This window comes from Elephas maximus, chromosome 1 (assembly GCF_024166365.1).
Source record: "Elephas maximus indicus isolate mEleMax1 chromosome 1, mEleMax1 primary haplotype, whole genome shotgun sequence".
Lineage (NCBI taxonomy): Eukaryota > Metazoa > Chordata > Mammalia > Proboscidea > Elephantidae > Elephas > Elephas maximus.
This window is the reverse complement of record NC_064819.1, coordinates 17,541,017-17,683,410: the sequence shown is the minus strand read 5'-3', so window position 1 is coordinate 17,683,410 and position 142,394 is coordinate 17,541,017. Positions and strand designations below refer to the sequence as shown.

General features: G+C 46.4%; 3 protein-coding genes and 2 long non-coding RNA genes across 18 annotated transcripts; 3 read left to right on the top strand and 2 right to left on the bottom strand.

Moving 5' to 3' along the window:
- Window positions 1-37,862: 37,862 nt before the first annotated feature.
- LOC126073172 (uncharacterized) lies at window positions 37,863-44,600 on the bottom strand. Its single transcript, XR_007516677.1, has 3 exons — window positions 44,381-44,600; window positions 38,757-38,927; window positions 37,863-38,632 (listed from the first exon to the last, which is right to left on the bottom strand). It is a non-coding gene; the product is annotated as an uncharacterized LOC126073172 (long non-coding RNA).
- Window positions 44,601-44,685: 85 nt separating this feature from the next.
- On the top strand, window positions 44,686-71,261 carry TFRC (transferrin receptor). Its single transcript, XM_049879448.1, has 19 exons — window positions 44,686-44,792; window positions 50,556-50,614; window positions 51,175-51,385; window positions 51,883-52,093; window positions 53,246-53,395; window positions 53,605-53,707; window positions 56,419-56,532; window positions 57,180-57,278; window positions 57,629-57,768; window positions 59,357-59,520; window positions 60,245-60,364; window positions 62,521-62,606; window positions 62,836-62,899; window positions 63,868-63,935; window positions 64,865-64,923; window positions 65,107-65,188; window positions 66,758-66,979; window positions 68,064-68,204; window positions 68,731-71,261. Exons 2-19 carry the CDS (start codon window positions 50,579-50,581, stop codon window positions 68,971-68,973), a joined length of 2,313 nt encoding a protein of 770 aa, XP_049735405.1. The 5' UTR covers window positions 44,686-44,792; window positions 50,556-50,578; the 3' UTR covers window positions 68,974-71,261.
- Window positions 71,262-71,882: 621 nt separating this feature from the next.
- LOC126073168 (uncharacterized) lies at window positions 71,883-86,287 on the bottom strand. The gene is made up of 5 exons (XR_007516676.1): window positions 86,014-86,287; window positions 85,551-85,629; window positions 85,238-85,419; window positions 84,524-84,642; window positions 71,883-72,319 (listed from the first exon to the last, which is right to left on the bottom strand). It is a non-coding gene; the product is annotated as an uncharacterized LOC126073168 (long non-coding RNA).
- A 3,989-nt stretch (window positions 86,288-90,276) lies between these two features.
- On the top strand, window positions 90,277-93,911 carry LOC126057116 (collagen alpha-2(I) chain). Its single transcript, XM_049875184.1, has 6 exons — window positions 90,277-90,298; window positions 91,138-91,176; window positions 92,322-92,594; window positions 92,651-93,309; window positions 93,626-93,687; window positions 93,799-93,911. Exons 1-6 carry the CDS (start codon window positions 90,277-90,279, stop codon window positions 93,902-93,904), a joined length of 1,161 nt encoding a protein of 386 aa, XP_049731141.1. The 3' UTR covers window positions 93,905-93,911.
- Window positions 93,912-113,304: 19,393 nt separating this feature from the next.
- Window positions 113,305-142,096, top strand: TNK2 (tyrosine kinase non receptor 2). Of its 14 annotated transcripts, none has more exons than XM_049879339.1 (16): window positions 115,872-116,241; window positions 119,652-119,832; window positions 120,998-121,068; window positions 122,875-123,045; window positions 123,991-124,143; window positions 124,619-124,896; window positions 127,872-127,998; window positions 128,381-128,527; window positions 128,639-128,733; window positions 133,640-133,834; window positions 136,460-136,551; window positions 137,133-137,255; window positions 137,928-139,276; window positions 139,373-139,468; window positions 139,626-139,753; window positions 141,355-142,096. In XM_049879339.1, exons 1-16 carry the CDS (start codon window positions 116,164-116,166, stop codon window positions 141,359-141,361), a joined length of 3,291 nt encoding a protein of 1,096 aa, XP_049735296.1. In that variant the 5' UTR covers window positions 115,872-116,163; the 3' UTR covers window positions 141,362-142,096. The 14 variants fall into 14 exon arrangements, with proteins under 14 accessions (XP_049735382.1, XP_049735365.1, XP_049735392.1 ...); XM_049879348.1 differs by having other exon boundaries at window positions 115,873-116,241; window positions 122,824-123,045; window positions 137,133-137,177; XM_049879319.1 differs by having other exon boundaries at window positions 115,873-116,241; window positions 122,824-123,045.
- Window positions 142,097-142,394: the final 298 nt, after the last annotated feature.

Sequence of the window (142,394 nt, the reverse complement as noted above, 5' to 3'; positions counted from 1 at the left end):
CTACACGTAAGGGTGCCATGTGTCAGAGCTGATTCCACAGCAACCAGCGACAACAACAACCTCTCGGACTATGTATAGCTGCGTATTAATCAGCTGGAGATCTTGTTAAAATGCTGAATCTGATTCAGTAAATTCAGGGTGGGGCCTGAGATTATGTATTTCTAGTAAATTCTCAGTTGATTCTGATGCTGCTGGTCCATGGACCCCACTTTGAGTAGCAAGGTAGCAAGGTTCTAGGGAAACTGAGTCAAGACACCTACCCAATATCTTAAAAGCTTGTGAGTGGCCATCTAAAATACTCCACTGGTCTCTCCCCATCTGGAGCAAGAAAGAATGAAGAAAACCAAAGACACAAGGGAAAGATTAGTCCAAAGGACTAATGGACCACAACTACCACAGCCTCCACCAAACTGAACCCAGCACAACTAGATGGTGCCCAGCTACCACCACCAGCTGCTCTGACGGGTATCACAATAGAGGGTCCCGAACAAAGGTGGAGAAAAATGTAGAACAAAATTCTAACTCACACACACACACAAAAAAGACCAGACTTACTGGTCTTACAGAGACTGGAGAAACCCCGAGAGTATGCCCCCCGGACTCCCTTTTAACTCAGTACTGAAGACACTCCTGAGGTTCACCCTCCAGCAAAAAGTTAGGCCCATAAAACAAAACGAGACTAAGTGGACATACCAGCCCAGGGACAAGAATGAGGAGTCAGGAGGGGATAGGAAAGCTGGTAATGGGAAACTCAAGGTTGAGAAGAGGAGAGTGTTGACATGTCGTGGGCATGGCAACCGATGTCACAGAACAGTATGTGTATTAATTGTTTAATGAGAAACTTGTTTGCTCTGTAAACTTCCCTCTAAAATACAATTAAGAAAAAAAAAGCAAACCTACCCAGAGTCCATTCCCCTCATCTCTTGGCAACAGAAGCCTGATTTGGCTCAGCGGCAATGAATCTAGCCAGAGGGGATGGTTCATTATTGGTCTAAACTAATCATGACAATCCCATTTCCCTTTGCTAATGATGGGTCTGGTTGGTGGACACATGACCCGCCACTGGCCAGTAAAATGTAAGAGCATTTCTGCTGCGGGGTTTCCGGGAAAGATTTTCCTTCTGAAAACAGAGACACTCCATGAGTAAAGAATCCTTTCCCTCCCACCCCTTTTCTTCCTCCTTGGATGCTGAGGGTGAGGACGTGATGCTTGGAACTGCAGTTGCTACCTTGTGACCATGAGGCAAGATACTCCCAATGTGCTGAGTGTGACAGAGGGGAAGGGGCCTAGGTCCTTGATGACAGAACCAGCAATGGTTCTGTACCAGTCCTGGAAGGGCCTACATTTAGTTGTCTGGGAGATAATTAAATGCTTCTGTTATTTAAGCCACTAAAAAAAAAAAAAAAAAAAAAATTTTTTTTTATTGGGTGTTATATTACTTGCAGCTGAAAACATTCAAACTGACAAAAGAATAGCACTGAAAACATTTCAATCAGCGTCAGAAACAGTGGTAGCACAATGAATGACTCACTTTACTCAGATCAATCATAAAGGGCTTCCCAGAAAAAAGCCCTGAGGAGGGCCTTGAAGAATGAGTTGAGTTTGCTAGGCAGGCAAGGGGAGGAGGGGCAGGTCAGTCAGCAGTGTAGCAGGACAAGGCATGGAGGCAAGGAGGATGCAGGTTAAAGGGACCACTCAGAGAGCGGACTGAGAGGTGAGGAGGCATGTGGAGAGGTAAGTAGGACACGAGGGGACCTGGAGCCATGATAAGAAGTGTGGACTCGGTTGAGTGGGCAATGGGGAGCCAGTAAAGGAATTTAAGCAAGGAGCTAGAAGTCACAAAATGAGGAGGCCAAGCAAGCCACAAAGTATAAAGGTGATTAAGCCACATGAGGAAGGGTGAGAGGTCAGCAACAATTTGAAGGGACCCAGAACCACCAAGAGGGAGCCTGGATTATTACCAACTTGTTTACCTTTCTTCACCTTTGTTTTGGGGCTTCTCTAAAACAAAACAAAACAAAACAAAACAAAAAAACCCAAACCCATTGCTGTCAAGTCGATTCCTACTCGTAGTGACCCTATAGGACAGAGGAGAACTGCCCCATAGGGTTTTCCAAGGGCTTTAAATCTTTATGGAAGCAAACCGCCACAACTTTCTGCCACAGAGCAGTTGGTAGGTTCAAACCCGCAACCTTTCGATTGGCAGCTGAGCGCTTAACCATTGCACTACCAGGGCTCCTTTGTCTCTGTTGTTGTTAGGTGCTTTCAAGTTGGTTCTGACTCATAGCAACTTATGCACAACAGAACGAAACAGTGCCCGGTCCTGTGCCATCCTCACATGTTTGAGCCCATTGTTGCAGCCACTGTGTCAATCCATCTAGTTGAGAGTCTTCCACTTTTTTGCTGACCCTCTCCTTTACCAAGCATGATGTCCTTATCCTGATAACATGCCCAAGTCTGTGAGGCAAGTCTTGCCATTCTTTCTTCTAAGGAGCTTTCCTGCTGTACTTCCTCCAAGACAGATTTGTTCGTTTTTCTGGCAGCCCATGGTTTATTCAATATTCTTTGCCAGCACCATAATTGAAAGGCATCAATTCTTCGGTCTTCCTTATTCATTGTCCAGCTTCCGAATGTGTACCAGTCGATTGAAAATACAAGTCACCTTGAAGGTGGAAACAGACAGTCAAGCAGAAAATCAGCAGTAGTTTTATTGGGAAAATTCTGGCAAAGATCCAACCAACCAGTTGCCATCGAGTCAATTCCGACTCGTGGTGACCCCATGTGTCGCAAAGCAGAACCCTGCTCCATAGAGTTTTTATGGCTGTGATCTTTCAGAAGCAGATCGCCAGGCCTTTATTCCAAGGCACCTCTGGGTGGGTTTGAATCGCAAACCTTTAGGTTAATAGCTGAGCACTTCACCATTTTCGCTACCCAGGGACCTTGACAAAGATCAAGAATCCTCAGAAAGAACATGGCTCCCATCAGAACTTAAGAGCACCCTCATTACAGACGAGGAAGCTGAGGGCCTGTGGAGGGATGGGACGTGACCCAGGTCACTGCCCACTGGAGGCAGAGCAGGTCTTGAACTCAGTTATCCTGATCCCTGGACTAGCTAGCACTCAGACCCACCACCCCTCAGCTCCTCTCAAGAACCACAAAGGGCCACAGATCAAACGGAGAGCAAACTGAGAAAACTGTGGGCCCAGCAGGATGACAGTCCATCCGTCTCCCTCCAAACAAAGAGGAGATGGATCAACAACGTTTAAAGCACACCAACAGGGCCAGTCCCCCAGAGTGAGGAGGTTAAAGATAAAATTCCTTAAGCCCAGGCTGGTTACTTTTAGCCCCCTTTCCGAATTCCTAAGAAACTAAACTTTTCTCTAAAACAAAACAAAACAAAACAAATAAGCTTTGAAGCTGTTTGAAGATAAAAGGTGTTTTATGGGCCAAGGCTAGTGAGGGGAAGGTTTACTGGTATTTTGAAACAAACTTTGGAGAGCTCGTCACAGTTTGACAGGACTGTGATAATAGATCACAGACATAACTGTCCCCACCTAGCAGAGACCACACACACCAGCCTCAGAGTCCCGAGACTGCTCGCATTATTAGGGCCTTACTGCATAGGAGCCCTGGTGGCGCAGTGGTTAAGAGCTTGGCTGCTAACCAAAAGGCTGGCAGTTCAAATCCACCAGCCACTCCTTGGAAACCCTATGAGTTAGCTCTACTCTGTCCTATAGGGTCACTATGAGTCGGGATAGGGTTTTTAACTTACAGAGCTATCAGGAGCGCTAAAAGCGTCAACTCTGGAGCCAGACGGTCTGGGTTCAAATCCCAGCTTCATTACTTAGCTGCTGTAGGCAAGTTACCTAACCTTTGTGTGCCTCAGTTTCTTGTCTATAAAATAAAATTTTAAAAAAAGAAAAAAACCTGTTGCTGTAGAGACAATTCTGACTCATGGCGACTCAATGTGTTATAGAGTAGAACTGCTCCATAGGGTTTTCTTGTCTATAAACGTTATGGAAACAGATTGCCAGGCCTTTCTTCTGCGGAGCCCCTGGGCGGGTTCAAACCATTTGCATCACCAGGGACCTTTATCTATAAAACAGATGTGATAATAATAATCCCCAGCTCACAGAACTGCTGGGAAGATGCGAAGAGTTAGTGTGAACAGCTTAGAACAGCGATTGGGCTTCCTAGGTGTTAGCTATCATCACTCTTTCCACAGATCTTCACGGGGAGAAATATCCCAGCTGCATCCAGCCTGCCTGGGCTTCCGCAGTCACTGGCCACTCACCTGCAGGTGAGTGAGATAGACCCTTGCTACCTTGCAACTAAAGGTTGTTCCTGGACCAGCACGATCAGATCACCTGGGAGATGGTTAGCAAGGCTGAATCTGAGTCCTCACTCGGAACCTACTGAAGCAAAGTCTTCATCTTCACAAGATCCTTGGGGTGCGGGGAGGGGAGAAGGGAGAGGATCAGGTGGACTTTAAAGCTTGAGGAGAATTGGAATAGGCTACTGATAATGACACTAAACGTGTCTCAAAGTGAAAGGGCTTTGGCTCCTTTGCAGCCAGGACCCCGCTGGCCTCCTGGTCCTGAGACTAGGGCTTCCGGAGCTGCTGTGTCACATCTCCCTCCTGCCTGCTGAAGATGCCTGGCCCCTGGGGCCTGTATACCCTGACTCCTGCTTTCTGTAGGACTCCATGTAGGACAACTTCCATTTCCCCGTCTCTAGTTTGGGTCCAATGGGTGGGGCACTTGGGAGGCCCTGTCCTTGCCTGAAGTTTACCTGGAACAGGGAGTTGGTGCATCTTCTATGGAGCTTCCAGCTTTGCTCCAGGGTGATATTTACAAATTCTTCTGGCATGTAGAGCCAGAAGCAACTTTCCCAATTGCCCTCCAAAGGCCAGCCACCCGCCCCAGAAACAGTCACGGGGCAGGCTGTGGAGTGACTAATTCTCAGCATCAGGCTCTGAGCCCATCCCACCCAGTGCCGTTGAGTCAATTCCGACTCATAGCGACCCTATAGGACAGAGTAGAACTGCCCCATAGAGTTTCCAAGGAGCGCCTGGCGGATTTGAACTGCTCACCCTTTGGTTAGCAGCTGTAGCACTTAACCACTCTGCCACAGGGTTTCCTCTGAGACCATTAAAAAAAAAAAAAAAACCCATAGGGTCAGCTAAAAACCCTCATCAGAGCAGAGGGGGAACCATGCATTCCTTAGTTCTCTCCAGGAAGATTTTTTATAGGTGACAGTACTTTACTTAGAGACATTGGCGGTTCAGTGGTAGAATTCTTAACTCCCATGCAGGAGACCCAGATCTGATCCTAGACCAACGTACTTTATATGCAGCCACCACCACCCATCTGTCAGTGGAGGCTTGCCTGCTGCTGTGATGCTGAACAGTTTTCAGCAGAGCTTCCAGAATAAAAAGAAAGACCTGGCAATCCACTGCCAAAAATCAACCAATGGAAGCCATACATTGGATCATAATGGTCCGATCTGCAACTGATCGTGGGAATGGCGCAGGACTGGGCAGGATTTCGTTCTGTTGTGCGTGGAGTCGCCATAAGTCCAAGGCTGGCTCAAGGGTAGCTAACAACAACTTTACTTAAAGGATTCAAATGGTATCACTTGCTCTAGAAGTCAAGAAAGCCTTGGTGTTGCCGCTAAATATTTGTGTGACCTCAAGCAAGTTACCTTCCATCTCTGGGCTCATGTGTGGTAAGATGTAAAATGAGGGAAGTTCTCTAAGGTCCCTTCTCTCTGTATAGGAGTGAAAGACCAAAACCAAACCCATTGCCATCGAGTAGATTCTGACTCATACTGACCACGTAAGACAGAGTAGAGCTGCCCCGTAGGGTTTCCAAGGACCTTTTTGGTTAGCAGCCAAGCTCTTAACCACTGTGCCACCAGGGCTCCATACAGGAGTAAGGGTAGTAAACATGCTAGAGTCAGTAAATGGAGGTCAGGTTCAGAAGGACCTAGAATGAATGCCAAGCTGTGAAACTCAATAGTTGATGCTCTAAATCTGTGCTGTCCAATATGGTAGCCACTAGCCACATGTAGCTACGAGCACGTGAAATGTGGCTACTCTGAATCAAGATGAGTTGTAAGTGTAAAACACATACCAGCTTTGGTAGACTTCGTATGAAAAAAAAGAACATAAAATATCTCATTAATACTTTTATACTGATTACATATTGAAATGATAATAATTTCTATGTGTGGGGTAAATTAATACGCATTTTTAAAACAATTTCACCTGTTTCTTCTTGTTTGTTTTTAACGTAGTTACTAGGGGATTTAAAGTTACATACATAGTTTGCACTGAACTTCTACTGAACAACACTACTTTACAGCCATTTAACTTCTCAAACAGAGGAGAGATGGAACTAAAGCTTGTTATATCCTCGAACAGTACCTTATGGGACTCACTTCCAAAATTAACCATCAATAAAAGAATCTGCGGGGAACAACATGAGGGATAATTTCATAGATATTCTAACAAAAGTTCTAGATATTGCCTGTACTTCCCCTAAATGCCAACGTTTGAAGGTATAATCTATTATTCTGTGTTTGAGGCACAATTTGGTGCTTGCTTTGAGCCCATCTATTTGAGAACCAGGGACAGGTCCATGGGGTGTGAAGGTATTTCTTCAGGGCCTACTGTAATAACCTGCCAGAAAGATAAATAAAGAGCTAAAGTCAAGAGATACGTTAATGTCAAGAATGGTGTTGCAATAAATTTTCCTGACACAGCACGTTTTTCCCCTGGCATAGAAAGCTATGCTTGTGTGGCTTAGACAAAGAATGGAAGAGTGGCAAAATCTTACCAGAGGTTCACAGGAAGGAAAGGACCAACCCGTGTCTCTGTGGATCAACTTCCTCTCATGAAAATTCCCCATAGAAACCCTATGGCTGTTTGCCATGTGGATTTTGAGAAGTACGCTCCATGCTGAGGCAATGAATACTGGAGTTTACCCTGTTGACCTCCAGGCTGGCTTTCTACCAGCTGCCATCTTGGGAGACCTGGCTTGAATATCCTTTCTTCTTCCTTATGTGTATAACCCTTGCTCTGCCTGGGGCCTGCCTGGGCAAGGAGCCAAGGTAGCAGTCAGAGCGAGCGTTACAAGAGGCAAGAGAAGGAGACCACTCGCTTGCGCTTTGGCTCTGAGCTTCCCTTGGTCACAGCTACAACCCCACGCCACGCACAGTGGATAAAGTGGTCCCACTCCAGGGTTCTGAAGAATCCTGGCCCAGTTCTCTGAGCCCTTGCCTATGAAAGTGTGGACAATGTGAACAAGGCCCCTGTCCCCACCCCTGAGGACCATGAACCAAGCCAAGTTCCAAGGGGCACTAGGACTGGAGGACCTGTGCCCTTGGGGCCTCAGTCACTTAGGCCATTTACCATTTTTTCCCTCTTTGTTTTGGAGAGAAGCCAACTTCTTTGACCTAAGCTCTCATTACACAAACAAATCCTCAAACAGCTCTAGAACAAAAGGGACATGGTGACTATACTTTTGGGATAAAAAAATTAAGACATAGGAACAGATAAGAACTGGCTTATTTATAGTATGAATGGGACAATATTTAAAACCAGGCCGCCTGGCTCATTCCATGGAGGTCATTTGCTGTGGCTTCCAGGTTCCACAGAGAACTGCTCTCCATCCACCCCAGCCACAGAGCACGGAGCCTTTTATTCAAAGGTGGCTGAGGAGGTGACTCCTGGCTCCACAGTCCCACAAGGAAGGGGCATTTCTGATTCCTGCCCTCCTTCCATTGGAAGTGTCCCTGGAGCCCCAGGCTTCCCCACCTGACCTGGATCAGATTATCTCAGACATCTTGGACACCAGGATTGGAACCAGCCTCCTTCTAGTCTTTTTTTGTTTGAATGTTTGTTTTGGTTAGTCCCTTGCTTTTTGTATTTTTATCTTACTTGATATTCCTAAGTATAATTATGAACAAAATAGACAATTTATAGATAGGGCAATGATTTGAGGGAATTTCTCTCAGAAGTTAAACCCGTTCAAAGTAAGAATTCCTGGCTTCGTTGTGGCTGAGTTAGGGCCTAGTGAATTTCTCCTATTTAAAGATATAAGATGGTTGGCTATTCAAAGGAGACCTAGTGGCGCAGTGGTTAAGCATCTCGACTGCTAATCAAAAGATCAGCAGTTTGAACCCACCAGTGACTCCATGGGAGAAAGACCTAGTGATTTGCCCGAGTAAAGATTACAGTCTAGGAAGCCCTATGGGCAGTTCTACTCTGTCCTATGAGGTTGCTGTGAGTCAGAATGAGCTCGATAGCACACAACAGCAGCCAAACCAAAACCCATTGCCATTGAGTCGATTTTGACTGATAGCAACCTTCTAGGACAGAGTAGAACTGCCCCATAGGGTTTCCAAGGAGAGGCCAGTGGATTCAAACTGATGACTTTGGTTAGCAACTGAGCTCTCAACCACTGTGCCGCCAGGGCTCCACAACAGCAACAGCAAGGTGGTTATTCACCACTAAGGAGTATTTTTGCTCACAAGAGAATCTCATAGCCTTGAGGATGGAAGTTCATTCCAGGAAAGTGTCTTAGTTGAGACGGTTTATTTTCCTAGGCATCCAACCCCAGAATCCAGCCTCAAGGCTGGGCCCTGGCGGTGCTCCGCTGGGATCCATTGCGGGAGGTGGTATCCGGCACATCTCCTGCCTCTGAGCCAGAGAGTGGGAAGAACAGGAGAAATAACTTGGGAGCTCAAGTTCCACTATGTACGAGGCAGCCTAGGGGACAGGTCAAAGTTCCCTCTGTCAATACCTGCTGGCCCCTTCCCTCTACAGCCAAGGCCACCTAACCCCAGTCACGTGTTCTGGGAACAATTCTGTTGTAGGTCTTGGGGAATTTAAGAAGTTGAGTTTGATTCCAGTCCTGCTCTGACACTATTCTTTATTTATAGTAATAATCATTAAACATTTGTTGGGCTCTTGCCATGTGCCAAATCCTGGGCAAGTTGTACTGTCATTTAAAGCTCTCAAGAGCCCTGTAAGGAAGGAACTGTTATTACCTGCATATATAACTTGACAAAAGTGAGGCTAGAAAGATTCAATAACTTAAGTCACAGAGCTGGGTCCACCAAGGGCCTCTCTAGCTCTAAACCTGTGCTTTAGCTTTCTTGTTTTTTTTTTTTTTTTTTTTTACTGTGAAGTGTATATTTCAAAATAGTATATATAACGTATATAAACAGTTTTAAGAATTATAACATGTAATATTTTTGTATACAAATCATGTTGGTTATGTATGCTAGAAATAGCTTGATTTTTGTTTAATTTCTTTGTGAAATTATTTAATAAATACAAATTCTTAATTTTAAAGGGAGAAAGTTTATCAATCTTTTTCTTTTATGGTCTTTGCTTTTTATATATGATTTAACAAATAATTTCCTATCTCAGTTATAAAGCTATTCTTCCACATTGTTTTCGAAAAGTTTTATAGTTTGGCCTTTCACATTTATGTCTTTATTCCAGCTAGAATTTTTTTTTTTTTTTTGGAGTGTGATGTAACGTAGGGAGATTGTTCTTTCTACTACACTGTTACAGGTGGTTCTGTGCTCACTAAACTCACATAGATACTACACAGATGAGGCTTACTTCTTTCAACTCAATTCTACAAATTTTACTTAGTATCTACTGTGGGCCTATCTAGAAATAAGTCCTGTATAAGAAAAATTAGGAAATCATGGATTGCTGAGGTTTTGAATCATTAATTAGGAAATTACCATGAAGAACAATATGGCATATTTTCTGGCTTCCCAATTCATTGTCTTCCCAGATAAAAGGTTTGTATGGATCCTGTGGGAGGTTGGGAGTTCCCAAATTCATGTCTCTTGAAATGAGCCTGGTGAACACTGGTAGGGTGTGGTGAGCTTTGAGCTCTTGTTCACATTTCTGTTTAGTTACGTATCTTTCTCCACAGAGATATGCTATGGTCTTGAAAGTTTTCTTACAATCCTACAATGACTCTTTTTTCACAAGTATGAAGAGATTCAAGAACAAGTAGGGGAACCCTAGTGGTTAAGAGCTACAGTTGCTACCAAAGGGTTGGCAGTTCAAATCTACCAGCCACTCCTTGGAAACCATATGGGGCAGTTCTACTCTATCCTATGGGGTCGCTGTGAGTTGGAATCAACTTGACAGCAACAAGTTTGGTTTGGTTTTAGGGTATCCATGCAGCTAAATGCCTCAAAAACTAGATATAAACCTAGTGTCTTAGTTTCTTAGTGCTGACCTATGGATTTGGAACTTATCAGCCCTCACAACTGCGTGAGCCATTTCGTGAAGTAAATCTCTCTGTCTTCCTCTGTCTCTATGTCTCTCTTCTTCCCTCCCTCCCTCCCACTCTCTCTTTCTGTTACGGTCATTAAGAGCCAATGTAAAACGATGCTAATATTATAAATCATAAGAAAAAGAAAAACAGATGCTGTTAATCTTACCAACAAACACAATATTTCTAAAATGCTATTATCTGCTTCGAAGGGACTCTCTGGGCCTCGGTTTACATGTCTGTACATTACGGGGAGAGATGACATGCTTCTAAGTACTCTTCATCCCAGATCCCATGCTCCAGGGACCTAAATGGGCAAAATAAATGTAACTCTGGGCATAAACCTACAAATGTTTTTTCAAATAACCAACAAAAAGGTGCCGAGGTAGAGGCCCTGCCGACCGATGAATCCTTGAAAAAGAAAGATCACTTTGCTATCTAACAAAGCATACAGTGACGAAGAGTAATTGACATGATATCCTACTCAAGTAGCAAGAACATTCTAGAAGCATACAGCAAAAAGGTGAGCGTGTATGTGATTCCTGTGGTAATTGAAGCAAATAATAAAATGTAAGCGATATCAAAATAAAGCCAATGTGAGCTTGGAATTAGAGTAGTTTGAGGTGTAAAATTCAGCATCTCTCTGCAGGATATCAGTTACACCTCTGGAATGTTTTACCATCTGACATTAAATTATCATGACGTGCTCGGTCAAGAGAATCAAGACCAGGTTCCTTTAAAAATAAAGACAAAATGGGAACTGTGGACCAGGAGACTGCAAACCATTTCCCCTGAGAAATAAAGAAATCTAGAGAACTTCTCTCACCTCTTCCTTCGCTAGCCAGCACCTGCTCTGCACCACAATCATATCCTGGAGAAAATTACCCAGGGACATAAATATTATTATGACTGCGGAAAAAAAAAAGGTTGTAAAAGGTGCATTTAAAGACTTGTTCTCATGTTATGTCACACAACAGGCAGCGTTATTATACTAGCTACAACTTATTGAGCACTATTGTAGGTCATTTCCTGGGGTTAATTGTCTTATGTAGATTATTTTATTAATCCTGAGGATAATGCTGCAAGGTAGGCATTATTACTTTATAGATAAGGAAACAGACTCAAAGAGGTTAAGTATCTTGCCCTAGGTCATGGGGCTGGTGAATGGCAAGGCAGGTCAGACTTATTCCAAGTCTGTTGCCTTAACGATTCTGTCACTGTTGAGGACGATGGGAAAATAAGATGAAGCCAAAAGTGTAAGATCCCTACCTAAAAACATGCATTTTGGTTTCCTTTGTATTTGTCTAACGGGAAAAGGACGTGCCACACAAGTGTATGGGGAAAGTCTGGGCTACCTAAGAATTTTATTTTTATATTTGTTTTTATCCTACATCAGCCCAAATAAGATTTGGTTATGTGCTCGGCTGCTAACCAGAAGATCAGTGGCTCGAGCCCACCAACAGCTCCACAGGAGACAAGACCTGGCAATCAGTTCCCATAAAGATTACAGCCTAGAAAACCCTATGGGGCAGTTCTACTATGCCCTAGAGTGTCACTACGAGTTGGACCCGAGTTGAGGGGACCCAACAACAACCAAAAAAAACAAACCCATTGCCGTAGAGTCAATTCCAACTCACAGTGACCCTGTAAGACAGAGTAGAACTGCCCCATAGAGTTTCCAAGGAGTGCCTGGTGGATTCGAACTGCCAACCTTTTGTTTAGCAGCCGTAGCTCTTAACTACTAGGCCAGCAGGGTCTTCCCAACAACAATGATGGTAAAAGGACCCTGGGTAGCCAAACTGTTAAGTGCTTGACTACTAACTGAAAGGTTAGTGGTTGAACCCACCCAGAGGGCCCTCAGAAGAAAGGCCTGGTGATCTGTTCTGAAAGATCACAGCCTTGAAAGCCCTGCAAGGTCTGACAGAGGCTGGGGAAACCCCGAGAGTATGACCGCTGGACACCCTTTTAACTCAGTACTGAAGTCACTCCTGAGGTTCACCCTTCAGCCAAAGATTAGATAGGCCCATCAAACAAAATGAGACTGAATGGGCACATGAGCCCAGAGGCAAGGATGAGGAGGCAGGAGGAGACAGGAAAGCTGGTGATGGGGAACCCAAGGTTGAGACATGGAGAGTGTTGACATGTCGTGGGGTTGGCAACCAATGTCACAAAGTAATATGTGTATTGTTTAATGAGAAACTAATTGCTCTGGAAACTTTCATCTAAAGCACAATTAAAAAAAAAAAAAAAAGAAAACCCTACGAAGCACAGTTCTATTATGCACACGTGGGGTCACAATGGGACAGAATTAACTCGACAATTACAGCAATAATGGAGATAAATACAATTTTTTAAATTATTATACTAACCCCCCCAAAAAATCCATTGCCATCAAGTCGATTCCGACTCATAACAACCCTATAGGAGAGAGTAGAACTGCCCTATAGAGTTTCAAAGGAGCGCAGAGTGGATTTGAACTGCCAATCTTTTGGTTAGCAGCTGTAGCACTTAACCACTACACCACCAGGGTGTCCAATTATTATACTAGCTACGATTTATTGAGCACTATTGTAGGTCATTTCCTGGGGTTAATTGTCTTATGTAGATTATTTTATTAATCCTCAGGATAATGCTGCAAGGTAGGCATTTTTGCTTTATAGATAAGGAAATAGACTCAAAGAGGTTAAGTATCTTGCCCTAGGTCATGGGGCTGGTGAATGGCAAGGCAGGTCAGACTTATTCCAAGTCTGTTGCCTTAACGATTCTGTCACTATTGAGGACGATGGGAAAATAAGATGAAGCCAAAAGTGCGGGATCCCTACCTAAAAACATGCATACCCTAAAGTCCACGAAGTTGCTGGAATGGAGCCCCAAGAATTGACTCTGAGCTTCCTGGGGCTACAGCAGAGAAAGAAACACAATCAGGAACAAAATTCATAGCAGCACCTCTACAGTAAAAGCAAACCCATGAGGACAGAAGTCAGAATGTGGTTACCTTTGTGGGAAAGGTGTTGACTGAGGATAGCCAAGAGGGAAGCTTCTGGGGTGCTAGTAATGTTCTACATTGACATCTAGGAGGTGGAGGTAGTTGTTAGGTGCTGTTGAGTTCATTCTGACTCATAGTGACCCTATGCACAACAGAGCGAAACACTGCCTGGGCCTGTGCCATCCTTAGAACCGTTGCTATGTTTGAGCCCATTATTGCAGCCACTGGGTCAATCCATCTCGTTGAGGTTCCTCCTGTTTTTCGCTGACCCTCTACTTTACCAACTGTGATCATTAAGGTAGTGTGTCAACTTGGCTGGGCCATGATTCTCAGTGGTTTGGCAGTTATGATGTAGCTTAGCAGTCATATAAAGATGTAATCACCTCTATGATGAGATCAGCTATGAGTAGCCAATCAGTTGAAAGGGAGCTTCCTTGGGAGTGTGGGCTGTATCCAATATATGTGGACTTTCTGGCAAAGCTCACTGGCTTTTGTTCTGCTCTGGACCCTGCATTCGGCTCGTCAGCATCTGACCTTCAGTTCTTCGGACTTGGGCCAGCAGCCTGCTGTCTTACCTGCCAATCTTGGATTCATCAGCCTTCACAGCCATGAGCCAGCAGCCTGCTGTCTGACCTGTATATCTTGAGTTTGTCAGCCCCTGCAGCTAACGGGGTCAGGAGAAGCCTCCAGCCTAATGCCTGATGCCTGATCCACTGGCTTGGAATTTGCCAGCGTCTACAACCACATGGGCCATTTCCTTGAGATAAATCTCTCTCTCGTATATATATATATATATGGAAACCCTGGTGGAGTAGTGGTTAAGTGCTACGGCTGCTAACCAAGAGTTCAGCAGTTCGAATCCGCCAAGTGCTCCTTGGAAACTCTGTGGGGAAGTTCTACTCCATCCTATAGGATCGCTATGAGTCGCAATCGACTTGACGGCAGTGGGTTGTATACACACACACACACACACACACACACACGTTTCACTGGTTTTACTTCTCTATAGAACCCAGCCTAAGACACCAAGCATGATGTCCTTCTCCAGGGACTGGTCCTCCTGATTACATGCCCAAAGTAAGTGAGAAAAGTCTTGTCATCCTTGCTTCTAAGAAGCATTCTGGCTGTACTTCTTCCAAGACAGGTTTGTCCATTCTTCTGGCAGTCCATGGTGTAGTCAATATTCTTTACCAATTTCTTCACCAACACCACAATTCAATGCATCAATTCTTCTTTGGTCTTACACAGATGTAAACATGTATGAACATTTAAAACATCGTGCACTTAAGGTCTGTACACTTTAGCATATGTGCATTATATTTCAGTTAAAAGAAATTATTTAAAATTGCATCAAAAAGTAAAACAACCAAATTGATCAGGAGAAGCTCAGCTGTTTCTGGTGCTGAAACCCTAGAAAGATTCCCAGTGATGCTCCAAAAAGAAACACTGTTTGTGATGTGGTGGGTGGTTCCCATCTTTCATAAAACTCCTACAATAAGCACCATATTGAGCTTCGTGTGACTTTTCTTTATAACATCTCTCACTGAGAGCAGTTGGCATGATGCTAAAGAAGAATTTAGTGAAGGCTTCAGATGCCAGCAGTGTGGTACAAGGACAAAGCTCTGTGTTCTTTCTCATTATCATTAAATTGGCATTTGCAGTACTGATGAGGGTTCCTGAGTGCGACTGAGCCTTGAGTCTCTCTTGTGACAGTTTTGTGTCTGAGGCTGCCCTGGGTCTCTAGCTCAGACCCTTTGCTACTTGGAAGCTGTTGGAGTGTGTGGGTGGGGGAGTGATGTGGGGTGTCTCAGTGGTTGGAAAACCTGGGTTCACTTGTTCTGCCCACGCCTAGGGAGGCAGCCTCTTCTGCTTTCCTCTTTGGGGTAGCCCCTCTCTCATCTCTTATGTCTCCAGCCACCAGACTGAAGCATTGCACGACGCCATGGGCAGCACTCACAAATGTGAATGTCATACAATGCCGCAGCCCTGTCAGCAGCAGCCTCATTTCCTCTCACTTCTCTTCCAGCAAAGAAGGGGCTCATTGCTGAGAAGGAACGGCTGAACCCCTAGCCCATGACTCAGACAGTGGTTGGGCCCTGGGGGGAACCAGGAAACCCCAAAGGGGCTGTGGTCTGTGAGGCTGCCAGGCAGAGGCCCTCAGGACTTGCTAACCTACTCTTTTGCCATCAGTCTCAACCTTAGAAGTAATCACACACCAGCCAGCCCTCCAGGCTGTGTGTTTCCACCCATCACAGTGCAGTCCAACAGGGGCTCTGGAGTCAATTGGCCTGGGTTCAAATTTTGGCTCCACTCCTTACTAGGTGGGTAACTTTCAAACCACCCTAAATTTCCTCAGCTGTAAAATGGACATATGTTATATTAGTGCCTACCTCACCATCTCATTGGGTTGTCCTGAGAATTGAATGACACAATATATGCATAATGCGTTTCACATTGTATGTGCTCAGTGTAAGTTAGTTATCTATACAAACTTATTATCTGTGTCATGTCCAGCATAAGGGAAAGATGTGCCTCCTATTACATAATCCAAACCCAAACCCATTGCCATCGAGTCAATTCCGGCTTGTAGTGACTCTATAGGACAGAGTAGAACAGCCCTATAGAGTTTCCAAGGATTTGACCTGCTGACCTTTTGGTTAGCAGGGATAGCACTTAACCACTAAGCCACCAGGGTTTCCTATTATATAATAGCAATAGATAAAATACAGTACAAGTGAGAAAATCAGTTTTAAAACAAATAAACATTTTCTTTTTTCATGATTAAAAAAGTTTTTTTAAAAAAACATTTTTAATGTTCAAAGTAATACATATTCTTTAAGAAACAGTCAATGAAAAATAAGTTTTTTTTTTAAATTATCCACTATTGTATTTTTTCTTCTATTCCTTTTTCTACAACTAGATTTGTGTGTGTGTGTTTAAATACGCTTTTGACTTTAGAATATGTTTAGATCTACAGAAAAATTGAAAAGATAATTCAGAGTTTTTATATACCTCCACACCCAGTTTCTCCTATGGTACATTTATCACAACTAATGAACCAATAGTGATATATTATTATTAACTAAAGAACATACTTCATTTGGATTTCTTTTGTTTTTACCTAGTGTCCCTTTTCTGTTTCCGGATCCCAACCAAGATACCACATTACATTAGTTGTCATGTCTCCTTAGAATTCTCTAGACTATAAGAGTTTCTCAGACTTTACTTGTGTTTTACGACCTCGACGATTTTCAAGAGTATTTATGAGATACATCATAGGATGTCCTTCAACTTGGGTTTGTCTGATTTTTCCCTTGTGATTAGACTGGACTTATGGGTTTGGGGGAAAGAGATCATAGACATAGAGTACCATTCTTATATCAAGGGTACATGCTATCAACATGACTTATCACTGATGATGTTAACCTTGATTGCCTGGCTTAAGCAGTGTTTGTCAGCTTTATCCACTGTGAAAAGTTATTTTTTGGGGAGGTGGAGCCATGGTGCCCTAAACAGATGCACCATGACATCCCTCTGCAGCAAAGACCCAAAAAACTAAGTAAAACAGATACAAATGCTCATCCTGGAAAGCTAAAGCATCAAACGAGAGGATAAAAAACTAGATCAAACTAAGCAGAAGAAGAAACTGACAAAAAACAGAGAACCAGAAGAGATACAGAGTGGAGGTCTCTTGCTAAGTAACATGGCACAGTATCGCCATCTTGGAACACAGCCAACAAGGACCCCAGACAGGGAGTACAGGAAGGCATTTTCACAGAATTCCCAATGGAAGACAGAGCACCCAGTAACTAGAGAAACACACTTTCTGACCTCTCAAATTCTGCCTGATATGCCACCTCCCTACCTTCCCACCAGCCCCCACTGTGCCACTGTGGCTAGAGCATCCCTGGCACTCAGGCCCACCACCACACCAGGCCCACATTGCTCCTCCCCTCCCACCACTTGATCAGATGCTGAACAGTGGGAAGCGAAACTGTACCACTCCCCATATGACTTCCCCACCCATCTGGAGAAGGGCTGTGAAGGATCCCACACTGCTGGACCAACATTAGGAGGCAGATAGCACCCACCCAGTCTGCCTCAGCCATCTCACCAAACTAGTGTACAGAGAAGTAGGTTCACCCTGCCTACTGCTGCTCTGCCTACCTGGACAAGGTGGAGAGAGCTATCATGTCCACAGACAAACAAGAAGCAAAGCACACCCAGCCTGCCCACCCTTACATATCAAAACAAAACAAACAAATATACAATCAATGAATAAAGAAAATAATTCCTTAATGTCTAGGGGACAGCAGACAATATCAAAACATATAAAAAGCAGGATAAGATGACTCCAGCAAGTGACCAAAATAAAGAATCAGATAACCTTACGTAGAAGAAAAGGCAGTGGAAGTACCTAATAAGAAATTCAAAAGACTAATATTTAGGGCTCTCCAAGAGATTAAGAAAGACATCAAGGAAAACACAGACAAAACCAAGGAAAACGTAGACAAAATCAGGGACAACACAGACAAAACCAATGAAGCCTAGTCAAAATCAAGGAAAACACAGACAAAGCAATAGAAGAATTCAAGAAAATAATGCAAGAAAAAAAGTCAAAATAAATAATTAGAAATCATGCAAAAACAACAACTAGAAATCCAAAAGGTGAACAACAAAATTTCAGAAATGGGCTATTCAATAGAAGGTTTTAGGAGCAAATTTGAGACAAAAGAAGACAGAATTGAGATTGGAGAAAAATCCATGGATGCCACTTTGTTTGAGCAAAAATCAAAGAAAAGAATGAAGAAAACCTAAGAATTGCATGGGACACAATCAAGAGAAAATTTTGCACGTGATTGGAGATCCAGAATGGGGGCGTAAAATAGAAAATACAGAGAAGATTGTTGAAGATTTGCTGGCAGAAAACTTCCCAAATATCAGGAAAGATGAAAAGTTGACCATGCAAGAAGCTCAACCAACCCCATATAGGATAGACCTCAAAAGAAAGTTACCAAGACATATCATAATCACACTTGCCAAAACCAAAGACAAAGAAGGAGTGCTGAGATCAGCTTCAGAAAAACTTGAAGTCACTTACAAAGGGAAAACAATAAGACTAAGTTCTGATTACTCAGCAGAAACTATGCAGGCAAGAGGGCAATGGAATGACTTATTAAAAACTTTGAAAGAAAAAATTGCCAACCAAGAATAATATATCCTGCAAAACTCCCTCTCAAATACAATGGCAAAATTAGGGCATTTCCAGATAAACAGAAATTAAGGCAATTCATAAAAACTAAACCAAACTTAAAAGAAATATTAAAGTGAGTTCTTCAGCTAGAGAACTAACACCAGACAACAACCAGAATCTAGCACACAGGGCAACAACCAGAGTCTAGCACACAGGACAGCATCGGCTAGATACCAACCTAGGTAAAGAATTCTCGATAATAAAACAAAGCTAAAAGACTTAAAATACAGAAACAAAAATGTCAATCTGCAAATGATGACAACACCAAAACAATAAACAGAGGAATCAACAGTGTAGATATAGAACTTTCAAAGGGAGAGGAAGTCAAGGCAGTATAAATAATAAAAGACTGGTTCAAACTTAGAAGGATTACTGTCAATTTAAAGATAACCACAAAGAAAGTTAACAAACCTACACATCAAAATAAAAAAAGAAGAAAAACATAAAGACTCACTAAACACAAAATCCATAATAACGAAAGAAAAGAAAACCTACAAACAAAAGAACTCAGCACAGGAAAGTAAGAGGAACAAAGAAGGCATCAGCACCACAAAAAAAAAAAAAAAAGAATAACAATATGACAGCAATAAACTCATGCCTATGGATAATCACATTGAATGTAAATGGCTTAAATGTACCTGTAAAGAGACAGAGAGGCAGAATGTATAAAAAAAAACACAACCCATCAATTTGCTGTCTACAAGAGACACATCTTAGACACAAAGACATAAATATATTAAAAATCAAAGGATGGAAACATCTGAGATACAACTATCAGTCTCTTCTAGTCTGAAGACTCAAGGGAGCAATTAGTCCAAAGGACTAAAGGACCACATGAACCACAGCCTACAAGACCCTGAGACCAGAAGAACTAGATGGTGCACAGTTACTACTACTGACCGCTCCGACTGGGATTACAATAGAGGGACCTGGACAGAAAAAAAAAAAAAAAACAGACAGAGTGGGAGAAAAATATAGAACAAATTCACAAGAGAGACCAGACTTACCGATTTGACAGAGACTGGTGGAACCCACAAGACTAGGACCCCCAGACACCATTCTAACTCAGACTTGAAGTCACTCCTGAAGTTCGACTGTCAGGCAAAGATTAGCCAAGCCTGTAAGACAAACAATAAAACACTTGAGGAATGTCCTTCTTAGATCAGTCAAGTATATGAGATCAAATGGTCAACATCTGCCCAGGGACAAAGACGAGAAGGCTGGAGGGGTGAAGAAAACTGAACAAATGGACACGGTGAGCCTGGGATTGAAAGATAAAGGGGGAGAGTGCTGACACAATGCAGGATTGCAGCCAATGCCATGAAACAATTTGTGATTGATTTTTAAATGAGAAACTAACTTGCTCTGTAAACTTTCACCTAAATCACAATTAAAAAAAAAAAAAAAACTCAGATAAATATATCAAGCAAACAGTGACCAAAAAAGAACACAGTGGCAATACTAATCTCAGATAAAATAGTCTTTAAGGCAAAATCAACCCTAGAAGACAAGGAAGGACATTCTGTAATGATTAAAGGGACAATCCACCAAGAAGACATAACATTCAATATCTACACAGCCAACAATAGAGCTCCAAAATACATAAAGCAAACTAACAGCATGGAAAAGAGAAATAGTTCCCTAATAATAGTAGGAAACATCAATATGCTACTGTCAGTAAAGGACAAAACATCTAAAAAGAAACTCAGCAAAGATACAGAAGATCTAAAGGCCCAAATCAACCAACTTGATCTCGTAGACATATATAGAGCACTCCATCCAACAGCAGTGAAGTATACATTCTTTTCCAGCACACATAGAAAATTCTCTAGAATAGACCAATCTTAGGCCACAAAACAACTCTCAATAAAATCCAAAACATCAAAATAATACAAAGCATTCTCTCTGATCACAATGCCATGAAAGTGGAAATCAATAACAGGGAGAGCAAGGTAAAAAAAATCAAACTGAATAATACCTTGCTTAAAAAACAACTGAGTAATAGAAGAAATCAAAGAGGGAATCAAAAAATTCCTAGAATCAAATGAGAATGAAAACAAATCATACCAAAACTTTTGGGACACAGCAGAGGCAATTGTGTTAGGGTGGGTTCCCTAGAGAAGCAAAAACAGTAAAGTATATAAGTGTATATAGAGAGAGATTTTTATCAAGAAAATGGCTCACACGATTGTAGAGGCTAGAACGTCCCAAGCCCATGGGTCAGAATAGAGGCTTCTCCTGATGCACATAGCTGCAGGAGCTGGCGAACCCAAAATCAGAAGGTCAAAAAGATTTTGCTCACAGGCCTTGAAGATCGACGAATCCCAAGTTCAGAGGCAAGACCCCAGGTAAGCTGCCAAATCAAGTCCCAAGAACCAGAGGTCAGACAAACAGGAGCCAGCTGCAGGATCCAGAGCTATCAAAAGGCCACCAGCCTTGCCAGAATGTCCACTTATTCAATACAGGTCACAGGTCCAAGAAAACGCCCTTTCAACTGAGTGGCTACTCACAGCAGATCCCATCATGAAGGTGATCACATTATATCAAATCTCATCACGGAAGTGATCACAACATCACAGAACTGCCAAACTACATCATAACTGCCAAACCACTGAGAATCATGGCTCAACCAAGTTGACACACAACCTTAACTATCACAGCAATTCTCAGAAGTCAATTTACAGCAATAAACACACCCTTCAAAAAAGAACAGACCAAAATCAAAACATTAGCCTTACAACTTGAACAAATAGAGAGAGAACAACAAAAGAAACCCACAGGCATTAGAAAAAAAGGAAATAATAAAGATTAGAGCAGAAATAACTGAAATAGAGAACAGAAAAATAGAAAGAATCGACAAGACCAAAAATTTGTTCTTTGAAAAGTTTAACAAAATGAACAAACCATTGACCAAACTGACAAAAGGAAAACAGAGGAAGCAAATAATGCAAATAAGAAATGAGATGAGGGCATTACGACAGACCCAGCTGAAATTAAAAGGATCATAACAGAATACTGTGAAAAATTGTACTCAACAAATTTGAGAACCTGGAGGAAATATTTCTGAAAACACACTACCTACCTAAGGTAACACAAACTGAGATAGAAAATCTGAACAGACCCATAACAAGAGAAGAAATTGAAGAGATTAAAAAAAAAAAAAAAAACTTCCAACAAAAAGAAGCCCTGGCCTGAAGAGCTTCCCTGGAGAATTCTACCAAACATTCAGAGAAGAACTCACACCAGAGCTACTTGAACTGCAGCATAGAAAAGGAAGGAATACTCCCAAATTCATTCTACAAAGCCACCATAACCCTGATACCAAAGCAAGGCAAAAACACCACAAAAAAAGAAAATTACAGATTAATATCTCTCATGAATATAAATGCAAAATTTCTCAACAAAATTCTAGGCAATAGATTTCAGCATCATATCAAAAAAACAAGGCACCATGAGCAAGTGGGATTCATATCAGCTATGCAAGGATGGTTCAACATTAGAAAACCAATCAAGATAATCCACCACATAAATAGAACAAAAGAGAAGAATCACCTTATCATCTAAACTGACACAGAAAAGACATTTGATAAAGTCCAACACCCATTCCTGAAAAAAAACTTTCAATAAAAAGGAATAGAAGGGATATTCCTCAACATAATAAAGGAATCTATACAAAACCAACAGCAAACATCATTCTTAATGGAGAGAGGCTGAAAACATTCCCCCTGAGGACTGGAACAAGACAAAAATGTCCTTTATTACCACTCCTATTTTAACATTGTGCTGGAAGTTCTAGCTAAAGCAATAAGGCAAGAAAAAGAAATAAAAGGCATCCAAATTCATAAGGAAGAAGTAGAATTATTCCTTTGCAGATGATATGATCCTATACATACAGAACCCCAAAGATGACACAAGAAAATTGCTGGAACTAATAGAAAGATTCAGCAGAGTAGCACGATATAAGAACAACATACAAAAATCAGTTGAATTCCTCTACACCAGTAAGGAGAACTATGAAAAGGAAATCAGGAAAACAATACCATTTATAACAGCCCCTAAAAAAGATAAAATACTTAGGAATAAATCTAACCAGGGATGTAAAAGACCTGTACAAAGAAAACTACAAAACACTACTGCAAAAAACCAAAAAACACCTACATAAATGGAAAAACATACTGTGCTCATGGATAGGAAGACTCAATATTGTGAAAATGACAATTCTACCCAAAGTGATCTACAGATATAATACAATCCTGATCCAAATACCAACAGCATTCTTTAATGAGATTGAAAAACTAATCACCAACTTTATATGGAATGGAAAGAGGCCCCAGATAAGCAAAGCATTAATGAAGAAAAAGAACAAAGTAGGAAGCTTTACACTACCTGACTTTAGAACCTACTGTACAGCCATGGTAGTCAAAACAGCCTGGTACTGGTACAATGACAGACACGTAGACCAATGGATCAGGATCAAGAACCCAGACATAAATCCATCCACCTATAGTCAGCTGATCTTTGACAAAGGCCCAAAGTCAATTAAATGAGGAAAAGACAGTCTTTTTTAACAAAATGGTGCTGGCAAAACTGGATGTCCATCTATAAAAAAGTGAAACCAGATCAGTACCTCACACCATACACAAAAACTAACTCAAAATAATCAAAGACCTAACTATAAACCCTAAAATGATAAGCAGCATGGGAGAAAAAATAGGGACAATGCCAGAGGCCCTAATACACGGCATAAATAAAATACAAATGATAACTAACAATGAATATCAGAAGATAAACAAGATAACTGGGAGCTGCTAAAAATTAAACACTTGTGCTTATCAAAAGACTTCACCGAAAGTGTGAAAGAGAACCAACAGACCGGGAGAAAACTTTTGGCAAGGACATACCCAACAAGAGTCTAAACTCTAAAAATCTGTAGAATATTTAAACACCTCAACAACAGAGACAAATAATCCAATTTAAAAAAGGGCAAAGTATATGAACAGACATTTCACCGAAGAAGACATTCAGGCAGCTAACAGACACGTAAGGAAATGCTTGTGATCATTAGCCATTAGAGAAATGCAAATAAAAACTATAATGAGATATCAACTTACCCCAACATTACTGGCATGAATCAAAAAACAGAAAATAACAAATGTTGGAGAGGTTGTGGGAAAATTGGAACTCTTATGCACCGCAGGTGGGAATGTAAAATGGTACAACCACTGTGGAAAACTATATGGTGCTTCCTTAAAAACCTAGAAATGAAATATGATCCAGCAATCCCACTCCTAGGACTACATCCTAGAGAAGCAAGCCATCACACAAATAGACGTAAGCACCCCCACGTTCATTGCAGCATTATTCACAATAGCAAAAAGATGGAAACAACCTAAGTGCCCAACAACAGACAATGGGTGAATAAATTATGGTACTAATTTGCACCGTAAACTTCCATCTAAAGCACAATACATTTTTTTTTAAAGTTATTTTTCCATATTTTGTTCTTTGGAAGAAGGTAATGTGTAGCCTGAACTTAAGGAGTGGGGGTTCATGTTCCCCCTCCTTAAGAGGGAAATATTTACATAAATTATTTGGCATTTTTCTGTATGGGAGATTTGTCTGTCCTTCCCCATCTATTCGTTGGTCAATCGTTTATTTAGATCAGTATCATCTCATGGCATCTATTTTATACTTTAGCTAGAATCCATTATTATGTTTTCATTTTGTTGCTCAAATTGCCCCATCTTTTTTTTTTTTTTTAGCCTCTGGGGGCTCTTTCAGTTGACTCCTGTGTCCCATAGACATACCTTCATTTTTTTGATTTTGGAGCACTCCCTTACTCTCTGGCACTCTAAGATGCTTCAGGTTCATCTTCTTTATTCCCTACCCCAGCCTTGTTGTTGTTTGTTGTTAGTGGCCATCGAGTCAACTCTGACTCATGGTGACTCCATGCGTGCAGTAGCACTGCTCCCTAGGTTTCTCAAAGTTGTGTCCTTTCAGAAGCCGATCACCAGGCCTGTCTTTAAAGGCACCTCTGGGTGGGTTTGAATTGCCAATCTTTTGGCTAATAGTTGAGTGCTTAACCATTGGCACCACTCAGGTGTTCTACCCCAGCCCTAGAATCAGTCATTTGTCTAAGTAGCTCCGGTTCGTTTTTGTTGGAGAATGGTATTAGAAACCAAGACCTGGGTGCTGGGTGTGCTCATTGATACCACTGGGGTGTTTTTGCTTCTATGACCTCACAGTGGACAGAGCTAGGAAATATATGCTATATACTAACAGTTTTTAACTGAATTCATTGGGATTTTCTATATACAAAACCATGCTATCTGCAAATAGTTTCACTTCTTCCTTTTCGATCTGGATGCTGTTTATTTCTATTTACTGTCTAATTACTTTGGCTAGAACCTCCAGCACAATGTTAAACAGAAGTGGCAAGAGTGGATATCCTTGTCTTGCTCCTGATCAAGCATTCTGTCTTTCATTATTAAGATTGTTTAAAACAAACAAACTTATTGCTGTTGAGTCAATTGCCAACTCATAGTGGCCCTATAGGACTAAGTGGAACTGCCCCACAGCTTTCCAAGGCTGTAAATCTTTATAGAAGCACACTGCCACATCTTTCGCCCAAGGAGCAGCTGGCAGGTTCAAACTGCCAACCTTTCAGTTAGCAGCCGAGCACTTAACCACTGCGCCACCAGGGCTTCTTAGAAGAATGATGTTAGCTGTGGGGTTTTTGTAAACGACCTTTATCAAGTTGAGGTAGTTCTCTTCTAGTCCGTTGAGTATTTTGTCACAGAAGGGTGTTGGATTTTGTCATATGCTTGCTTTTTCTGCATCTATTGAGATGATCATGTGATTTTTGTCCTTTATTTTATTGATGTGGTATATTACATTGATAGATTTTTCAGATGTAGTTTAACATCGTATATTCCTAGAGTAAATCCTACATGGTCATGGTATATAATCCTTTTATATGTTGCTGGTATTTCGCTGAGGATTTTTGAATCTATACTCCTAAGAGATATTGGTCACTAGTTGTCATAGATTGAATTATGTCCCCCCAAAAATGTGGGTATTGGCTTGGCTAGGCCATGATTCCCAGTATTGTGTGGTAGTCCTTCCCGTTGTGATTGTAATTTTCTGTCAAGAGGATTAGGGTGGAACCTCAGGTCACCTCCCTGATCCAAGGTAAAGGGTGTTCCCCTGGGGTGTGGCTTGCACCACCTTTTATCTTTCAAGAGATAAAAGGAAAGGGAAGCAAGCAGAGAGTTGGGGACCTCATACCACCAAGAAAGCAACACTGGGAGCAGAGCGTGTCCTATGGACCTGGGGTCTCTGTGCAGAGAAGCTGCTCAACCAGGGGAAGACTGATGAGGAGGTTGACAAAGAGAAAAAGGCTTCCTCTGGAGCTGATACCCTGAATTTGGACTTTGAGCCTACTTTACTGTGAAGAAATAAATTTCTTTTTGTTAAAGCCATCCACTTGTGGTATTTCTGTTACAGCAGTACTAGATGAAAAACACAGTAGTCTTCTTGTAATGTTTATGATTCTGGTATCAGGGTAGTACTGGCTTCATAGAATGAGCCGGTAAGTCCATGTGTAGCTTTATAAACAAACTGCCAACATGTCTTCCAGGGTAGCTCTACCATCTTGCATCCCACCAGCAATGATTGAGGGTTCCTGGGCAGGCAGATTAAAAAAAAAAAAAAATTGTAGTATAGATGAAATCTTAATATACAGTGAAACCTATGAGAGCCAAAACTCGACGGGACTACCTTGTTTTTCCAGGTCTTGCAAGTTTCCGACATTTGACGGGACAGTCTTTTCCTTTTAGCAGAAAATAGTTGAGTTTTCCTTCTCTGACAGGTTTCCGCTTTACATGGGTTCCAGCTTTCGAAGGTTTTGCTGTATCATCTACTTCATCCATGCTTTCCTCTTATTATTGATCCGAGGTATTTTCCCCACTAGCACCCAGTCTTGGTCGATATGATATTACTAAAAGAATAATTACAAAAGGAAAAGGAGGAACGTTTGTGCAGTCACAGTGCGAGCCGAGCATTCTGCTTGCAGTTTACAGCCTTGAGGCTTTGCAACGACTCTTTGATATTATGGTTGCCTTACAGCTGAGGAGACAGACTCAGAGATTTACCATGCCTGAGGTTACCAATAGGTTAGAAGAGCAGAACGAGAATTTGAAACAGTTCTGACTGCAGAGCCTTGTATGTCCCATTATGACAGACGGCCTCTTGGCTAAAATGACCCAGAATCCAAGTTTATGGCCCTCTGCTAATCTTGTTCTTTACCATTCTAATAAATCTAAAGCATGGGAAAATAAGGGTGTGTTGGAAAGGGCGATACGGATCCTTAGATTAGTTTTTATCGGTCTCCTGGCCTAACCTTATAAACACCAGCATTAAGATAAAATCCATTCTGGACATCCCATTCTGCTAACAGTAAAGGGCTGTTGTCACATAGCAAAAAGGGTCTTTCCTCCCTAAATTGGTAATCTCAACCTCTCATTTGAGATGGTGGCGCAGTGGTTAAGAGCTCGGCTGCTAACCAGAAGGTTGGCAATTCGAATCCACCAGCCCTTCCTTGGAAACCCAATGGGGCAGTTCTACTCTGTCCTGTAAGGTCGCTATGAGTTAGAATTGACTCGACGGCAACAGGTTTGGCTTTGCTTCGGTCCAGGCTATGTAAATTTTGTACCCTTTTCCAATCCAGATGGTACAATGTTATAGGGCACTACAAATATTATATTTCCCAGAAAATGCCTTAGCTGTCCCTTTTAATTTTGTCATTTGTAGTAAGAAAAAGGAGCCCTGGTGGCACAATGGTTAAAGTGCTTGGCTGCTAACTGAAAAGTTGGCGGGTGGTTCAAACTCACCAGCAGCTCTGCGTGAGAAAGATGTGGCTTATATATATATATTTTTTTATCTGCTTCCATAAAGATTACAGCCTTGAAAACCCCATTTGGGCAGTTCTACTCTGTCCTATAGGGTTGCTGTGAGTCAGAATCAAATTGATGGCAGGAGGTTTGGTTTTTTTGGTTTTATAGTAAGAAGAGTATACATTCGGGTTGAAGTGCCACAAGATAAGAGGGTCCTTTCCTTATTAATTTTGAATTCCAATTGGAAGTGAATCTTAAGATATAGCTGTGATGTTGTCCTTGTTGTTAGGTGTTATCCAGTCAATTCTGACTCCTAGCGACACCATGCGACAGAGTAGAGCTGCCTCATAGAGTTTTCTTGTCTGTAATCTTCAAAGCTGTAGATTACAACTGATAGCGACCCTATAGGACAGAGCAGAACTGCTACACAGCATTTCCAGAGTAGCCACTGGGGGAATTCAAACGGCCAACCTTTTACTTGCACCCTCGGGGTCCTTACGGCTGTGATAAAAACCAAAAAACCAAACACGTTACCATCGAGTCGATTTTGACTCATGGCGACCCTATAGGACAGAGTAGAACTACCCCATAAGGTTTCCAAGGAGTGGCCAGTGAATTCCAACTGCTGACCTTTTCCTTAGCAGTGGAACTCTTAACCACTCCACCACCAGGCTTCACAGCTGTGATGGGGCAAATAAATATGGCGTTGGGGTTTCTGGCTTTAAAGATACCCAGAGAGACCAGCAGGTGTAAGACAAGTGTGGGGAAAGGGGACTAGGAAGCTGTGACCAGTGAAGGGGGAAGGGAGAAAGATAGAAAAAGAACCCATCTGGGGAAGAGGGAAGGGGAGGGTGGCAGGAGCGGGTAATACCCATGGTGGTGATCCCAGGAGCCTGGATGGAGAGGATGGAGAATGGAAAAGACGCAGGGAGTCAGGCTGTCAAAACCAGGGTGCGAGAGCAAATGCATTCTAACCTGGATGGGAGCTGAGGCACTGGCATCCCTAAGGGGGTTCGGGGGTGCGGACCACACTGGGTGACACTGTCAGAGGCAGTGTCTTAGTCATCTAGTGTTGCTGTAACAGAAATACTATAAGTGAATGGCTTCAACGAAGAGAAATTTATTCTCTTACAGCCTAGAAGTCTACAAGTCCAAATTCAGAGCATCAGCTCAAAGGGAAGTCCTTCTCTTTCCATCAGCTCTGGAGGAAGGTCCTTGTCCTCAATCTTCCCGTGTTCGAGGAGCTTCTTAGGAGCAGGGACCCTGGGTCCAAAGGACTAGTTCTGCTTCTGGTGCTGGTTTCTTGGTGGTATGAGGTCCCTATGTCTCTTTGTTTGCTTCTCTCTTTTATATCTCAGAAGAGACTGGTTTAAGATACTGTCTAATCTTGTAGATCTCATCAAAATAACTGCCGCTAACCCATTTTATTAACATCATAGTGATAGGATTTACAACACACAGGGAAATCTCATCAAATGACAAAATGGACAATCACACAATACTGGAAATCATAGCCTAACAAAGTTGACACATATTTTTGGGGGGACACAATTCAATCCATGACAGGGAGTGACAGCAAACCGACTGTAAGAGTTCTGTGCAGTGTTTCAGTGAAAATTTATTATTTTTTTATAAAAATGTCGCTGTAGTTACTTACAACAACAAAGACATTTTTCATAAGCCTAGCTTACATGTATTGGTATACTATAAGGCTAAAATTCTATGCTAATCTACTTTTTGAACTTTCTAATGTACTCTGTGGAAACTCTGGTGTTGTAGTGGTTAAGAGCTACAGCTGGTAACCAAAAGGTTGGCAGTTCGAATCCACCAGGCGCTCCTTGTCAATTTTTTGGTGTTTTAGCTACAATATCGTGGTAATTAGCATGCGGGATGACACCATGAGTTACCGCACTGGGTGACGCCATCTCTAGTGACGACACTGAGCCGAGGGTGAGAGACTCGGGGAAAAGTAGGTGGGGACTCAGTTAGCTTCGGAGTCATTGTGACCTGAATTTGAACCCAATGTTCATAACAGCAGCAGCAGCCATGGCTAATATTTTTTGAGCACCTACAAGGTACTAAATATTTTACGTGATTAAGGTCCTTGGATGGTGCAAACAGTTGTCACCCAACTACTCATCTAAAGGTTGGCGGTTTGAACCCACCCATCAGCACTACAGAAGAAAGGCTTGGTGATCTGCTTCCAAAAAGGTTACAGCCAAGAAAACCCTATGAAGCAATTCTACTCTGTAACACATGGGAGGAAACCCTGGTGGCCTAGTGGCTAAGTGCTACGGCTGCTAACCAAAAGGCTGGCAGTTTGAATCCGCCAGGCACTCCTTGGAAACTCTATGGGGCAGTTCTACTCTGTCCTATAGGGTCGCGATGAGTCAGAATCACCTCGACGACAGTGGGTTTGGTTTTGTTTTTTTCTTTTTGGTTAACACATGGGGTTGCCATGAGTCAGAATCAGTTTGACGGCGGTGGAGTTATTTCAACTGCCTCAAGTTTATACCTGTGAGATGACTAGGAGTATGCCTGTTCTACAGATATGAGATAATCAAGACTTAAATAGCTTAAGATACTAAGAGATAAGTATCTCTAAGAGCAAAGAGAGCTTAAATTGAACTTCCAATGTAGGCGTGTTTGGTACCAAAGCTGCCTTTTTGTCTCTGAGCATTTTTGAACACCTTCTCTGCTCCAGTCCCAGAAAATCCTGGCAATTAGCCACCGAACACCCTGTGGAGCACAGTTCTAGTCCGACACGATGGCAATTGGTTTTTTGGTTTGTGCTCCAGCAATGGAGTATGAAAGTGCTTGCAGCCTGCTCAGATCTTACCTTTAGGACCACCCAGGTCCTGTTTTCTTCCAGGGTGCTCTACCCTAGATCTCCCTGGTCCCAGTCTTTCCTCCTCTGAACTCCCAGAAGCCCTTGTCTAACTATTCCCTGAGCAAACACATCTCACTTGAGTTTCAGCTTTTGCGTTTATTACCCAACTCCTGAACTTTTAACAATTTCCCTTTTCATAATTTTTTTTCTTTTTACATGGACTTTATTATTTAGAGCTGTTTTAGATTTGCAGAAAAACAAACTGGGAAGATAGTACAGAAAGTTCCTGTAGATCTGTCCCCCCACTCTCACCCAGTTTCCCTGGTTATTAACATGTTAGTGTGATATGTTTTGCTCTTGGTCATTTTCGATTCACTGGCATATGTGTCAATGTGCCTTTAGAGACATGATTTTGTTTGGTGTGTCTCAGCCTCCCCTCAGAGCTTAGCCTGGTGCTCTACAGAAAGAAACCATCACTCAACACAGGTCAACAAATATGGAACCATTGGTTGAAGTTAAAGTCTTCCTCCAGAGGGACAATGATTTGGGGTGATGCGCTGAGGTATCGAAGCAGGACATGTCAATATCTCATTTCCTTTTCTGTGGAAACTTGAAACTCTCCCCAAGAATGAGCTCTGGTTAAAAAAAATGAAAATGCTGGAATGACGTTGTGGTTATTTCTAACTTGGAAGTTGTTGTTGGGTGCCATTGAGCTGATTCCTACTCATAGCGACCCCAGGCGACAGAGTAGAAGTGCCCCATAGAGTAAGCTTTACAGAAGCAGGTAGCCAAGTCTTTCTCTCACAGAGCAGTTGCGTAGAAGTTATTTCCCATTAAATGACTTGGTTTCACCTGAGCTTAGGCACAAACTAATACCAGAGGGAACTCCATCCAATAAACATTCCCTGAGCACCTACCAGGTGGCTGTGGGCAGAGTCCCCAGGGCTGTCGGGACTGGCCCCGAAATCTGTAAAGCATGGTGTCATGGAGACAGGAGAATCAGCTTTGGGGAGAAGGATGTTGGGTTCTTGTTGGGACAGGTTGAATATGAGTGGGTGATCCAGGTGGAGGTGTCCAGCAGGCACCTGAGGGAAAGATCTGGCATTGGGAGAGAGAACACGAACGGGTAGTTGTACAATAAGCAGAAGGAGAAAGAGGCAGAAAGTCTCCCATTGATGTTATAGAGGTCCAGATGGGAGCTGTGGGCACCTGACCACCAACCCATCACATATCTTCCCTCAGGTAGTTCATGGCATTTGCACATCTGTGGTCTAGCTGGTTTTCACAAAAAGTTCTTGGAAATAGGTAATGATGAGAGCATTCTAGGACCCTCTGTGCTGGCCATTTATCTGGTTTAAGTAGTATCTAAATATGAAATAAGGATGCTTCCCTTAATGTTTAAAAGGTGTTTGATGCTGTGGAAGTGGAATACCAGCTTCTGGAAAATCCCACCCCTGTGGGACACCTGATGGTTGAGTCATCAGAAGGAACCCCAGGGAAGCCTTCTGAGGCAGCTGCTTATTCCCAGGGCTCAACAAGCACCTGGCACACAGTCAGTACCTGGTGCATGTTCGCATCGATTATACCCGAGAATGAGGTGGGAAGGGTGGGAACGCAAGCCCGTAGTGGGTCATTCGCAGATTCAGGGTCTCTCTACTCTGCCAACCAGTGGAAAACCAGAGGCATCCCTCACTCAGGTCAGGAGTGAGACTTCACAGGTGGCCCCAAAGCAAGCTTGGGATTAGAAACAGGATGAGGTGAGGCAGTCTCTCTGGAAGAGGGAATAGATGTGATGCAGACTGCGCTAGACAGGAGCCCACTGCCACAGAGGCCAACCAGCCACTCAGGCCTGGAGGCTCGTTTAGGGCCATTCATCACCCAGACTTTGCTTCATCTAAGTGGCCAGAGAGAAATGGGCTGGGGTGAAGGTTGGCTTTTTGAGAGCTGACTGCACAGAAACATCTGGACAGGCTGGAGCGGTGTCTACAGGCTCAGTGCAGAGGAGCCTGGGCCTCAGGGGAGGCATCTCTGGGCTGGGCAGATGAGCGCCATGCTCACTAGTGCCTCAGACTCTAGGGGAGGGCCTGTGTGGGACAGGGATGCTTCAGGGCTGCCCAGAGCAGAAAGGACAACCTTGGGAGCCCTTTTCCAGGCATGAGCCAACAGTGTCACCTGCACTGTGCCAGCACCAGCTCTCCTTGCAGCTCCAAGGGTGGGCATCCTTCTCCGGAAGCTACCTACCTGCCTTACTCAACTCAGAGAGGTGGAGAAGAGAAAACAAGCCAGGCTGGTGCCTATTCAAGCCAACCTTTAGCTAAACTCCAAAATTGAGTTCTGAATTGCACACTCTGTAATCTGTTTGTTTCTTATCTTCTGAGTCTGTGAGTGGGTTGGGGGAGGGGACAGTGATTTTATATTTATTTCTCTCGAGTTTCTCAGTAAGGAGGTTGTGTTTTGTTTCTTCTTTTCTCTTCTCTTTTCTTTTTGGTAGTGTTTGGTTTTTGAAAAATTCTACCCTGGCCCCAGCCCTGGCCCCTCTGCAGGAGAGGTTCCAGAAAGGAGTCTGCAAGGACTCACTCTTCTGCTCTTCTTTCCAGGCATTCAGTTTTAAGCTCCCAAAGGGTCTAGGTCATTCCTGTGTTTTGCAGGTTTCAAACACTCAATTTTATCTGTTCACCCCGGGTCATCAGGTAATCTGCTACCCAAGGGTGCAAGACGCTGATTCATAAGGTCTGCTCATTAATTCATGTGGACACAGGGAATTGCTATGTAGGTCAAGTCTTCTTATCAGGGTCTAGTGTCTGCTCAGGAGGGGAAATCCTCCCGTTGAATTAGGATGAGGGGGGTGGTTAGGTGATGTGAAACCCCAGCAAAGCCGCTGAATGGGCTTTAAAGGGTGTTTCACAGTAAGCTGTGAAAGCCAAGGAATTGCCCATGACCACTGGAAAGCTTTGTAAAGTAATAGGCCGCTACAGCTGCATAAAAATAGCTGCCAAGCAGAAACCACTTTCATGCCAGCTGGCCACACACCATGCCTGCTCTCATGGGGCAGTGCTGGAGAAACAGCTAATAAAAACCTCTCCTTTCTCTAAAATCTACTCAAGTGTGCTCTGAAGACCAGCATCAAGGACATCGCTGGGAGCTTGCTAGAACTGCAGAATCTGGGGCCTCCACCCAGACTTCTGAATCTGAGTCTGCATTTGAACAAGACCCCCAGGTGACTCATGTGTGCATCAAAATAGCACTTTAAGAAGCACTGAGGGTAGAGTAGGAAACCCTGGTAGCTTAGTGGTTAAGAACTATGGCTGCTAACAAAAAGGTCGGCAGTTCGAATGCAGCAGGCACTCCTTGGAAACTCTATGGGGCAGTTCCACTCTGTTCTATAGGGTTGCTATGAGCCAGAATCAGCACGAAGGCAATGAGTTTTTGGGTTTTTTCAAGGATAGAGTATAGGAGCCACGATGGCGTAGTGGTTAAGAACTCAGCTGCTAGCCAAAAGGTCAGCAGTTCCAACCCACCAGCCCCTCCTTGGAATCCCTATGGGGCAGTCCTACCCTGTCCTATAGACAATGAGTTGGAAGTGACTCAACAGTAACAGGTGGGCTAGAGTATAGGCTCTGTGCGGACCTCAAAATCCGCTTTGGCTTGATTTATCCCAACACCTATGAGGGAAACTTGCCCGTTCCTTTAATAAAGTCAAGGCCAGATCGCCATCACAGACCCAAGTCTCGCTACACTGACACCAGGCAGGCACTGGGCTCAGGCGTACCAGCTCCTCCTCCCATAATTCTTTCCTTCTGCAGCCTTCTGGGTCATTGCTTACCTTTGAGCCCCTGGTTTGACTTTATTACAGAAGCCAGGGAGTAGGTCTCGCTCGTTAAACACTTCCCTTCCTTGTTTGAGGCCAACTTCAGAAGCGGTAATCTTACTAAAGTTTGCAGATGGTTTATCATGCTTATATTTTAAGTTGGCTGCTTTACAATCATCTGGCTAGAGGTTGTGGGCCTTCATCTCAGCAGTAAGCAAATTCTAAATCTCACTGTAACATGTAGGAAGCATTCTGTGAGATATTTATCCCAGGCACTCTGTGCTATGTGACTTTGTCTTTATATCTTGAGGACCTTTTCTTTTGTGACTGTGGCATCAAATTCAACTACAAACTGGATTCAAACCTTCCTAAGATAGATACGGTTATGAGGTCCAGGCTGGAGACCCGTGGCAGTAAATCACTGTCTCCTGGACACAGATCTCTAACCATCTGCCTGCTGGCACAGTATTTCTCAATATTTCAATGCCTGAGATGTAGGGAAAGATGGTTTTGAGATACACGATCTCAAAGATCTGAAGCTGGGCTCTGCCATTTACAAGCTGTGCTACGGTGAGCCACTCATTCTGTATTCTTTTCACTTCCACTGCTTCATCTGTAAAATGGGTATGATACCTATTTCACAGAATTGTTGGGAGGCCAGAATAAGATAACACAAATACAAGCACCCAGCCCAGTCCCTGGCCAGAGCAGGGGCTCAGTGAATGTTAAGTTGACTCTGACTCTTGGAGACCCCTGCCCTGGGTTCCTGCTTCTCCTGCCATTTAGGATACTGGGTTAGATGAGCCAGCAGAAGCCAGACCACCCCTCACAGGTGTAACCACCCTACAAGTTGCCTCCTTGACCACATTTCCATGTAGGAGAAATAAAACTTTTGGCAGGATCAGTTTCCAAACCAAGGGAAAATTCGTCTACTGTCTGTATTAGGCTAAAGAAACCAAAAAGTTTCTGATGATACAGTATTTTTCCTGAACACTGGGTTTGCTGTCTTGGGATTTAGGTTTACTTGCCTCTTTGCAGGAGTTTTCTTCACAACATATTTGCTCATTTCCCCCATTTACATCAGTAACCACCTAGCACTACCCAAAGGCCTCTTTTTTTTTTTTTTTCCTGTAAGTCCTCAATTCAGGCTGCCACATGGCTCACAGGCCCATGATTTATCAGAAGGACTATTATTTAAGATGCCAAATTTACACCAGAGAGGAAAGGAAACTCAGATACAGGCAAAAAGAGTTGCAAGCTACAGCTGTTGAAAGGAGGAAGATGAAAATAAGAAAAACCAAAATGACTACTTCTCAGTCATAAAGAGAAACGAAGTCCTGATACAGGCTGCCACATGGATCCCAAAACCTTGAAAATATTATGCTGAGCAAAATCAGTCAGTCACAAAAGGTCATATATGGTATGATCCCACTTATGTGAAATTACCTACAATAGGCAAGTGTATAGAGACCAAAGCTTATCAGTGGTTACCAGGGGCAGGGAGAGGGAGGAGAAAGGAGGACTCGATGCTTAGGTGACACGGAGCTTCTGTTCAGGGTGATGGTATAATCTGAGAACAGATAAGGGTGATGGTTGAACATGATGAGCATAATGTCACTGAACTGTACACTGAAGATTTTTAAAAATTTTAATCTACATCAAATGACATTGCTGTTAACTGCCATTGAGTTGGTCCCCAACTCATGGTGTCCCCATGCACAAACGAACAAAATGCTGGCCAGTCCCGTGCCTTTCCCGTGATTGGCTGCAGATCAAACTGTTGTTGTCCACAGAGTTTTTGCTGGCTGATTTTTGGATGTAGATTGCCAGGCCTTTCTTCCTAGTCCATCTTAGTCTGGAAGCTCCAGTGAAAACTGTTCAGCATCATAGTAACATGCAAGCTTCCACTGGCAGATGGGTGGTGGCCATGCAGGAGGTATATTGGCTGGGAATCAAACTCAGGTCATAGAAGGTGAGAATTCTACCGATGAACAACAACTGCCTTCTGAAGACTGTTGAAACATCAAACGTTTTGTTACATATATATTTACCACAATAAAAAAAAAACAAACCGACTCCTTCATATTTTGGAAATAAGATTGATTCTTTTAAATCGGTCACTCTCCTTTTCAAAAGCAGGTGTACGTTCTGGGATTTTAAAGACATCAGCTGTCCCATAGCGACAACGTAAAGGTACCACAATCATGTCAAACACGTACCTAGATGTCTGCAGCATTAGTTCTAATACGAAGCTTTATTTTTAGAATGATCTGAGATTTCCCCCCATGAATATGAATCCAATTCATATAAATTTATTTTGAAATGAAATGAAATCTGAAATAAAAAAAATATGAATCCCCCGAATTCTGAATCTTTTCCAATTGTCCCACTTGGATGGTCCTTGAACCTCTTTGATAGAAATTCTGCCTTGGGGATAAGTATGCAGAACCGTGTATGCGGTGTACGCAGTCTGTGTCGTGGCTGATGTGTAAAGGGGCACAAGGGTGGGGTTGTTTAGAGCCAGGTGCCGAAGCTAGACTGCCCAGGTTTGAATTCCTGTTGTCCCTGATTATTAGCCATGTGACCTGAGGCAAGTTACTTAACTTCTGTATAATGTCTGTTTTCACAACTGGAAAGTGGGGATTGTATTAGTCCTTGTTTTTAAGGATGGTCATGAGGACTACATGACCTAATAATGTAAAGGGCTTAGTTTAGAATGGTGCCTAGCATGTAGTAGATGCTCAATAAATGGTAGCTATTATTCTTTTGCTTCAACATGGCAAGGATATTTCCAGCCAAATAAATTACTCCTTTCCATTTTAGCTTACTAGACAGGTGATAAACTGGGACAGACCGTCTACATATAGTATAGCAGACCGCAACAATATCATATTGTCCCTGGAAAAGAGAGATATGAAATACTAGTCCAATTAGCTAGTAACTGGCAAAGAGGTTTTGAAGTCAGGTCTCTCTGTTCCAAAGGTCAATCTCTTTCCATTGTACCCTACTGAAAGCTCAACATGTGCAGTGGCTGCTAAAGTAGTGAACGTGGTGGCAGACAGACCGCATTCATAAAGGTGATAGCATCTAGAACAGAGGAGTGATGGTCTGCTGCCTGGGGATTGGTCAGACCACGCTTCCCAAAGTGGCCAATGGGTGGGGAGACGTGGAATGGTGCCATGTGATCATGTGATGGCCTGTGGAAGGGGTTAGAAGAAGAGAAGATACTCATGGATGTGAAAGTAGTCTTCAAACCATAATCAATTTATAGCAAGTAGAGGGTTTTTTAGTTAGAGGGAGAAAGAATTCGGCTCAATGCAGGTAAAAACTTTCTAACAGTCTGAGCTGTTCAAGGCCCTTTGCTTTGAGAAATGGTAGATTCGTTCTCATTGGAGGAGTAAAGGAGATGCTAGACAGCAACCTGATGGAATGAATAAAGGGATTTTGTTCAATGAATTCAACATACTCGGCTGCTAACCAAAAGGTCAGCAGTTCAAATCCACCAGCCGCTCCTTGGAAACCCTATGGGGCAGTTCTACTCTGTCCTATAGGGTCGCTATGAGTCAGAATCTACTGGATGGCAATGGGACTTGATATGATAGGCCGAGTATAGTACACGAGTTAAAGTTCCTTTCAAATTTGAAATTTGATTATGAAGCTAGTTCTATTTTGCCCAGATGGGACTAGATAGAGCCTCATGCTCGTGTCCTGCTCAAAACCCCAACTTAGACTGCTTTGCCAGTTGGTATAAATATCCTTGTAATTAATAAAAAATTAATTATTCTCCTTGTCCTAAGTGTCTTAGTTATCTGGTGCTGTCATAACAGAAATACCCATAAGTGGGTGGTTTTAACAAACAGAAATTTATTTTCTCACAGTTTAGGAGACTAGGAGTCCAAATTCAGAGCACCAGCTCTAGAGGAAGGCTTTCTCTGTTGGCTCTGAAGGAAAGTCCTCGTCTCTTCTGAGCTTCTGCTCCTGGGCAATCTTCATGTGGCTTGACATCTCTCTTCCCCCATCTCTGTTTCTTTCACTTGCTTGTTTAATCTCTTTTATATCTCAAAAGAGATTGAGTTAAAACACATCCTTCACTAATCCTGTGTCATTCACACACCAAAGACAATCCAGGCCCAAATGGGATTATAACCACAGACATAGAGGTCAGGATTTACAACACATATTTTGGGGGGACACAATTCAATCCATAACATTCCACCCCTTGGCCTCCAAAAATTCATGTCCTTGCACATGCAGAAAACCCTTGTGGCGTAGTGGTTAAGTGCTACAGCTGCTAACCAAGAGGTCGGCAGTTCAAATTCACGTGGTGGTCCTTGGAAACTCTGTGGGGCAGTTCTACTCTGTCGTATAGGGTTGCTGTGAGTTGGAACCGACTCGACGGCAATGGATTTTTGGGTGCCACATGCGAAACACATTCACCCCATCGCACTAAGTAGTCTTTGCCATTTGCTATAAAGTGGGGGCAAACTCCTCCGTATTAAATGGCTACTGCTTTTGCTCCACAGTTTCCTTGTGTGAACTTCCTTTTAGCACTGGGGAAACAAAAAAATAATTTAGTCAGCAGTATGGGGACAGGAAACGTAAGGTTTCCCAGTATATTTCTAAGGGGCGCGGGGGAAGAAAGAAATGCAAAATAGAACGGAAAATTGCACCAACCTCAAATGTATGAGCTGTCAGCCCACCAACCATTCTCTGGAATGCGCCTGTTCCAATATAACAAAGTTCCATGTTTGCATTTTATGATTCTGGTTCCGAAGTGATTTCTCTAGGCTCAGGATTCCAAGGTGAAGAAAATGGGTACGAAACTGGAGCTGTGGTCACAGCTGGCTGTAGGTGACAGTGGTTTCTGTAAGGATTGTGTAAGGACCTACTGCATGACAAGCAGAGAATTCTGCTATCACTGACCAAAGTGGCTGCTGTTATTTGAAAGCATTTGAAAACACTTTATTTATCTGTGTTTTCTAACTCTGCCTCCCAAACTCATAAAACCTCTATCAATATTTGCTGAAATGCAGGGTGGTCGAAAGTTGAAACACAGGGCAAAGTAACAAGGAGAAGCCTTGGGAGTTGAAATTTAACTTGCAGCAAGTCATTTATCCTGTTCATTAAAAAGCTTGTGCTCTGAGAAAGGAGATGGCCGAGGACCGCGGTTTTCAAGCAGGTCACAGACCACTGGGAAATCAATTTATTGAGTTGAAATCAGCATTTTAAAAAATTCAATAGAATAGAAAATTTTGGAGTGCATTGCATATCTAAACCCGTTGCCATTGAGTGGGATCCAACTCAGAGCGACCATATAGGACAGAGTAAGACTGGCCCATAGAATTTCCAGGGAGACCATGGTGAATGCAAACCGCAGACCTTTCAATTAACAGCCAAGCTCTTAATCACTGTGCCACCAGGGCTCCACATGGCATATAGCAAGTGTATTCTTTCATGAGACTTTTTTTTCAATTTTATATGAACACACACATACATTCATACATATATATGTGTATAAAGACTGCAGTAAAAAATGTTTGAGAAATGCTATCCTAAGAAAGGAAACCCTGGTGGAGTAGTGGTTAAGAGCTACCGCTGCTTACTAAAGAGTCAGCAGCTTGAATCCACCCGGCACTCCATGGAAACCCTATGGGGCAGTTCTACTCTGTCCTATAGGATTGCTATGAGTCGGAATTGACTCGATGGCAACAGGTTTGGTACAGGTTTTTACCCTGAGAAAACCATGTCTACCATTTGGGCCATAGACACCAAAGCCAAAAAACCAAACTCTTTACCATCAATTCAATTCCAACTCACTGAGACCCTATAGGACAGAGTAGAACCACCCCACAGGGTTTCCAAGGTTGTAATCTTTACAGAAGCAGACTTGCCACATCTTTATTCCTTGGAGAAGCTGGTGGGTTCCAACTGCTGACCTTTGGGATAGCAACTGAGTGCTTAACCACTGTGCTCCCAGGGCTCCTTGGGCCACAGATAGGACCCCAGGAAGAGCTAATGGTTTTGGATCTTCTGTTACTGCATTGACAGATTAAGGGACAAGGTACTAAATGCATCTCTTCTGCTGCTTGTCATCATCTTGTAGGTTTGGTTTTACAAAGCCTTATTTTTTTTTTCTCCTAGATTCCTGGTCTGTAACTAAGGTTCAGCCCAGTACCCAGTGTCATCGAGTCGATTTGATGAGTAACTAAGGTAAGAAGCATATATTTTGTCTTGGCTTTCTAGGCCAAGCAGCAACGGTTCCCTCTTGTACCTGGGACTGAGTTTGAGAGGAGAATGTGTTTGCATTCAGTAGTACTTTTACATTTTTAAAAATTGTTGCTTTATTAAGAAAACAGATAAACATAAAGATTAGCTAGAATCAAAATAGGCATATCATTTGGAAAAAAGAATTAGAAAACCACTTGACTAAGAACCTAGAGGTTGGTGATTCCAACCCACCCAGCAGCACCTCGGAAGAAAGGCCTGGCATTCTGCTTCCATAAATATCACAACCAAGAAAATCCTATGGGGCAGTCCTACTCTGTAACACATGGGTCCCCATAAGTCAGAGCTGACTCAACAGTAACAGGCTTGCATTTTTTTAAGTACACAAAAGCCCTGCTTTATCTTCTCAGATGTGGCTATCTGACACATCACGGACCCTCGCTTGCTTTTCTTTTTTGCTTGTTGTTAACATTTGCATCGTTGTTATTTGCCCTTTGAGTATAAATTCTGTTTTTACAGCTACATTTTTTGCCTTTTTATGGGTACAGATTTGCTTATCTCTTTACACGTCTTTGCCCAACCCACAATACCACGCAATAAATGTTGGTAATGATGGTAATTAATCGCCTTTTCCTCTTAATAGTAGTTAATTACCTTTTCTTCTGGTCTGCAGCCATTACCAATGGGTGACTGAGTTTTCTGGAATCATGGCCTTTAAAAGCCCTTGAAGACGACACCCTTTTTCCTTTACTTAAGCAATCACCTTATTACCAGTTGCTTATAACTTTTTAGCTTCAAGCTCCTGCAGTCACCACATCATTTCCTCACTTAGATTAGGTTCTCAACTAGTAGTACTTTACGTTTGTATAACTGTGTTGTTTAAGGAGCTTTCCTACTTTTTAGGAGTCCCTGGGGGTTCAAACAGTTAAGTGCTCAGCTGCTAATCAAAAGATTGAAGATGCAAAATAAAGGCCTGGGCTATCACTTCCAAAAATCGACCACTAAAAACCCTTTGGAGCACAACTGGGCTCAGACACTCATGGGGTTCCATTGAGGTGGCATCAACTCGATGGCAACTGTTTTGTTTTTGTTTGGTTTTTCCTATTTTTTAATTCACTTGTGAAGGAAATAAAAGGATGTTATCACCATGTGGCCAGTGGGTAAACTGAGGCACAGAGCCATTAAAGTCCACGGTTCTGCAGCACAAGTTGGTGACAGGTCTAAGACCAGTTACTGATTTCTAGGCTTTTCAATATATCAGTGGCTTCTCTAGTTTTTCCAGCCATTCGTCCCCCACCTAATAGCAAGAGTCTTGTTTTCATCTCCAGGTGAAGAAAAAATAAAGGAGGAAGAATTGTTTAGCTAAAACTCCTGTACCCTCTCCTCTACCAGTTGTGATTAGTTGCCATCTAGTCGATTCCTACTCAAGGTGACCCCATGTGGGCAGAGTAGAACTGCTTCATGGAGTTTCCAAGGCTGTGACCTTTCAGAGGCAGCTCACCAGGCCAGTTTTCCAAGGTGCCTCTGGATGGGTCTGAACTGCCACCCATAATTGCCCTAAAGTAACTGTATTTCCATAGAGCAGGATTTATAACATACACGACGGGCTCGTTCTAACTTCAGAGCCTTCAGGTAGACTGTTCTCAGCTGAAACGCCTTATTTCTTCCACGCCATTAACTCCAATCCTATACCCGTCACCTCTTTGATGTCACTTTCTTATTTAACCCTACTTCATCCCACCCTAGATTCTGATTTATCCAATGCTGACCAAGAGTTTACTATGGATCAGTCATTGTTTTTAGAAGTTCTCACTTGCCTTAGCCCATTTAAACCACAGAAATCCTGTGAGGCAGGTATTTTTATCCCTGTTTTACAAGTGATACAAACCAGGCTCAAGAAAGCTGACAACTCCAGTTCCTTGACTCTCCAAGCTTAGTGTTCCTTCACCACACCTCAAGGACTTTTTTTTTTAAGTGCACTGTACAGTAATTCGGAGCCCTAGTGGCGAAGTGGTTAAGAGTTACAGTGACCATGGCTGCTAACCAAATGTTGGCAGTTTGAATGCACCAGCTGCTCTTTGGAAACTCTATGGGGCAGTTCTACTCTGTCATAGGGGTCACTGTGAGTCGGAATCGACTTGACAGCAATGGATGGGTATGGTAATTCTTCTCCAACCTCCAGTTTTCTTTATGTAAAATTCCAGTATATGTGATTTTTGTGTACTCTTGGGAAAAACTGCAGGAATTTTAGTTCCAGTCTAAGGTACCAAAACAAAACAAAAAAAACCCAAACCCGTTGCTGTTGAGTCAATTTTGACTCATAGCAACACTATAGGATAGAGTAGAACTGCCCCATAGGGTTTCCAAGGAGCAGCTGGTAGATTCGAACTGCCAACCTTCTGGTTAGCAGCCATCACTCTTAACCACTACGTAGCCAGACACTGCCCCATAGTATAAGGTAAGTCTTATATAAAAGTGTGTGGAAGGTTAGAAATTGAATAATACCTATTTGGCAGTGCCAGGTAGTTTAAATAAAAAACCAGAAAACCAGTTGCCATTGAATCCATTCCAGCTCATGGCAACCGCATGTGTGTCCGAGCAGAAATGTGCAGCACAGGACTTTCAGTGGCTGCGTTTTCAAAAAGTAGATCACCCGGTCTTTCTTCCACGGCATCTCTGAGTGGACTCAAACCTTCCACCTTCTGGTTAGCAGCCGAGCAAGTTAGCCCTTGCATCACCCAGGGATTCCAGTTCAGAGAAAGGTTACCCAAAATTTACTTCATTGCAAGCATTCAAGTTACGCCTCCAGAAGCAGGGGTTAATGCTGTGTTATAACAACAACAATGACAACAAAAAATCAGAGAAAATAAATCTTTGCATGTTTGTATGGAGCACAAGGGGAGGAAAAATTGCCTCTTTGTAGGTACAGTAGGTGCAGCAAGGCAAAATAAATTTATATTCGAGTACTTGCAACTTCAGGGGAGAGAGATCCTGCAGAGCTTCTAATGAGAAAGGAATGGTAAGAGGAAATATAATTGCATAGTATCCATTATTACCAATAAAGGCATGAAAATAATAATATAATTGGCGTCGTCTTTAAGTAGTGTCATCTTTATTGTTTCATTTTAGTGGATATAAAAATTTTTTATTTGGATTTTCTTAAGTTCTCTCCTGACCTCCATTTGCTAAGCCCATTTTCTCCCTGAGGTGGTAACATTTTCACCAAAAAATACTATCTCCCTTCTTTCCTTCCTCCCTTCCTCTCTCTCTCTCTACGCCACCAGTCAAGGAAAACAGCAAAGAGACTAGCCCCAGTGCCTGAATTTTTTTTTTTATCCCATTCCTCGTCTTCACTTTCTGCTGTGTGTAGGTCCACTAAGGTGCAGCGAGGTTCCTGTGGGTGAGGAGAGATTTTTAAATATTTCTCTTTGCGGAGTGGGATTTTAGGCTCCAAGGGGAAGGGCGGTGGGCAGTTTCTCGTGCGCTTCCTCTGTTTTGGAGCTGAGTACTGGCAAGAGCAGGAGCCCGAGGCCCGGAATCAGATATGCATTTTAAAGGACACTCCCGGGAGCCTAAGGGCTCAGACCGCCTGCAGGTCTTTTTATGGTGTTGATCGTTTTCTTGTTTGTGTACTTCTTTTATCTCCTTCACCAGGCGACAGTTTACTGACCCAGAGGAAGGGAGAGGATGTGAATGTTAGGAAAAGAATTTAAAAAGGGACAGGAATGCAATTTTATTTCTTCGTTATGCATTGCACAATCCTATAATAATCATAATGCCAACGCACGTGAAATTTCCCCGACAATCCTAACATACCACTTGTTTCTATTTTCCCTTCTAGTCCTTCAAATATTAAACATTATGCAAAGCACTGCGTTAGTCCTGGCTCACGTCAAGTTTGCATACATGGTCCATAGAAATTTGCACTCTGCTTTTTATTTCTCTTTTGCTCATCCTCAGCATCTCCGAAACTGCAAAATATACATTCATAACATGGCTTCATTCATCATATTCCGTCAAAGACCTAAACTTTAACCTACAGAATTATTTCAGTTTAAGTATCCGATACCGACCCAATATCTAGGGGTAAATGGTAACACCATTTGACCTTGCCATCAGGGACTGGAGGTCGGTCAAGGTTACGTCCAAGGCTCCCCGCACCCCCGACACCCGCAGAGGAGGCCGCCGAGACGCACGTCCAAGCGCCAGTCTCGCACCTGCCTCCCGGGCGCCGCTTCCCGCCTTTGGGCTTCTGCCTTGCCGCGCGCCCGGCTGCAGCCAGCCCCTGCCGTATGCGCGCGCACCCCTCGCTCACCGCGTCCTTCTGGAGCAAGCACCCGCCTAACGTGCTGCCGGAAGTGACGCAAGGCCTACGGGCAGGGGGTCTGGGAGGGCGGGCCGGACTATAAACCGCCGGCCGCCGGTGCGCATCTCCTCAGAGGTGTCGGGATCGGTCGGTGGCGCCTGCGCTGTGGCGGAGCCTGCGTGAGTGAGGGGCGCCGGCTCCATCTCCGCCAGCCCTCCTTCCCTGCCCCGCCTGCAGGCTGGCCCGAGGGTCCCCAGGCCGGGCCGCGGGGAGGCTGCGGCGCCTGGGGCGGGCCGGGCGGCGTGCTGCAGTGCCCACGTGCGCAGGGCGGGAGGGCAGGGGCCGGGGCGGCGCGCCGGGGTGCAGCCGGGGCGGGCAGGGGAGAGGGGCTGCCCTGCGCTGTCGCTCCGCGCTGCGCCACTGCGGGCTCCTTGGCCTCCGGCGCACCCGGGAGACAGCTGCAGCGTGCGGGTCCGAGGGCGAGGCGTCACCCCGGCGCCGGGCGGCCACGCGGCCTCAGCGCGGGTCGCGCCTGCTCTGCCCGAGCACGTGGCTGCCGAGAAGCCGCCCCGGGGGACAGCTGTCGGGGTTCGTGGGTGACCTTGAGCTCGTAACCCTCTGCTTCCTTGGAGTCCGCCATGGTGTCGCCACAAAAAGGGGCAGAGCTGTCCCCGATTCGGTGTCACGGGCGTTTAGGATGGGGAACTCTCTGATGAGCCTGGCTCTGCCTTTTGGCCGCATGTGCAGGTTCTCGGTGTTCCCGGAGGCAGGAGGCGGGTGAACGCGTTAGGTGCTCACGTTAGGAGTGTCGGGACAGCTAGACAGTCCCCACTACAAGACGGGAGGCAGCGTGAACTGGACTTCTGCTTTGCGAAACTTATGGTCTGGAGGCTAAGAAAAGCTATTTGGGTTAGGGCCGGCTTTTGCTTTTAGGAAATTACGGGTACAGCTAACGAGCTGTGCTGTACTGATAAATTACTAGAGGGCCATTGTGTCACTGTTTCGGCGCACGCACTCAAAGGTAGTTGGGAGGAGGGGAGTAAGAATATCTTGTAATGTGACTCTTTGGTGAACATGTTCCCTCTTGCCTACTGCTTGTAGTGACCTTGGGCATGTCACTTGTCCAGGAAATTTAATTCCTTTTTTTTTTTTTTTCCCTCCCGTAAGAGAATTGAAAGAGGAAATAGTTGTCCAGTTACAGAAACATTTGGATACCTGATGCCTTCATTCTAAGTTTAGATTTGAGTTTGGAATACTAGATGCTGATTCAGTTGTCTCTGAGCTGGGAAGCTTGACCTCTTTGACAAAGACATTTTGGTTGATCGATTTCCAGAAGTTGTTTTCTGCTGTGACAGTTCAGGTTACTGTAGTTAGTTGCCAGTTCCCACTCATGGCCACCCCACGTGTGCAGAATACAACTGCTCCATAGGGTTTTCGGAAACCCTGGTGGTGTAGTGGTTAAGGAAACCCTGGTGGTGTAGTGGTTAAGTGCTACGGCTGCTAACCAAAAGGTCAGCAGTTCGAATCCACCAGGTGCTCCTTGGAAACTCTATGGGGCGGTTCTGCTCTGTCCTACAGGGCTGCTATGAGTAGGAATCGACTCGATGGCAATGCATGTAGGGTTTTCAAGGCTGTGACCTTTCAGAAGTTGATCACCAGGCCTGTTTCTGGGTGTGTTCAAACGACCAGCCTTTTGGCTGGTAGTCAAGCACTTAACCGTTTGCACCACAAAGTACTGGTCAGCCCTGCTGCTATTGTTTTTTTTTTTTTTCCCCCCCCTGCTATTTGTTTTTCCCACTCAGTTTTGGTTTATCATATACTCATTATGGTTCACAAGAAAATCCAGAATTTAAAAAATTTTGTGACCGATGTGAAATATTTTCAAAGGGCTATACATTGCACCCTTTAACTTTTCTTTGATGGAATGTTCTGGTCGAGTAATGGTGCTGGTGAACCTAGTCTATGCTGCAGGTTGTTGGATAGAGAAGTGTGCACTTGGCTAATTCTGCCCTAAGGCGTGGCAGTTATTTGCCTCTGATAATGTATTTATCTTGAATGGAGCAAGGTCCCCAGCTAAACCTAATCAAACAACAATGAAAGCTGGTTAAAAATGACCTTCTGAGGCCTTGTGGGACTCCTCTGGATGTGTGCCTGTTGTCTGTTTTCCCAGATTAGCACAACACAAATAGGCTGCAGTGACTTAAGTGGTTCTGACTTATAAGTTGGACAGTATCTTTTCAGAAAATTCTGTGGAAATGAAGAGCCTGTTGACTTTCTTTGATGTCCTTCACTGCCCTTTCATTTTAGGCCCATAAAGTTGGACTCTTATAGCTAGGTAAGACCCTGATCATCCCTTGTCAGGTCATTGTAGGTATGCACGGGTTTTGTAGGTTCTGGTGATCTCTTCCACCTGGCAAATGCACAGCTGTCTAGGGAAATCGGTTGCGCAATGGGTTATCTCCAACAGTTGCTTGAGATCTAAGCCCTACCTCATAAACTTTAAAGTTTTTCTACTCTTTTAAGTCTTCTTACTACCCAAGTTTGCCCAGCTGATTCAGGATAAACCTAAATAGTGGGATGGGAAAAGATTAGGTTCATGGTTTTCATTATATTCTTTTTCATATGTGGGACCTCATGTGCATTAAGCATGTTAAGATGTAAAATATTTTTACTCCCTCACGTACCTTGGCAATGTTACCGGGAAGGACCAGTCCCCGGAGAAGGGCATCATGCTTGGTAAAGTAGAGGGTCAGTGAAAAAGAAGACCCTCGACAGGATGGATTGACACAATGGCTGCAATAGGGGGCTCAAACATAGCAACAGTTGTGAAGATGGCACGGAACCGGGCAGTGTTTCCTTCTGTTGTACATTGGGTCACTATGAGTGAGAACCGACTTGATGGCACCTAACAACAACAAATATAAATAAAAATCAAAGCAGTATTTGGTGCATGTGTCTCTTGTGACAAATTATCAGCATTGGTGGTGGCATCTTGAAGTAAGCCAGATAAGTGTTGTTTGGTATTTAGATGTGATCTTTTAACAGAACTACCCGTTCATAGACAGGTTGGTGTTATTTATTACATTTTATTTAAAAAGTGGCCTGTGCCTGCTGCCATAGAGTCAATTCTGACTCACAGCAACCCTATAGGATAGGATAGAATAGAACTGTCCCATAGAGTTTCCAAGAAGTGGCTGGTGGATTTGAACTGCTGACCTCTTGGTTAGCAGCTGACTTTTTAGCCATTGTGCCACCAAATCCCTCTCCTGTGCTTTTAGAATACTTAAGTTACAGTGATTTGAGTTAGAAAAAAATTCATTTGGGGTTCTTTTAAATAGACAACTTATTTACTATAGTTAAGGTCATTGTGAAAGATTGACTCAAGTTATATATAAAACTTGAGGACTAACTTTTGGGGCTATCATAGAAGCAGTGTGGTCTTCACACATATGGAGTTAAGTGATGAGAGCAGAACAGGAATTATTGCCTGGCTCACAATTCTTTCCTTGTGACTTGATTTCTTTTATGTGATAGTTGTTAATTTTATGCCTCTGGTGTTGGGGTTGGAATAGAAATAACATGTGTTTTCTCAGTAAAAATAGTACTTGGATTTCAATTACACAAAGTGATAATTACATATCTAAGGTAACCCTGGTGGTGTAGTGGTTAAGAGCTATGTCTGTTAACCAGAAGGTCGGCAGTTTGAATCCACCAGGCGCTCCTTGGAGACTATGGGGCAGTTCTACTCTGTCCTGTAGGTCACTGTGAGTTGGAATCGACTCAATGGCAACATGTTTTTGTTTTTTAATCTAGCAGTTTCTGCAGACTTGAAATGGCTCAGTCTTATAATTTACTTAAGTCATTTCTTTAATGTTTTGTCACTTTAGTCTTCAAGTTAATTTTAAAGTATAAAACTTGAGGAATGGCTGGTTCAGATATGTGTTAAACTGGTCAGCTGCCTTTTCCCAGAAAAAGGTGATTAAAATTGGTTTAGGGTGGGGCCTTCTAGCTCTGGCTGTAGCGATTGGGTCTGCACAGTTCTGGTGCTGTGACGGAGATAAAGGTTTCCTACCAGAAGGGGTAGGAGATTGTGTTTCTAAGAATACAATCTATTGCTTATTGACCCTGGTCTTTAAAAGCTGGCAGTTTAATTTTTTTTGCTTATAGGTTTTAGATAGGGGACTTTTTCTAATGCCAGTTTATATAATGTCTTATATTTTGCAGTCTACTGTTGTTTTTTTTTTTAATATTGCTCACAGCTTGCTTTGTGCCATATGGGTATTTAATGTGCTATAAATGTACTTGTATAGGAAAAGCCTTAAAATGGGTGGTATTCAATAAATGTCCGTTTAGTAAATCTCAGCATAACGCCACTTCCGAGCATCTGGATACCCTCAAACCAAGTTAATGAGAAAATGAGAAGATTTCAGTTAATACCTATGTTTTAACTTAACGTAGGACTCTTCTTGGTTACTGAGGTGCATTTTGCTTTAAAAAAAGTTAAGGTTCATTTCTTAAATTTATAGAACACAATTTCTGTAACCCAGTAACCTATTAGACTTCGTTTTTAGATTATTACTTTTGGGCCTTGTACAAGTAAGTCATTCACTTAACCTCTCAGATATTGGCCTCTTCACCTGTAAAATATCATCCCTGTTTTTCTTTTGTCTGTTCTTTTTGCATCAAAGAGCTTATCAAATCATTTGTAGGAGCTGTTAATTTAATCAGAATGGTTAGGATTTCTCTCTTCTATTGGAGATGCTTTGTTCCTACTCTTTGTTGCATGAATAGTCTTGACTTCATTCTACTTCCGTTTTCCCCACCCAGGTGATACTCTATTGTCTTTTAACATTGTTCCTTTTTGACTACTAAATTTGATTACTTAAATCTACTTACATTCTAACTGGTTTTCCCCACATTTTTAATTTTGAAAACTTTTAAAGCCTACAGAAAAAAATAATAGTACAATGGCTATCCACGTACCCTCTCTCTAGATTCACCAACTATTAACACTTGGTCACATTCACTTTTTTTCTTATATACTTTTCACTGAACTGTGTGACAGCATGGTACTTCATCTGTAAGTTCTTCAGCATTCATCTGCTAAAGACAAGGATGCCCTATTCCAAATACACAATACCGTTATCACACCCCCTAGATCTGACATTGATAGAATACTCTTATCCATTGCATAATCCATATTCACATTTCTTATTTGTCCCAATATGTCCTTCATAGCTATTCCCACACCTCCCCACTGCCAATTCAGGATCTAGCCAAGGATCACACAAAAGTTAGTTGCTATGTAAACTAAATACTTTTGTTAAAGACCCTTCTAAAAAGGTGATATAACTAACCTAACCCAGTGTTTTGGCCATCTATTACTGCTACAACAAATACCACAAGTGGGTGGCTTTAACAAAATGAAATTAATTTTCTCACAGTCTAGTAGGTTACAAGTCCAAATTCATGCCATTGGCTCCAGGGGAAGGCTTTCTCTGTCAGCTCTGGAGGAAGGTCCTTGTTCTCAATCTTCCCCTGGTCAAGGAGCTTCTCAGGCACCGGGACTCCGTGTCCAAAGAATGTGCTCTGCTCCTGTTGCTGCTTTCTTAGTGGTATGAGGTCCCCAACTCTCTGCTTGCTTCCCTTTCCTTTTATCTCTTGAGAGAGAAAAGGGGGTGCAGGCTACACCCCAGGGAAACTTTCTTTACATTAGATCAGGGAGGTGACCTGAGTTTACAATCCCACCCTAATCCTCTCAACATAAAATTACAATCACAAAATGGAGGCCAGCCAGGCAATACTGGGACTCATGGCCTAACCAAGTTGATACACACATTTTTGGGGGGACATAATTCAATCCATGACACCCAGGAGTGAAAAGCCCTCACTAATCTGGTACAGTGGTATTTCCTTATATAAACTCTCTGTTCTGTTACTAGGTTCCTCTGTGTGGCAGCTCAGAATGATGGATCAAGCCAGATCGGCATTCTCTAACTTGGTAAGATCTTTTGAATTGTATTTCTCTGTTACCAGTTTGTAAGAATATGAAGTATATAAGCATGACTTTGGCCCACTAAGCATGAAATAGTACCCAGAGGTATCATCAGGTATTCAGTTACATTTGAACTGGTAGCCTGAGGCATAACTGGTACTACAAAGGAAGCGTATACTCAGTGCATAGTAGGGTTAATGATGGAAAATCGGGTAAGAAGTTTCAGGTAGTTTGGACATTGTAAATGGGGATAGCCGAGTAGGTACTACACATTAAAGAAAGCGCTGATCAAAGTGTATAGTCATAGACATAGATAACAGTACCTTCGAATGAGATGGGGGAGGTCAGCGTGTGACCTGGCACTCATGCCATTGGCAGAACTGGGCACCCGGAAGAATGTGGGTTTGGAAGGGGAACTTCTTTTCCCTTAAGAATGTATATGGAGCCATAGTAACGACATAGTGACAAGTACAGCACCTGACCAAACTTTTCATAAATGTTTGTATCCCCTTTCTGTCTTCTCTTCCGTAACGCCTTCATTCTCTCTCTTTTTTGAAAAATCTCAGTTCAGTGGACAATCATTGTCGTATACCCGATTTAGTCTGGCCCGGCAAGTAGATGGCAGCAACAGTCATGTGGAGATGAAAATAGCTGCGGATGAAGAAGAAAATGCTGACAATACCATGGGGAGTAACCCTGCCAACGTCACAAAACCAAGGAGGCTTAATAGCAGTATCTGCTATGGTGTTATTGCTATAATCATCTTTTTCTTGATTGGTGAGACTGGCCATCGAGAACTTACGTGTTCCTTGTAACTAACTCTGGGAAGTCTGTTGATATTTAGTTTGTACCTTTTTGAGTGCCTTTGTGTATTTAGTTTGTACCTTTGTGCGAGGCACTAGGATGTTACAACTCAGATTCTGTACCTGCCATTTAGCTTAGTCTGATGGGAGAAGAGAGACATACATAGTATAATGTATAAATGTTATATGGGAAATATACATAGGCTATTTGTACCCTAGAAGCCCAGCCTAGGGGTTCAAGGAAGGCTTCTAGGAAGAAAAAGTGGTGCCTATGCTTTAACAGGTCACTATTTAAAATAATGCTACTAGATAATTTATTGGAGTGAATGGTTTCCAATATATAAAAATGAGAGGCACTATTTATCTTCAAGCTGTTAGAATTTGATTAAAACGCATACTTTCAAGGCTCAGCTGAAAATACGAATATAAATGAAATTCTCTGAGTTCAGTTTTGAAACCTTTTGTCTTTAGGATTTATGATTGGCTACTTGGGCTATTGTAAGCGAGCAGAACCAAAAGCTGGGTGTGAGGGAGAGTCAGCAACAGCGCCTTCAGCGACAGAGGACCCAGAAGCTCCTGAGGCAGATGAATTTCCTGAGGCACCTTCTTACTTATTTTGGGGAGACCTCAAAAAAATTTTGTCACAGAAACTGAATACCGCAGAGTTTGCCAGCACCATCAAGTAAGCTTAAGATGGGTCGTAAGTTTAACCTCAGCATCTAAAGAAATAGTTCCCGATTATTAGATGCAGTGAAACACAAGGTGACAGTCTTAAAGAAAGACCTTTCGGAGTAGGCGGGACTTCCCGATGTTTAGTTAGAGGGGCAGCAAAGAATTGAAACTATGTTGGTCAGGAAAAAGTTAGTAGAGGATTATTCTGGAACACTCTTTTTTTCTTAAAACAAATTCACAGGTGCTTGATCTTTTTGCCATCTGGTTCTTTGTAGCTTATTGCTTGCTGTCAGACTTTATCCTGCTCTGATTTTCCATCCAAGTCCCTTGAAATGTGCTGAGATGTCCACAAGGTCATCCCCTCGCCGACTTGACTCCCTTGATTTCTACTGGTTCTTACCCATTAGTCCATACTCCAAAAACGATCCTTAAGGCTTCTGTCCTTAGATTTTTATTATCTTCCTTAGACGCACGTCTAATTCTGTGTATAAAGAACAAGCTCATTGTTTACTTTTTGCTGGCTTCCTGTAGTTTCAGTGGTGCTATAATTCTTTTAGTCTTAAAATAAAAGGCCTTGGCATTTTTAACTCATTAGTGACTACTTTGTATATACTATACGCTAGGCATTGTGGATTTAAAGTTAGTAAAGTCTACAAAAAGCTGATGGAATAACTAATATCATGAGTATATTTACAAAGAACCAGGGGAGCCCAAAGCCAGGAGCGTTTCTGTCTCCAGGGAAGTCCTCACGCTTCAAAGTAGATGAAAACTGAAACTGTCCATCCTGAGTTCACCAGTATTGCTGTATTTCACTTTGCTTACAATGACTCTTCTGGAACCTACCCACTTCCCCTAAAACTGCCCTAAGCAGATATGTCAATACAGTGTGGCCTAGTACGTGATGGGCTCTTAGAGGGCTTTAAAGTGGATAAAGAGGCTTTGGTTTTAGTAAGTTTGAAGCCGTAAGTTACTTCAGATCTTCTTCCACGTTTGTCTCTAGTCAGTCCAGAAGTTTTGGGTCACAGTTAATTAATCTTAACTATGATTTTTTTTCTGAGAGAGAATATTGAGTTATGCCTTTAGAAAATTTGCCTGATCCTAGAGTTAAATGTTTATTTTAAATTAAACTTTAGTACATTTAACAGCGATCTTTTTCCTCCAGGCGGCTGAGTGAAAGTCCCTATGTCCCCCGTGAGGCTGGATCTGAAAAAGATGAAAACCTTGGATATTTTATTGAAAATCGATTCCGTGAATTTAAACTCAGTAAAGTCTGGCGTGACGAACATTATGTTAAGACTCAGGTCAAAGGCAGGTATGTTGAAAGATGTTAAACTTATTTTATAGAAGTAGTGCTAATACAGCAAAGACTATCAAAGTAAAAACCAGGGCAAAGATTGCGAGTTAAATTTCCTTAAGCCAAATAATGCAAGTGAAGTGCTGAATGTATTGCAGCCATTTACATGTTTTTTCTAAGATGGTCTTAGCTTCATTTTAACTTACTCTTTTTTTTCTTTTTGCCAGTGTTGAAAACTCAGTGAGCATAGTAGCTGGGAACGGGACCATTGTATCCTTGGTGGAGCATCCTAAGGGTTACGTGGCGTATAGTAAGCCTGCAACAGTTACTGTAAGTGAGGCAAAACAATGCACGTGACTGATTTTTCCTGTTGAATAACAAAAAAAACTCATTGACTTTGCTGTGTGTATTAGTTATCTAGTGCTGCCATAGCAAATACCACAGGGGCGTGGTTTTAACAAACAAATATATTTTCTCACAATTAGGAGGCTAGAAGTCCAAATTCAGGGCACCAGCTCTAGGGGAAGGCTTTCTGTCTCTGTTGGCTCTGGGGAAAGGTCCTTGTCTCTTCCTAGCATCTGTAGGCCTGGCATTCCTTTTCTCCTTGATCTTCATATAGCATGGAATCTCTCTTCCCCCATCCCTGCTTCTGTTCGTTTGTTTAATCTCTTATATCTCAAAAGCAATTGACTCAAGATATACCTTACACTAGTCCTGTTTCGTTAACATAACAAAGGCAACTCATTCCCAAGTGGGATTATAACCACAGGCATTGAGGTTAAGATTTACAACACTTATTTTGGGGGGACACAATTCAATCCATTACACTGTTTATGGGCTATAATTCATTTTTAAAATGTAACTGATCGTGAGATTTTCTTGCTTTCAACCCTCCAATGTCTTCCTGCCACAGTTAACATCCAAAGTCTTAAGCTGTCTCCAAAAAACCTATTGCAGTCAAGTCAATTCTGAGTCATAGTGACTCTATAGGACAGAGTAGAACTGCCCCATATGGTTTCCAAGGAGCAGCTGGCAGATTCGAACTGGTGACCTTTTAGTTGGCAGCCAGCCTCTTCAACCACTTCACTAGCAGGGCTCCGCTTGGTCTGCAAGGCCCTGGATAATCCTATGGCTCTACTTCTCCCTTACTCTGCTCTGGCCACCCTTACCTCCTTGTCATTCTGAATACAATCAAACCCGAGCATGCTCCTGCCTCGGGGCCTTTATGTTTGCCTTTCCCTCTGTCTGGGACCACTCTTCACGTAAATATCAATGTGGCTTGTTCCCTCACTTGGTGCAAGTCTCTTCTCTGACATTACCTCATTTGGGCGATCTTCCCTGATTACCATATCTAAATTCTCCTCCCTCTATGCACTTTCCCCTTATCTTGCTTAATTTTACTTCCTAGCTTTATAAACCAAAAACCAAACCCATTGTTGTTGAGTCAATTCCTACTCATAGCGGCCCTATAGGACAGAGTAGAACTGCCCCATAGGGTTTCTAAGGAGCAGCCGGTGGATTTGAACTGCTGACCTTTTGGTTAGCAACCATAGCACTTAACCTCTGTGCCACCAAGGCTCCTCATAGCACTGTAGCACCTGCTATTTATTCACTTGTCTCCACAGTAGAATGTAAGCTACGTGGAGGGGTAGGAGTTGGTTTCATTTACTCCCATGACCGAGACTTTGGACAGTGCCTGACACATGGTAGTATTTGCTGAATGAATGCATATATCAGACTGCCCTTTATGTGGGGACAAATATGAATAACTCTCTTTGGCTGTAGTCTAATCTTAGCTTGATTCTTTAATGCTTGATCTTTTTAAATTTAGGTAAATATGGCCAAACTAATATAGAAATAGAAAACAGCTAGATGAAATAGGTCATTTTCAGGTTAAACACCACATATTTGTATGTCAGGGGTACATTTGGTGGGTGCCGTCCAAGCCAGGTAAAGTTTTATGATCATTCTCTGCCTCCCTGGTTAGCTGTGCTGTATCGCTTTCACTGGCTATGTCCCAGGGGTTTGGGGGTGGATAGATTGTTCTGTTATAAAACATGGAAGGTTTCAGTTTACCTGCAAGCTTCCTGTATTCATATATTTGGTTGTTAATATCAGTTTGTAGCCATTCATCTGAACTCTGTATTAGAGTTTCGAAACACTATGATGAACATCTGAAAGTTGGTTTGTGCAAGTCATGTCATTGTAAGCGATGTGTTTAACAATTTGGGTACAGATGTATTATCATTCTTTTCATTAAAACCTGTTCATATATATGTACTTAACTGTCTGGGGTTCAGGTGTGGGAACCATATATAGTCGTCCCTCGGTATCTACGGGGAAGTGGTTCCAGGACCCCCACGGGTATCTGGGATGCTCAAGTCCCGGACATAAAATGATGTAATATTTGCGTATAACCTACGCACATCCTCCTGTATGCTTTAAATCATCTCTAGATTACTTATAATACCTAATGCAATGTAAATGCTATGTAAATAGTTGTTATACTATACTGTTTAGGGAATAAGGACAAGAAAAAAGTCTGTATATGTTCAGTACAGACACAACCATCATAGGCCTAACTATATAGGACACGTCAGCAATGATGTAAAAAAAATTTTTTTCCTCCAAATATTTTCCTTCCACTGTTGGTTGAATTCCCAGGTGTGGAACGTGTGGGTATGGAGGGCCTACTATATGATTGTTGCTGCCGTGACTAGTTTACAGTATTTATATCAGTGTATGTCACTGTGTTTAACACATCCTGTTACCCTTTCTCTTCCAAAAAAATTTTGTAAAATACCCTTTAGATTAAAGGCAGCATGGGATAACGAAAGACATGAATTTAAGAGGCAGAAACCTTGATTTCACCCCGACCAGCTTTGACTTTAGAACTTTTGTATATCATTTCTGGCTTTGGCTTCTGCTTTTTCTGCTTATGGTTTCCTCTCTTAGGTTTGGTCAGTAAAGACCCTTCTGTCTCAGATTCTGTGATTGCTATTATACCACAATGCTAATTAAATCTAATGTCTTTGTTCTAGGGTAAACTGGTGCATGCTAATTTTGGCACTATAACAGACTTCGAGAATTTAAACTCTCCTGTGGATGGATCTTTAGTGATTGTTAGAGCAGGGAAAATTACTTTTGCTGAAAAGGTAAGCATAAAAAAAAGAAAGGAGAAAAAAAAAAGCATGGGTTATATTAAATACATTGGTATCTACAATTCTTCAGCTAAATGGTATTTGTTAATTTTCCTAAGTTCTGAATAACAGCAGTTCTAAACTGTCATACCTGATGATATAATTTACCAAAGTGCTCAACAATTCCAATAAGTTGCAAAAGTTACAGGATACTTTAAAACTATGGCATATCCCTATTGTGTTAGCCATTGCCTTTCAGTGAAAATAATCAGAGCTGCTTAAAAAAAAAAAAGAAAGAAATTTTTTTTTTTTTAAGTGAAAGCACCTTAAATTGTGTCTGTGTATATATAGAATCAAATTGTAACTGTTTTATAAAAAGAAAATTTAAAAGCCAAACCTACATAAGAGACTAAAGGGAGCATCAAAAGACAGCCTTGTTTGGGTTTTTATTCTCTTATCTTCCAAATTCTCCTTAATGAGTTAGTTTCAAGGGAGTGTTTTTTCCCCACCCCGTCCTAAATACATAGGCTATTGGGAGTATCATTCTAGTTCTCTATCGTGTCAGGTAACCATTTGCCCTATAGTGTAAAGTCTAGTATGTATTCCTTCCATTTTGTTATGAGCAGATCTTCATTTTCTGAGCTTTACATCTTTTTCTTCAGACTGCAAATGCTGAAAGCTTTAATGCAACTGGTGTCTTGATATACATGGACCAAGCTGACTTCCCTGTTGTTGAGGCGGATCTCCCAGTCTTTGGACATGTGAGTTCTTACTTGTTGAGTAAATGAGTTTTTGGGTTCTCCTAGTTGTGCCTTTCTAAGTACCTTTTTTTTTTTTTTCTGGGAAAGTTTTAACAGTAAGCAAGAAGATGGATTAGATGACTTTACCAACTAGTTATTACTTGTTGCTAAAAGTACTTGATCAGTAGCGTCTTGAATTGAGAATTTGGCATGTTGCATATAAAAACAAGATATGTGTAGAGCCATTCAAACTTTCACACTTACAGGGTGCTAAACTCAGCTTGGGCTGTAGCCTTACACTGAATCTGAATATTACAGAGAAGTTCTTGAATGGGTGCCTTATAGAACTAATTACTCTTTTGTTTTAATAGGCTCATCTGGGAACAGGTGATCCTTATACACCTGGATTCCCCTCCTTCAATCACACTCAGTTTCCACCAGCTCAGTCATCAGGATTGCCTAATATACCTGTACAAACAATTTCCAGATCTGGGGCAGAACAGCTGTTTGAGTAAGTTCTTACTTGAAAGCTATCTTGTAGGTGAAGTTTTATGATTAGGGAAGAATAATAAACTGTTTGAGTTGATGTGATAGAATCTTAAAACAATTGGCTATAATTTTCCACATTTGGAAATTTTAGGAATGGTTAACTGTTAACTTGGTGTAGGTAAAAATAAAATTTTTCCCTCCATTAAGTGATTGTAATAGACACTTGATTTTTAAACTCAAAGAGGCCTTGCTCGGTTTACCCAGTGAATTCCCTGTGCAATGTCGCTGACTTAGCTTCTGCTTGAGTACTTCCTGTTTGAAGCACTCTATTGCCTGTGGAAACTCACTCAGTTATTGAAGATCTGTGAGAATTCGTGTTGAGCAGAAATTTATTCCCTGCAGTGCCCATTCATCCTGAATTTTTTTTGTAATGTCACAGCGCAGTTCAAGTTTCCTTGCGTATAGATTGAATATCCTTAGCTCTCGTGACAGTTCCCAGATACTTAGTCATGCTTAGTCCTTCTAGGTATCCTTCCCAGTTTATTAGTATCCCTCTTTAAAAATAGAACCCAATCTGATTAGAGTTTATATCATTAGTAATTTTTACCTTGATGTGAATACATTTTTCACTTGGTATTGGCATAGGATGGAGAATCAAAAGACCTAGTTTCAGACCTTTATGTGTAAGTAAGGAGCCCCTGTGATGCAGTGTTAAGAGCTTGGCTGCCAACCAAAAGGTTGGCAGTTGGAATCCACCAGCTGCTCCTTGGAAACCCTGTGGAGCAGTTCTCCTCTGTCCTGTAGGGTCACTGTGAGTCAGAACTGACTCAACAGCACCTAACAACAACATGTGTAAGTGAGTCCCTTTGCAACAGTTAGTGTTTGGGATAACTCATGAGGAACTAGGTAGGGGAAGGTGTCTTAACTATAAGTAAGAAAAAAAAAAATAAGTAGCATGGGAATATTCTTTTATAACTCAGATAAGATTGTGTACCACCCTTACTGTTTGTGGAGAGGGTTAGAAAACATGAGAGTGTATTAATGGAATTTTTTTTTTAAATAATTTCATTGAAATATGATCTGCCTACTGGGTTTACCATATAATTCACCCATTTAAAGTGTACAATTCAGTGGTTTTTAGTATATTAACAGACATGTGCCATCATCACCACAGTCAATTTTAGAACATTTTTATCAACTCAAAAAAGAGATGTTGTACCATTTAGCTGTCATCCCCTGCTTACCCATCCTCCATCCCAGCCCTTAGTGACTACTAATCTATCAATGGACTTTTCTATAAGAACTTCATTTTGAGTCCATCTTGGTATGTATTTCAAATTTAAACAATACTTGTGTCTCTGGCAGAAAGGCATATATCAGATGGGGATAGGTAAAGAATTAAAAAAATATATATATTGGTTAAACTGGGACTCATGGCCTTCAAATGACAGCCTGTAGATCAGAATGAGACACAAATAGCTGACCACTTAGGGAACGCATTTTATATGTTCTCTTATGCAGCAGAGCACTTTACCCGGCAGAGAGTAGGACTGGTTTTATAAGCCTGGGGGAAGTAACAATGGCTCAGAACTCTGATCTCTGTTTTCTAGTCCTAAAAATATGGAACAACTCTGTCCTGGTACTTGGAAAACAAAGTCTTTATGTAAGATGCGGTCCGTAGAAGGTAGGAATGTGAAACTCACTGTCAACAATGTGCTGAAAGAGGCAAGAATTCTGAACATCTTTGGCGTTATCAAAGGCTTTGAGGAACCAGGTAAAGACTCTTGTTTTGAGTGGGTTTTCCCCGCTCTGGTTTTTCTTGGTGTTCTTAAGGATGTGGCCAGAGGAGGAGGGAGTGCAGGAAGGCTGTCTTGGCTTGATTGAGGGAAATGTGAAATCCTGTCTGTCCTACGTTGAATTGCTTAGGTGTCGATTTTATTGGGAGGTAATAGGGTCCTAGGAAATTGACTTGTTACAACTAAGATATCCACTTTAAAGTTCTTGTATAGACCAGCAGTAAGCAAACTTCATAAAAGTGCAGGTAATAAACATCTTGGGGCCATGTGGTCTCTGTTGCAACATTCTCAATGTCGTAGCATGAAAACAGCCATAGACAATAAGTAACAGATGGGTGTGCAGACAGCGGTTTGCCGATCTCTGGTATAGACTGTCTGTCCACTAAAAGCAATCAAATAGTCTTCCCATTTAGTAAGGAAAGCCCTTGGACTTCATTTCTTATTAAAGAATTTGTAAGCACTAGTGAGTAAAATCAATTAGTAATGCAGAAAAAGAGTAGCAATACTAATAAGGAAAAACCAGATTTGTACTGTCGTGTCAGTTTTTAATCCTCAGAGTCCAAAGTCAGATCTGAGGTAAAACTCTCATCATTAATACCTATGTTACAATGTTTTTTACTGTTCTAATAATTTAGACTTCAATATTAGAAGAATGGTTTAAAAGCTAATTGTATCATTTATCATCTTCTTCTTCTTTTTAAGACCGCTATGTTGTAGTCGGAGCACAGAGGGATGCCTGGGGTACCGGAGCGGCAAAGTCCGGTGTAGGAACAGCTCTTCTCTTAGAACTTGCACGGATATTCTCAGATATGGTCTTGAAAGGTAGAGCGTAAATTTCCATACCTCGAACATCTACGTGCACACATAGTTCTAGATACCATCACATGCTTTGCTCACTTTTGCCTGTATTCTTAGGGTCTCTCATTAGTGCTAGACCCTTACTTCTGCAGTACCAGGCAGATTGTCTTTTGTTGTAGCTGCCTTTTGACTTTGAAACAGCTTTCTGTGCAGTGTCTTCATTGCATTGTCATTAATTTCCTTGAAACATTGGGCAGTGTTATATTGGGACCCGATTCTTAGTTTGACATACCCAATATAACGTGGCAAACCTAACATGGTCCCTGAGAATCCATTCGAAAACAGTGGCATGCCTCTATACTAATGTGCTATGGTCTGACAACTCTTATACTTTTGATGTGCTTACTGTCAAGACTTTCTCTCGTGATACTTGCCACTCTTCCACACCCACCTACCCACACATGTAGACCCCCCACCACAATCTCGACTTTTTGAGTCATTGGGTAAGTTGCGGTGCTTAACTTTTACACAAAAGTACCTTAATGAAGAAAAACACATACCCAGGGAGGGGATGGGGTGGAGGGCAGTGGCACACGGAGCCCCAAGAGGGAGCTGTTGGGAATATTGTAATCTCTCTGAAAACACCTATAATTTTAATCTGTAAATTTTTATTTCATAATAGTGTTTTTAAAATACTCCAGCATTTTAAGTGACTTACCCCTAAGCGATTTGTTTTCAGAGAGGGTACTTGTCATACCTACATTGTGATTTCATGTATTTCTTGGTGTTCGAACATCTCTTGGTCCAGAAGTTAAGAGGCTCCAAAGAATGGAGTTGTGGAAGAGTGACTACCAGTAAGCCTGTCCCCTGCTCTTATGTATTTGAATTTGTTGATGATCCCTTATTTTGTACTTTGTAGGTTTCTTTTAAAATTGATTTCTGATCCTTTATTGTCCTTTCATCTGGGCCTCAGGAGAAGGGGAAAAAAAATTTTTTTTTTAATTTATTTTATTGTTGAGAATATATACCTAACAAAAATTCACCAGTTCAGCAGTTTCTACATGTACAATTCAGTGACATTGATTACATTCTCTAAGTTGTACAACCATTCTTGCCTTCCTTTTCTGAGTTGTTCTTCCCCCATTAATATAAACTCATTGCCCCTTAAGGTTTCTGTCTAATCTTTCGAGTTGCTGTTGTCAATTTGATTCCATGTAGATAGTTCTTAAAAGAGTATAATGCTCAAGACAGACTTTTTTTTTTTACTAGTTAAGCTAAACTATTGTTTGGTTTTGTCTTAGTTATCTAGTGCTGCCATAACAGAAATACCACAAGTGGACGGCTTTAACAAAGAGAAATTAATTTTCTCAGTCTAGTAGCTTACAAGTCCAAATACAGGGCACTGGCTCCAGGGGAAGGCTTTCTCTCTCTGTTGGCTCTGGAGGAAGGTCCTTGTCCTCAATCTTCCCCTGGTTGAGGAGCTTCTCAGGCGCAGGGACCCTATGTCCAAAGGACGCGCTTTGCTCCAGGTGCTGGTTTCTTGGTGTATGAGGTCCCCCTGTCTCTCTGCTTGCATCTGTCTTTTATATCTCAGGAGATCACCTCAAGACACAATCTAATCCTGTAGGTTGAGTCCTGCCTCACTAACACAACTGCTGCCTATCCTCCCTCATTAACATCATAGAGGCAGGATTTACAACATATAGGAAAATCACATAATACTGGGAATCATGGCCCATCCCAATAGATACACACATTTTTTGGGGTACATAATTCAATCTATGACAAGTTTTAAGAAGACTTGAGATATTTCTGGCTTAAGGTTTAAAGATTTCTCTCAGGGCAATAATTTCAGGGTTCATCCAGTCTCCATGGCTCCAGAAAGTCTGGAGGCCACAAGAATTTGAAATTCTGTTCTGCGTTGCCCACCCATTTGACAAGGATTCTTCTATAGAATCTTTGATCAAAATGTTCAGAAATGGTAGCTGGGCACCATCTAGTTCTTCTGGTCTCATAGCAAAGGAGGCAGTTGTTCATGGAGGCAGTTAGCCACATTCCATTTTCAGGAGGAGGGGAAGTATTTTTTAATCTGCCATTTTTAGTTAGAAGTTTCTGATTCATCTTAAGTCCGCTGCCTGCCTATAACCTTTCCCAAGGTAAAACTAACTTTGTTCTTTCAGATGGATTTAAACCCAGCAGAAGCATCGTCTTTGCCAGCTGGAGTGCTGGAGAGTTTGGAGCTGTTGGTGCCACTGAATGGCTAGAGGTATTATCTGTGTATCATCCATGCCCAGAACGGGCACCTGAACTTGTATTGGCTTAAGCTGTCCTCCAGAAACCAGAAACTCTTAGGTTTGATTATACCATTTTTGGTCTTTGTATATTTAGCCTCAGTAGAAATCCAAATTTAAAAATGAATCCTTGACAATAGCTACCCTGTAGAATACATAGATTAATACATATTAGTGCCTTAATTTTTTCCCCTTCTCTTCTAGGGATACCTTTCAACCTTGCATCTGAAGGCCTTTACTTACATTAATCTGGATAAAGCTGTTCTTGGTAAGTATCCTTTTCATGAGCTCTTTAAGAATTCAGGTTAACTACTTACAAAACAGCAGACAGAAGCTTTCTAAAGCAGCGCTTCGTATTTCTTTACAATTTATACCTTGGCCAGAATCAGATCAAAACATTGATTTGGTTGTCTTGAATTGTCCATTAGGTTCTAGAATGGGCACAGGTTGCCGTGTCTAGAGAGGCAGTGCCTGGTGTGATCCCTCAGACCAGCAGCGTCAAGATCACATGGGAACTGCTAGAAACGCAGATTCCACCCCAAACCTCTGGAATCAGAAACTTGGAGCTTGGGTCCAGCAAAGTGTGTTAACAAGCACTGTGGGTGATTCTGACACACTAAAGTTTGAGACCTACTGACGTGGACTCTTTTTTAGACTGGAAAGGACTAAACCACACCATATAAACTGGTATTTTTAGAGCCTATCTCACATCCTACTAGATTGTGGCATCACTGATAGAAATACTGGATAGTCAGACTTCTAAAAGAGTCTGAACGTTGGCAGATGTAGCCAGTGGGTGAGCTGAGACTAGTGAAATGTCTACATTGGGAAGAGAAATAAAGAAGTTACAATTCAACGAAATCCGTAATAGATCAGTCAGGATTTCCCTGTGTTACCTGTGCAGCAAAATATGTTGAATATAGCAAACTTGCTGTAACTAGCAGATGACTGCCCTAACCTGGGTGAACCAAAAAGGTACAAAAAAATAACACCAGCATTAAAGTGTGTGAACTGAAATAGTAAGCGCTTCAGTTGAGTCAAGTTGGGATTAGCCTAGTTACTGAAGAAATTGACTCCCAAATCACTTTTTCTTCTACTTCATTAGGATAGCTGTTATACAGACCCAATCATCTAGGTTACTGTCTTCCTGTTTGTCACATGCTTTCAGCAGTAGAAGTAGCCATGTGAACGTTGCGTGGCTAGAGAAGGGGCAGTGTTAACACCATTTCTTTGTAGGTACCAGCAACTTCAAGGTCTCTGCCAGCCCACTGTTGTATTTGCTTATTGAGAAAACGATGCAAGATGTGAGTATAAATCTAATTATAAAAATGTAGAACTAAATTTTTGTCTGTAATTTACATACGATGAAAAACACTGATATTTAAACCATTATGAGTAGCCAGTAACAGGAGTGTAGAATGAATTCTGTAACAGCATCATTTAAGTCAGGTTCATGACTTACTGGGTCCCCATTAAACCACATGTAGTGAGGAAGGTGGTATAAGAATGTAGTGTTGTATATTCCATATAACAAAATGCTGTGACACCTGAGCTGCATTGTAGGTGCCTACAGGGAATTGTCTAGAATCAGCATGTTATGAAAGATTTAAATGGACTTGAACTATATACATAGTAAGACTATACCTTAACTAAGAAGGCCAGATAAAATATATATTGAGTAAAGACTACCATGTGAATGAACATAACTTCAAATGAGGAGGAACATGTAGAAGAAAAGGTTTGCCTATTTGGGTTAGGGACTATGTATTGGGATGATTAAATTTGGAGGGAAAGAAGTAGACCTTGGCCTTGTTACCGGGGGAAACGAGAGATTACTATAGGGTCCCAAACAAGGTAGTAATGTGTATGCAGATAAGGCTGGCAGTGGTAGAAAATGTGCTGGAGGGGAGAGACCAGAAATAGGATCAGCATATCACAAAGGCAAAGGAGGGCTTTTAAAATTGTGGTTAAGCCAACTTTAAAATGTCAACTGAGAAGGAACATGTTTTTTTTTTTTTTTTTCATTTATAAGTGAACTGAGAGCTAGGGCCTGGTAGGAGTAACTTAAGAAATTTGATACTGTTCTGTCTTAAATTTTTTTCAAGATGATTATGGTAAAAATTTAATATTTTATTATAGATATGTTTATACAGAGAAACATGTTAGTGACTAGCCTGAATAACTACTTTCAGAAAAGTTAGTTTTAATGGTAAATTCATTTCTTGTTTTGTAGGTGAAACATCCAATTAGTGGTCAGTCTCTCTATCAGGACAGCAACTGGGCGAACAAAGTGTAAGTTGAGAGAAGTTAATGAACAAGCACCTGCTCTATTAGGTAGATTCCTAAAGCTGACCATATCTGTATCTAGAGAAGATTGATTGAAGAATTTATTTGGAGGTAGAGGGGAGTGTTACGTGGTAGCACCATCTATTCTGTAGAGAAATGTTTAAAGGTACCTTCTTGCTTTCCTTGCAGTGAGAAGCTTTCTTATGATGATGCTGCTTTCCCTTTCCTTGCATATTCTGGAATTCCAGCACTTTCTTTTTGTTTTTGTGAGGTAAGTCCGAAGAACTCTTAAAGCATATCTCAGATATTTGTATCAGTGTGGAAACCCAGTTTCACACAGTGCTTAAAATGTTATAAGAAGCTATACACATGCAGGTACTGGTTCTCCCTGCTATCGGTCTTATCAGAGTTGAGTCTCAATGAGCTTAATTAGCACTTGAGTTTATTGCTAAAACTTCAGTGAAGTATGATGAATTTTAGTAGCCAGGCTTAATTTCTTGAATGATAGAATAGCTAGTGGCTGTCTACTAGACAGTGCAGGTATAGAATATTTCCATCATAACAAAGTTCTGTTGAGCAGTGCTGTTTTAGGTATTTGTCAAATTATGGTTCTAGATGTTAGTCTTTTAAGCCGGGATTATGGGTAAAGCACAAAGACCACATAGATGTAGGGTTGTTGTGATACGGAACTTTGAACTGACAAAGTTGTAGGAAAACAAGATTGGCTTGGTTGGCACAGGAGCCAATTAGAAAGCCAAGCAGAGTAAAGAGAATGAAGAAGGCTCTGTGCTGAAGTGCTAGGGTTGGAAAACTGGCCCTGTGGTGGGGGAGGGGTGAAGAGAACCTAGAGTTAGCATAGGGGTAGAGTTGGGTGGAAGCTGTTGACTTTGGCACTGTTAATCCATTAGAGGCCTTACTGGGTCCTTACTGGACTTTTTATCACTGGATTTTTTTAGCCTAGGACTAGGAAGGGGAAAGTCTGAAGTGAAGGAGTGATGGAAGGTCTGGATTTGGAGATGAACATAGCTAGAATTCCACTGGTCCTATGCTGGAGCCGCAGTGCGAATGATAACGAAATAGCTGGTCATGATATTTATCTAGTACATTAGGGAGAACTAGGTGTCAGGCCCTATGGTTGAAGAAATAATTTATGAATATTTCTTTGACCTTCAGACGTCATGTGTTTTCAAAACTTCAGGTGTAGTTGAGGATGTCGAAAGCCTGGCAATGTTGGTAATAGAGAAATGTTTAGTCTGAAAGTAAAGAATTGAGATCAGACTAAAGACTTGTCAGTAAGATCATTGCCAAGAACAGTGGTAGAGAATAGAGTTGAAGAGTAAGACATCGTTACTGAAGACATCTAACGAAGGTAAAAAGAAGTTCTCGTGTGCATCAAACATCCTTGGTAGAAAGGGGACCTGTGTGAAGGGACTGAGTGTCGCACGATTAGGAAAAAGGCAAATTTTAGTCCACGAATAACATTTTATATAGAAGGGACATTTCGTGTGTATTCTCTTTCCCTGTTAATATGGCCAAACTTCCCAGAGAGAAGAAGGAATACAGCCTCAAGGAATTCCATGAGAAATCTGCTCAGAGTCTGTGATATAACAAAACCTAGAAGAAAGCAGTCATTCTGGAAGTAAGAAGTAGGTTAGATTCAGGCAAAGTAGCAAGAGTGGTATCTTCTTAAAGTAGTAGATATGAGATAAAATTGGGCTAGGAACATATTAGAAATAGAAGAATTACAGTTGCTATTAATTTTGATAGCTGAACATGAACATGAAGCTTCTATCTACTGTTATAACCCATGCGAGTACAATAGCCTAGCTTTGTTTTCTAGGACAACGATTATCCTTATTTGGGTACCCAAAAGGACACCTATGAGGTACTGGTTGAGAGAATCCCTCAGCTGGACAAAATGGCACGTACAGCAGCAGAGGTGGCTGGTCAGCTTGTGATTAGACTTACCCTTGGCCTTGAATTGGACCTCGACTATGAGAGGTATAACGACAAAATGCTTTCATTCTTGAAGGATATAAACCAATTCAGGACAGACGTAAAGGTGAGCACTAATGAAAACTAGGTTCTTACTGCTGAAGTGTCAAGTGAGATGTTTAGCTATTTCTGGGAGGGACATGACTGGTAGCCAAGGTACATTTTAAAGCGAACTGACAGTTTTGCTTGGAATCATAACTCATTCTGAAAGGGAGGGAAGTTAGAAGACTCTGGTTTATAGATCTAGGGTGGACTACAACACATATTTCAGAATCAAGAGCCAGTTGTGTTGTTTTTTATTATTGTTCAGATATTCCAAGCAACCCATAAATACATAGGCATACGTTCTAGGATTGAGGGTAGAACCCAGAGAATACAAGGATCTCAACCATGACATGGCTAGAGTTACAATCTTGCTGTGTCTGGTATTCAGACATTTGATAAGATGAAATTAATAAATGGTTTCCGACTTTTATGGTACTAAACCCATTGTTGTCAAGTCGATTCCAACTCATAGTGACTTGATAGGACAGAGTAGAGCTGCCCCATAGGGTTTCCAAGGAGCTGCTGGTGAATTTGAACTGCCGACCTTTTGATGAGCCATCGAGTTCTTAACCACTGCGCCACCAGGCTTCATTTTGGTTACTAAGAGTAGATTTCATAGATCCCTTGATTGAAATAGATCACTAATAACCACACCTTAATTATTATGGCTTTCTGAAAACATGAAGCTAATTATAACTGATCAAAAAATGGGACTTACCAGAGATATAACTAGCCTATGAAGTTTCTTAAAATGTTTGAGGTTTTTCCCCATGGGGAAATTGAACTGAAAACAATGTGCTAATACAGAATTATATACTTTTACTAAGTATCTTATGTTAAATTTCTTGATGTCGATCTGAGGGTAAGAATGAGCTACACTGTCTACTGGGCTGAAATACGAGTGTGTTATATTTCAGGTCTGTAGAGCTTGAAGTCTCTTACACAGGCTGCTTACATCTAGCCTTCTCTGAGCCTTCTGCTTGTTGTGCATCACCTCCGTTTACCAGAACCTTCTCAGTTGCCACACCTAAGTTAGAAAGGTGTAGAATAACAACATCCTTAGAAGCACAACTTCTAATAGTGAGTTTCATGTCCTCCTGCCTCAGGAAATGGGTCTGAACCTACAGTGGCTGTATTCTGCGCGTGGGGACTTCTTCCGTGCTACTTCCAGGCTCACGACAGATTTCAAGAATGCTGAGAGAACAAACAAGATTATCATGAGGGAAATGAATGATCGTATCATGAAAGTACGTACACTCTCAGCAAAAGGGGAACTAAAACATTCTAGTTTTAAATTGGTAAGTCCTGCCTCTTCCACAAAGTGGAGTAGCTCCAGGAACCTAGGATAGTTTGCTATGTTAGAATTCAGCACAGGTTTTAACTCTTAGCAAGATCTATAACCGGCATATCTGAGGCAGAAATACAAAAAAAGATTTGACCTAGTATTTAATTTTTTTAGCTATATCTCTGTGGTTTAACTGAGGCCTTAACTACTTTATCCTACTTTGCTTGGAAGAAATAGGAGACTTCATTACAGTGGAAACTTAAAAACTTTCCAAATGTCCAACCCAAAACAAAAAAATCCCGGTACAATTAACGGTCGCTTTTACCAGGGCAGGGAACTGACAGTTTGCTTCAGAATTCTAGTCTTAAAGAATTGCAAGTCTGTTTCCTGACATTCTGAGATTTAGGGAAATTTAAGACGTGGAGGTCCTTTCCCCACAACAGAAGCCACGGCACCGGGTAAGGGGTCTTGTATGTTTCGTTTCCCAGGTGGAGTATCACTTCCTCTCACCCTATGTGTCTCCAAAGGATTATCCCTTCCGACATATCTTCTGGGGCTCTGGCTCTCACACTCTGTCGGCTTTACTGGAGAACTTGGAGCTGCGTCAGAAAAACAGGGCTGCTTTTAACGAAACGCTGTTGCGAAACCAGCTGGCCCTCGCTACTTGGACTATTCAGGGTGCCGCAAATGCTCTGACTGGGGACATCTGGGACATTGACAATGAGTTTTAGAATATAATACCCATAACTTATGTAAGAACAGCAGGGCAGTCTGGTTTCTAGACTTACGCTGGTCATGTTAAATTTTTAGTAGGGCTACAAAACTAATTTTAAGATTCTACCCAGTCATCTCGGTACTACTAGGTCTCTCTAGGCAGCAGCTTTTAATACAGGGTAGGTACCTGCACTTCAAGTTAAAGTGAATAACCACTTTAAAAATGTTCATGGTAGAATATCTTCTCTTGATTATTTCTAGATTTTATGAGCTTTTTATCGGTAACTGCCTCTTTCCTGTTACAGTTATGAAAAAGTCAGAACCAGTTGGGTGAACTATTTATTGCTCTAAATCTTAAGGGCATGCATGAGCTAGTGTCTTTTGAGGTGGGAGGAGGGAAGTGGTCACTGCTAAAGGTTCCAGGTGGTAGCTTGGTATGATCCTCCATCTTCATTTGATGCTAGATAGGAGATACTAGGGTGTAAGACCTATTCTCCAAACGAGATAGATGCCTTTCTACAAGAATTTAACTGGTTTCCACATCCCTGTATGAAACAGTTAACCATCAGAAGAAACGGGACTTCTTTTCTTGCCAGCAAGGTCTGAAGTACAGGTTCTTCAGCTGAATAAAACGGGGTTCAACTGTTTGTCATGGGAGGAAGGCCTTAATATGTTACTCTCAAGGTTACAAAAAGAGTCCAAAAGCCAAAAACTTAGTATATTTTCTTATCATCTGCCCCTGGCCCCATAAACTTTTCTTTTAGCCTTTATGTTTTCCTAAGTATTTTGAAAGAGAACCAGTTTTAGGTGTTTGATTTCAGACTCAGTTTGTCAGACTTTAAAGAACACGCTGCCAGTTTCTGGCCAAAGTGTTAATCTTGTGAAAAAGCTTTCTATCATTTTGGCACTGAGATATTTATTGTTTATTTATCAGTGACAGAGTTCACTATAAATGGTGTTTTTTTTTTTTTTTTTTAATAGAAGATAATTATCGGAAGCAGTGCCTTCCATAATTATGACAGTTATACTGTCGGTTTTTTTTTTAATAAAAGCAGCATCTGCTAATAAAACCCAACAGATACTGGAAGTTTTGCATTTGTGGTCAACACTCGAGGGTTTTAGAAAACAGCCGCAAGCCAGATAAAATATTGGGGCATCTTAATACCCCTAAAGCTAGATATTGGGGAAGAATTAAACAGGGTTGCTAATCAAGTTAGACTTCTATTTAGCTGACCAAATAAAACTGATCATTATAAATGCAATGAATTGAGGCTAACTTGTAAATAAATGTCACCTCAAGGCTGTGGTAGGACTCTTTTGTGTAAAATTTTATGCTCAATTTATCTAAGGTGTAACTTTAATTTTGCAAAATTTCCAGTACCTTTGTCAGAAACCTAAGTCACATTATCGGGAGCAGTGTCTTCCATAATGTATAAAGAACAAGGTAGTTTTTGCCTACCACAGTGTCTATACCGGAGACCGCGTTCTCCATGTTACACTAAGGGTGTACGTAATTATCGGGAACAGTGTTTCCCATAATTTTCTTCATGCAATGACATCTTCAAAGCTTGAAGATCGTTAGTATCTAACATGTATTCCCAGCTCCCTGTAATTCTCTTTTAGTTTTAGTTGCAGAAATATTTTGCGGTCGGTCATTAAGCATTTGTTGAGTAAATTCAAACGACTGTAGGATAAAATTACTCCCTTCAAGATTTTTTTTTTTTTTTCCTAAACCTAATGGTGTTTTGTTATATTTGTGGTTTCTCGGGGTCTTCTGTATAGCGGGACAGTAGCATACATTAATAATGTTTTGCTCTTGACAAATGAATTTAACTTTTCCCCTTATTTGCATGTATTTCCTATAAGCTTAGTTCCGATAAGCTTGAATCCAGAATTTTGACCCTTTGGCTTAAGGCACAGGGAACTTGTCTCAGAGATTTGGGGGTGGGGGGGTGTGAAGATTGAGGGGTGGGTGGCAAAGTTTGTAAGAGGGTCTCTGATCATGTCTGCCTACCCATTAGTACGCGGTGGTCATAAGGTAAATTTAGATGTGAAGAAGTAAGTTTGAGGCTACCTGAGTAAAGACTATTTTCTAGTTATCCCTCATGGTGAAGAAAGCTGATAATCAGCTGTTTATCATAGGGCAATTCAAAACTGCCACCTAAGAAAAAGTCCATAGGGTCTCTTAAGGTTCTTAAACTTAGAGTCACTTACCCAAGTTAAAGTAGATTCTAGATTATTACAACCTCGCTGCATTGCTTCAGTACTCACAATGTGTCTAACCTTCAGTGTTTTTTCCTAGACTGCTGTTGAGTGTAGCTAAGTGAAAAGGTCAAAGCTAGGACTCCTGGGTTTCTGGGTATCATGTATACACACTTTAATGAAAGCTCAGTGACTTGAATGCGTATGAAGAATAATGGGCATATATTTTACAGCAGTAAATTTCTTCCAGAACCCCTTTTCTATGGTTAGGGTTGAGTTTAATCAAAGAAGCCAGTAAGTGGCAAGAAGTTTAATGTACAGGAATGAAACGTGTGTATCCAACTAGTGATAACCTGCTAGTTTTTCTGGCCAGAGATGTTATGTGCATTTTGAAGGTAAAGGATAAATTGAGTGGGCTCTGTCACGGTTCACTATTAGGACTTGTGTGACCTTCATTGTCCAGTGTTTGTTCTTTGAATGTTCTAGAACTTTTAGCTGGTTAAAGATGGCTTAATAGACTTGCCGGCCTACTACTCAGCTGTATCTTTGTACACAAGCGATATGCCCTTGAAATTGTACACAAGCTGGCATGTGCAACAATGTGGAAATTCCTTATCTGACTTAATAAAATGCTTCAACACTGAGTTGTTACTGGTTTTTGTTGAGAATACTCTAGCAGGGCATTCCTAAGGAAATACATTGTGAACTATTGTTGTTAGGTGCCATCGAGTCAGTGCCGACTCATGGCAACCCTGTGTACAACAGAATGAAACACCGCCCAGTCCTACACCATCCTCACAATCATTATGTTTGAGCCCATTGTAGCCGCTGTGTCAGCTCATCTTGTTGAGGGTCTTCCTCTTTTTTGCTGACCCTCTACTTTACCCAGCATGATGTCCTTCAGGGACTGGTCCCTCCTGATGACATGTCCAAAGAATGAGACGAAGTCTCGCCATCCTCACTTGTAATGAGCATTCTGGCTGTACTTCTTCCTGGCAGTCCATGGTATATTCAATATTCTTTACCAACGCCATAATTCAAAGGCATCAATTCTTTGGTCTTCCTTATTCATTGCCCAGCTTTTACATGCATATGAGGCGATTGAAAACACCATGGCTTCTGAGCTGCATATATGTAATTTTTAAGTGTTCTAGTGTCCACCTGAAAAAAGTAAAAAGAAACCAGTGAAATTACTTTTAATATATTTTAACTTAATATATCCAAAATACTATGAATATGTAATCACTATAGAAAACTATTACTGAGATACCATGTATTCCTTTTTCATACTAAGTCTTCAAAACCCAACGTACTTATATCGGATGCCAGTTTGGGCTGGCGTAGTTCAGGTGCTCAGTAGCCACTCAGGGCTCGTGGACACTGCAGCTCTATAGCAAAAGGCACAACCGAGAAGAGTTTTCTTTCACAGGCTTTCTACCGTCCAATTACCAAAAAGGTCATTACACAAATTAATCTCATACCTACAAGTGCCACCCAGCGTTATTCTGTACGTTTGCAGAAATTGCAAGCACTTGAATTGGGAAACCTTAGAATTTGCCTCATCTGTGACCCAGCTATTCCCCTGTCAGAATCAGTAATGACACGCATACCTTTGAGAAGAAGCAAGACATTAACTAAGCTGCTATAATCTACAGGAAAAAGTGCCCATGTGAGAGAAGGTGATGGACTGAGACACAGCCCTAAAATACTTGAAGATATCTGGTTATTTACAAGATAATTTCCTTGGGTTTCAACACATCAGATACTAGGATCTTGTGTCTGTTGGTGGGTTTACTTTCGTTGGTGGTTGAGCTAAAGCCTCTGTGGTTTGCTGCATCTGCCCTCTACACTGCCTAGTGCTTAATCCACCCCACATAGACTGCCTGTCCATCGCTAATGCCGTTTTTGAAAATACATACAAATGGTCAAAGTGCAGAAGGGGCTGTATTGAAAAGTAACTTCTTAGTCCAGTTTCCCTCCCTCTGAACATCCACGATTACCAATGTCTTGTGTATACTTACAGAGTAGTCTACATATGAGCAAGAATATCTGAGAGACCATATAAGCAGACATGTAAGTATAAGCTTACCCAATGTAAGCGCCCTACAACCTATCCCTCCAACTGCTTACAACTAGAAACTGGATAAAGTAGGAGAAACAAGAAGCAGTGGAGGGAAACAAAACCTGGAGAAGTGATCTGAAAAGGAGGGAATTAGCAAGAATAAAAAAGATGGTACAAACAAAAGACTAATAAAATATTAAATGGTATAGAAAATTTCAACCATATCCATAATTATTGACATGTTAACACTCCATTAAAAGATTAGCAGTGGGGGAAAAAAAGACCCATTTAGTATATATCACGTACAAGAAACACTAAAGACAACCAAAACCAAGAAAACCAAACCCACTGCTGTCGAGTCAATTCCGACTCATAGCGACCCTACAGGACAGAGTAGAACTGTCCCATAGAGTTTCCAAGGGATGCCTGGTGGATTCGAACTGCTGACCCTTTGGTTAGCAGCCGTAGCACTTAACCACTACGCCACCAGAGTTTCCACTAAAGACAAATGAGTTCAAAGTCAAGAGACAGATACGCCACGCAGAAGACTGGAGTGGCTATATATTCAAGGTATCACAGACCTCAAGACAATGTATTAGTAGACGGACATTTTAAAATGATAAAAAGCACAATCCATCAGGAAGATAAAGCCTTAAAATATATGAATAAAAAATGTACAGAATTAAGTGGAAAAGAAAATTTTGCTTTCATAGTAGATTTTAACACCCTTCTCAGCAATTGATAAAACAACTAGTCAAAAAATCAGGACAAAAGATTTTAACATCAGCCACCTTAATCCAGTTGTCATTTATAGACTACTGCAACCACAGATGAACATTTTCCCCGGTGTACGTGGTATACTCATCCAAACAGGCCGTATGCTGTGTCATAAAAGTCTCAATAAAAGGACTGAAATCATACAGCGAATTCTCTGACCATGGTATATTCAATATTCTTCACCAACACCACAATTCAAATGTGTCAGTTCTTTTTCTATCTTCCTTTTTCATTGTCCAGCTTTCCTATGCATATAAGGCAACTGAAAATACATGGATCAACACATTCAGCAGTTCTGAAACCCCTATGTACAAACCGAAGAGAAATGAAAACGTCCACACAAAAATTTGTACATGAACATTTGTTGTAGTCAAAAAGTGAGAACCACCCAAATGTCCTTCGGCTGCGGAATGGATAAACAAAATGTAGGGTAAGCATACCATGGTATATTATTCAGCCATAAAAAGGAATGAAATATTGATCCATTCTGTAACATGGATAAACCTTGAAGTCATTGTGCTAAGTGAAGAAGCCAGTCACAGAAGACCACAGATGGTATGATGGCACTTCTATGAAATGTCCAGAACAGGCAAATGTACAGAGACAGAAAGTAGATCGGTGGTTGCTAGGGGCAGGGGGAGGTGGGAACAGGTGGTTATTGCTTCATGGGTACAGAGTTTCCGTTGGAAATAGCGGTGATGGTTGCACAGCACGGTGAGTGTAATAAGTGCCACTGAATTGTACACTTAAAAATGGTTAAAATGGTAAATTTTATGTGATCTATATTTTTATATCTTACCACAGGAAAAATTTACAAACTCAGTAATAGACTTTAAATTGTTAGGCCTTAAATAAAGTGGTCAAGTAAAAATGCGTGGGCACACATACACAAACACACACGATAGCATCTCGCTTTGTTCACTTCATTAATAGATCTTCAATGCTTTGTATCTGTACAAATGAAAACCGTCTATACAAACGACACGCTGTTGCTGCGGTTAGCTGCTGTGGAGTGGCTCCCCACCCCGCCAACCCGTGACTCCCCACCTCAGAGAAACAACATGCTGCCCGATTCACTTCTGTGCACTCTCATGATTGATTGCAGATCGGACTTTTGTGACCATAGTGTTTCATTGATTTTCAGAACTAGATCACCAGGCCCTTCTTCCTAGTCCATCTTAGTCTGGAAGCTCGGCTGACACCTGTTCAGCATCATAGCAACACGCAAGCCTCCACCGACCACCGACCAGCGGATGGTGACTGTTCATAGGGTACTGGGGATCAAACAGATAGGCCCTGAATCAAACCGGATCTACCATGTGGAGGAAAGAACTCTGCCACTAAACCACCACTGCCCTCTAATGGCACACATACATACAGCTGTTCAAATGGACCAGATCTGCATGTTTGAACAAGGATAGACCTCAAGAAGAGGTGAGATTAAAAAGCAACAAAAACAGAAAACAACAAATGGTGAAGGTGTGGGAAGACTGGAACCCTTATCCACTGCTGATGGGAATATAAAATGGTGCAACCGCTATGGAAAACAATATGGTGATTCCTCAAAAAATTAGCAATAGAACTACCTATGATCCAGCAATTCCACTCCTAGGTATATACCCTAGGGATGTAAGAGAAGAGACATGAACAGACATAGGGACGCCTATGCTCACTGCAGCACTATTCACAATAGCAAAAGGATGGAAACAACCTAAGCGTCCATCAACCGATGAATGGACAAACAAAATGTAGTCCGTACACAATGGAGCGCTATGGAGCCATAAGGAAAAATGAGTTCCCAAAACATCTTGCAACATGAATGAACCTGGAGGACATAACCCTGAGCGAAATAAGTTGATCACAAAAGGACATTCTTTGATCTTACTTTCAGGAAATGCCAAGAATAGTTACATATACAAAGACCAGTGTTCATTGGTGGTTACAGGAGGGGAATGGACTCATTCATTAGGCAGTAGTCACTTTTTGTTTATGGGAACGGGAAAGGCAGCACTTAATGTAGGTGAAGTATGCACGGCTTGACTAACGTAACTAATGCCACTGAGTTGTACACAGAAAAGAATGTATTCATAAATGTTATGTTATATATAATTTTGCAACAACAACCAAAATACATATACATGTATAGTAAAACAAATAGGGGGCTAAAGATGCTGATACCTATTAGACATAACCAATCACCTCATGGGATTGGTTTTCTTGGTTTGAAGACTTAGAATTATTGTCTCATGGGACAATTTGGCCAACTGGCATAATATAGTTCATAAAGTGTATATTCTACCAAAGTTTATTAGTGATTACCAAAAACAGGAGGGAGGGGGAAAGGGGAAGCTATTGCTTATAGAGTACTGAGTTTCGGTTTATGGTGACAGAAAAATCACATTGATTAAGGGTAGGGTTGCACAGCTGGTCACTGGAAGTGGTGTCAATAAGCTGTACACCTGTAAAAAGCTAAATTGGTAAAAGTTGTGTAGTAGACATATTTATAACAACAACAACAACAAAGTAGCTGCTGAGGCTGCTTATGTACAACCAAACACCTCACAGGATTTGGTTCCTTGGTTTGGAGTTTTAGGGTCATGGTTTCATAGGCCATCCCAGTTAATTGGCCTACTAATGTGTTTAGTGTTTCTGTTCTATCTCATAGTTTGTGGCATAGTGTCTGGGGTCTTAAAAGCTTGCAAGGCACAACAATTGGTCTCTATTAGCCTGGAGTAACAGGGGAAGAAGGAGAGTCAGGACTAGAAGAAGGAAATGAATGTGTGGCTAATCGCCTCCATGAACAACTGCCTCCTTTGCCATGAGACCAGAAGAACAGGATAGGATAGTGTCCAGCTAACATTAGTGAACATTTTGGTCAAAGATTCTATACAAGAATCCTGATCAAAAGGGGGAAAGTGCAGAACAGAATTTTAAATTCTCATGGGCCCAGACATTCTGGAGCCATGGAGGCTGAATGAACCCCTGAAACTATTGCCCTGAAATAATCTTTAAATCTTAAACTAAAAATTCCCTCTCAAGTCTTCTTAAAACCAACCAATAGCTTAGCTTAACTAGTAAAAAAATGTCTGCCTTGAGCATTATGCTCTTTTAAGAACTATCTACATAGGATCAAATGGACAACAGCAACTCAAAAGATTAGACAGGAATCTTAGGGGGGAGTGAGTTTAGTTATTGAGGAGGAACAACTCCAAGAAGGAGGGTGAGACTGGTTGTACCACTCAAAGAACGTAATCAACGTCACTGAATTATACAAGTTGAAACTGTTGAATTGGCGTATGTTTTGCTGTGTGTGTATTCTCAATAACAACAAATAAATAGAACTAAAAAAATTTAAATTTATATGCTACATCCCATTTTGGTGAGTAGTAATGTCTGGGGTCTTATAAGCTTTGCACGGGGCCATCTAAGATACAACGATTGGTCTCTATTTGTCTGGAGCAAAAGAGAAAGAAGGAAACCCAAGAATCAAAGAGGGAACCGGTCTACGAGGCTAACTGGTCTATGGGACTGTCTCCATGAACCACAGCCTCCACTACCTTGAAACCAGAAGAATTAGATATTTCCCGACCACCAATACCAAACGTCCTGATCAGGGTCAAGGCAGATGGATCCTGATAGAAAAGGAGAAAAATGTGAAACAGAATTTCAAATTCTCAAAGAATCCAGACTTACTCAGCCCTATGAGACTGCAGGAATCGCTGAGAATATTGCCCTGAGATACTCTTTAAACCTTGAACTTAAACTGTCCCCTGATAGTTTATAGCTAAATAGCAGGTTAGCTCAAAAAGTAAAGAATGTCACCCTCAAGTACTGTACTCTTTTAAAAAATTATATGAGACCAAATGGCCAACAGTTACTCTAAAGCACGGATGAGAAGGCTGGGGGACAGTGAGACTAAGTTTATGGGAATGGAACAACTAGAACGGAAATAATGAGAATGTTGACACAATGTGAAGAATGTAACCAGTGTCACTGAACATTACGCGTCGAAACTGTTGAATGGGAACCTGTTCCGCTGTGCATACTTTCACAAAAAAAACAATAAAATTTTTTTTTTTTTATATTTTCACACCATTGTCCTTTGTTTTTATGACAAATTTCCCTCCTTGCTCTAGTGACCCTTAGGTAAATCCCATAGCTTTTCCAGGCACTCAGAGGTATCAACAAATACTGCGGTCTTATTTTGAAGGTTTCAGAGTCAGTGCAATAACAAAACTTCAATATCTCGTTCATGAGGTAGAGTCGGCTTCTTCATTATTTCCTCACCTTACTCTTCTCTTCCCTTACTCATTTGCTGCCTCCGGCTCCCTCAGGGATGGGGTGGAGGGAAGACAGGAAAGGGTCAAAAGGGTCTTACTTAGCTAGCACAGCTGTAACGTGGCTATGTTGGTACCCTTGGCAGATGTCCAAATGCCAACGTTCTTTCATGGGGGGCATTGCAGTTTCCTCCGAGATCGTCCCTTCCTCTGATGGCAGCTCCCTGATGCAAGGAATACTTCCTCTCTAGTCCCTGGATTCCTTCCGCCCTCTGCTTCTTTCTGGTCTTCTCAAGTTTGCTTCCCTTTGATATGGTTTACAATCGCCCACTGTGGCCATTTCCTTGCTCTGCCATTGGACTTCTTCAGGTGTGGGTCAAGTACCTGTCTCCACAACCCCAAAGTTCTAGGTGACATAAGCTAAGTGTTCTAGATTTCCCAAAGGGGTAGGAAATGAGACTTTGTACCAGTGAGATTTGTCTTTTCTCAAAACCACTTTTATAAAACTCTTTCTATCTAATTTACCTTAAAAAAAAAAATTTTTTTTTTTTTTTTTATATGCTGTCTATCCGTCCACCCTTCTACCTGTAGACATGCACAGACAGCTATCTGGAATGATCTTCACTTAATGAGAGTTATTTCCAAGTGAGGAGATTTGTTTTGTTTTTCTAATTAAATGAATTTATTTTCTTTTTTTTTAAGAAAGATTTATTGTGATAATATATAACAAAATTAGTCATTTTAACCATTCTTTTAAGTGTACAATTCAGTGACTTTAATTACATTCACCATGTTTGTGCAAACATCATCACTATATTTCCAAAAGTCTTTCATCACCTCAGACAGAAACTTAGTATCCCTTAAGCAATAACTCCCTACTTCCTCAGCCCCTGTAACCCCTAATAAACTATGCATTTGCCTATTCTAGATATTTCATAAAAGTGGGACCATACAATATCTGTCCTTTTGTGTCTGACTTTCATTTCACTCAGCATCATGTCTTCAAGGTACAACCGTGTGTCATAGCCTGTATCAGAACCTCATATTCCTTCATGAATGAGTAATATTCCATTGTATGTATGTACCACATTTTGTTTAGCCATACCTCTGTGGATGGACACCTGGGTGGTTTCCACCTTTTGGCTATGGCGAATAATGCTGCCATGAGCATTGGCGTACAAGTATCTGTTAGAGTCCCTGCTTTCAAGTCTTTCAGAAAGACTGGAATGGAACTGTTGTGTCACCTGGTAAATCTGTGTTTAACCTTCCGAGGAACTGCCAAACTGTTTTCCACCCTTTCACAATCCCCACGACAGATGAGGAGCCCAGTTTCTCCACAGCCTCACCCAATACTCGCTCTCTTCAGAAGTGGTATCTCATTGTGAAGACTTGCCTTTAAACTTGGTTTGTTTCTGCTGTACTTGCTGCTCTGCCTCCTACTTCTATTCCCCCCTCCGTAAGTGCTAACACCAGGGCCAGGAACCTTATCAGCTCAAAGTGTGTTTGACTATCACCCATGTGAGCTACTGGCATTCAAGAAAAGTGTGTGTGCACATTCACTTGTTTAGGTGCCCCGGGCTCCTCTTGGTCTGACCATCTGACCACCTTCTTTGAGGCTGTTGATATTGAGGTCTCTTGGATGACTACCCCTAATGCTACAGGAACTTACCTCTTTACCATAGGCAGGCCCACCTGTAGTTACAGGTGAGCACCCTCGCTGATGTTGACTCGTAGCTGCTGTTTCTGCCGCTTCCCCGGTTTCTGACACACTGACTGCCTTGTCTTCTGGGAACAGTTCTCTTGGAGTTCTAACCCACAGACCTACCCTGACCTCTAGTTTTGGCTTGCTGGCTTTTCCGGACTCAATTTCCTGCTCTGTTGCCATGATGAATCACCTCCTCTGGGCCTGCTGTGATTTGTGGAAGATCTAGAGGGAACTAGGGAACAATTTTAAGCTCCTGAGTAAGGGAAGTGATGTGATGAAATTGATGTTTTAGGAAGATTAGTGTGGAATTAACAGGCAGGCACAGAGACTGAAGTCAGCAAGGTCACCTAAAGAACGTTTACAGTAATAAACAGCTCGAGCTTTTATCTTGTCTAATCCTAACAATCTCCCTGGGAGGGGATCATGTTTTAGAAACAGAAGCCCAGTTGATGAAAGGGATTTGTTTCACCTCTTATGGGAAGCAAATTCATAGTTAGGTGTCTGGAACTTCAAACGTGCTTGATTACCATTTGAATGAAGAAAATGAAAGGGCTGAAGCTAGGACTTGGACCCAGGTTCTTTCTTACAGGTGAAGGGGATAAGAAAAGACATGAGTCAGGAGACGAGGCAGGTGGATGCAACCCTGCAATATTTGGGGGCTGCATTGGAGAGGAGGATCCCTGGGTGGTGCCAACAGTTAAGCACTGGACGACTAACCACAAGGTTGGCTGTTCAAACTCATCCAGAGGTGCCTCAGAAGACAGGCCTGGAGATCTGCTTCTGAAAGGTCACAGCCTTGAAAACCCTAGGGAGCAATTCCATTCTGTACATATGGGGACGCCATGAGTTGGACTCGACTCGATGGCAACAGATTTTGGTTTGGGTAGGGGAGGAGGAGATGGGCAGAAAATGCTACCAGGGCTCAGAGTCTGGCTTCTGGACAAATGAGAGAGCCAGGAGAATAGGGGGCTGGTTTGGGGTCAGTTTGGATTCTGGTACCACCTTCTCAGATCAGTGTGACCCAATGGACTTGTCTGGTGGCCAGCTGAACATTGGCGGGCAGTCCCAGATGGAAGGAGCTCTATAACAAGTGGACCAGATTAACTCAGATATGGGGGAAGTGGGGACAGGAGTGGAAATGCATTTACCGTGTAGGAGAGGGTGGCAGAAACAGCAGCAGGTGTGAGCCGTCTAGAGACTCATCATCGGAGCAGAAGCAGGTAGGAGCAGACAGGCAAGGACTGTGCGGAGGCTACACAGCAAACGGAGGATTTAGGCAAAGAGAGAGGAGCAGAGAAAGGTACAAAAAGTGAGAAAATACTTTGCTCTTTAAAGGTAAGCCCTAACTGCTCCTCATTTTTAAATTTAGTACTGTGCGCTCCAGGGGAAGCCAGATATCAAGGAGTTAAGGAAAGAATAGGTGAAGGAGACAGTACTTTCTGTGTTGTGTCTTGATTATAGGTATTGGGTCATGTTTTGCATGATTCTGTCTGATGTTGCCTGGGCACACAGTAGATCAGGAGTCCTTTTACCACAGGAGTCCCTGGGTGGTACAAACTGTTAAAAAGCTTGGCTGCTAACCAAAAGGTTGGAAGTTGGAGTCCACCTAGAGGTGCCTTAGAAGAAAGGCCTTGCGATCTACTTCCAAAAAACCAGCCACTGAAAACCCTATGGAGTGTAGTTCTACTATGACACACGTGAGGTTGCCATAAGTTGGAGTCCACTCCAAGGCACCTTTCGAAAACATTTTTTTACCTGTACCGTCATGGTAGATGTCCACCAGGGGGCAACAGAAGGCAGGACTCAGTGCTCCATTCTGGAACAGCCCATGGTGACTCCAGGGCTTGTCATCTCTTGGCTCACTTCGTGATTCTATCTGGGCCTTTCTCTGGCTGGGCAGAGGGGGCAGGCGCGTGGGAGCAGCTGGTAGTGCCTCCTGCCAACACCCCGGGAAGGTTTGGAAAATTGAATTGCATAGGGCATGTGAGCCCCGCCTCCTGAGTGGTTTCAGGGAGCGTTGTCTTGTTCAGTGGGGTGAAGGCACAGTCTGTTCTTGGTCCCGGTAGGACACGGCCTGGGTTAGCAGATTATACCACCCGCCTCAACCCCTTTCCCCACAAACGCTGAAGAATTTCTTAGGAAACCCCTCCCTTCAGCTCCACTATGAGGCAAATGGTCCCTTCCTGACTAAGAAATCTTTTGCCCTTTATTCAATCAGATCATTTGCTCAGACATCAGCCCTGACCCCAGGCTTCACCTCCCTAGGGCCTCAGCTCAGGAATTGTTCTAGGCACTGAGGGTACACTAGAAAACAAAGACCAAAATCTCTACCCCTATAGAGTTACATTCTAGTCAAAAAATAAAAATAAAAAAATAGTTGCTGTGGAGTCAATTCCAACTCCTGGGGACCCCATGTGTGTCAGAGCAGGACTATGCTCCTTATGGTTTTCAATGACTGGTTTTTCCAAAGTAGACTGAGTAGGCCTTTATTCCGAGGTATCCCTGGGTGGACTTGAACAGCCAACCTTTGGGTTAGCAATCAAAGGAACATGTCAACCTTTGCACCACCTAGGCAGTCCTCATTCTAGCCAAGCTCTTCCCAGTTCTGACTGCACATTGGAATCACCAGAGGAACTTTTAAAAACTATGGATGCATGTGAAAACTAGAACCATAAAACTCTTAGAAGAAAATATTGGGATGTACCTGTTGGGTCTAGTTTTTAATGATGGCTTATCAGCTATATAACAACAAAAGCACAAGCAGCAAAAGACAACATAGATCATTGGGACCTCACAAAAATTAAAAACTTTTGTTCATCAAACGACTTTATCAAAAAAACTGAAAAGACAACCTACAGATTGGGCAAAAATTTTCGGGAGCCATGTATCTGAAAGCGTCTAATGTTTAAAATATATAAAACACCTCTACAACTTAACAACAAAAAGACAAACTACCCTATCACAAAATGGGCAAAGGACTTGAACAGACACTTCACCAAAAAGGGTATTCAAATGACCAACAAGCATAGGAAAAGATGCTCAACATCATTAGCCATTACCAAAACCCACTGCTGTCGAGTCGATTACGACTCATAGCGACCCTATAGGACAGAGTAGAACTGCCCCATAGAGTTTCCAAGAAGCGCCTGGTGGATTTGAACTGCTGACCTCTTGGTTAGCAGCCGTAGCACTTAACCACTATGCCACCAGGGTTTGAGAGATGCAAATCAAAACTACAATGAGATATCACTCACCCGTATTAGAATGGCAAAAAAAACAAAAAAAAACAAAACAACTGGTGTTGGTAAGGTTGTAGAGAAATGGAACCCTCCTCATGGCTGGTGAGAATGTAAAATGTTACAGCCACTGTGGAAAACCATTTGGTGGTTCCTTAAAATGCTGAATATAGAACTACCATACAACTACCATATGACCCAGCAATCCCAATCCTAGGTATATTCCCTAGAAGAAGTGAAGGCAGGAATGCAAACAGAAACCTGTACACCAATGTTCATTGTAGCACTTTTCACAATACCTAATGGTGGAGATACATGAAATGTCCATTAACAGATGAATGGATAAACAAAATGTGGTACATACATGCAATAGAATATTACTCAGCCATAAAGAGAAATGAAGTCCTGATGCATACCACAAAATGGATGAACCTTGAAAGCATTATGCTGACCAAAATAAGCCAGTTGCAAAAGGACTATGTGAGGGCACTCTAAAACTGAGGTGCTCGGCATCACTGAAAATGACTGCCTAGCCAACCAAAAGGTCAGAGTTGGAATCCACCAGGCGCTCCTTGGAAACTCTATGGGGCAGTTCTACTCTGTTCTATAGGGTCGCTATGAGTTGGAATTGACTTGACGGCAACAGGTTTTTTTTTTTTTTTTGTAGGTCTGAATCGAAGCTCCATTTTTGAATTAAACTTTAGCTTGTCCTAAGTCCTCCTTTCTGCCTTCCTAAGAATAAAAAAAACCAAACCAAAAACACTGCTCTTGAGTCTATTCCAACCCATAGCAACCCTGTAGGACAGAGTAGAACTGCTCCATAGGTTTTCCAAGGCTGTAAATCTTTACAGAGGCAGACTGCCACATCTTTCTCCTGTGGAGTGGCTGGTGGGTTCCAATCACCAATCTTTTGGTTAGCAGCCGAATGCTTCAACCACTGCAACACCAGGCCTTCTTTCCCTAAGAATAGAACCTGTGATTTAGAGCCTTGTGACATGTAACTTCTTATAAAACTTTGATCACCCTTAGCAAACAATGGAGGTGGCAAGAATGTGGCTTGTGAAGAATTGTTCATCACGAAATGTTTATCAAGATGGACTTGGAAGAATGCTTGCACAGCATGCCCCAGGATGTAGATATTTCAGAAAATCACTTGCTAGGCCGGCTCCAGGAAGTCCGTGTCAGAAAACAGATCAGGTAACCTTGCAAAATTTTAACTTGCAATTGTCTTGTAGCCATGTGTAATCCCAAGCCCCCCATGATTACGGTCACGTACTTCCTTCCCCACTTTTCTGTACAAAAGCTCACCTCTCCTGCAGAATGTTGGAACACTTGGTGATCTTGCATGACACTATGTTGCCCAGCCAGAGCTGTCCAAATGCTCTAATAAGACTCTTTGCTTGCATTTTTAACAGAGTTGGTCAGTGCTAAGAGAGGACAAATGTGAAATAAGCAAATATATAGAAACCAAAGGTTATTAGTGGCTACCAAGGTGGGAGAGAGGGGGAGACATAGGAGTTTCTGCTTAGAGGGCATCGAGTTTATGTTAATGGTGGTGGAATGATTTGTAAAAGGACATTGAGAATGTTGCACAACTTAAAATATGTAATCAGTGTCACTGAATTGTACGTGAAGAAACTGCTGAGCTGGTGGGGGTTTTGTTATTACGATTTAATTGTTCTAGGGTGGGGTCTGGGCAGTAGCATGCTTTAGAGCTTCCCGCGTGGTTCTTGGAGCCCTGGTGGCACAGTGGTTATGAGCTGGGCTGCTAACCAAAAAGCCAGCAGTTCGAATCCACCAGCCTCTCCTTGGAAACCTTATGGGGCAGTTCTACTCTGTCCTGTAGGGTTGATCTGAATCAGAATTGACTCGATAGCAATGGGTTTGTTTTTTGGTTTGGATGTGGCTCTTCTGTGCAGTAGCATTGAGAATCTCAGGGTCTAAGCATGGCCTGTGAACCAGCACCTGGGAGCTTGACAGGAATGCAGAATTTCGGCAGCCCTCCCCCCTGCCTCCACTTACTGAATCAGAATCTGCATTCCAACCAGTTCCCCGGGTGATTCGGTTGCACATGGAAGTTTCGGAACACTGATGTAGTTAGTAAATTGTTCTGCTTCACCCGTGCTCATGTCTCTGGCCAGATTTACAGCTTCTAGTACTTTCTCAAGCTGTGGCAGTGGCTTTCAGAATTTTGTGACTGTGATCTACAGAAAGAAATAGATTTTACATCAAGATATAGAAAGCAGAGTGCATATATATAATGAAACAAAAATGTCATAAACCTCTTTAGCCACTTGTCATGCACTCTCATTCATGCAATACACACTGCTGGTACCTCGTTTGTGCCAGGCATTGCTCTGGATGTCAATGCTAGTGTCTTAACCAGACAAAATTCCTGTTGTTGTGGAGCTTACCTAGTGGACAGTGGAGAGAAAGTCAGAAAGTTAAAAATAAACCCAGAATATGATTTAGGGCATGCTGGAAGATTAATAGGTCTTTGAGAGGTGCAAACAATTTGTGCTCAACTACTAACCTAAATACACCAAGTGGTACCTTGGAATAAAGGTCTGGTTATCTGCTTCCATAAAGATTACAGCCAAGAAAAACCTATGGAACAGTTCTGCTCTGTAAAACATGGGGTCCCCATGAGTCGGAATTTACTTCACAGCAACAGGTTTGGTTCTGGGAAAGATTAATATAATAAAATTTCTTTTAAAGAATTACATTTTTGAGGAGGCCATTTAGGTTACTGGTTATATTCTGTTTCTTGATCTGGGTGCTGGGTGTACGGTACTCACTTTGTAAATGGTGGTGGTGGTGGCAGCGTAGCGGTAGAATTCTCACCTTCCACGTGGGAGCCCTGGGTTTGATTCTGGGCCAATGCAACTCATGCACGGTCACCACCCGTTGGTCAGTGGAGGCTTGTGTGTTGCTATGATGCTGAGCAGGTTTATGCTGAGCTTCCAGACTAAGACGGACTAGAAAGAAAGGCCTGGTGATTGACTTCTGAAAATCAGCCAAGGAAAGCCCTATGGATAGAGGACAACTTCATGGCAGTTAACAACACCAACAAACATGTGCAAGCTTTTGCACTTCTTTAGGTGTAGGTTCTACTTCAATAAAAAGTTCCACACAACAGAGCACCCCTGAGGGAGCAGGAGAGCAGTGGGATGCAGACCCCAAATTCTCATAAGACCAGACTTAATGGTCTGACTGAGACTGGAAGGACCCCAGTGGTCATGGCCCCCAGACCTTCTGTTGGCCCAGGACAGGAACCATTCCCGAAGCCAACTCTTCAGACATGGATTGGACTGGACAATGGGTTGGAGAGCGATGCTGGTGAGGAGTGAGCTTCTTGGATCAGGTGGACACTTGAGACTATGTTAGCATCTCCTGCCTGGAGGGGAGATGAGAGGGTGGAGGGGGTTAGAAGCTGGTGAAAAGGACACGAAAAGAGAGAGTGGAGGGAGAGAGCGGGCTGTCTCATTACGGGGAGAGTATTTGGGAGTGTGTAGCAAGGTGTATATGGGTTTTTATGTGAGAGAGACTGACTTGATTTGTAAACTTTCACTTAAAGCACAATAAAAATTATTTTAAAAAATAAAAAGTTCCAAAAATTACATTCTAATATTCTCTCTTCTATTAACCAAAAAACCCATTGCTGATGAGTTGACATACCCAGTAAAGGTCTACTCTCTAAAATCTACAAGATACTGCAAAACCTCAACAACAAAAAGATAAATGACCCAATTAAAAAACGGGCAAAGGACGTGAGCGGCCATCTAGGATACTCCACTGGTCTCATCCCTTTGGGAGCAAGGAAGAATGAAGAAAACTAAAGAGACAAGGGAAAGATTAGCCCAAAGGACTAATGGACCACAACTACCACAGCCCCCACCAGACTGAGTCCAGCACAGCTAGATGGTGTCCAGCTACCACCACCGACTGCTCTGAAGGGATCACAATAGAGGGCCCCAGGCAGAACTGGAGAAAAATGTAGAACAAAATTCTAACTCAAAAAGAAAGACCAGACTTGCTGGCCTGACAGAGATCAGAGAAACCCTGAGAGTATGGCCCCCGGAAACCCTTTCAGCTCAGTAATGAGGTCACTCCTGAGGTTCACCCTTCAGCCAAAGATTGAACAGGCCCATGGAACCAAGCAAGACTTAAGGGGCACATCAGCCCTGGGGCAGGGACTGGAGGGCAGGAGGGAACAGGAAAGCTGGTAACAGGGAACCCAGGGTTGAGAAGAGAGAGTGTTGACATGCTGTGGGGTTGTTAACCAATGTCATACAATAATGTGTGTACTGTTTGATGAGAAACTAGGTTGTTCTGTAAACCTTCATCTAAAGTTCAATTAAAAAAAGATATTAAAAAAAATTCACAAAGGATATAAATAGACACTTCACCAAAGAAGACATTCAGGCAGCTAACAACAGACACATGAGGAAATGCTTGTGCTCATTAGCCATTAGAGAAATGCAAATCAAAACTATAATGAGATACCATCTCACCCCAACAAGGCTGGCACTAATCCAAAAAACACAAAACAACATATATTAGAGAGGTTGTAGTGAGACTGGAAATCTTATGCACTGCTGGTGGGAATATAAAATGGTACAACCACCGTGGAAAATGATACGGCATGTCCTTAAAAAGCTAGAAATAGAAATACCATACAATTCAATCCAGCAATCCCACTCCTAGGAATATATCCTAGAGAAGTAAGAAGTAAGAATCGTCACACATATGCATACCCTTGTTCATTGTAGCACTATTCATAACAGCAAAAAGATGGAAACAACCTAAATGCCCATCAACAGATGAGTGGATAAACAAATTATGGTGCATACACACAGTGGGATACTACACAATGATGAAGAACAATGATGAATCTGAGAAACTTCTCACAACATGGATGAATCTGGAGGGCATGACGCTGAGTGAAATAAGTCAGTCACAAAAGGACTGTATAAGACCACTATTATGAGAACTCAAGAAAAGGTTTGAACACAGAAAAAAGCATTCTTCTTTGATGGTTCCAAGGGTGGGGAGAGAGGGAAGGGAAATTCACTAACTAGATAGCAGACAAGGATTATCTTCAGTGAAGGGACAGACAACACACAATACGGGGGAAGTCAGCACAATGGGACCAAAGCAAAAGCTAAGTTTCCCGGATACATCCGAACACTATGAGGGACAGAGTAGCTAAGGCTAGGGTCTGGGGACCATAGTTTCAGGGGACATCTACGTCAACTGGCATAACATAATTTATTAAGAAAATGTTCTACATCCCACTTTGGTAAGTGGCATCTGGAATCTTAAAAGCTTGCAAGTGACCATCTAAGATACATCAGTTGGTCCATTCCCACTAGGAGCAAAGGAGAATGAAGAAAACCAAAGACACAAGGAAAACGACTAGCGCAAAGGATAAAGGAACAAATAAACTAGAGACTCCATCAACCTGAGACCAGAAGAACTAGATGGTGCCTGGCTATCACCAATGGCTGCCCTGACAGGGAAGACAACAAAGGCCCGAACCCAGCAGGGGGAAAGTGTCGAACAGAACTCAAATTCACATAAAAAGACCAGACTTAATGGTCTGGCAGAGACTGGAGGAACCACTGAAACTACGGTCCCCAGATGCTCTGTTAACCCAGAACTACAACCATTCCCAAAGCCTACTCTTCAGACCAAGATTAGACAGGACTATAAAACAAAAAAATAATACATGTGAGGAATGCGCTCCTTAGTTCAATCAGATATATGAGACCAAATGGGCAGCTCCTGTCCAAAAGCAGGATGAGAAGGCAGGAAAAGACAGGAACTGGTCAAATGGACAAAGGGAGCCTGGGGTGGAAAGGCGGAGTGTGCTGTCACATTGTGGGGATTACAACTAATGTCACAAAATAATATGTGTATAAATATTTGAATGAGAAATTAACTTGAGCTATAAACTTTCACCTGAAGCACAATTAAAACAAACAAACAAAAAACATTTGGGTCCAGTGGGTAGAGGAAGACTTTACCACTTGTCATACAAACAGCTTCCAGTTGATCTTTAGACACGGCAGTTCTTCAGTTTCAGCCATGCCTCCTATGATAACCCCAGTACCACTGATAGCTATCTTCTCAACATCTCTCTGGCTCCTTGCTTCTGTCCTCCACCCACCTCAATCTATTCTTCTCATCCTTCCACCCTGGATTGCTTTAATCTTCTCCCTCTATTAAGCAAGGGTAATTTCTGCTGTCCCCAGTCCTTACTCTCTGTGCAAACACATCCAACCCCTTCACCCCCCACAGTGCTCGGTAGAACACACACACACACACACACACACACACACACACACACACACACACACACACACACAAAATCCTTCAGCCCAATCACTGAGCAACATCTGCCATGCTTGGCTGAGCACCCTGCTTGCAAGTGTGAGGGCCAAGCTGCCTGCCACCCCCATAGTTGCCTTCCTGTCCTTCTTGCTTGCCCTGAAGTGCAACCATCTCCTGGTGGAGAGCCTTAAGGGCACCACCAGAAGCCTCCCTCAAGCAGATGGTCCACCTCTGCTTAGAACTAGACTTGACAAGTCATTCTCCGTGCAGAGTCACCGTGCCCTGGGGAGCTCTCCTAACGTTCCAGACCTGGGAAGAGGCTGGCACGGGCATGTTAGAAGGCTGGCCTTACCCTGCAGCCACTCCCGGATCTCCTGAGCCTACTGTTCTGGTCTGTGCCTCATTTCCTCCATTCCGCCCTCAGCTTCCTGGGAGCAGAGCAGTCTCCCCTAGTAGTGGAGTCACAGAATGCTGTGGAGATGGGCACAGCCTCACAGACATGTCCCAGCACTGGCCAGTGCTCAGTACAGAGGTGGGGACAGTCCAGGAGTCAATGAAGGGCAGGGCAGGGGGTGGGCAACAGGAGACCTCTCTTCCTTGGGCCTAAAGCTCCAGATGACCCTGCTCCAAGGATGTGTAAGAGACACGGAGCTGGAGGGAAACTGGAGGGAAGAGGTGGGGTGGGGGGGACCCCCCCCAAGAGATCACCTAGCAGACCAACCAGGATGGACCAGGACCCCGAGCTTTGTCTGATTTGCAGCCTGATTTATTGGCAGAGAAGCTTGCTCCAAACCAGTTGTTTGCATCTATGGACCCCAAGAATCTTGTCAGTCCTGACACTTCCTGAGGCGAGGCTCCTGGGTCTGGCCTTGCTTTGTTATATCTTAGTGGTTCAGAGCACAGAGTTAAAAAACTGAATTCGATCTCTGCCTTCACTACTTACCAGCTGTGTAACCCTGAGCAAATCACTTAACCAGGTGGAGCCTCAGTTTTCTCATCTGTAAACTGGGGATGATGATACGTACCTCACTGCGATGCTATAGTGATTGAACAAGAATAAACATAAAGTGCCGGGCCTTGCCCATAGACCCAAATCCATTGAGTCAATTCCAACTCATAGTGACCCTATAGGACAGAGGAGAACTGCCCTCATAGGATTTCTGAGGCTGTAATCTTTACAGGGAAACCCTGGTGGCGTAGTGGTCACGTGCTATGGCTGCTAACCAAAAGGTCGGCAATTCGAACCCACTAGGCACTCCCTGGAAACTGTATGGAGCAATTCCACTCTTCCTACAGAGTCACTATGAGTTGGAATCAATTCGATGGCAAAGGGTTTTTTTTTTTGGTTTAATCTTTACAGAAGTTGACTGCCACACCTGTCTCCTGTGGAGTGGCTGGTGGGTTCGAACTGCTGACCTTTTGGTTTGCAGCCAAGTACTTTAATCACTGCACCACCAGGGTTCCTTTACCCACAGAAAGGTTTGCCATTGTTATTACTGAGGTACTGGGAAGGATGGGGACAGGACCCCTCCTCGGGTTCCTTGCCTGAAATCTGGCGTCCTTGTGACCTTCTCTCCGGAGGCCAGGCCACAAGGAGGAAGACCCTGTCTTGGCTGTGTCTGGAGGTGAGGCTGGGGTCCTGCCCACCCCAAATCCTGTCTCTTGGACGAGATACGACGCTTTCATCTCCCTGCTTGGAACCTCTGGCCCTTGGGAACGGAGGCTTAGTTCACCTGGAAACCCTGGTAGTGTAGTGGTTAAGTGCTACAGCTGCCAACCAAAAGGTAGGCAGTTCAAATCCATCAGGCGCTCCTTGGGAACTCTATGGGGCAGTTCTACTCTGTCCTATAGGGTCCCTATGAGTTGGAATCGACTCGACGGCAACAAGTTTGGTTTTGGTTTGGTTAGCTCACCTGGCAGGGCTCCATGACCTAAATCTACCCAGACCAGGCTCCCTTTAGGTATGTGGAGCCCATCCCCTTCTTGTTACTACTGCCCTGTGGCCATGGCCCTTGGACCTGGCGCTGGGCAGTGGGAGCGCAGAAAGGCCCATCTGTATGTGGTTCCCTACTGTCTGATCCTCAGGACAGTTCTGTCTGGAATTGTTTGGTTATTATACCCATTTTACAGATGAGGTAGTCACTAACAAGGTCCTTTGGCTCTGAGCTTCTGTATTCTAAGCCCCACTGCCCAGGGCTGCCTCCAGCTGGGCTAGGATGGGGTCTTCAGGCTGCACTGCCACTGGGAGTCGGAGCTCTGAGTTCTCTCCTGGGGGCGGGGAGAGGGGAGGGCTTGTTTCAGTTTCCCCTTCTGAAAAATGGGCGGGAGCTCTCACCAGGGAGCAGTGCAGGAGGGAAGAAGCCCCGTTGTCTAGGGCTGTCTCTGCCTATGTCCCCAGTGCGAAGTGTTGCAGGCTTGAGACCAGGAGACCAGCTCTCCCTTACCCAAGCTCCCCTCCCCCCTTGGCCCCGGGGACGGGCGGGTGGCCCAGTCCTGGGCCTCCGGGGCTGATGCAGCGAGATTAGGACTAGAGTCCCAGTCCGCAGTAAAACACTGGATATGACCTTAGAAACCTTCCATCCAACCTCCTCATTTTAGAAGCGAAGGAACCGAGGCCAGGAGCAAGTGACTCGGTAAGTCACCACCAGCAGAGTTGTTGTCACTTAGAAGACTCTCATCCCAGTGAGCCTTCATTGGGTCCCTTGGACCAAACGGTCTCGTCTGACCTCCCTATCTTTGGTTTCATCCCTCCTCCCTTTTGGCGCCACAGGATGGCGCTGGCAGGGCCGGAGGGGCGGCGGGGTGCTAGGCGAGAAAGAGAACCGGGAGGCGGCGGGATGGGGAGGGGGAGCAAGCTGGAGCGGCCCCTTTAAGAGGGCGGGCCGGCCCGGGCGGACCCCGCCCTCCTGGGGCGGCGCAGGCGCACGCGGGCTCCAGGAACCCGGGCTGGCCGGGGCGCGCGGCGCAGCACCTGCGGGGGCCGGCGCGGGGCGCGGCGCCCGGCGGCGAGGGCGGGAGGCGGGGCCGGAGGGGCCGGGACCCGGCAGGCCCCCTACCCCGGGGCGCCGGGAGGCAGGAGCCGGGAGGGGGCGGCGTGAGTGGGCGCGGAGGGCAGCACCATCTGGAGGGGCGGGTCCGCGCGGCCTCTGGGGGGCAAGCGAGTGCGCTGGGCCGGGCAGGAGGAGCGCGGCGGGCTCGGTGCCCCGCTGCCCGAGCAGCAGCCGCAGCGGGTCGGGGTTCTTAGCTGGGGCCCGCAGCAGCTCCGCGGGCTGAAGCTCGGCGTGGAGGAGCAGGGCGGGGTGGGTCCGGCCGTGCAGGAGGAGGGCGGCGTGGGCCTCGGGGTGCAGGAGCGCGGCGGCCGCGGCCACGAGCCCAGCCTGGGGGTGGTGTGGGGGCCGCCGGCGCGAGCGGACTGGAGGCGCCCGCCGCCGTGGACGGGCTCGGCGGGCCAGCCTGTGGCGCAGGAGGAGGGGCTGGGGCCCGGCAAGCAGCACCAGGAGAAGGGGGGAGGCAGCCCCGCAGTGCAGGAGCGCGGGGAGGCCCGCGCCGGGGTGCAGGAGCGGGGGGAGGGGAGCCCACGCAGGCTGCTGCAGCGGCTGGAGCAGCTGCCCGAGCTCGGGGACGGCTCCTGGGAGCGCGGGGAGGAGCTGGAAAGTTCCGGGGAGCAGGGGGAGCGCTACTGGGACAGCAGCCAGTACCTCAACCGGGAGGCGGTGGTCCTCGGAGCGGCCCCTGCGCGCCGGGAGAGACTCGAGCTGGTAGGGAGAGCCCGGCCCGTCGGGCCCCGGGGGCCTGAAGGGGAGGGGCGTCTGGGGGTGCAGGAGGCGAATTGGCTGCCCGGGGTGCAGGAAGGACAGGTAGTTCGGGCTGTCCAGGAAACATACCTGGAGGGGAAGGGGTCCCAGGAAAGAGAGAGGCCCCCCGCGGGACACAGGACCCCGAGGCGCAGGCGGAGGAGGAGGTGGTAACTCCAGGGCGGGGGAAGCGCGGGATGTAGGGGTTGGGGGAGCGGAAGAGCGCTGTGAACCGGGGTGAGTTGGAAACCACTGCCCGACGGCAGGCTCTGGCCTGCAGGATCCTCTTCTGCCACCTCCGCCTGCGCATCGTCAAAGCCGTGTCTGCAGGGAAGGCGGCAGGTAAGGAAGCCCAGTTGTGGTCTCAGCTGGAGTTGGTGTGAGTTATTTTGAAGCAGAGGGCTATGGTTACAAGTGGTCTCCTAACTGCCCTAGTTCTCTTCCGTTTTTCAGCCTGGGGAGGGAGGAAACAGTGCAGTCTTTAACAGCGAGACAGGACCTCCCCCCGCCCCCCGACGGTGCTGTGTGTGCCAACTGCAGTGATGGGGTATCTCCGTAGCGTCTAGACTGGAGGCGAGACTGCCTGGGTGGCTGCCAGGCATGGGCAGAGGGAAGAGACGGGCAACCCATGGCTGGAGTTACAGGGAAGGTGGTCGCCCTTCACTTGTCTGCCCCTGCAGATAGGGGATACGGGTGCCTCCATCCCATACCTGGAATGGTGCAACCGGCACAGGCTGCCTCAAACCTTCAAAACATTTTCCAGAAAAGGAAACAGCGTGAATTCACAGGACTTGCTCAGAGACCTTATCAAGTACCCTGTTGGCCACGTGAGCTGAGATGTGACTGTGGCAGCAAGTGGCTTGGGCACGAGCCTGACATGCTCCTTGCCACACCTTCTTGTCACAGCTGATTTATGCCGAGGGCCCTGAGCCAAGGATGAATAGTGGGCAGAAGGTGGAGAGCTGCCTGTGAAGCAGCTCGGACCCCAACCTGAAACCTGTGCTTGGGACTCTGGACTTCTGCTGTGGCGGAGCCCTGGCCTGTGCCCCGCCCTGTGGAGGTGGTCAGGTGGGCAGTGATGACATCACAGGTTCTGTACCACCCAGGGCCAGCTCCCAGTCTAGCCTAGAGGTGGGCTTGGTGGGGGACTAGATTTGACTTCCTGTTGATTTCTTTATGGCCTAGACGCCTGGCCCACTCCTCATTTCTGGCCCAGGAAGGCTTGGTGGGCCACCTTATGGTCCTCAGCCTCCTGGCTGCTCACAGCTCCCTGGCACTATCTGGGTTCTTGCCTCCCTAGAGTGAGGCAAGGGTGAGGGTGTGTTGGCAGAGTTACTCCCTGCTTCAGGCCCCTGCCTGGGACCCATCTCTGCCCCAGCCCCACATATGGCTCTGAGTCAGGTGGCCCCTGGATGCCTGCCCCACATCAGTCTGGGTGGGGACACTGCTCCCTTGTGGGGGCAGGCCAGCTGGCGTGGTGGCATCCTTAGTAGGTAGCTGCTGGGACTGTGCCGGATGAGCGGGTTAGCCTGCTCCTCATGCAAACCTGTCTGTCAGCGCTGCCCCACGCCTGACACGGTGCCACCCCAGGCACTGGTACACAGGAAGTTCAGCTGCTGTGTTCGTGGCCTGGGCCCTGAGTCTTCCAAGGTGGATAGAGTGCAGCGGCTTGTCTGTTCTAACCACGCAGACACAAGCATACTCCTTCACCCACTTGTTCCAGATCAGCTTTTCTGAGGGCTTGGCATCTGACAGATTCGGGTTTAGGTCTGGGTTTACCACTTCTTAGCTGTGTAACCTCTCTGGCAAGATAATGTTTTTTGGGCCTCAGTTTTCTTCTCTGTGAAATGGAGCGAACACTCCTACCTGTCTCACAGGGCTGTTGGAAGGATTAACGCATACAGAGCCCTTGGCACTGTGCCTGCAGCACGGCAGGTGCTAGCTGAAAACCAAGAAAAAACCAAACCCACTGTCGATTCCATTCTGACTCATAGCGACCCTTTAGGGCAGAGGGATACTGCCCCATAGGGTTTCCTAGGAGTGCCTGGTAGATTTGAACTGCCCACCTTATGGTAGCTGGCTCGGTAGCTCCTTTTATTTCATTCTCTGGGCCTAGGCTCAGAGCTAGGGAAGGCTCTTTCTCCTGGTAAGGACCTGCAGTGTGATGGGCCAGGGCTTTTCCTAGAGTGTCCTGAGTGCATTGAGGTCAGACCCTTTTCCACAGCCTGGTGCCCACCTCCCCAGCAGCGCTGGCTGGCAGATGTTGGGGAGGAGGGGTCAGTGCTCCCAGACCTCTGACCCCTAAACCTACAATTATCCCTGTGCTTACCCTGGAAGTTGATTTTTTTTTTTTTAATAATAGCTTTATTGAGGTATAATTGACACGGTAAATGGAACATACTTAAAATACACGATTCAGTAAGTTTTAATGTATGGATTTATCTGCAGAACCATTATCACAGTCAAGATAATGGGCATATCTATCATTCCCAAACCCCCAAATATTTCCTTGTGCCCCTTGGTTATCCTCCATCTGCCCCTCCTCAGCCATCCCCCACCCCCCAGGGAACAGATAGACTGCTTTCTGTAACTGTACGTTGGTTTGCACTTCCTAGAATTATATGTAAATGGAGTCCTATGTACTCTTTTTTTGTCTGACTGCTTTCACTCAGTATACTCATTTTGAGATTTCTCCATGTCATTGATATATCAACAATTCATTTCTTTTTGTTACTGAGTAGTAGTCCATTTTATCCATATGTCAGAATTTGTTTGTCTAGTCACTTGTTAATAGATTTTTGGGTCGTTTCCTGTTTTGGGTTACTGTAAATAAAGCTGCTGTGAACGATGGTGTAACTCTGTGTGTGAACGTAATGCTTTGGTTTCTCTTGGGTAATCCTTAGGACTGGAACGGCTGAATCATCGGGTAGGTGTTCGTTTAACGTTTAAGAAACAGACTGTTTTCCAAAGTGGTTGTGTCATTTTACATACCCACCCGCAGTGTATGAGAGTTCGTTCTAGTTCCTCCACATCCTTGTCAACACTTGATATGGTCTGTCTTTAATTTTAGACACTGTAATAGGTCTGTTTCTGTACTGGTATATCATTGTGCATTTCCCTGGTGACTGAAGTTGCGCATCTTTTCATGTGCTTCTTTACATCTGTGTGTTTTTGGTGAAGTGTCTATTCAAATATTTACCCTTTCTTTTGGGGAGGGGTTTTTTTTTTTTTTTATATTGAGTTTTGAGAGTTCTTTATTCTGCATACAAGCATTTTTATCAGATACATGATTTGCAGATATTCCAGTCTGTGACTTGCTTTTTCATTCTGCTGTCTTTTGAGGAGCAAACAAACAAAAAAAAACCAAACCTGTTGCCATTGTGTCAGTTCCGACTCATAGCGACAGAAGTTTTAAATTTTAATGAAGTGCAGTTTATTCTTTTTATGTATTGTGTTATTGGTGTTGTGTGTAAGAAATATTCGCTTAACCCAAAGCGACAATGGTTTTCTCCTGTGTTTTTTCTTGAAGTTTCATAGTTGTGGGTTTTACATTTAGGGCTGTGATCCATTTTGCATTGATTTTTGTATATGGTGCAAGGTATGAATCAAAGTTTATTTTTTTGCATATGGATATCCACTTGTTCCTGAATATATAAATCAATGTGGGGAAAATTGACATCTTTTTTTTTTTTTTGTAATTTATTTTTTTGTTGTTACTGAGAGTTGGCATCTTAACAATATTGAGTCTTTTGACTGATTAACAAGGTATACTTATTTAGGTTTTCTTTAATTTGTCTCTGCAGTATTTTGTAGTTTTCAGTGTACAGGTCTTTCACATCTTTTGTCAGATACATTCTTAATTATTACATATGTTTGATGCTGTTATAAATATCTTTGTGGGTTTTTTATGTTATAGTTTTTAAAATATTTCCAGTTGCTTGTTGCTAATATATAGAAATACAATTGATTTTTGTATATTGATCTTTAATCTTGTGCCCTTGCTGAACTGACATTAGTTCTGGTAGCTTTTTTGTAGCTTCTATAGGATTTTCTACATACCATGTCATCTGGTAATAATGACAGTTTTACTGCTTCCTTCCTGATTTTTATGCTTGTGACTTCTTCTTCTTGCCTGTTTGCATTGGCCAGACCCTCTGGTATAAATGTTGAACTGAAGAACAGATGGCCTGTTCCTGATCTTCAGGGGAAGCATTCAGTCTTTTGCCACTAAGTGTGATGCTCGCTGTAGGTTTTTTATATGTGCTCTTTATCAGATTGAAGAGGTTCCCTTCTGTTTTTACTTTGCTGAGAGTTTTAATCAGCAATGGATGTTGGATTTTTAATAAATGCTTTTTCTGTGAATTACACTGATTGATTTTTCAGATCTTAAACCAACCTTGCATTTCTGGGACAAACTCTACTCTGGTCTTCAATCTCACTAATTCTGACTTCCATTTCCTCAATTCTGCTCCTCTGACTTTCTGTTGAGTTGTCTAATTCTGAAATTTTACTGTTAATGTTCTGAATTTCTGTTTGCTGTTTCTGTGGATTCTTGCCTACTGTTAAATTTGTGATTACACTCTTGAATAACCGTCCTAATTTCCTCTGCTGCTTTATCTGTGTGTTCATTGGCTTGTTCTGCGTTTTTGTTTGATCTCCTTCCTGATCTCTTGAAGAGTTCTGTATATTAATCTTTTGTATTCTACCTCTGGGAATTCCAGGAATATCTCTTCCTCCAGAAGATCCCTTGATTCTTTGTCTTGGGAGTTTGTTGAAGTGATCATTATCTGCTTCTTTATGTGATTGGATATTGATTGTTGTCTCCAAGCCATCTACAAGTTATTGTTTTAATTTATTTTATGTTTGCTTACTGTGTCCTAGCTTCATGCGTTGTTTTGTTTTGATATGCTCAGATAGACTGTTCGAGTGATCTGGTTTGATTATTGGTACCTTTGAAGCTCTAACTTCCTGTCATCAGATGGCTAGAGCTGTTACCAGGTATAAGAGTCCAGGAGTCCATCCCTTTCTTGTATGGACTCAGCTCAGGTGTCCAGGTAGTCGATCACCTAGTGTGTGGTGCAGGCTCTCACCTACAGTCTTAGACAAGCAGGGGTGATTGGTATAGGCTCAGGTATCTGGCTGCAGCAGGGGATCACGCTCTGAGCAAGGCAGGGGGCTAATAACCGTTCCCTGAGTATCTGTGAGAAAAGTGCCTCCCTGTTCCCTAGAGCGCACAGGTGGGTGGGCTCTGCAGCTGGACCGTGGGCACCCAGTGCTTTTTGCTGTAAGGACTGGGAGGCACCACTTATCCTTGGACCCCTGTCACAAGTGGCTAGGTGGCATGGGTGGAGCCACCAGTCCTCAGACTCCTGATGTGGGTAGTGAGGACCCTGCTTAAGAGGTAGAGCAGTGTCAAATGTCAAAAACCCTCCTCTCCACCACACAGCTAAAACAGTTGAAGTCAGATGTCAGGCACATACACTGTTGCACTGTGCCAGTGAGGGGCTCGGCTGCTGAAATGGGCCCACACAGGTCCATGCATGGGTGAAAGGCATTCAGAGTCTATGGACCGCTTGTGCCCAGGTAAAGGAGCCACTTTCTGCCCTGAGTTCCCAGCTTAGGGGAGCTGGTAGATTATTTTTTCTCCCATTTGTTAATTTGTTCCTTCTCCAAGGCCAGGAGAATGGCTTAGGGCACGTACCAGGACCTATCTCAGGCCCAGGGAAAGCGAGCACCACTGAAGCCGGCTTGGGAGCTGGAGCAGAGGGAAGAGGCACCAGATAAATGGGAGAGAGTTCTTTTGCAAGGAGTGCTTTTTGGTCCGCCTGGTAAATTAGATGCAAGTACTTATCTCTTGCCGAGAGTGCCATTCTTCACCGATTCAGAGGTGTGAGTAGACTCTGTACCGCTTGCTCTCACTGAGGAAACCATGTCCTGAATGCCACCACCAGCCCCGCTGTGCTTGCACCAGGGGATTGGGCCTGTGGGGTGCTGGTTCCACCGAGTTAGGTCCAGCAACCCCTCGCTGCTGCTGAGCCATCCCTCCCACCCCCTGCTGCTCTGTCTGATTTCTTGACTTTGTGTTTCATGTTCAGGGCTCCTAGCTTGTCATATATGTAATTGATTCACCTGTTTTTTTAGGTCTTTGTTGTAAGAGGGACCAGCGGAAGCATCTGACTACTCCATCATCTTGGCCCTGCATCTCTGCTTTGGTCTTGATGTATTATCATTTTTATGTATTTTTAGATTCTACATGTTAAAACTTCGTTAAGAATTTTTACATTTATATTGTGAAGATAGTTTTCGTATAACGTTTATGGGATTCACAGTGTACATCTTTAATTTATTATGTTCTAACATCTTTAATTTATTATGTTCTACCTTCAAGGGACATTAGTATCCCCCCCAAAAAACAAACCCATTGCGCTTGAGTCAATTCCAACTCGTAATGACCCTATAGGACAGAGTAGAGCTTTCTAAGGCAGTAAATCTTTACAGAAGCAGACTGCCACATCTTTCTCCTGTGGAGCGGTTGGTGGTTTAGAACTGCCGACCTTCCTGTTAGCAGCCAAGTACTTAACTACTGAGCTACCAGGGCTCTCTGATATTAGTATAACCAAAGCCAAACCCACTGCTATCGAGTTGATTCCGACTCATAGCAACCCTATAGGACAGAGTAGAACTGCCCCATAGGGCTTCCAAAGAATGGCTGGTGGATTCGAACTACAGACCATTTGATTAGCAGATAGCTCTTAATCATTGCACCACCAGGGCTCCTGATATTAGTATAAGAACCTGAAAATAGTGACTTCCATTTTTCCCTTACCTTTATTTTATGCTATATTGTAAAAAGATATACTTCTACATATGTTATAAACTCTATAGTACATTGGTATTACTTTTGTTTAAACAATTATCTTTTAAAGTGATTTAAAAAATGAGAAAAAATATTTATATATTTACCCATGTAGTTAACATTTTCAGTGTTCTTAAATTTTTTTCCTTTGCATAAATTTATATATATGGTAGTATTTTTCTTCTTTCTGAAGGACCTCCTTAAACTTCTTGGAGTGTGGGTCTGCTGGTGATGAATTCTTTCTGCTTTTGTATGTCTAAAAAGTCTATTTTGCCTTTTTTTTTTTTGAAAGATATTTTGGTGGAATAGAATTTTAGGTTGCCAGTTTTTTCCTCTCAGTACTTAAATAACAATGTGCCCTCTTCTCAGATCCCTTGTTTCCACAAGAAATCTGTCATCTTTGTTTCTCTGTACATGACATGTCTTTTTCCCACCTCTGGCTGGTTCTAAAGATTTTCTCTGTATCACTAATTTGGAGTACTTTGATTATGATGTGCCTTTGTGTAGTTTTCTTTGTTTCTTGTGCTTGGGGTCGTTGAGTTTCTTGGATCTGTGGGTTTATAGTTTTCATCAAATTTGGAAAAATTTCAGCCATTATTTCTTAAATTTTTTTTTGTCCCCAAATCTCTTCTCTCCGTCTCTTCTCTGCTCCCTTGCCTTTCCTTCCTTCCCCTTCCCTCCTCTCCCCGGTAAGACTCCAATTATATAAACATTAGGCTGCTTGAAGTTGTCCCACAGCTCACAGATGCTTTGTTTATTTATTTTTTAATTCTCTTTTTTCTGTGTTCCATTTTGGATAGTTTCTATTGCTGTGTCTTCAAGTTTTTCTTCCGTAGTACCTAGTCTGATTTTAATTCCATCCATTGTGTTTTTTTCATCTTAGGCACTGTAGTTCTTATTTTAGAAGTTTGATTGGAGTCTTTTAAAAAATATATCTTGTTTGTCTCTAAGGAGCCCCAGTAGTGCAGTGGTTAAGAGCTACGGCATGCTATGGCTGCCAGCCAAAAGGTTGGCAGTTCATATCCACCAGCTGCTCCCTGGAAACCCTGTGGGGCAGTTCTACTCTGTCACATAGAGTCGCTATGAGTTGGAATTGACTCAACGGCAACAGGTTTGGTTTCTCTCTAAACGGAATACAGATGCAAAAACTGTTCCAGTGTCTTTGTCTGCTAGTTCTAACATCTGTGTCAGTTCTGGGTTGATTTTTATGTATCTTCTCATTATCGGCAATGGTTTCCTGCTTCTTTGCATGCCTGGTAATTTTTATTGGATGCCAGACAATATGCATTTTACCTTGTCGATTGCTGGATATTTTTGTATTCTTACGAATATTTTTGCACTTTGTCCTGGGACACAGTTAAGCAACTTGGAGAAAGTTTCATCCTTTTTTTTTTCAAATAATTTTTATTGTGCTTTAAGTGAAAGTTTACAAATCAAGTCAGTCTCTCACATGTAAACTTATATACACCTTACTACATACTCCCATTTACTCTCCCACTAATGAGTCAACCCACTCCCTCCTTCCAGTCTCTCCTTTCGTGACCATTTTGCCAGTTTCTAACCCTCTCTATCCTCCCATCTATCCTCCAGACAGGAGATGCCAACATAGTCTAAAGTGTCCACCTGATACAAGTACCTCACTCCTCATCAGCATCTCTCTCCAGCCCATTGTCCAGTCCCTTCCATGTCTGATGAGTTGTCTTCAGGAATGGTTCCTATCCTGGGCCAACAGAAGATTTGGGGACCATGACCTCCGGGATTCTTCTAGTCTCAGTCAGACCATTAAGTCTGGTCTTTTTATGAGAATTTGGGGTCTGCATCCCACTGCTCTTCTGCTCCCTCAGGGGTTCTCTGTTGTGCTCCCTGTCAGGGCAGTCATCGGTTGTGGCCGGGCACCATTTAGTTCTTCTGGTCTCAGGATGTTGTAAGTCTCTGGTTCATGTGGCCCTTTCTGTCTCTTGGACTCATAATTATCTTGTGACCGTGGTGTTCTTCATTCACCTTTGATCCAGGTGGGTTGAGACCAATTGATGCACCTTAGATGGCCATTTGTTAGTATTTAAGACCCCAGACGCCACACTTCAAAGTGGGATGCAGAGTGATTACTTAATAGAATTTATTTTGCCAGTTGACTTAGATGTCCCCTGAAGCCATAGTCTCCAAACCCCCGCCCTTGGCTCTGCTGACCTTCAAAGCATTCAGTTTATCCAGGAAACATCTTTGCTTTTGGTCCAGTCTAGTTGAGCTGACCTTCCCTGTATTGAGTATTGTCCTTCCCTTCACCTAAGGTAGTTCTTTATCAACTATCTAATCAGTAAATAACCCTCTCCCAACCGTCTGACTGAGACTAGAGGAATCCCGGTGGTCATGGTCCCCAGACCTTCTGTTGACCCAGGACAGGAACCATTCCCGAAGACAACTCATCAGACATGGAAGGGACTGGACAATGGGTAGGAGAGAGATGCGGATGAAGAGTGAGCTACTTGTATCAGGTGGACACTTGAGACTGTGTTGGCATCTCCTGTCTGGAGGGGAGATGGGAGGGTAGAGAGGGTTAGAAACTGGCAAAATTGTCATGAAAGGAGAGACTGGAAGGGCTGACTCATTAGGGGGAAAGTAAGTAGGAGTATGGAGTAAGGTATATATAAGCTTATATGTGACAGACTGACTTGATTTGTAAACGTTCACTTAAAGCTCAATAAAAATTATTACAAAAAAAACCCCTCTCTCACCCTCCCTCCTTCCCTCCCCCCTCTCGTAACCACAAAAGAATGTGTTGTTCTCAGTTTAAACTGTTTCTCAAGATCTTATAATAGTGGTCTTATACAATATTTGTCCTTTTGCCTCTGACTAATTTCACGCAGCATAATGCCTTCCAGGTTCTTCCATGTTATGAAATGTTTCACAGATTCATCACTGTTCTTTATTGATGCCTAGTATTCCATTGTGTGAATATACCATAATTTATTCATTCATCTGTTGATGGACACCTTGGTTGCTTCCAGCTCTTTGCTATTGTAAACAGTGCTGCAATAAACATGGGTGTGCATATATCTGTTCGTGTAAAGGCTCTTATTTCTCTAGGATATATTCTGAGGAGTGGGATTTCTGGGTTGTGTGGTCGTTCTAACTTTTTAAGAAAACGCCAGATAGATTTCGAAAGTGGTTGTACCATTTTACATTCCCACCAGCAGTGTATAAGAGTTCCAATCTCTCCACAGCCTCTCCAACATTTATTATTTTGTATTTTTTGGATTAATGCCAGCCTTGTTGGAGTGAGATGGAATCTCATCGTAGTTTTAATCTGCATTTCTCTAATGGCTAATGATCGAGAGCATTTTCTCATGTATCTGTTAGCTGCCTGAATATCTTCTTTAGAGTTTCATCCTTTTTTGGATGTTGTTTTTAAGATTTTTTTAAGTGAGGTCGAAGTGCTGCTCAACCTAGGGCTAATTAGACCCCACTGCAGAGACAGAACCTTTCTGCGTATTCTACCCAGTGCTTAGTTTTTCCAGCCTGGCGGGCACACTTCTCCCAGCCCTATGTGAGCGCAGGACACTATTACTTCTGACCTTTTTGAGTGGTTTTTCCCCCACCCCGCCTTGGGTAGTTTTCTGATATGCTTGTGGTGATGGTACTTAGCTGCGTATTCGAGGGGGACCATTTGCAGACTGAGGGACACCCTTGTCTCTGACACTTGGTTCTGCGAACTCTAGCCACCTGGGTCTCCCTGGACTCTCAGCTCCACTGCTGCAACTCGGCTTAGTTCCAACTGGCCTAGTCAATCATAGGACTGACTTCCTGTGTTGCCTGCCTAATGACTGGTATCGTGAAGAACCGTTTCATATATTCTGTCCATCTTTTTCCTGTTTCAGGCAGGAGGGTAAACCTGGTCCCTGTTATTCAAACTTGGCCATAGGTGAGGATTTGATTTTCATTCTTCCGTTTTTACCCTTCCCACCTTTCCACACTTCACTGTTAACAAACAAAAATAGTTGCGACTCATGGTGACCCTGTGAGTGGCATGGTGGAACCGTGCACCAAAGGGGTTTCAATGACTGATTTTTGGGGGAATAGATCACCAGGCCTCTCTTCCGAGGTACCTGTGGGTGGACTTAAGCCTTCAGTGTTTCCGCTAGCAGCCACCTGTGTTACCTGGTTGCACCCCCCAGGAACTCCACTTCCACTGTACATGTATCTTTTTCTTTCTTTAGGCCCATGTTTACATGGACTTAAACCTTCAGCCTTTCCGCTAGCAGCCACATGTGTTAACTGGTTGCACCCCCCCAGGAACTCCACTTCCATTATACATGTATCTTATTTTTTCTTTAGTCTGTGGCCCACGTTTACACGGACACTCTTAAAGTGTCATGAACTGCCTGGACTTTTCCTGCAGAACTCTTTGTTCTCCCTGGAGTTGCATTTTTTGTTTGCTTAGTTTTCTGTGTCCCTTCTAATTAATTAGTCAAGCTCACTAGTAGCTGTATAAATTTCTCAAGATGTCATTTCTGTTGGGTATTCTATCGCATTCATCCTTCTGAAGAAGCCTCTCTCAGAGTCTCCTGCCCTGCGCCAGCATGGACTGGTTACTCTGTATCCCTGAGGTGTAGCTGTCCTCCTAGGCTCTCCCTTCAGCTTGCTGGGGATTTCCTTCACTGCCCTCGTCTGTTGGGTGTCTCGTTCGTGTCCCTTGTCTTCCCCTTTGTTGGCTTACTCTTGTAAAAAGTCTGAGAAGCACTGATTCTGTATCTCATTCATTCATTCAACAAACATTTATGAGCACCTGCTATGGGCCAGGCTCTACGCTGGGTGAGATGGGGGTGGGTCTGTTGAATTTTCTGTTTGTAATTTTTTTTTGTTCCCCGTGTGTGTGTGTGTCAATATCCTGTTTTTATTTTGTGGATACAACATCTTTTCTCTCTGAGGATATTAATGAGAATTTTCTGCCTGAAGCTTTTTTCTCTTGCAGTCTCTTCCTCTGGGTTGCTTTTTCTGGGTGTCTTGCACGTTCTCTTCTATGTTAGAGGCTTTCCTTTTGTGTCTGGTAATTCTTGTGTCTGCTCGTGATTGCGGGTGGGAGATTACAATGTTGGTTGGCCTTGTCGACTGTGTGCTTCTCTGTGTGGTGACATGGATGGGCCATTTGTTGGGAACCCCTAATGTCAGTATTCTTACATCTTTTTTGGCATGGTCAGAGTCCCCAGAAAAGACACCTCCCCTGCCACCACCTGCCAGGTGGTGGAGGCCTGACTCTGTGCAGCAGGTAGAGAAGGGAACTGAGGTCTCACCGTCTACTGTGCACGCTTTCCCTGTTGGATATGGCGCCCCGTCCTCAGCCAAGCCTGTTGTACCCCTGGCTAGAGAGCTGCAGCTTACCCTCTCTAGGGAGAGAAACCCCTGGCTCCAGGCATGGGGGCGGGGGTCACCTGGTGGTTTGGTGTTGCAGGGGAGGGAGTCTACGGGTGCTATTGCTTCTTAAATGGCTTTTAAATAATCCTCCATATTTTAGATTTTCCCTTCTGTCACCTCTTCTTCCAGAAGTTTCTGTGGCTGCCAGTTCCTCAGCCTTTGGAGGATTCTGTGGGGTGAATCAAGTGCTTCTCAACTTGGGATTTGTGACTTCTTCAGGTCCACTGTCAGCCATTACTGGCACATGTGCCTTCCAGCTTTCAAAGTTTTGTTGTGGTTGTCTCCTCTACCGGTCTCCCCATCTTGGGGATTTATGCCATTCAGAAAAGATTGTCTTTTTTCTTGTAGCTTTGGTGGGGTTTCGGGAAGGGGTAAAATTATATGCATGTGTGCAATCTACCATCTTTGTCTGGAGCCTCCATCCCCGCTTTAAACTTCCTCACAGAATCCAGGAATTCGTTCAATATCCAGGATACATTTAGCGAGCCTGGAATGGATAGGGTAAGACTCCAGCCCTGCCCACCATAGGCCCATATCCTTGAGCCAATCAATTTAGTGTACGGTCATAGAGGGACCGAATCATGCTTTCACCTCTTACTTTCTGGGCGCCCCAGTTTTCTCATCTGTAAAATGGGGAATAATCTACGATAGTAAAGGGATTTTTTTTAAATCAGCCAGTGAAGATAAAGCTTTCAGTAAAGATCCTATAGATAGTGTCTCCTTGAGGAGCACACTGTGGCTTCTGCTCCTTCATATTTCCCAGACTCCCTAACACCTGGTGAGCACATAGTAGGGCTGTGGCGAGTGACTGAAGAGAGGGGGTGGGACAAGAGGGTTGGCCTGGTCCCTCCCTTCAGCAGCAGTACCTCCTGGGAGCCCTGGACCAGCGGGAGAATGCCGGGTTCCTCCTGCCTGCCTGTCCCAGTGTGCTGGGTCTCCTAATGAGGTGAGGTCTTCTCTCCTCTCTGGGTCCCTGACCTTCAGCAGTCCCTGACCTTGATAGGGCTGCCCTCTCTAGGCCAGAAGAGCATAACCATCACCTGAACTGTTGGTCTTCCCCAGCTGCTGGGGACACATTCTCTGTGACAGCTGCTTAAGTGCCTGGTCCCAACTAGACACGCCCCTTCCCCTTTCAGGGTTTCGGTTTCTTTCTCTAAAACGGCTGGGCAGGATACAGTGGGATTAAGGTGTACACCTTGAAGTCCCTGACATTTCTCTCCCAGATTCGGGCTCTTCCTCTCTTGGGCCCTTCAGCCTGCCCTGGAATGAGTGTCCCCAGCTCCCGGGGTTCGGGTGTGGGTGCAGGTCTGCAGGAGATGAGCAGCCCCTTGTGCGGAGCCAGTGCTCTGCATTCAGAGCTCTGGCTTCTCCCCACCACTCTTCCTCCCCTGCCCCACCTCCAGGCCCAACAATAGGCCCCTTCAGCCCTGGGCTGTTGCTAAGGGGTGGGGTGAAGCCTGAGCTGGCAGGCAGGGTGACCAGCTGGGTGCCTCTGCCCAGCCCTGGAAGAGCTCGGGGAGTGGGTGACTACTGAGAGCTGGGCTACAGTCAGCCTTCCTTCCCGGGAGTCCGTCAGGGCCTTGGTGCCATGAGGATGCAGTACCAGGCATCACAGCCCTGGCACCCAGGCGTGCGTGGTGTGCCTGCGCACTGAGACCCAGACAGCTGCAGGGATATATCACACACGAGTGGTGTTTGCGTGTAGGAGAGGGATGGTGCAGGAATGCTAGGGCTCTGTGTCCTGTCTCAGGGTGACGGGGTTGGCACTCAGGGCTTTAGCTGATGGAGCGTGGATCAACTTCACAATACTGTCAAGACAACCTGGTGCAGATGGGGAGGAGTGAGTGCCTGCGGGGCTGTGTTGTGGTATTTAGCAAGATCTTGCCTTTGCTCTCAAGTTACTTCTTCCTTCTCAGTTGGGGGTTGAAGAAGGCTAGTCGTAGGAAGGGGCCCTGTGGGTGAGCAGTCTGTCATCTAGTGGTTTACCCGGCTTCTGCACTCACCTTACCACTGTGTCGCGGCTCTCGTGCCTCCCCTCAGCAAGTCTGGGGTGCCAGACAAATCCACACCTTTCAACCCCTGGACAACCTGTACCCCCACTCTGCCTCCACAGAGCCTGATGGGAAGGCAGCCTTCCTGGAGAAGGCTGATTCATGGCTTCCCGTCTGCGTAATGGGCTGGCTGAGTTGTCTCTGGGTCTGGTAGGGCTTTATGGGAGCAAAGAAGCTTAGTGGGTCTGGGGCAGGAATGGCTGTAATGAGATTGACAGTCCCTATTCCCATGAAGGTACTGGCTTTTCTAGATTAGAAATGATGGGGAGGGGCAGGGCCGGGACTGGGGAGGGCAACAGGCTTGTTTCCCCTGGGGAGTAAGGTGGCAGCAGCCTCCCCTTCTCTAGTGTCTGTCACAGAGGCACAAAATCCTCTTCAGCAAACCTTCGTGACCAGGTTCCTTGCCTTCAAGGTGGTAGATGTAAACAAATGGTGACTATACAATGTACAAACCACAACAGAGGTGTGTGCAGACGGCTCTTTTAGTAGAATTATGAGTTGATACAAAGTGTTAAAGGATCACAGCATGATGGATAATTAAAAAAAATTTTTTAATTCTTTTGGCAATTTTCCACTTGTACTGTTAGATATTTATACTACTCTAATCATTACTTTCCCAATGCGGAAATTATCGAACAATATCATTAGTATTAAAAAACTCATTAATATTACACTCAAATAAAATTGTGCTGAAGATCATTCAAAAGCAGATGCAGTAGTACATTGACGGGGAACTGCCAGAAATTCAAGCCGAATTCAGAAGAGGATGTGGAACCAGGGATATCATTGCTGATGTCTGATGAATCCTGGCTGAAAGCAGAGAATACCTGAAGGATGTTTACCTGTGTTTTATTGACTATGCAAAGGCATTCGACTATGTGGATCATAACAAATTATGGATAACGTTGCAAAGAATGGGAATTCCAGAACACTTAATTGTGCTAATGAGGAACCTTTACATAGATCAAGAGGCAGTCATTTGAACGGAACAAAGGGGTACTGGGTGGTACAAAGTGAAAAAAGGTTGTAGCCTTTCACCATACCTATTCAGTCTGTATGGTGAGCAAATAATCCGAGAAGCTGGACCATATGAAGAAGAACGCAGCTTCGGTATTGGAGAAAGACTCATTAACAGCCTGCGTTATGCAGATGACACAACCTTGCTTGCTGAAAATGAAGAGGACTTGAAGCACTTACTGATGAAGATCAAAGACCACAGCCTTCAGTATGGATTACACCTCAATATAAAGAAAACAAAAATCCTCACAACTGGACTGGTAAGCAATATCATGATAAATGGAGAAAAGATTGAAGATGTCAAGGATTTCACTTTACTTGGATCCACAATAAACACTCATGAAAGCAATAGTCAGGAAATCAAATGGCGCCTTGCATTGGTCACATCTGCTGCAAAAGGCCTCTTTAAAGTGTTAAAAAGCAAAGATGTATAAAAATTCAGTGAAACCCAGTGCCGTTGAGTCGATTCCGACTCAACAGCGACCGTATAGGACAGAGTAGATGTGTTAGGGGAAGAGTAATTGGGAGTATGTAGCAAAGTGTATGTAAGTTTTTATGTGAGAGACTGACTTGATTTGTAAACTTCCACTTAAAGCACAATAAAAAAAAAAAAAGCAAAGATGTCACCTGAAGACTAAGGTGGCCCTGACCCAAGCCATGGTGTTTTCAGTCGCCTCATATGCACATGAAAGCTGGACGATGAATGAGGAAGACCAAAGAAGAATTGACGCCTTTGAATTGTGTTGGTGAAGAATATTCAATATATCATGGACTGCCAAAAGAATGACCAATCTGTTTGGAAGAAGTACACCCAGAATGCTCCTTAGAAGCAAGGATGGCAAGGCTACGTACGTCTCACATACTTTGGGTGTGTCATCAGGAGGACACAGTCCCTGGAGAAGGACATCATGCATGGTAAAGTAGAGGGTCTGTGAAAAAGAGGAAGACCCTCAACAAAATGGATTGACACAGTGGCTGCAACAGTGGGCTCAAGCATAAAAAGTGTTTTGAGGGTGGCACAGGACTGGGCAGTGTTTCATTCTGTTGTACATAGGGTTAGTATGAGTCGGAACCGACAGGATGGCACCTAACAACAACAACAATCATTACTTTAACAAAACAACATGAAAGCCTGGCACAAAAGAACAACTTGGGAGTAGGAAATGGGGTATTTACAGAAGAAATGACATTTGATTTGGGTCTTGAGGAGTGCATAGGAAGGAGCTCACTGTATAGACAGATGAGGAGGAGTGCCACAGAGAATAGCTCAGAGACATTAAAATTAAAGAACAGGGTGTGTCTGGTGTTGTTAGGTGATGTCAGTTGATTTCAACTCATGATGACCCTATGTGACAGAGTAGAATTGCCCCATGGGGTTTTCTTGACTAAACTTTATGGAAGCAGGTTGCTACATTTGTCTCCCACAGAGCCTCTGAGTGGGTTCTAGCCACCAACCTTTCAATTTGCAGCCAAGCCCTTAACCGTTTATGTCAGCAGGGCTCCTTAGTGTCTGCCTAGGGAGGGACAAGTATTTGACTTGGTTGGAACATAGAGACATTTGCAGGGAATGGTAAGAGATCCAAAAACCCATTGCCATTGAGTCGATTCTGACTCATAGTACCCTGTAGGACAGAGTAGAACTGCCCCATAAGATTTCAAGGCTGTAAATCTTTACAGAAGAAGACTGTCCATCTTTCTCCCATGGAGCAGCAGATGGGTTCAAACCTCTGACCTTTCAGTTAGCAGCCAAATGCTTAACTACTGCACCACCATGGCTCCTTATGGTAAGAGACAGAGGTAGGAAAATCGGCAGGGAGTGGATCCTGAAGGACCCTGTGTGTTAACAGAAGTACGGAGGATATAAGGTTTATAAGTATGTAAGACTTAAGGTCCATGTTCAGATAACAGTAATAACAGTAGGCGTCTGTGTACCAGGTGCTAAGTATATCTTTCATTCTCTCATTGATTTTTCACAACAGCCCTATGAAGGAGGTACTGTTTATCCCCATTTTACAGATGCGGAACCTGAGGCTTAGATGTTGAGTCATTTGCCCAAAGGTTTCCAACTAGAAAGTGATGGAGCCAGCTTTCATTCCAGGTCGGCCTGACTCCTAAAGCCGAGGGTATTGATGGGAGGAAGGATTATGAGGTAGGAGCAACATGATTTTGTGGTCTGCCTGGGTTGGGGAGGTAGAGGAAGGGGAGGAGTCACCTTTGAGGGACCAGGGGTGAGGTTTCTGGCCTGGGTGGCTGGTTAGCCTGTGATGTTTTCAGCCAGGATACAGAAATACAGGTTAGCAAGTTTCAAGGGGGTGGTGACGAACTCAGTCTAGGCATGCCAAGTTTGGGGTATCTGTGGAGCTGCCTGTAAGTGTTTGGAAATGTGGGCGTAGAGCTGCAGAACAGCAGGAATGGCCATGGAGCAGTCAGCTCATAGTGGCAACTGGAGCCCTGGGAGGAGAACAGGTCACCTTCAGGGAGCAGAGCAGCTCCTGAGAAGAGAAGGAAGGCCTTCAGGAGTCTTAGGAAATACCAGCAGCTAGGGAGAAGTGAGAAGAGGCTTCAGGGCCTGACTTGGGGTCTGTGGGCCCAGCACTGCGAGCAGACATTGCCTCAGCTTTGCTGCCCTCAGGACCTCGCTGCCCTGCTTGCCTGGGAGGGAGGGGACCTCTCATGTCCTGGAGCTAGAAAGGGTGTGAACAGCTTGGTGTGAGACTGAATCACCCCCTTCTCTTCCTGGCCCCTGGCCAGCCTCCTTACCACATGTGATGACAGACCCAGGCTGACCTGGCAGTGCAGGGTGGCCCTGTGCAGTCTGCAGTTCCCTCTGTGATGTGGTTGGTCCCAGGGGGAACTATCTGGTCTGGGTCCAGAAGCGTGGGTCCTGTGCACAGAGGGGCCCTGGCATGTGGAGGCAAGATAATCCTCTGATAAGCTGTAAGCCCTTCCTCCTCCCAGTATGTTGTTTTTCCTCCAGGGCTTGGAGAAGGGGAAGGTAGAGCTGGGAAAGGGCAAGCTTGGAGGTGAGGTTGGCAAATATTTCTGAGAATACGGTAAGTTGTTTGGAAAAATCCCCTTGGCGGGAAATTGCATGTCCTGTCTGCTCCTCAGTGTGGATTTGTCACCTCACTGATGCTATAGGAGAGGCAGAGCGGAGGGCAGTGGGCAGTGAGGTCGGCTGTTTCCCAGCCGGCCTCCATCCGCTCTAGCTGAGTGGTGTGGAGAAAGGTGCAAGCTCTAGACAGATGGTGTCCGTGTGGGGCAGATCGGAGGTAGTTTGGGCTCTGTGGATGTCTCATGGCAGGATAATACTGGGAGGCAAGAGGCTTATGGGGGAGGAGGCAGGGAGGAGAATGGATCAGACCCTTCATCCAACTAGGGGAATAGGAGATGGACCAGGCTTTTGCAGCTTTGCTGTCTCACAGCCTCCTGACTTTGGGTTCTAGCAGCTGCTCCCAAAACTATTAGCTGTGGTAAGATGCAGAGGAGCTTCTGCCTAGGTTAGAACCAGGCATCCTGGACCCCCTGCCCGGCAGGGTCATTTACCCCCCCCACCCCCCCCACCCCCCACAACACGTAGGGAAGAGGCTTTGTGAGGATGGCGAGCCTTTTGGGAACTTCCCCAGTCCCCTCATGGGGTCTCTTTCCCCAACCTGGAGGCTGATTAGGGGTAGCAGGGTTTTCCTTGCCCCAATTCAGTGAGAGCACCTGAACTCAGCCCTCAATACCTGAAGCTAAGGAGTCAGCGGATGCCTCAGATGCCAGGGAAATGAGAGAGTGTGCGTAGAATGCCTGGGAGTGTGACACCTTGAGCCCCGGGGCTGGAGGAAGAAGAGGAGCCTCCTTGCAGTGGGTATTCCTCCGATGGCCATAGCGTCTCCCTAGTGCAGTGGGGGGAGCGCGTGGAGGTGACGCCAGCCCAGCCAGCCCTGCGTGGGCACGTGTTGGGGCAGCTCCTCCAACAGGGAGTCACTCCTCTGAGGCCAGAGGGCAGCCGTGGTACCCTGACCCTGCGCGAACTCCCAGGGCACAGCCCGTGCTAGGTGGGGGTGGGGGTGGGTGGGGGCGGAGAGGGTAGTCAGGGAGGTGTCAAGGCCACCCTGAGATGAGACGCTGGGTCCTGTCTCCCTCCCCTCCCTCCCGGTGCGGTGTAGGGAGGCGTGGCTTTCCCGGCGAGGCGAGGAGTGGGCTGGGGCGGGAAGGCAGGCTCCCTTGGCAGGAGGCGCAGGAGCCGAGTGCGGGGCTGCAGCTGGGAGCCCGGCAGGTGGGCGTAGTTTTGGGGACTAAATGGAAGCAGGGGGCAGGTGGAGGGGTAGACTTAGGGGCCAGAAGTGTCTTTAAGGAGGGATCTTAGGCCAAGTCAGATGGAGATTTCTGTGCGCTTCTTGGGTGGATCCCTTATCTTGGAATATCGGGGATGGGGGTTTGAATCCCTGAGGACCTGGTTGGCGGCTCTGGAGCGCTGGGGTCCTGGAGGCAGCTGAGGGGGCTGTGGCACCATTGTCAGTGAAGGGGGAGCCCCTAGCACCTGACTCCCGGGGGGTCAGCCTGCGGCTAGCACGGGCGGGGTGGGGTGGAAGTGGGGAGCCACGCCCGGAGAGACCTGCAGCGCTTTGGAATGGAGGCTGGGAACGGAGCGGGGATGGCCGCAGGAGAGACCGATCAGCCGGCTGAGGTCGGCGGGTGGTGGGAGGTGAGGAGGGGCTGGAGGAGACGATGGCCGAGGCGCTTTAGCAGCCCCTGCGCTCTTGCTGGAGAGGATGCTGAGATCCGGCCCGTCAGGACGCAGGGCAGTGACGCTGCCGGTGCCGCTAAAGGGGCGGGGGCTGAGCCGAGCTCTGCTCCCCTCCCAGGTCCACACTGGCGGCTGGGCTCCATGGGGGAAGGATCTGCTTACCAGCGGCTGGTTGGGGGTGAGGAGGGCCAGCAGGTAATGGGGGAATGCTGGGGGATAGCCAGGTACCCTGGCTCCCGTCCCCATCATCTGCCGGAGCGCAAGGCCCAGCTCTACTCTATCAGCCTCTCAGGAGTTAGGTGTCCTGATGCTCCTGGGCCCAGGGACAGATCCTGGGAGGCTGGGAAGAGTGGTGTATGTGTGTGTTGGGGTGGGGGGTGGAGGCAGTGGTCGGGAGCTGATGCTGACATCTGCCTTAGTGTCCCTGAGTCCCTTGGGACCCAGATAAGCTGCCTCGTTTTCCTCTGGAGCCTAGGAGACATTGTCAATATTTAATCTGGAGTTTTTTGTGAGCCCTGAGTCCTTGTGCCCTGGACGTTACCTTCTCTTGGTCTTTTCAAATATGGATATCAAACCAAATGTCCCTGTTTGCCTTGGAAAATAGATGATTATGGTATTTATGGTGCTGCTTCCCCTCCCCCTGGAGATCGAGCACTTTCTCTCTTGGCCAGCAGAGGGCAGTGGCTGACTGGGGAACGGGAGAGATGAGGCAGCAAGGTGGGACTGCTCCTGAGCTGGGAGGAGAAGGATCCAGGAGTTGGGCCTGCGCTCTTAGTGCCACAACCCCCACCCCCCAGGCTTTCCTCCCCACCGCTTTCCATGACTGGATTTCGAGCAGGTGGCTAGGGCTGGTCTCTATGGAACATCCAAAGGAAGGGCCAGGTGTGGGGTTCTGGTAGATTTGGGACACATTTCTTTCTGGAGGCTGCTAGACTTCCGAATCCGGCCATTCTGACCTGGCAGCCCCCAACTTGCAATGCAGTAATCCTGGTTAAGTTGTCCTGAAGCCTGGTCCCTGGGCCTTCTTCAGGTGGTGCCTGATTAGGGGGTAGGTTGCAGGTGCTGTAGGCATGGCCTGACAGGGTTCGGGACAAAGTCAGCTCTAGCGTGACCTTGGCCTGACCTTGACTTGCCCATTAACTTCTACCCCAGCCCCCAGACTGATGATTAAGGTACACCAAGGGGAGGCCGCACCTAGCCAGCTCCACAGCTTTGGGTGGTGGATGACAGCGAGACTTCTGGGGAGGTTATCTCCACCCCAGGTCAGGACAGGAAATGGCTGTCCCTTCAGTCAGCACCAGGGAGGTCAAGCACTGAGAGAGGCTCTGGAAAGAGAGCTCGGGATGCTGACTCCCCAGACCGCTCTCGCCCCAGCTGCCTACTCTGCCAGCCAGCTGGGGCCTCCTGAGCTGGTGGCCAGCTGGACAGGGACAAGAGACCAGTGTGCAAGAAACAGGGGCTCCCCAGGCGTGGTGGGGGCCAGGGGGGCTGGGGAGCTGAGAGGACTTCCTGCAGCTGTCAGGTGTGTCTGGGGGCCGCAGCAAGGGGGGTGTAAGAGCAGCTGGTGCCCTTTGAGGAGAGGCAGAGAGATCATTTGTCAGCTCTAGGAACGTGGGGGGCCCTCCAGGGCTTGATGGAGTGTCTCTAGTCCCCTTAGGCTCGGACTGTTGACTGGGTATGTGGGTGATACAAAAGAGATATCCTCCAGCCTGGGATCCTACACAGCTCTGGGGTGGGGGCATCCCAGCAGGAGTTCAGGGGCATGTTTGTTTGTTTTGAGGGAGTTTTGGATTTTGGCCAGCTGGTCTGGGGAGGTGGTATACTGGGTGTTGTGGGCAGCAGACAAGGCACCCCCAAGGGAGGGGGTGGAGATCCCTCACCCCCCCACCCCACCCTCCTTCTTGGCTGGACTGCCCCACTCTGGCAGGCTGCCGGACTCCTATTTCCGTCGGGCACCAGGGTAACAGGGCCACATTAGGGTCTGAGCCAGGAGACGCCCAGCCAAGGCTGCGACAGGGTGGGGGAGGGTCTCAGGAGGGGCTGCCTGCAGAACTCAGGGAACACTGTCTGGGCTCCAAGCCCCCGACTCAGTCTGTGTCTAGCCCCCCCACCCCGCCGCAGTCCCAGACAAGCCCGAGTGGGGGACCGCAGCCCTTCTTTGTGCATCGCTGCTTGATTCACGTAGCCCCCACCCCCAAATCCCAGGAGTTGTCTGCAACTGTGGGGGCTGGGTTGGAAGCCAGAGACAGGGGGCCTTGTGTATGGGGAGGCAGGGAGGCCGGCGCGGGTGGCTGAGGGAGGAAGAGTCCCCCCGTTCCGCCGCCCTCTTGGCAGTGATTCAGAAAGGTCCTTTTTCAGCCAGTGTCAAAGCTGCTCAGCTGGGGAGGAGGGAGGGAGGCGGGAGGGAGGGCGGGCGGCAGTCGGGTGGGGGAGCCAGGGAGCAGGGCTGGAGCTGTGACCACTGCACTGGAAAGAAGACAAGAAACAGGACAGAGACGAGCTGGGCTGGCTGCAACCAGCAGGGCTACACTGCGTCCTGCTAGACCTGCCTGCTGTGGAAACCCACCCAAGCTTCCCACAGAGAAAAGGGTCCCACCCCATTCTTCTGCCCTGTTTCCCACCCGTGTGGGATTTGGGGGCTCTGGGGCAATTTCTTCTGGGCAAATCCTGAAGCTCAGGAGCTGAGGCCCCTGTTCCCCACTTCCCGGGCTGAGTCCCAGTGACCCACTCGGGGCTCCAGCTCCCTGGAGATGCCGGCAGCCCGTCGGTTCCCCGGCCTCGAGCTCTCCTTCCCTCTCCTGGCCAGACTTCGGCGACGTCTGTACACAGTGAGTGGGGGCCTGGGGCAGGGGACAGACTGACAGGCGGCTGGGTGGCTCCTCAGCACCAGCGCTTTGCCGTGGGTGGAGAGCAGAACCAGGGGTGGCTGAGGGACACTGCAGTGAGGACCTGGGCCCAGCGGCCTATCCTTTCTGGCTGCTGTGTGCTTGTTGGCAAGTGTGGTAGAAGCATGTGCAGGAGCCAGGTCAGGCGTGTGGTACGCATGCCGGCCACAAGAGCTACGCGTGTCAGACACAGGTGTGCACGCCCCGCGCTGTCCTGGGCCCGTGCACAGGCGGGGTTGTAGACTGAGCTGGGGAAGCCGCAGCAATGCTTGGTGGTTCACAAACAAATTTAGACTAGGGGAGGGAAGGGGAGGTGACTCGTCCAGGGTCACCCTGGACTTTGTGGGACCCAGGGCACTGAATCCTTTCTCCTCACCTGTATTCCAGTGTGCTTCATAGTCTTCCCACACCCCCACCCAGAGCTGCCCTGTGTGGGGAGTGGAGGCGCCTGTGGGGCGGGGTGGTGGCGGTGTCCAGCCGAGCAGGTGCGGTTTGTGAGCCAGTGTTTCAGGGAAAGGGGACAGACTAGGCTGTGCTGTTCGAGTAGCTTCAGTGGGGGGACCTCTAGGTGTTCCGCAGCCCTGACCACCCAGGACTTTGAGCTGCTCTCAGGAGCTGCCGCCTCCTACCCCAGAGGAGGGTAGCAGTGAGGAGCCTAAGCCCTGGGAGTGCAGGAGGGAACCTACAGACTGCTGTCCCTGTGGGGGTAGGAGTCCATGCCTTGAGGCTGAGCTGTGTAGGGGGTGGGATCACTGCTCCAGGGACAGGGCAGTGGTGTTGGAAATGCCAGCTGGCTCCGCCTGGCCAGGCTGCTAGGAGGCTCTGCCTCTTCTGGTGATTTTCATAGAGCATCTTTGGGTTTTTCTTCTGGAAGGGGTAGTGGTCCACTCTCTTGAACCCCAGACTGTCTTTTTTTAACAGATGATTTTGTTAAGGATAAATGAGTTAATACAGTTACACACTTAGAGTTGTGCCTGGTATGTCAAAATTCAGTTGAAGTGTTAGGTATTATTTTTATTGTCAATTTTCTTAAATTAATAGAGACATAACCTATTTACTACGTGAGTCAATCTAACGCCACAGTAATATAAAGGAGAAATGAAGTAACTTATACTGTTTTATGTGATCTAACATGTCAGTCATGGGCCGTGGCTATACTAGATGACACAATGTGGTAGTCAGATGCCAAGTCCTCAGGTGGATCCCCCACGAAGGTGCCCTCTACAGGTGCTGACTGGAGGGGAGCTTTGAAACAAGAGCAGGCTGACTTCCAGTGGCTTTTTTTTAAAATAGTGACCAACTTTTGCCAAGTTTCGAACAAAAAGTTTACACAGTAGTTCGGTTCCAGGAAAATTCAGTGCATACTAAAATGGCAAAAATATTTTCTTGTTCATATGTGAGATGGGATTAGGGCTTGGGTGATTACAGTAAAATCTGCAAAAGCCAAATCCTGTGTAAAGTAGAAACCTGTCAGAGAAGGAAAACTCGACTAGCTTCTACTAATAGAGATAGAAGAGCGGGAAGACTGCCCCGTGTCAAAGGCGGAAAACTTGGGAGACCCAGAAATACAAGGCACTCCCGTTGAGTTCCAGCTCTCACAAGCTTCACTGTATAAACAGATTTTTCACCTGAATGAATTAAGTTGGGTAGGGTTTCGGACGGTGTGAAACTGCCCTGCATTGCAGGATGGCTTGTACTCGTGTTCCCCGCCCACCTCCCTAAGTGCCGCTTCCACTTGCTGTCAAGTCCATTCCGACCCATGGCAACCCTATGTGTGTCAGAGTAGAACTGGGCTCTGTAGGGTTTTCAATGACTGATTTTTCAAAAGTAGATCACTAGGCCTATCTTCTGAGGCCACTCTGGGTAGGCTGGATCCTCCAACCTTTTGTTAGCCGCTTAGCATGTTAACCGTGCCCTACCCAGACACTCCTATGCAGCATTCCCCAAACACCTTGACAACCAGAAGTGCCCTTGAGAGGGCTGTACAGCCCTCACGAGGAGAACCATCTGAGTAAAGTGTTACAGCTTAACATTTGAAAACTACCCTTCTGGTCCAGCCCCCCTGGTGGAAGAGCCAGGGCTTGAACTGAGGCTTTCTGGTTCCCGTTTGCCTGTCACTTCTTCTACTGCCCTGAGCTGCCTGGGAAAGTCTGAACTCCAGGTACTGTGTTGGCAGGCCCACTGGGAACTGTGGGGGCAGAAGACATACGCCGGGCCTGGGCTGTGAGCGCCTGCTTCTCTTAGTGCAATGTGTGATAAGAGTAGGGGATGAGACCACCTCTGAGCTGGGGAGAAAGGGGGTTGCCTGGCACCTGGAAGGCGGCTGGTCTTTTTCCTGTTGTCTCTTCCTCAGTCAGGACTGAACATGGGTCAGGGGCTGGCCTTGCTAAGCCCTCAGCTCTGAGATGTCTTCCTTGGACAGGGATAGACTTGGTGTCTGGTGGACTGGGCTTCTTAGCTTTGAGGGTGCCACCAGCCTCTTTCTCTGGGCCAAAGAGAGTTTAGGTCGAGGTTGCTCACTAGTGGCCCATTGGCTGATTTGGCCTGAGATGTGTTTTGTTTGGCCAGCATAGTGTGTGTGCGTTTCAAACTCGGATGTTAAGTGAATACAAGCGACAGGATAGTATGGGTAATGTGTGAATATCTCGGGGGAAGAGCAAAGTCTGGGAGGATAAGTAAAAGACATTTCTGGCAGCTGGCTTCAGGGAGGGGAGCTAGGTGGCTGGGCAGCAGGGAAGAAAGTGAGACTTGCTTTACTGTAGGTGCCTGTGTGCGTTTTGAATTTCTTACCGTGTGCATATATTACCTTCGCAAAAAATTTTTAGTGGTGAGAGTTCACGGATTTCTGATATTTTTTGGAAAAAAAACAGAAAGCTTGGACAACACTGGGCCACAGCCCCTCAAGACAGCCATTGAAAGGAGCTAGCATTGCATCTCTTTAAGGCAGGCAATACCATTCCCTCTTGTCTTACACTGGTTGTGGCCCTGTGGGTGCTTGAATGGTGGTCCCTGGAGTGTGGGGTATTGGGTGATGGGATTGAGGCTCCAGAAATGTCAGGCATTGGGAGGAGCCTAACTTCGAGCTCATCTGGTCCTGGGATCTTTCCCTGGAGGCCATCAGATTTGGAATGGGGAGTAAGACTCCAATTCTTGACTCTTGGGCCAGAGCTGTGTCCCAACTGCCCTAATTCTGTCCTTATGGCTAGCAGGAGGCACAGGCATTTCTGCCTATGATTGGGGAGGAGGAAGGTAGTTTGAGGCCTTGCAGACGGGAGCATAGGATGTGGGTGAGCCCAGGGCATCCAGGGCAGGGTTCCTTGCCGGCCCCCTGAGCCTCTGTCACCTCCGCACAGAGGCTGGGGAGCAGCAGCATGCAGCCGGAGGAGGGCACGGGCTGGCTGCTGGAGCTGCTGTCGGAGGTGCAGCTACAACAGTACTTCCTGCGGCTCCGCGACGACCTCAACGTCACCCGCCTGTCCCACTTTGAGTATGTCAAGAATGAAGACCTGGAGAAGATTGGCATGGGCCGGCCTGGTAGGTGGGGATACTGGCCTTGCTTGTCCTCTCCCTGCTGACCATTTACCTCCTCTGCCCTCAGGACTGCCGGTCACATGGAGGAACCCTTTCCCCCTGCCTTCCGTGGGGTAGCATAGCTGAAAGCCAGTGCTGCAGGGCCCTGAGCCCCTGAGGTGGGCTAGGAGAGCACCAGTAGGTGGTGCACATAGTAGGTGCCCTGGGAACAGCGTGCAGTTGTACAGGTGAATTGGAGCAATGAATTCTGACTCTCTTATAGCCCTGGATTCTCAGGATGATGCAATTACAAGCCACCTTTTTTTGGGAACATTTTATTGTGCTTTAGCTGAAAGTTTGCAAGAAAATTAGCTTTCCAATCAGTGATTCATACACAGATTATTCGGTGACATTGGCAGCTACAGACCACTTTTTTGTTCGTTCAGACATTTGTGGGATGTACTGTCTCCATCTCCTCCTCCTTCGTAAGCCTGGACTTGAGTCCATTCTCTTCACCATTCTGAACACCAAAGGTCAATGTCCAAGATGTGTCTGGAGAAGGGAAGATAAAAAGCCCTCGGTTGGTTTGTTAATTTTCTCCTAGTCTCTGTTCCTCTGTCTCCTTGTGTCTCTGTTTGTCTTTGTCTCTCTCACATGCATAAAGATCTACTTTATAAGTTGAATTCATTCGTTATGTTTGTATTTATCCTCAGAGCATGGTTGTAGCACCTAGAAGTCATGGTGTACATTGTAGGAGGTTAGAGACCTATCGCTGCGTTCACCTTAAGTAGCCAGATAGGTAATAGTGGGCTAAATTAGGCAATGACTCATGCTGCTTTTTGGCCAGGATAGTTGGTGTCTGATGCCAACAGGTTAAGAAAATTTTATGGGAGAAAAACAGAAAATTGAGAAAATTCTTTTCATTACCTTGATTTTCCCAAAGTTGGGAGAAGACCACCACTGTTCAGTTTTGGTGGTTAAGCCCCTCCATCCAGTTGGAGAACGAGAGCCTGCAAGTGGAATGCAGTGACCATGGGGTTAATCGAGGCCCTGGTTGGTTGGGATGGGCTTCACTGGGGTCATTCTGTTGGACAGTGTCCAGTGGCGGGCCCACCTCTGCTGGGTGGGAAGCAGCGACTCTGGGGGGCAGGGCCTCCCTGATGGCACCGGGTCCCCTCCCTCCCTGCAGGCCAGCGGAGGCTGTGGGAGGCTGTGAAGAGAAGGAAGGCCATGTGCAAGCGCAAGTCCTGGATGAGCAAGGTGGGTGGACGAGGAGTGGGGTGGTGCGGGCTGAACGAGGGCCCCACTCCAGTGTCAGCCCTGGACAGGCATCATCTCCCTCCTCCAGGGTCTTATCGGGCGGGGTGCTTGTAGAGCTGCCTGGCTAAGTGTCATCTCCAGAGACAGACACGTGAGCAGCCTGTGTGCAGAGATTTCCCCACATCCACTCTGGGTGTCCGGGTGCTGGGCGGGAGCGGAGCTCGCTGACAAGTGTGTGTTCACTTGAGCCCTGGCTCTGTCTGCAGGCTGGGGCCAGTGCCCGACACAGGGTGGTGGGGACCGTCAGGACCCCCTCCCCCCCCACCCAGTGGTCTGTATTGGGTTTCTCTGGTCATCTGGCCCTGCTGACAGCTTCATCCCCCGCAGCCTGCCCCCTCCCCCAGCCTCTGCCCTAATTTGGGTCTGTGGCTGGTGAGTCCTTGGTCTGACTCAGTGGAACTTTGCCCATTGTCTGGAAGACAATGAGAGAGGAAGTGAGCCAGCCAGGGCCTTCCCTCCCCACTTCTGGCCTCAGGGCTGGGTGAGGGGCTGGGTGGGCTGGAGGGGGTGCACAGAACAGCTGGGCAGGCATTGGGCAGCAGAGATTTCCTGGTGGCAGTCCAGGCAAAGGGGCTGCCTCCTGGGATCCTGTGGCCTTTTCTGGGGACACTGTCCTGGTCCATTGCCCAGGTTTTAGGGAAGGATGAGTATGCTGGGCGGGTGAAGGCAGGAGGGAAGGGAGCAGTGTGGTGTACAGGGAGTCAGGGCGCTAGGTCCCTGGCCTGTCAGTGAGCCTCTCCAGACTTCAGTCATGGCTGCAGTAATATGGCCATGTGTGGCCAGGTCTCTTAGGCTGGTGAAGATCCCTCCCCAAGAAGGTGGCTGTGGAGGGCCTTGTTAGCTGAATGTTGCTTGCATCTGGGGTTAAGGACAGGGAGCCAAGGCCAGAAGGTGCCCTCAGATTGGAGAGGCCCCCAGCCACGCAAAGAAGTCTCGGCCAGCCTTGGGGGATACCTCAGGGGTGAACCAGCCAGAATATGCAGCCTGAGGCCCAAGCTCTGTGTGCCCCTACCCTCTATGCCGCCCTCTTCCTGCCCCTTGACCTTTGCCCCCACCCTCTCCAGCCCAGGCCTGATAGTCCCTCTAGTCCTCCTCCTTTCTCCCCCCTCAGCTCTAGGTGCCCCTCTAGTAGCCCAGCTGTCTTCCCAGACTCTTCCCCGGCAAAGACTAGCTGCGTGTGTACACCACACACACACAGTCTAACCTCAGACTAAAATTATCCCTCCTTTGAGCGGGATGAAGGGTAGTCGACTCCCTGGGGAGGGTGGAGACAGACAGCACCAAGTGGTCAACCCAGAGACAGGGCCAGGTCTAAAATAGGACAAGGAGGTGTTTGTGGCGGGCCCCTCAGGCTCTTGCCCCATCTACTCAGATTGGGGCCAGAGTCTGCTGGGTAAGGGATACAGGAAGGGAGAGTTGAGACAGAAGGGCTAGAGGGAGACTCAGACTTGGCAACCCGGGGGTGGGTGGTACTGGGCCTGCGGTGGGCTGACCTGACCCCACGGCCCCACGTGAGGCTGTGGGTGCTGGTTTGGCGTGTCTTCTGGAGGGAGCTTGGTTCCCAGCCTGGCTGTCCCTGGCAGTTCAGCAAAGCCAGGACCCGTCTGAGGAGCACAGGTGGACCTAGTGGGGCAGGGCCGAGTGACTGGCTCTGGGGCTTAGGCTTCCATCTGGCCCCGGGCTGCCTTCAAACAGGTGTTCAGTGGAAAGCGACTGGAGACTGAGTTCCCTCCTGATCACTCCCAGAGCGCCTTCCGAAAGACGTCGCCCACCCCGGGGGGCCCCGCAGGGGAGGGGCCCCTGCAGAGCCTAACTTGCCTTATCGGGGAGAAGGACCTTCACCTCTTTGAGAAGCTGGGGGATGGCTCATTTGGCGTGGTACGCAGAGGCGAGTGGGACGCCCCTTCGGGAAAGACGGTGAGCTGTGGGTCCTGCGGGGCGGAGGGATGGGACCCACAGAGGGGCTCAGACCTTATCTACCCTCCAAGGTGGGTCTGCCCCCTTGCTGGGCTGTGAGTGGGATGGGACAGGTCACAAAGTGGCTCGCTTTGGAGTCCATGCTCTGATTTAGCTGGGCACATACATTTTTTCAATTATAAAAGTAATGTTTTCAAAAGATCTGGAAACCATTAAAAAAAAATAAGACAGAAAAATGCCTGTAATCCTACCCCTCAGAGAGAGCAGAGTCAGCTTTTATGCCCTTCTTCCCCTCAAGCCTTTGGTTGAATTTAGTTGGGTTGATACCTGGGATACAGTTTGTAAAGCTCACCCTTCCTCTTGGCATTCTGTGGTTTAGTTTTCCCCAAAGGAATAACACAGTAAAGTGTGCAGTTCTGATGTGCACAGCTCAGCCAACCTTTGCGTATGTATGGGCCCATGTAACTACTCCCCAGATCAAGATAGAGAATGTTTCCATCACCCCAGCAGGCTCCCTGTGCTCTCCTCTAGTCAGTGTCCCCTTCCTCCGAGGGAAACCACTGTCCTGCCTTCTCTCACCATCAACTAGCTTTTTGGCATTACATTTAAAGCCTTTTCTTCTACGCTGAAAACATCATTTTAATACTCCATTTTATGATAATACATTAACATTTTATCATCATATTGGGCATCTCTTACCTGATGGGTTGTTATCTCACCTGAGAATCCCCCCAGGAAGGGGAGGTACAGCTGACGGCCCCTGGGGTCAGCCAGCTGCCTTCCAGCCAGGCCACATGTGGAGCGTGAGCCCAGGCACTGACCCTCTCATGAGCAGGTCTGGGGCAGAGAGCTTTGAGCTGAGCAGGGGGAGGAGCAGGCTGGCCTAAGCTTCCTGGAGGGAGCTGAGGCCCCGACCTGACTCCCTGCAATCCCCACGCTGGGCAGGTGAGTGTGGCTGTGAAGTGTCTGAAGCCTGATGTGCTGAGCCAACCGGAGGCCATGGACGACTTCATCCGGGAGGTCAACGCCATGCACTCGCTTGACCACCGCAACCTCATTCGCCTCTACGGTGTGGTGCTCACACCGCCCATGAAAATGGTGAGTGCTGCTGGGAGGGGGTGGGGAAGGCCCACGGTCTCTGGGCCCCCAGGCCTGGCGCTCCTCCCACCTCTGTCTCCATTCTGAGGAAGGTCAGAGGTGTCTCCCACCTGATGTGGTCAAGGGGCTTCAGGGTCCAGCCCAGCACTAGCATGTTCGATGGAGCCCATATCCAGCTCTGGATTTGGCTTGTGCTCACTGCAGAGACTTGCCTCCATGGGGCGCTGGCCCTTAGTTTAGTCTTTCGAATTGCTAGCCTGAGCCTTTGTGGGCTGCTTCTCACCAGGCCTCAGTTTCCCACTGGGGGAGTTTGCCTGGAGGGAGAGGCCTGGGAAGCGGTGGGTGTCTCAGAGGCACCAGAGAAGGTGCCACGGAGCATGAATCTGGGACCTTCAGGAGGGAATGGGAGCCTGGGGTGCCGTGGGAGGGCTGGGGCTGATCCTGGCTTGTTCCTCCTGCCTCCACTGTGCCCCAGGTGACAGAGCTGGCGCCTCTGGGCTCCTTGTTAGACCGGCTGCGCAAGCACCAGGGCCACTTCCTCCTGGGGACTCTGAGCCGCTACGCCGTGCAGGTGGCTGAGGGCATGGGCTACCTGGAGTCCAAGCGCTTCATTCACCGCGATCTGGCTGCCCGTAATCTGCTGCTGGCCACCCGGGACCTGGTCAAGATCGGGGACTTTGGGCTGATGCGAGCACTACCCCAGAACGACGACCACTATGTCATGCAGGAGCATCGCAAGGTGCCCTTTGCCTGGTGAGGGGCAGGTGCTGCCGGCTCACAGGGCCTGGACCCCACCCCGCCCTACCTGGTCCCTGCAGACCCAGCCTCAGAGCTCCCGGGGCCTCTGTCCTTACCTAACAGCCCCACCCCCACCTGTTTCAGGCCCGGGGTGCTCTTCTGAGCTCCCTCCCGTTCTCCTGTCCATCCAGGAATTCCCAAGGGCCCCCATGCCAGGTTCTCACAAGGATAAGTGCTGTGGGCACTCAAAGGGCTGTATATTCAGTGGGTATTAAAAGGCTTCCTGGGGACTCACTATTTAAGCTATAACCTGAAAGATGAAGGGAGGGTAGTCAGACCAAGGCTGGTTGGTAAACGTGCTCCAGGTAGAGCCAGTGACAGTTGGTATAAGATGTGTCAAAGCAGGGGCAGGGCCAGACCATATAGGCCAGGGCTGCCCCTGCATCCTGCCCTGGCCCCTGGGTGGGCCTTTCCCTGCTGAGACCATCTTGGTCCTCTGGTGTCATAGGCACCCACAACGGTGTGGTCTCCTTGCTTTGGGGCAAGAGGGGTTGATCCAGTTCCGTTTGCCAGTGCGCCGGTTTTGGGAAGCCCTAGTAATCTGGGATGTAGGGTCACCCTAATTAATAACTGACTTTATACTGAAGTGATCTTACATCCTGGTTTATGCCTGTTGCCCTGGAGTAATTAATAGCACCCCTTTCCTACTCAGCATCCAGGTTTGGATGGTAAATTATAAGGTCACCTTTTTTTTCCCCCTAATCTTTATTTATTTTGTTGTTGTTGTGAATATACACAGCAAAACATAGGCCAGTTCAGCAGTTTCTACATCTACAATTCAATGACACTGATTATATTTTTTGAGTTGTGGGACCATTGTCACCCTCCTTTTGAGTTGTTCTTTCTCCATTAACATAAACTCACTGCCCCCTAAGGTTCCTGTCTAATCTTTTGAGCTATTCTTGTCAATTTGATCCTATATAGATAGTTCTTAACAGAGTGTAATGCTCAAGGCAGACATTTTTTACTAGTTAAGCTGAACTATTGCTCGGTTTTAAGATGACCTCAAGGAATACTTTTAGTTTAAGGTCTTTTTTTTTTTTAATAATTTATTTTTACTTTTTGTTGTTGAGAAATATGCAAGAAAAACATACACTAATTCAAGTTTCTACAGTTCAGCGGCACTGATGACATTCTTGGAGTTGTGCAAATATTCTCATTTTCTTTTTCTGAGTTGTTCCTCCCTCGTTAACATAAACTCACTGCCCCCTTAGGTTCCTGTGTAATCTTTTGAGTTGCTGTTGTCAGTTTGATCCTATATAGATAGTTCTTCAAAGAACAAAATCCCAAGGCCGGCATTCTTTACTAGTTAAGCTAAACTATTATTTGGTTTTAAGAAGACTTCAGGGATTTTTGTGTGTGTGTGTGTGTGTGTGCTTCAGATGAAGGCTTACAGAGCAAATTAGTTTCTCATTAAACAATTAATACACATATTGTTTTCTGACATTCGTTGCCAACGCCATGACATGTCAACACTCTACCCTTCTCAACGTCGGGGTCCCCGTTGCCAGCTTTCCTGTCTCCTCCTGCCTTCTCGTCCTTGCCCTTCAGCTGGTGTGCCCATTTAGTCTCATCTCATTTTATCGGCTTGTCTAATCTTTGGCTGAAGGGTGAACCTCAGGATTGACTTTAGTACTGGGTTAAAAGGGTGTCTGGGGGCCATATTCTTGGGATTTCCCCAGTCTCTGTCAGACCAGTTAGCCTGGTCTTTTTTTGTGAGTTAGAATTTTATTCTACATTTTTCTCCAGTTCTGTCTGGGGCCCTTCATTGTGATCCCTTCAGAGCAGTCGGTGGTGGTAGCTGGACTCAGTCTGGTGGAGGCTGTGGTAGTTGTGGTCCCTTAGTCCTTTGGACTAATCTTTCCCATGTGCCTTTGATTTTCTTCATTCTCCCTTGCTCCAGATGGGGTGGGACCAGTGTAGTATCTTAGCCACTCACAAGCTTTTAAGACCCCAGATGCTAATTACCAAAGTGGGATGTAGAACATTTTCTTTATAAACTGTGTTATGCTAATTGAGCTAGATGTCCCCCAAGACCATGGTCCCCAGCCCTCAGCCCAGTAATTCGGTCCCTCAGGGAGTTTGGATGTATCTACGAAGCTTCCATGACTTTGCCTTCACCAAGTTGTGCTGACTTCCTCAGTATTGTATACTGTCTTATCCTTCTCCAAAGTTAACCAAACCCACTGCCGTAGAGTCGATTCTGACTCATAGCAACTCTATGGGACAGAGTAGAAGTGCCCCATAGAGTTTCCAAGGAGTGCCTGGTGGATTTGAACTGCTGAACTCTTGGTTAGCAGCCGTAGCTCTTAACCATCGAACCACCAGAGTCGCCAAAGTTACCACTTACCTCAGTCCCCTCTAGAATACCCCTTTTCTAGCTTCACTGCAGTGGTGGTTCTCTCCCCTACCCAGGAGGAAGCCCAGAGGGAGTGTGATGGTGTTCAGATGAAGCCCGTGTGACTGTTTCCACTCATTTTGGTTCTTCCCCAAGCCCTATCCAATTTTCCCACCCACGCCTTCCTGTTGAAATGATCCAAATCCCAGGATTCTGCCCAAAAGCTGGAAACTGTCATCCTCCCACACCCCGAATTAGGAAACAGCTTGGGACCTTATGCCCCACCACCCCACTCTCACCCCATTCCTGAGGCTTCTGACCTTCCTTTCCCTCACCAAACCCAGACACTTCACCCTCCTCCTTCCACCCCAAGGTGCATTTGAATAAAAGTCCAGACTATAAATTATTTTCTCCAAGTCTGTGCACCTGTGTAGTCAAGAAATCCTGCCCCTATCCACTGCATACCACTCCCTGGCACCTACGATTGAGCCTGGCACAGGGTGGGGGCAACGGCACATGTTGAGTGAATGAATGAGTCGATGCAGGTAGGGGTGCTCTGAGAAGGCTTCTTTTTGACCCCTGCCTCTGCCAGGTGTGCGCCTGAGAGCCTGAAGACACGCACCTTCTCCCATGCCAGCGACACCTGGATGTTTGGGGTGACGTTGTGGGAGATGTTCACCTATGGCCAGGAGCCCTGGATTGGCCTCAATGGTAGTCAGGTGAGGGCGCTGGGGGACGTGCTGCTTGTGGAGTGGGGTGGGGCTTCTTGCGATCCCTGGGTCCCCGCCTGGCCTTGTAGGATTGTTGGCTCTTATCTGGTGGACACCCCAGCCCTGTGTCCCCGTGACTCCTGAGGGATAACTGACAGAGAAGGGACTGCCACAGCAGGTCAGGGGAAGCAAGAGGTGGGCTTGCTGCTGTTCCTAGCCCTTGCCACATCCATCTGCCTTGAGGCCCCAGACCCCTGTCTACCGCCCAGGGTAGACAGACCTCTCTCTGGAGGGCGGCTAGCAGTCCCAGTTGTAAGATGGAGAGGGAAGGTGGGAAGTGAAGACCTGGGTGCTCTGCTCACCCTCAAACTTTGCACCACCCCACGGCCAGATCCTGCATAAGATCGACAAAGAGGGGGAGCGCCTGCCGCGGCCTGAGGATTGCCCCCAGGACATCTACAACGTCATGGTTCAGTGTTGGGCTCACAAGCCAGAGGACAGGCCCACCTTCGTGGCCCTGCGGGACTTCCTGCTGGAGGTGAGGGCAGGTCAGCCCACAGGAGCTGGGTGTCCAGGGGAGGGGCCGTTGCGTCTGTATGGGCGGCCCCAGGATCAGTCCAGGTGGGAAGTGACCTGTCTGTGCCTCCAGGCTCAGCCCACTGACATGCGGGCCCTGCAGGACTTTGAGGAGCCGGACAAGCTACACATCCAGATGAATGACGTCATCACGGTCATCGAGGGAAGGTAGGGAGGGAGGGGCTGGAGGGCATGGGCTGTGGCCGGACCTGCCTCCCGTAGCAGCAGGAGGGCAGGGCAGGCTGCTGCTCCCAGGGGCGGGTTCCCGCCTAGCCCCGCCTCCGTCACCCTTTTCCCCCTGGGCTCCAGCCCTCGCTGTGTGGATCAAGGCTAAACTGCCATTATGGTGTGGAGTCCCAGGTGGTCCGGCCTGGCCTCAGGGCCACGGCAGGGGACTCTGGACTCCAGAACATTCCTAATCCTTGCCCGCCCCCATTCCTCCCCGCCTCCACCCAGCCTGCAGACTCTTGACTGTTGACTCTGGGTGCCTTTGAGTGCTCGGAGCCAGCCCCACCCCTGCCAGGCCCCACCCTCTTCCTGTGGGCCGGCCTTTCTCCCCGGCGGGAAGCCCTCTCTGCTGCTTCGCCCCTTTGCTCCGTCCCGAGGGTCCCTCGCCCCGTCCCCTCTCCCCCAGCCTCCCTGGCGGATCCTCTCCGTTCCCAACGCCGGGGTTGTGTCTGCTTCGCCCCCTTCCTCCCCCACAGGCGAGCACACACGTGTCTTTACTTGCGGGCAGGGCCTCCTGAGTCACTGCTCTTACCTGCAGCCCCCGCAGCTCCGCCCACCCCTGTTACCTGATCCCTGGGTGTCTAAGGAGCTGGTGGGACTGGGGCAGGTTCGAAGTGCCTTTGGGGCTGGGGGTGAGCATTGAGAACCAGGAAGAGTAGCGAGTAGCAAGGCAGAGGAGGTTCCCTGTGCTTCCCGGCTCCTCTGACTCCACCAGGCAAGGATTGGGGTTGGGGGCGGCTTTCCTCCGCCTTTTCTACCTGGCCTTTAAGTTTTGGGGCCTGGGGCCTGTGCTTAAGGACGGTTGATGAGAGGAGAGGCCTGTGGGTCTGAGTCAGGGTGATAGCATGGCCCATGGGACCCAGCTGGTTGTGAAGGGACACCCTTGCACCCACTGTGGTACTAACAGTTCTTGGCCAGGCTCCTCTTCCCTTTGGGCCCAGTGTCTGGGAACAAAAATGATGCACCATGCCAACAGTACGTGGGCTTGTGGTTGAGGGGCTGGTGGTGATGGAAGAAAGCAACAGTTTCTAAGGAAGGGTGGCCTGGAGAACCGAGAGGAATCCTGTCTGTGGGTTTGGAGCTGAGGGGCCAGGGAAGGGACTATAGGCATGGTACTTAGGGGAGCATTCTGGAAATGGAAAGATCCAGAGGTGAGGGTCCAGGTACGTGGTGGGGTGTGAAGGCAGAGTCTGGGCCTACAACCATGGTTGCTCCTTCCTGACCAGAGAGCCTTGGACTGGCCCCTCTTCTGTTCCCAGCGTAGGCATCTCCCACAGCCCCCCAGGCTTTTACCTCCACACCGCCATCTTTTGCTCTCAGTGGGAGCCTGTGTACCAGGGCCCAGCGTTCCCAGGGGGCTGACTCAGGCACTTGATGTGTTTCTGGGGCGTGTGTCTCGAGCTGGCGCCCTGGGTCACTGCCACAGCAGAGGCAGGCAAAGGGAGGGTGGGCAGGGGAGTGGCTCCTCCTGGGAGGCCATCCTGGTTGTGGGCGCACCCGGCCCCGCCCTTCCGTCACAGGCTCCACTTGGCCCCGGCTTGTGGCTCCTCCACTGCCTCCGGGCAGTGTGGGCTCACAGGGCCACCAGCCCCGACTTAGACCACAGCACCTGCCCTTGGTCCCTGGAGCAGCTCAGGAGGTGGGAGGTGAGGGACAGGAGGCATGACAGCCAGTGAGGCTCTGCCTCCTTCTTCCTGGTCTCTGAGGATCTCTGTGTTTAGCTGACTGACTCTCCATGTCTCCAGGTGGCTGGCTCTCTGCTCCTGTGTGTCTCTTTGGGTCTGGGCTCGTATGTGTGGGTTTCTCTGCTTCTTAGCTTGGCTGTCCGCTCTCTCCTTATCTGTTCTTCTGTTCAGCGTCAGATTTCTTCTGGCTGAATCTGTCTAGTGTTTCTGTTTCCTGGACCAAAGTCTGGGAGAGTCCTTGCCTCAGCTCTGACCAATTCCATAGGCTCAGTGCTTTTCAGGGTACCAGCGGTGGGCAGAGAAAGGACACCCAGACTTACTGTGAGCTGGGCTTGTGGGGCTCTGTCTAGCCTCTGAGGGGCAACTGGATGACTGCTCTTTCCTAGGGGTCTTTGGATGCTGGCCTGGCTCGCAGCACAAAAACAGAACTGGTAAAGGGGGCAGGGATTTTAAAGTGCACCTAGGGCCCTTCGCCTGGCCTGGCCCCAGTAGCCTTTTGCTTCCTGTCTATGTATATATCGGGGAGGGGGAGATCAGGGTTGTCCCTCGAGGCCAGAGGCCACCTGGGATGCCAAGAGGGAGGTGGGTGGGGGACAGTATTTTGAGCAGAATTTTAAGACAACATTTGTGCAACCATTCCTGCTCTGTCTCAGGCCAGGACTGGGACGAGGTACTGAGATTTCCAGAGTCTGGCCCCCAACAGAACTGGGGTAGCTTTAGACAGCTCTCAGCCCAGGCCTCAGTTTCCCATTTGACAGATGCTGCTTCACACCTTACCTGCCCCAGAGCACTGCTGGGGAGGCCCAAGGGCAGCAGGAAATAGAAGTTTCAGCAAGGAGGTGCTGTGCCATCTTTTACTCCCCCAGGGGCTCCCCATCTGTCTTTGCCTCCCTGACTGCCGGACGGTGGGCCTGGTGGTGCCATGGAGACCCAGGCCTGTCGTGGAGGGGGAGAGGGTGTGGTCAGAGCAGGCAGGTGGGAAGGGCTGGCCTCAGTACTCTGGTTTGCTGGCACCTCAGCCCCATGGGGGGCATGTGGGCCGTGAGATATAGCACTGGTCATCTTGGAAGTTAGGCTTGAGCTGTGTCGGGAGAATGCTGCTTCTGGGGGTACAGTTCCCATGGGGTCTCTTTCACTTACACATACTGTGCCCTCTGGCGCTCCCCCCGCACAAGCAGGCATGTTCTTAGAAAGTGGTGTTGGGACTCCCAGCAGTCAGGGGGACTCTTGCCACTGCCAGGCCTGTAGTACAGGAGAGTGGGTTTGGGGTTCCTTTTGCTCTTGGAGGTAGCCTCTGTGTGAGGAGTTGGCTGCACTGGCAAAAGGAAAGGGGCGGAGAGAGTGACCTCTGGCAGACCTGGCCCTGGCCAAGAGTCCATTCCACTCTGCACAGCATCTGCGCTTTAGCCGCATTTCCGCCCAAGTTAATGAGCACCTCTGAAGGGCTGTGGAGAGCATGGTCCATGGTCGAGGCCCTGGGGGTGGGTGTCTGGGCGGGAGATGAAGTCCATCTGGTTGAGTCCACCAGGGTGATGGAAAACATCCCACAGCCAGGCGCTTCCCCCCACCCTCTGCCATGGCTTTCATGGGGTCCTCGACCACTGTGGACCCTGCGTGCACGGTGGGGAGACTTTTCTCTCCTCTTCGGAATGGGCCTGCAGTTTTCAGATGGGCTCTATCCTAGGGGTGTTGCCCTGGTTTTCCTTCCCTTCCTGCCCATCATGCCCTGAGGCCAGGGTAGGAATCACGGACCTGCTGTGTCTGGGGGTGGGGCCAGGCCAGGCCACAGTGTTTACAGGGGTCTGGACTCCCAGCCCTCCCCCAGCCCATCTCAGTTCCCTGGGGAGGGCGCACTGTCATAGCGGGCCATGTCCCCTTAGCAAGTACTGCTGTGGGTGCTCTGCATCACCTCCTCCCTCCTTTCTTCCCTCCCTCCCTGTCCTCCCCCAGCCCCTCCCAACTGGGACTGACTGCACGTCAGAGGAGTGCATTCCTGCCTTAGTCCCCCTCTGCCCTCGCTCTCAGAGACACAGGCATCCCACAGCTTCTGTGTCTAGGGGGTCAGATGGGTTCTGTTCTTTCCCACCACCTCTCCCCCCCAACCTCATCCCAGGCCCTGGCTTAGGTGGCACCAGCAGGGGTTTCATGTTTGAGGCCAGAGCGTGGATCTTAGGTTCCACAGTCCAGCCACACAGGGAGGACTGGTCTTCTGGACCCCTGTTTTAAGACAGACTGGAACCCTTCTGGAGTCCCTGGGTGGTGCAGTCAGTGAGCTTGGTGACTAACCGAGTTTGGAGTGGAGGTTCAGGTCCACCCAGAGACACCTTGGAAGAAAGGTTTAGAGATCTACTTCTGAAAACGCAGCCATCGAAAACCCCGTGGAGCCCAGTTCTACTCTGAGATGCATGGGGTCACCAGGAGTCAGAGTAGACGCAATGGCAGCTGTTTTTTTGGAGTACCTTCTCAGGAGCCGGGTGGGTGGTGAAGGTCCCAAAGCCCTGCCAGGAGGTGTGTAGAAAGCCCTGGCTATACCTAAGCTGTTGAAGGGGAGGCTGGGGTTGCCCAGAATGTTTCCACATTTAAAGGCCTGTATGCAGGAAGTGGATAGCAGCTGGAGGGCTGTGTCCCAAAGCAGTGCTAAGGCCCATGGTGCTCCCTTGGACTCCTGCATCTCTTACAACTCCAGGAGCTGGGCTGGAGTGTGAAATTGGGGGACCAGAGGAGGCCAGGGGCCAGGCCTGGGCTGGGGAGGAAGGAGGCAAGGTGTGACTGTGAGAAGGGAGCTGGCCCTGCCATCTGAACACCTGGGTCTGGGTTCAAATCCTGGGTCTGCTGTGATCTTTCTGATAACTGTAGGCAGGTCCTGTCATGTTTGAACCTGTTTGCTTATTTGTGAACTGTAGGAGTAACTGTCTGACCCCCCTGGCTACTGCAGGCTTTTGGCACACAGCGGGCACTCTGGGGGGAGTGGCAGGTCAGAGCTCTCCCTCAGTGTTGGCGGCCGCTGGGAAGGAGGCGGGCTGATGGCCCACAGCCCTGGCCCTATGCCCTTAGCCCTCCACTCCTCTTCCGCCAGGTGGTCAGATACTTGGTGTGAAAAGGGTCCCGCTCCTGGGGTTGTCCCCCTCACCCTGGCGTTCACTGTCTTCTTTGTTGGGCAGGGCCGAGAATTATTGGTGGCGCGGACAGAACACGCGGACACTGTGTGTGGGGCCCTTCCCTCGCAACGTGGTGACCTCCGTGGCAGGCCTGTCAGCCCAGGACATCAGCCAGCCGCTGCAGAATAGCTTCATCCACACGGGGCATGGCGACAGTGACCCTCGCCACTGCTGGGGCTTCCCAGACAAGATTGATGAGTGAGTACCTACCAGGCAGGGCCGCCGCCTGATTTCTCCACCTGGGGCTCTCAGGCTTAGCAGCCCCTCACCCCACACCCGGGCTCTGTCTGTGTCTCTTCACCCCTCCTCCTTCTCCCCAGCCCCCTACCCTGGCCTGTCTTCCCCCCAATTCCTCACCTAATTCTTGGGAAGCTGTGTAACAGAGACAGCTCAGTGGACAGTCAGGATGCTTGGCCTGAATCCTTCTGTTCAGAAGTTTGAGCAAATCTCTGAACTCCTGAAGCTTAGTTTTTTCATCTGTAAAATGGCTTGTGAGAATCCTATAAGAGAAGCGTTGTGAATGTACTCTGCAGATTAGAAAGCACCGCACAAGTGCTGGGGTTTGTTAGAGAAGCTTTCCCACTGAACTGGCTCCAGAGGGCTCTTCCCAAGTCCATGTTCCTGAGGCCGGTGTGCCAAGAGGGGTTTACATCTGTAGCCCCCAGCAGCCTGTCCACAGAGGGGAGCATGAGCCCTTCCTTTGAAGCTCCTAGCCTTCATTCTGCCTATTGCCAGGCTTTTGGCCAATATGAGGCCCTCTGCCCATGATTGGGGCGGGGACCTTGGAAGCTGGGGCGTTGGCATTCACCTGTGGAAGATGCACTGGGTGCCCTGGACACCGTCACACTCCCACCTGGCCCAAGCTGGTTTGGGTGCTGACCTTTGGCCATGACACACATGAGTCTCCATCTCGTCAGCCACCCTTCCCTCTCCTGACTGTTCTGTCGGCCCAGAGGCACGGATAGCACACTTGGCTGCCCTGGGGTTTCAACTCCTGTACAGCAGTTGACCTGTGAACAGGGGCATGTTCAGGTGTTTTCTCCCTTCTTCCTACACTTGTGTATTTATCTGTTGTTTTCTCTGTAATTGTATGCCTCTCAGCACTCTCCCTGCTTCAGCACTGTCAGATTGGGGGGCGGGGGGCGGGTTCCACGTGCTGGAACTCATATGGGCTGGGAGGAGGAGGAGGAGAAGGAAACCCTGGCAGGCTAGAGTGACCTCCCGGGTGGAATCGGTATTTCTGCCCTGGAACGGTGGTCTGTAGGCATCTGTGGAAAGTGAATAAGCAGAGCTGCCCTGTTCTCGCTCGCTCTCTGGCTCTCTCTCTCTCTCTCTTTGTCACCCTGACCTCCTTGCAGGTTCCCAGCCTAGCCATGGTCCCCCAGCCCCACACTCGGCTCTCATTTCTTCCCTCATCTCTTAGCATCCTTCTGTTTCTGAAGCCCACGTTCTAGAATGGGGGATGATGGCAGAATGGGATGTTGGTGGGTATAGGTGCCAGGCAGGAGGGCCCCAGGTTGGGTGCTGGTGGTCAAAGCTGGTGCTGGGGCTAGGGCTAGGGGTGGGAGGTGGCGGGGCTTTCTTTCCTTATCATTTCCCCTGAAGTCCCCTGCTGACAGCACTAGAGTCTGCAGAGGTGAGCCTCTGGGTCAGGCTCAGGTGGGAGGGAGCTGTGTTTCCAGAGCCAGGGGCCCCTGTGAGCAAGAATGCCCAGTAGGGAGCGTGTTAGGTGCCAGCCTGGCCACCCCACTTGGCTTTGTACCTGGGAGGGGCTGCAGCCTTATTTAAAAAAAAGGCTGAGATCATCGGGCCACCTGTGTTCTCAGAGGATCCAGAGGAGAGGAGTTAGTCACTTCCTGCAGGCCCCGCCCCAGGGTGCCACCTTGCAGCTCCACATACCAGGCCTCCATGCCCTGCTGCTAGCCCAGGGGAGTCCAGGTCTCTGACCTCTGCACCGTTTCTCCTGCTGACCTCTCTGGACCCCCAATTCTGCCCCGAGAATTTTGGTCAAGTAGAGCCTTCACCCTCCATGCCCCCACCCACCAAGAAGCTGAGCTCTGGGAAGGGGAGGCGTATCTCTCTTGCCTCACAAGAAGCAGGTGAGGGAGGCGAGGGCCTTGGAGAGTTGGGGTGGGAGTGCAGATACCCTCCAGTAGGAGGCGCCAGTGCCCTCTGCCCCACTCCTGGTGTGCGGGGGCCAGCCCAGCCCCATTCCTCCAGGCTTTAATCAGCCCCAGTGACTAAGTCCCAGATACCGGCAGTGGGGCAGGGGTTGAGGGTGATTCAGGAGCAGGGCGGGTGGGGAGGAAGCTGCCTCTGCCCCCAGCCCTGCCCCTATCCCTCCTCCTGCCCACCATGACCAGAGGGCAACTAGCCTGCTGCCTCTGGCCCAGGCCCTCTGGGGGGGCCAGGCAAGGGAGGACAGAGCAAGTGCTGGCAGGTGCCTGGAGTATGTATCTGGACCAGCCTCCCCCACCCTCTGATGGGTGCTGTGGATGTGTGGAGGGCCCGCCTTTCCCTGTGGGATGTTTTTGGTGCCCCCGCAGTCCTAGCTTGGCAGCCTGGCGTTGGGTGTTCTTTCCCTGCTTCACTCCTTGGTGCCTTCCCCTGCACGTACCCTAGGTCAGCAGAAGGGATGCAGATTGGGGGCTGGAAGCCTGTGCTCAGACCCCAGTCTGCCACTCAGTTTCCCAAAGATGAGGGGCTTTGGGGGTGATCCCAGGACACACTCAGGATTCCCTTTACTGCCTGACCCCAGGGACAGGCTTCCCTACTGTCACCTCCACCACTTCCCTGCACTCTGACCTGGTTCTCTCCCCTCAGGCTGTATCTGGGAAACCCCATGGACCCTCCTGACCTGCTGAGTGTGGAACTGAGCACCTCCCAACCCACCCAGCACCTAGGAAGGGTGAAAAGTAAGAACCGTCCTGACTCCCTGGGGTCCCCCGTTCACCAGCTGCCCCGGAAGGGCACAGTCTTCTCAGGCCACCCTGAGCCGGTTGGTCTGGCTCTGGGACAGTGGGTCTAGGCAGCAGGGGACAGCTGTGTCCCTGGCTCCTGCTTGACGTGGGGTGGAAGACCAGCAGCAGCTGTATCCGCCGAGGTGGGCATCGTCGCCGGTCCTGCGTCAGCCCTGCCGCCTCAGCTCTCCTCCGCCCTCGTCCTCGCCTGCACCCGCCGTGCTCAGACCCTGGCTTTCCTCACCTCCCCTAATCCTGCTTTCCTCTCCGGAGCCAAAACCACCCCCCGGGCCTCATCGTGCGGGGAGCCTCATCCCTCCTCCCGGATCCTGTGCCTGCCACTCCGGAACAGTTTGCCCCATCCTGCCCGCCCATTGCCTACCATTGCTGTTGGGTTTGTTCATTCACTTGCTATTCACTGCTCTCTCTCTCTCTTTCTCCCCCCTCCAAACTCTGCCCTTGCCTCTTGTCCGGCTTTGTCTTCCCTCCCCGCCCTCTGTCACTCTCCTGTCCTCTCTGCATGGCCTTTCTTGCAGGGGAGCCTCCACCTCGCCCACCTCAGCCTGCCATCTTCACTCAGAGTAAGTGGGGCTGCTCTGGATGTCTTGGCCCCTGCCCCCGCCCCCTCTCTCCTCTCGTTCCGCTTCTCCTCCTGGAAGGTACAGAGCCCTGGCGGCTGGGCGGGAGGGGAGCGGGTGTGTGCTCTGAGCTTGTGCTGCTGACCTGGCCCAGCAGGCCTGTCTCCCCCCACCCACCCTACAAAGCCTGGGCTTCTGCAGCAAGTCCCAGCGCCCACCTCACCTGCGTTCTGGCGGTGCCTGGCTCGCTGCACTGCCTTGGGGGCCTGCAGAGGCTGTGTCTGGGCTTCATGGTGGCTGGTCAGGAGCGCTGCCCTCCCCAAGGATGCTCCTGTCTCCCGGGTTGCTGGGGGATGGTCCACAGCCCCATGCCAGCACTAATGGTGTGTGCGGTGGCGGGGGAGGCAGGGGTCACTAACCAGGGCCCAGGGAGGGGGTACTTGGAGTTTTGTGTTGATGAAAGGAACCTTAAGACAGGTGAGGGTGCAGTGTTCCTGCTCCAGCCAAGCAAGGTGGAGGCAGGGACTCCCCTGCCCAGGTCAGTGCAGACAGCGCCCAGAGCAGGTTCTGCCTCCTGTGTGAATGGGGTTGGTGTACACTGAGAACCTTAGCCAGTGAGAGCTGGCATCCGGGGGAACTGGGCTGGGGAGTTGGTGGGAGATACTTGGCTATGTTCCCCACACTGGACCTCCCCACTCCCTTGCCCCCCTGCCTGATATGGCCTCCCTGTTGGGGTCTTCCCTTCCATCACAGAACCAACCTACGACCCAGTGAGTGAGGACCAAGACCTCCTGTCCAGCGACTTCAAGAGGCTGGGCCTGCGGAAGCCAGGCCTGCCCCGAGGGCTGTGGCTAGCGAAGCCCTCAGCCCGGGTGCCGGGCACCAAGGCAGGCCGCAGCAGTGGGGGTGAGGTCACACTCATCGACTTTGGCGAGGAGCCTGTGGCCCCGGCCCCACGGCCCTGTACACCCTCCCTGGCACAGCTGGCCATGGACGCCTGCTCCTTGCTGGACAAGACCCCGCCCCAGAGCCCCACACGGGCACTGCCCCGGCCCCTGCACCCCACACCTGTGGTGGATTGGGACGCCCGCCCGCTGCCTCCGCCACCCGTCTACGATGATGTGGCCCAAGACGAGGATGACTTTGAGGTCTGCTCCATCAACAGCACTCTGGTGGGCACTGGCGGCCCTGCTGGGCCCAGCCAAGGCGAGACCAATTATGCCTTTGTGCCGGAGCAGGCGCGGCTGCTCATGCCCCTGGAGGACAACCTGTTCCTCCCACCCCAGGGTGAGGGCAAGTCGCCCAACTCCGCCCAGACTGCTGAGATCTTCCAGGCGCTGCAGCAGGAGTGTATGCGGCAGCTGCAGGCCCCGGCCGGCTCGCTGGCCCCCTCACCCAGCCCGCTGGGTGACGACAAGCCCCAGGTGCCCCCCCGGGTACCCATCCCCCCACGGCCCACCCGCCCACGTGGGGAACTGTCTCCGGTCCCATCAGGCGAGGAGGAGATGGGGCGGTGGCCCGAATCTGCCTCTCCTCCCCGGGTCCCCCCTCGGGAGCCCCTGTCACCACAAGGCTCAAGGACCCCCAGCCCCCTGGTTCCACCTGGCAGCTCCCCGCTGTCACTCCGGCTCTCCAGCTCACCTGGGAAGGCCATGCCCACCACCCAGAGCTTTGCCTCCGACCCCAAGTATGCCACACCCCAGGTGATACAGGCACCTGGGCCTCGGGCTGGCCCCTGCATCCTGCCGATCGTCCGTGACGGCAAGAAGGTCAGCAATACCCACTACTACCTGCTTCCTGAGCGTCCCTCCTACCTGGAACGCTACCAGCGCTTTCTGCGAGAGGCCCAGAGTCCTGAAGAGCCAGCCCCCCTGCCTGTGCCCCTGCTGCTGCCCCCACCCAGCACCCCGGCCCCTGCCGCCCCCACTGCCACCGTTCGACCGATGCCTCAGGCCGCCCCAGACCCCAAGGCCAACTTCTCCACCAACAACAGCAACCCGGGGGTTCGGCCGCCATCCCTGCGGGCTGCTGCTCGGCTACTGCAGAGGGGCTGCCCTGGGGACGGGTCGGAGGCTGGACGGCCTGCAGACAAGGTCCAGATGGTGAGTGCTGGGCCTGGCTGCAGGCAAAGAGGGGCAGGGCCCAAGGGACCCAGAGGAACGGGCCCAGGCGGTGCTGACTGGGGTGGGTGTGCCCAGCTGCAGGCCATGGTGCATGGGGTGACCACAGAGGAGTGCCAGGCTGCCCTGCAGAGCCACGGCTGGAGTGTGCAGAGGGCTGCCCAGTATCTGAAGGTACTACTACCTCCTGCCTGCTCTGGCTTCCAGGGACCCTGAAGGCTGGCTCTGCTGCTGCCATCACCCCCATCCCCTGGCTCTGGCTCTCTGCCCCACCCTAGTCTGGTGCCCCTTGGCCCCGGTGTGCCCCATGGCGCCGTCCTCTGCCCCTCAGGTGGAGCAGCTCTTTGGTCTGGGTCTGCGGCCGCGGGGTGAGTGCCACAAAGTGCTGGAGATGTTCGACTGGAACCTGGAACAAGCCGGCTGCCACCTCCTGGGCTCCTGTGGCCCTGCCCACCACAAGTGAGTGGCCCCACACCCTGCCCACCACGAGTGAGCGGGCCCCACACCCTGCCCCACCTGCAGGTCCCAGAAGGGCTGTATTCCGAGCACCCCACACTGGGAGAAGTCTCGGTGCCCAGCAGGCCAGGAGAGGCCAGGGGCCCAGGGCTTCCCAGCTGGTGGGAGGGAGGAAGGGCATAGATGTTGGGAAGCAGACAGTTCGGGTTGAAAACAGTTTCTTCTAAACAAATTTATTCAGAACAGTAGGTTTCAAAGTTTTTAGCCACTTGGTTAAAATGAATTCACGAATAAGAGAGTTGGAGCTCCTCTGGCTGAAAGGGGGCCGCTTCCCTGGCTCTTCCCATAGTGCCCCGAGGAGACTCCAAGGAGCAGCAGTGAAAACTCAGTTTTAACAAATATTTCTAACTTCTTTATGGCATATTTCTGTTTAAAGTGTAATTTAAAATTCTAATGTCCTATAGGGTCGCTATGAGTCAGAATCAACTCGATGGCACTGGGTTTTTTTAATGCCTTTTTAAAGGAATGTCCAGTTCACCCAAAGAAATTCATTACGTCCTTTCTGAAAGACGTTTTAAAATCTGTATTTATAAGTAGCATACAATAACATATAAATAAAACCAGAGCTGTTGCCGTCGAGTCGATTCTGACTCACAGCAACCCTACAGAACATGGTAGAACTGCCCCATAAAATTTCCAAGGAGCGCCTGGTGGATTGAACTGCTGACCTTTTGGTTAGCAGCCATAGCTCTTAATCAGTGTGCCACCGAGGTTTCCAAATATATAAAATAGTGTTTATAAATACGTATGGGAAGACTTGATCACGTCAGAAGTGGTGAACCATGGTCAGACAGGGTAAGTTGCTAGTAGGGTGTGGGGTTGGGGAACGACAGCTGTGGAGCCCAGCAGCCTCTAGCCGGTGCTGCTCACTGAGTGTGACCTTGGGCATGTTTCCTCATCTAGGTAGCTCAGGTTCCTCCTCTGTAAGTGGTGTCTGAATAGTGCCTACCTCGTAGAAGTGCTCAGAGGGGCCAGTGATAGATGTGTCTGTCGCTCGACACACCAAGTGTCTGGCACACAGCACACAACCACTAAACGTTAGGCTCTCCAGGCTGTTCTTAACTAATTTGCATTAAAAAAAAGCTTAGGCTTCATTGTACCTGTCGCCCTTGGATCCTCTTAACACACAAAAGTACTGCTGTCTCTAGTTTATTCCTACCCAGACAAACCAAACCCATTCTCATCGAGTCGATTCCAACTCATAGTGACCCTGTAGGACAGAGTAGAACTGCCCACAGGGTTTTCAAGGTTGTAAGCCTTTGCGGAAACAGACTGCCACATCTTTTCCTGAGGAGCGGCTCATGGGTTCGAACTGATGACTTGTTGGTTACCGGCCAAGCACTTTAATCACAGGGCCACCAGGGCTCCTAGTTTATTCACAGCTTAATGAAATTATTGCCTAGTGCTACCAGTTTTCAACCAATTTGCCTGGCACCAGGAGGCACTGAATCCTTTGTGGCCCTGTAGTGCCCACCCTGGATATTCTATAATCTGTGTCGGCCTCAGTTGATGGAGGGACTTTTTGGCTGTTTTCCGTCCTTTAGGCGCTGAGACTGGAGAGCCAGAGAGTCTTGCCTGAAGGAATCACTGGAGGCCATCCATGCGAAAAGGGTGGGGCGGTGCCCCTGCCCAGGCCTGGAGGACCTGCTGCCACAGGGAGCAGAGCGAGGCCAAGGCAGCAGGAGGCTGGGCCCCGCCTTGCCCGTCCTCCGTCATCAAGCACTGTCCTCACGCACTTCTGTGGAGCCCTTGGTGGCCAGCCACGGCGTGGGAAGGGGCTCTGGGTGCTGCTCAGTGGGCCCTGCTTGCTGACCAGCCTGTGGGTCCCGTCCGTGACTCTGGCTGGAGTGGTGCCCCTAGGCCCTGCCCAGGGGACCAGACTGAAGGGAAGCCAGGCCTGCCGGGGAAGGGAGGCCATGCTGGATACACAGAAAGGAGCAGGGCAGGACCCTCTGCCAGGGCATCCCTGGCGGGCAGTTAGGGTGTCAGATGGCCTGTGGATCATGGCCTGGCCATGGACATGTTATGTTGTCTGGTCTTGTATTTTGTGCCTGGAAATAGCCCGAGGTGGCTCAGAAAGCAAAGGTGCCAGTCTGTGCTCTGGCAGGGACCAGGGCCCAGGGCCCCGGGGTTGGAGAGAGACCAAGGGGGGCAGCTGCCCTGGAGGGATACCAGTGCTTCTTCTCTGACCCCAGCTCTTACCCTTGTGCGATTCGGTGTTTCTCCACCAGCCTGTCGCCAAAGTTGCCGCCTCAGCTATTGACACCTGCTTCTTCCAGAGAAATAAAGTTAGTTTCTATTTTATGTTACTTCTTTGTACCAGCCTGTTTCTTTGCCCCTTTGGGAGCAGCTTGAGGCCCTTTGCAAAGCTCTCCAAGTCACCGCCTGTCCAGGGCAGCAGGCCATTAGCGCCACCTGGAGGCAGAGGGGGGAAGTACAGATCTGGGAGGCCTTATGGGGCCTCTGTTCCAGAAAACCAAAAAAACCAAACCCTTTGCCTTTGAGTCAATTCCGACGCCTAGTGACCCCGTGTGACAGAGTAGAACTGCCCCATAGGGTGTTCTAGCCTGTGATCTTTATGGGA

Coding starts and splice junctions, on each gene's coding strand:
- LOC126057116 (XM_049875184.1), top strand. CDS start 90,277: ATGGACCAGGACCCCGAGCTTT. Junction 90,299..91,137: donor GGACCAGGACCCCGAGCTTT/GTCTGATTTGCA, acceptor TCCGGAGGCCAG/GCCACAAGGAGGAAGACCCT. Junction 92,595..92,650: donor GCCGGAGGGGCCGGGACCCG/GCAGGCCCCCTA, acceptor GGGCGGCGTGAG/TGGGCGCGGAGGGCAGCACC.
- TNK2 (XM_049879408.1), top strand. CDS start 113,321: ATGGCCGCAGGAGAGACCGATCAGCCGGCTGAGGTCGGCGGGTGGTGG. Junction 123,046..123,990: donor ACGCCCCTTCGGGAAAGACG/GTGAGCTGTGGG, acceptor CACGCTGGGCAG/GTGAGTGTGGCTGTGAAGTG. Junction 133,835..136,459: donor TTCCCAGACAAGATTGATGA/GTGAGTACCTAC, acceptor CTCTCCCCTCAG/GCTGTATCTGGGAAACCCCA.
- TFRC (XM_049879448.1), top strand. CDS start 50,579: ATGATGGATCAAGCCAGATCGGCATTCTCTAACTTG. Junction 51,386..51,882: donor AATCATCTTTTTCTTGATTG/GTGAGACTGGCC, acceptor TTTTGTCTTTAG/GATTTATGATTGGCTACTTG. Junction 63,936..64,864: donor TTGAGAAAACGATGCAAGAT/GTGAGTATAAAT, acceptor CTTGTTTTGTAG/GTGAAACATCCAATTAGTGG.